The following is a 108,606-nucleotide window of genomic DNA, read 5'->3' as shown; positions in this document are numbered from 1 at the left end:
ACACTGACAAAACAGACTGTATCGTACAGATCAATAAGGAGACGAAACGCATGGTAAAAGCTTTACTTGAATTTAATTGAAATGTGCACAATAATCGTTATACACTTTCTGTGGCGTAATGTTTGATCCCCCAGTCTGATCATCTTAATGGAACATGAAAGCGTTTTATCACTTAACAACACGCATTTAAACCGGGACTTCTCCCTCATAACAATTAAGATGCCGTTTCCCGTTTCATCCCTGCCGTTTTAAAACCTTTTAATTGGCTTCATGCTCAGTTCAGTACAATTTATTTATTCTTAAAAAAAAAGTTTTACTTTAGTAAATTAAATTCGGGTCTCAGAAAAAAAATGTTCTTATTTGATATAACTCGCTATTAGGTTCTGTTTGGGACATTCGCGTTACCAGAATTTCAGGTGTGAAGAAGAAGAATCTCTAACCGAAGAGGTGTGTTTCTTCTCTCCGCTTTTCAGCGTGGAATCAGCCCGATCCTCTTCCCCTGACGCCTAGGCGCTCTGACGCAGCTCCCGGTTTACACTGCTGGGTTTTCTACCACCTGCACCAGCCGGGGTGGAGAAATGAATCACAGCAGCGGAGCTGGGCTGAGGGCATGGTGGCTCAGTGGTCAGCACAGCACAGTAACAACAACGTCCACATCTTACATGGGTATAAAAACACACTCACACCCAATTTACAATTCACACTCAATTCTTGCCCTGGTGTCAAAAACAGGGTGCTGTCTGCGTGGAGTTCGCATGTTCTCCCCTTGTTTGCCTGGGTTTCAGCCTTGCTGGTGGGTTAATTGGCTTCTGGGCAGCCAGCCCTGGGTCTGTGTGTGTCCTGTTGCTTCCCTGCGGCCCTGAGCTGGAAGAAGTGGTTAGAAAACAGATGTGGTTGGAACTTGGGCTGAACTGAACGTAGGACAGAGAAGGACAGAGTAGGACAGAGTAGGACAGAAGGACAGAGTAGGACAGAGAGAGGAAGACAGACAGAGGAAGTGTGCCTCCAGAGTACTCTGGAGATTGAGCACGTGGGTGTTAAGACCCCTGTCAGGGCTCGTCAGGGTTCCCAGGAGGTCCAGCCTGTGAAAGTAACAGGTTTGAGTGCAGCTGAACTCTTTGATCCAGATGCTGTGATCTGGGTCTTGTCCACCCCCCAGTGAATAAGATACAATTGGCACACACGCACGCACCCGCGCGCACGCACATACACGCTCACACACACAAACTCGTTGTATCAAGATAAGCCCAATGTTCTTCATCCTGAGTGTTTCCCTACATCCCTACATGTTCACTTGTGCTCTTTTGAACTTCTTTCATAGTTGAACTGCTGTAGTTCTCCTCAGTATTTTTAAATATACCAGGGAGGGTCTCCATAAGCATTTCTCTGATTGAAGTGACAGAGATTCAATTATTTGAGAAGTGCATGAGGTTATTTTAGTTTGCTTTTCTTTTGTCTTTTTTCTAAAGCACTAGTGCACTTTGTGACGGTCAAAAAGAATGGGGACACCTAATGGCATTACAGAGAGAGAGAATTATCTCTCTTGGTTTTAAATTTAATATTTCTACACTGATATGTCCATGCATTCTGTTGACATTTTTATGTAAGGCGGATGTTATCTTAGTATTTATGTAAATGCGTGTGATGTGATGCCTGGTTAAACGAAAGATTATTTGTTTACAGGTCAGGTTAATGATTCCTGTGTTTGCTGTAATTGTTCTAATGGCTCTGTTGAAGTTTCCTCAGGTCAGCATGCTGAAGTAGGCATTGCTGATGAGAATTAAAATTAATTTAAAAGTCAGAGCTTAAGACTTCAACCTACTCATTAATGTCCTTGTGTAAAATGTTTTAATAGCAGACATTAATCACCCCTAAAAGATTGTTTTCAGAAGACCTTTCTGATAAGCATTAACGTCTGGCATGGAATGGTGGACTTTAAAGTTTAATGGTTTATATTCTATCTTTAGACTTCACTTCTTATTCGTCCAGCTTCACACTCTGGCTCACTTCCAGCCAGTGTTTTCTTTTTCAATTCAAATCAAGAAACAAGTTCTGGAAATCGAAAATAATCTGTTAGTGTGTAATACAAGAGCTCTTGGACTCAGTACAATTATTACAACTTGTCTTTCTTTAATTAAATGAACAGTACTAACATTCCTCATGTAAGCACTTTTTTATTTTGCAAATATGGCCACATTTTGGTCCCACAAAGCATTTATTATATATCATGAGCATCAAATATGGGTTGTCATTGATATACTAACTTTCTGGATGCAGCAGTTAAATTCATGGATCACTTAAGGCAAAAGCTAAGCAGATATTCACTGTAGTAGTATAAATTATTGTATCTGGCCACTGTGGAAGTGGACGTTGTAGAGCTCTCCTAGTCCTCTACAATTGTTAAAGATGTGTAACAGACTTGATAAAACTTCTTTTTGATAGTTCTTTAATAGCAAATGTACTGCTTAAAAGTTAGAGGATTTCTATAGCACAGTGAAGCTCAGGTTTCAACTGTCAAGTGTAAGAACACAAGACGGTTACAATGAGAGGAGGCCATGAGGACCATCTTGCTTGCGCGGTTGCGTAAATGGCCTGAAACCTACTTTCTACGTATTAACTTGTTAGGTGTGATTTGCCAGGTGTCCCCTCAGTGTGTAATCTGTGAGTTGAGTTCGACAGGCTTCCCGGTATAATGAACTCTTTATTACATCTAGCAGGTTCTGGATTATTGTTCGCTTAGGAAGAGCAATGATACCACATAACTGCTCCCTGTCGTGTTTAGTAGTTCAGGCAGCTCATGGTGACAGACCCTGTGCTTGGACAGGGGGATCACAAGGGTTTGCGCAAGCAGAAACTCATGATGGCCTCAAAGTGAAGACCGGGAGGCTTTATTTCCCATCCTATTCAGCTTTTGCAAGAAAGAAAAACACCCCAGACTCCCAAAAGCACTATGTTTTAAATACCACACAAGGCCTAATTACACTCCTGCGAGAATGTGAACTTAGAAACGCTTCACCAAGCACCCTGCAGTTAAGCCAGGCACCCCTAGTGTGGCTATTTACAAGGGCTAAGAGTCCATATGAGGTGGAGCAGTGGTCAGCATTGTTGCCTCTCTGCCCTGGGGCCCTGGGTTCAATCCCTGACCCGCTGTCCTGTCTGTGTGGACTTTTTATGTTCTGCCTGTGCTTGTGTGGGTTTCCTCCGGGTCCTCTGGTTTCTCCCCACAGTCCAAAAACATCCCCAGCATCTCAAGAGCACACTAGATATTCACCCCGACCAGAGCCGCCCAGCCCCAGTTACTGTCTGAGATCAAGCCTGTCTTTTAAATTTCACTCTAATGGCCAGGAAGCCGGTGCTCTGGGATTATCCACATGTGATATTCCCACATCTAATAAAGAAGAAGAGCACAATTTTCAGAATTAGACTTATGGGGATTCAATGCAATATTCTGTATTGCAGATCATTTAGCGCCTCTGTTAAGGTGCAAATGTCATTTTTCATTTCTTCTCTCTCTTTTTTTTACCTCTTTTAAATCTGTTACTTCAGCCTTTTCTCAAATTTGCGAAGACGGAGATGGGCATTCAAACACGTATTCACAGTGGAGTGCCCTCAGCCTGTAATTGTGTGTGTAATTCATATTTGCTTTATCTTTACAAGATATGACATGATAATTGAAAAAGCATAACAATGGGCTGGATAAAGAATTTGTGTCATTTTTGGATTTACAGTACCTGATTAAAGCACATTTTGTCATTTAGTATGCCTTTGTCAAGCTGGATGCTTTCTAAATACAACATAAGCTGAGAGGCTAATACCGATGAAAATGACTTGCACTTGTGGTTGATATCTAAAGAGAAATCTCTTCGATGAATCAGGCCTGTGCTTTTCTTTGACTGTCACTTTAAATCAAATTATAACCAAACAGTGGAGGGCTACTGTGTTACAAAGGCGACACATACAATTATTTCCCGCTAAGGCAGGAGACCTGTTCAGAGCCTACTTCTGTTGAGTAATAATAATGAAATACTCTGACAGGTCATTCTGGTGGCAGTCTGCCAGATTAAAAACAGGAAGAACAAGTTACAAAGAATAAATGGGAATCCTGGGAGATATGTGGAAACAACTGATTATCTGAGCTGCGCGGTAACCTTCATCGACCTTTAACTTCTTACAGAGTTTAACTTTCGTTGTTGTTTTTTTTATCGGAGGGTGGACTGTTTTTAAATTCCATGGAGCTGGGGAAACAGGAGCGCTCAGCCCAGACCAACGTCACGGGATGCCCGTCAAATGGGAGAGCCGGAATTTCTAGAGCTGGGAGCGGAATTAAATTCCAAGCAAAATACTCGGAACACGTGTGTGTGTGTTTTGTCAGGTGAAGCAATAGCAGAATCACTGTGCTATCTCCCATTCGTTCTCTGTGTGAGGATACTGTCAGGAAGCGTTTTTCAGGACCCTGTGCAGACGGCAGAATCCGGAAGGGAGTGAGACAAACATGGGAAAGAAGACTGGGATCGGGGCTGGAAGAAGAACAGGGGGGCGTACCGACGCTGCGCTGGGGCTCGGGGGGGCGTGGTCTGTGCGACAGTCCTAAGGGATTCTGTAGATCCTGATGTGGGAGCAAAAGTCCGGAGCCGGGTAATCCATCCAAGACAGACGAGACAAAAGTTAAAAACCGGAGCGGGATCTGGTGAAGAGTTGGGGGAATAAAAAGGGGGAACAGGGCCAGGCGCTCCCAGCCCCGGACCCAGATGGTCAGGACGCCGCTGTGAAGCCCATGCCATCAGGCCACTACTGGACTCGCTGGTAGGCGGGCTTCCGGGTGTCCATCTTCCAGAGCTGAGCCCAGACTGGTAGGAGCTTCTGGCTTTTATAGGGAGGGGCTGGATAGGAGTCATGCGCAGGAAAATCAGGCAAAACGGGAAAGAGCCGGAGCGCCCTTAAGAGGAGGGACTTACGATCGCGGCAGATACTGATGGTGCTCCTGATGTACTCATCAGTTACTCTTAGGCAACTACTGGTGTAAAAGAGGCCTCTGAGATGTGAATTAGATGAATTGCGCGTAGTAAACAGCGTGCCTGGAGCACAACCCTGAAGGAACCAGCATCTCATTCAGAAACAGTGGTGCTCTTTTATCCCGTTTATTTAAATATCCATTACATTTTTCTTCACAGAGTGGAAGAGATTCAGACAACATACATTTGGCACAAATCAGAAGAATGTTACGGAATTCATCTCTGCCAGCAAAAAAGTGTGCCTGCCCATTTTCTTTCTCTCGTCGAACCCCTCTGGGGGAAACAGGTTTGGGTGAGTGAGTCCTGCGCGCCGGAAGATCGAAACCATTCTATTTAAACACGAATTGTCGGGCATTGTTGCCTCTGACACCAGTCCGACAGTTCAGCTGACACCATGCAAACCCCAAATCTTGAGGAACAGTGGGCTTTGTTGATTTACCCCTGTGTGCTTGCAAAACCACGAGACACCTGTATGAATCGTTATTTGTAACAGCTAAATGGTTTAATGCGCCAAGGCTTTATTGCCTAATTCCTTTGAAGTACAGGGCTTTTCTCATCAGTTAGTGATGTAGGTAGCCTTTGGCCTTAATTTACACCTGAAAGCATTTCTGTCCTCTCTCCGCAAATGTTTATCAAAGCCACATTATGCAGTGCCAGTATTGTTCCCTAAACCACACAATCCCAAGTACTGTCCCTCCAAATATCAAATACATTTGAAACAATGCACTTTGCAGTCAGAAAAGATATGTAAATTTTTCCCATTTATTTTTAATGCTATCAAAATGCAATTTGCTGAGCTCCAACAAATGCAAATGGTCAGAAGATAAAAGTCTGCTTTTTTAAGGAGGGGACTTAAAAGATTCATTTTCTGTTTTTACTAAAAAGGTTATTGAGTAGTCTGGAGTTAATTTCCTCTGACTTTCCTATAATTATATGCTCAGTCCATGAACTCTTGATAGCTTAAGTCATTTCACATTCCATGCTTTTTTTCTTATTAATCTAATGCTTTTCCTTTTTAGGGTTTCCTTCCAAGTTGGTAAGATATCAGCGTTGGAAAAAGAAGTTTAAGGATAATTCTTTGATTTTTTTTTCATAAGACTCTCTCACAAAAATCTGTAACTTCAACAAGTAGAAATAAAACAGTTGTGCTCTGGCCACCAAAAATCTAGAAAGAAAATTATTGTTGAAATGCAATTTAACACTATGGGTATTGTCATTCTTTTGCTATTTTCAATGATACTTGCAATGACAAACAGCAGAAAATATTAACTGGGGAAAAAAGTACGAAAAGATCTATAGTCCAGTCTTGTCTTCTTCAAAAGAAGAAATTCCTTGTGGTTTACAAACTGAAACAACAGCACTACTTCACAGTTTTAAGGCAAAAATCACAAGTATGATGTCTACACAATCCAAAAAAACTGTTTACAAATCGTAGTTGCAGTGGAGAAAATTAAATCAGTGTGATGAGAATGACTACTGTGATGATGATGTTGCTAAGGTACCTAACCCACACCTAGCCCATGACATCAACACCATCAACACCAATACACTACCACTGTGCTAAAACACAGTCTCGTTAACACCCTGCAGCTCACAACTGGCAGCCCACTGAAGCTCAGCAGTGTGAGTCTGGCCAGTACCTGGATGGGAGACCCCTGGGATAAAGTAAGGTTGCTGCTGGAAGAGATGTTAGAGGGACCAGTAGGGGGCATCTTGACGCTCAAGTATAGTGACAGGTACACTATACTGTAAAAAGGCGCTGCCCTTTGGATGAGATGTAGAAACTGAGGTTCTGATGCTCTGTGGTCATTAAAAATCCCAGGGCATTTCTCGAAAACAGTAGGCCAATCATGGCCTCCAAATAATCTCCATTTATGAATTGTGTTCATCACTGTTCTCCTCCCAACTGAGAGCTGATGTGTGGGGAGCGTTCTGGAGCACTATGGCTGCCGTCGCATCATCCAGGTGGGGCTGCACCCTGGTAGTGGTGGAGGGGAGTCCCCATTACCTGTAAAGCGCTTTGAGTGGAGTGTCCAGAAAAGTGCTATATAAGTGTTAGGATTTATTTATTAATCATTATTATTTACATGGTTGTGGATAGAGGTTTAGGGCAGCACACAGCATATTAAATATATCAGTCTGTCTTTTTTGTATGGAGAAAAATTGCTGTAGAATTGGTTATTCAACACTGTATCTTGTGTTGAAGCATGTCTAACACCATCTGAATATGAAATATGTTGTTTTGCAGCTATAAGATTGACAGCGGAGGCTCCCTGGTGTTTCAGCTCCTTTGGCGAAAGGATTAAAAGCTACAGTATCTCTGGTTTTGGTGATCTCACTGAAGGCAGGACGGACCTTCGCTCTTTCTCATACACAGAGAGAGGGGAGAGGTTGTTTGTTCTGTTCTAAGAAACTATCAAGAAAAAGCAAAGTGCTAATTTATAATAATAATTAACGAGGGACCCAGCCAGAGTGATCAGCAGGGAGTTGAAAACAGTATGGCAGATGTATACTGAACTGTAGGACATTTCTTACAGTACAAAAATACTCTTCCGATATCCAGCCAGGCTGCTGTTTCACCTTTTTAATAGGACAGTGCATGGAAAAGCACTCTAGCATGAATTAATCACATTAATGGTGAATGTGGATGCTGATATAAGTATTTATAGTCCATTGAAATATGCTTAAACTATGAATTTGATGAAAACAGAGATCTCATCAATTTGTACACTCTTTCCAATAAAAAGGTGAGTAAGAAGATAAAAAAGTAAAAATAATATTAACCTTATTTGTCAGTTGTAGGGATATCAGCAGGTTTTTCAGGTGAATTGAGATTCTGTGAGTACTGTAAGTCTGTCGGATTTTTATAGTGTCTAGCACCCTCCAACCAAAAAACAGTAAAATTGAATGATTTTTCTCAAGGGTACAAAAGTATTTTATATGGAATTATTGACAATTAAACATTTAATTGTCTGATCAAGAACAGCTTAACTGAGTGGGTGTTGTGCTTCAATTTTCTGGTTTTGATGCAATTTTTAAAATGCATTACACTATCACTGAAACCTCCTTTATTACCATTTTACTGTATCTAATTCAGTTTGTATTTTGTGATATCGATATCTACTGTATGTTCTTTTGCAGGAACTGGCTAAATATCCTTTAAGTTACATTTGTACAGAAATTAAGTCACAGAAAGATATTTCAACTAGAAAGCATTCACAGAGCCTTTCCCTAAACAAAGGCAATGCTTAAATGTTTTGGCATTGTACCAGAGCAGGGTTTTGCCAGATCATTCAGGGCCTTGTCGATCTGTACTGCTGCGCTCTTAAAATAAAGAAGATTATAATGAAACAAAATCATACTGCTCTCTGCAGAAAGATAATGTTCACTACAAAATATTCAACTCTGTGCTGAAATGAGGAACAGAATTTATCATATTTGTAAAATGTTAAAACCTTCTATGTCATAATCACATGCAGAGACAGTGCGACACTTGTGGTTTTCATTGTCTTTCCCTGCACTGTATGTCATGCCATGGGGTGTCTGAGGTCTTTAGGCCAGTAAATTCTGATACAGGATTTGGAACCACCACTTTTAGAGAGAATAGTTTGCTACAAAAAAGCAAATTCCTTAATGGGCTTGCATATACAGTAGTCATTTGCAACTTCACAGAAATGTTCAGGTGCCTTAATTGCTTTTATAATAATAAACGTTATTTTATATATTTAAAGGTGGTTTCTCAAAGCACTTATTTGCCTTTATAATCAAATCCAATATTGTGGTTAGCATCATAATGATTTATTCAGATTATGCAATGCACAAGTTCAGCCTCAGTTTATTCAAAGCAAATTAGAATTTGTCCATGAAAGAAATGTTTAATGTTTTTTTTAGTGGTTTTAGTAGAGGTTAGGTTGCAGTGTTATAATTTCCTGTAATAACTGTGGGATCTGTTCCATGTTAAGATGTTTAAATAATAAAAAGACTGGACAACTAGGGTTTTTTAGATCTTATTAAAATAATACGCATTACAAAGGTTTTATAACATTAATAGAGTTAAGTTTTCCTGGAGTTGTATTACAGTCTAGTTATCTAGTAATCTTAGTGATAATCAAACCTGTTTTCCAATATTCATTTTCTACATTAATTAAAGAAATCATAAGTGTGGTGTTACGAACTCCACTGACATAAAGGTTATATGTCAGAAATGTTTCATGAGCTCAGTTGTAGTGTTTCTTGTGCTTTCTGTTCCACAGAACAATTCAGCTTGGGGAGAGGAGGGGGTTGCCAAGGTAACAAGGATAAAGTGAAATGCTGAAGTAACTAGCAGCTATTGCAAAGTTAAGAGTAACGCTCGTAGAAATAAGGTTTAGATGTGATTAAAGTCACAGTGCATGAAAATAAATGCACAATGAAATGCATCTACAAAAATAATTTAACTTCTATAGATAAGGTCTAATATATGGATAGCTGTTCATATACTGTAATAACCACATCACCATCATCGGCCACATAACAATTTCTTGTATTCAGAATTTGTCTTGTCGCAGACCTCGGCTTGCTCCCCATGAGTCACACAGACAGGGAGAGAAGCTTGGGGTCAGAGCGCAGAGTCAGCCATTTATATGCTACCCCTGGAGCAGCTGGGGTTAAGGGCCTTGCTCAGGGGCCCAACAGAGTAGGATTCCTCTGCCAGCTGCAGCATTTGAACCGGCAACCTTCCAGCCACAGGCGCAGATCCTGGGCCAATAGTGCCACCGCACCTCACTTACATTTGAAATTATGAGAAGATGTTTACATAATAGGAACAACATACTGTACATCTGTCCTGGGCTACATAGTAGTACTTAGCATTGCTGCCACACAGCGCTGGGGCCCTGGGTTTGATTCCTGGGGTGCTGTCTGTGTGGAGTCTGTATGTTCTCCCTTTGTTTGCTTGGGTTTCCTCTGGGTGCTCTGGTTTCCTCCCAGAGTCCAAGGACACACTGGTGGGTTAATTGGCTTCTGAGAGAACTGACCCTGGTGTGAGTGTGTGTGTGTGTAAAGTGTCTGCCTCTGCCCTGCAGTAGACTGGCGTCCTGTCCATGGTGTGTCCTGCCTCGTGCCCCAATTGTTTGCTGGGATAGGCTGCTCCATGACCAGAATTGGAAAAAGCAGTTAGAAAATGAATGGATGTATCTATCCCAATGTTTCCCATCCCAGGGAAACCGATCGGAAACTGTTGTGAAAGTGATCTGATATTTGTATGTCCTATAATTAATTTCTTCTTCTCAGTAATTTCGAGGGATACGTATAGTGTTCACCTTTTAAAATGTATTGTTACAGCTTTGCTGACTTTGTTGTTGGTTAAAGCCTGTGCTATACTGTGTTGTGTTCATTTTTTAAAGAAATGAATAAAGTTTGATTTGAACAAGATGGCGGCCCCCATGCATTGAGAGTGTGCGTTTATTGTGGTTATTCACTTTCGGGTCATGCATCATAAATGAAGTGTCAGAAAATACCTGGTGATATTGCATTTAAGGTTTTGGCGTAGCAAAGGCTTTCCTTTATTTTTTTTAACATGGAGTACTAAATTCACAGATTCAAGCAAAGTCCGGTCTCCAAGACAAGGACCTGGCTGCTCTATTGTACAGTAAGTACTGCAAAACCATTATAGTTGTATCGAATGAAAATGCTGAGCACTTTAATTTTACTATTAAGATGTGTACATGAAAACATAAATCAAGAGAACAATTGTCTGAAATGCACATACAAATTGTATCTGAGGATGTGGTAGTGATATTTATGCTTTAAAATTCAAAATCGCCTTATGTGTACATTTGTTTTTACATTTTACCTTAAAATGAAACTTATTTTTTACAATAGCATTAGAACATGTGTGCTTTATAACAGCTGTTAACATTCGGTAATAAGATGTTTCCTTTGAGACTCAATATCAAGGTAAAAAATCTAGTGAACTGATAAGGCAGCTGGACTACATTTCACTTCCGTATTAACGCTTTCTAAAGTTAACCCTATTTCAATATTTCAACATTGTTTTTTTCATACTAATCCACTGGTAGGCTTTTCAGTGAAGTAGCCCCTGCTTATTTTTAAGTTTGTCTTGCAACCAAAGATCCTGGGCTGCTGAGCCTCAGGCATTTTTGTCCTCATTTCAGATGCATATTTATTATTATTATTTTATTATAAGTCATAACTGATGTGTGGCATAGGTTTTGGTTAGAAATACTTTATTTTGTGTGACCCAGTCCTTGTCTTATTTTGCATTTTTTGTCCTTTTCCTCCTGCATTTAAAAAAATATATTGTGCGTATTATTTTATTTTATACATCGCTGAATTTCATAGGAAACGTGTTAATGATTTTGTAATCCTCACAACAGAAAACATGGATATCTCTTGTGTCCTGGTAAATATTATCCGAGTTCTCTTTAAGGATACCATCCAGGTTGAGATTACATTTAATTCACAAATATTGTTTGCAAAGAAACAAATTGTGTTGTGAGAGTTCACTCTAGATCCGGTAATTCGTGGTTATAGAGTTAAGCCATTTCTCTGTGGAATGCATGCGGAGTGACTTCTGTGAGACAGGTGAAAATAAATACCAGAATATCCAGTGTGTTACAGTTCTGTGGTCCCCAGCAAATCTTACTGAAACACAACCTGACAATGGAGGAATGAGAGAAAATATGATAGAACATATTTTATTGTCACCTTGTTACAAATATGTTTAACCAAGATATCCTCCATGCTTTTTTTAGTAATCACAACTTTTTATGTTATAAATATTCTTTTTTATAAATATGTGTCTGTCTGCTTTGGCCCTTCCAGACCTAACCAGTTTCCAGAGTACAGTATGATTGTATTAGTTGCAGATTTCCTTTCTGCTCTCCAATCAAACTCATTTTCACCGTTTTCGGCGGAGTGGTCAGGCCGCTGCGGTAGGATCACTTGAAATGTCCAGCATACAGTCCTAAACCTTCGAACCATCAACTCGAATCAACTCTGTAGAAGCGTCTTTAGAAGTGTGGAGAGACCCAGGCGTTGCCCCCTCTGAACTCTACTCTGTAATATACATGGGAAATTAGTCATGAAAAGAAATGGCAGTTAATTATCCTCTTTCCACATAGCACAAGCTTGTTCGGGAGCCTTTGATGTCCAAAGTCTGTATTGTGTTCCAGCTGAAATGGAGTTATGCATTGTAGGGTGAACCGAGGCATTTTATAAGCACGCTGAATTATTTCCAGGACCTTTTCAGATGCGGCTAGCTAACGGGTAACACGGTATCCATAGCAACAGCCCGGCTCTTTCAGCCAGGCACAGAAGCTTGAATAGCTGTCTGCACAGTAGCTGGGGGAGTCGGAGCTGCTGCAGTGCGCAGCCCCAGCTCTCATCACAATGGGGAGGTCCCTCATGTCTGCATTTCTGTTCCTCAAAACATAAATAGGTGGGTGGGTTTGCTTATGTAAGGCAGGTCACACCTGTTGAATACAAGCGATTAGTCAGCACCTCTGCCCTGGCAGATGCATTCAATCGCTTTAATAAGAGTTTTGAGAAGGTTTTATCCAGCGGCTTTGTGGAACTGATGTAGGAAATTAGTTTTTTTTTATCCCCGTTTTCAGACAATGCAAATGAGTGCAGTGTGTGTTGAAAACCCTCTTTTTGGTGGTGGTGTGAAACGGGCAGTTCTCCTGGTCTGAATTCTCGAAAGAGCGGTTTCGCTCTCGGCTGTCTGTAGAGTTTACATCCCCCGGCCGGGAAGACTTCTGTTTAACCCTGATTGCCTGCGCATTGACTCTGTCCTCTGGGGTCTTCCAGGCAGGATAACAGAAACCCGGCTTCTGAAGCTGTACGGTGCGTGACCAAGTTTGCACGCAGTTCTGAGCTTCTTGTTTTCTTCTTTGCATGGAATAGAATGTAGGAGCTTGGCGTCCCATCCAGGGTGTGTCCTGCCCTGCGCCCTCTGTTTGTGCTCTGATGTCCTCGACCCTCGTTCCTGCACTGGGTTGTCGGGCAGGAGAGCCGCTTCCCAGGCGGTGTTTCAGCGCTGTGTGTGGATGTGTTTCCCCTGCTGCAGGTGCCTGCGAGCGGGCGATGCGAGCGGCTCTGTGCCAGGTGGGGCAGAGCTCCCTGGGCCCGGCCGGGCTGAACCGGGCCTGGGCGGCCCTCCTCGCCGCAGGGCCCAGCCCGCCTGTGAGCCGCCGGACCATCTACAGCGAGACGGGCGTGTGGGAGAGGGACTACCGGGCCGAGACGCGCCGCAGAGTGGAGCAGTGGTGGCACCCGCGCATCAAGGAGCACTGGCGCCGACGGGCACCTGAAGACGTAAGACGTTTCCACGAAATCTGGCTTCTGCTGCCCTGGCACGGGGGGGGGGGAGAGAGGGGAGACCTCATTCCCTGTATGCGCCTGTAAAAATACATGTTCACCTAGAAACCTGATGGTAATACGTCTCAGCTGCAGTTCCAGCAATCCTCCAGGGACTCTGCACAGTAAGGTCAAAGGAGAGTAGGTAAATTTCAAGACCAGCGTTAAACAATACCGACTCGGCTGTACAAAGTGTTTCACTGTTTTGCTGTGCAAATGCCATTTCGTCCGTTCCCTTCTGTGACTCGTCAATACCTGGCGACAACAGCAGAACTGAACATTCAGCCCTTGTTGCAGTGGGTTGGAATAAAATGAGTTTAAAAGTCAAAGCAGTGTTAAGCTTAAGTGTTAAGTGTTTCATTGTTTATGAATGGCCCACAGTGTTGACCAAACACAGATTCACAGAGAAGAGAGACTCTGTACAGCTTGATCAGACCACGGACTGAATCTGCCTTCGGTCACAGCAGGATGGCCACAGCTTTTTGTCAAAACAAAGGTCTTACAGGCTGTTGAATCTTTTTTTTTTTACCTTATTTCTTATCTTATCTTTCTAACTCTGTTGTGCTATACTTTATTGTATTTTTAAACAAAAAAACTAGTTTCTTCTTTCACAGGACATGTCTCTCCTTTAAAGCTCAAAATTATTTTTATTTGAAAACAAAAGCAAACTTGCCTGTGTTTCATTTTTGAAGCTGTGAGCATGGGGTGAAATTGGTAGATTGGATTTCTGTTTCAGCTGCAGCCTTCCTTCTATGCAGTGTGAAAGCAAGCAAGGTTCAAATTATATGAATTGATTTAAGTGGACAGAATCAATTTTTGGGTAATTGCTTCTTAATTACCACCACTCTGACTAATTGGTTTTATTTTTGGTTCATTTAAATTTGTTCCTTCGTGTGAGATGATTTTGTCAATCAGTTGACAATTCAGTCATTACTCTCTCTTTACATTCTGATGAAATTTTGACACTTAATTGAACTCATCTGTTGTTCAGGTCACAAAGTAGTGTTTAGACCTAGTGACTCTCCCACGTGCATAAAGAAAAGCCTAGATGACTATTGCACAGTTCACTATGGGGACTGCTTCAAGAAAACATTTTAGTGTTTGTGTTTCAAATACCAAGTTGCATCACCATTGCTTATGTAAATGAAGGCAGTAGTCAAACTGAATAATTCAAAACCATTCGACTTCTTATGATTAATGCAGTGTGTTGCAGGAATAGGTTTTTTGTCTATCACTTTCAAAGAGGTTCATGAATCACCGTGATTGTACATGCACACTGTGGGTGCTGCTCATATTAGTTCTGTTGAGGAGCTGCGCATCTGAACAGGCATCATCTCAGAAGATCAGAAGACCGAGGGATGTACTAGGACTCATAAATAAGGTTTTCATGACTCTCTTCTGGTTCTGAGTGTTTGTAAATAGGTTTGTGGGATCGTTTTAAGTATGTGGGTTTTGGTTCCCTTTTAAACACTAATGAGTGTTATGCATCTCAGTGAACATTGAAATCCCCATTAAACTGCGGTATCAACATGAACACGGCTATCAGAAGACCTGAATCCAGTATTCATAATACTCAAAAGGTTATGTCAATGGATTTCAGAATTGGCTGCAAAGCAGAAATCAGAGGACATATTTTTAACTGTCTCGGATCTAAAAGTGCCTTTTGATCTGAGACCCGGAGAGCCCCTTTTCCATGAAGAACTGTAGGAGTCTAGAACAGCTGCCCAGCTGTGGTGTTGGACTTGACACCCCAGAATCTTTCACAGAGTGACAGGCTGAGATACGTGCATAGATTAACTACTAAAAACAGGAGGAGCCAAGACGGGCCAAACTGTGCCCTTTGCATCGGTAACTTTTTTTAATGTTTGTATGCCGGAATGTGGAACAATTATGTTCCACAGCCTTGCTCACATGGTGACTTTGCTTTGTTGCCTGTTTTGGTGTGAATTCTACCTGAGATCTAAACTGATTCAACTGAAGAAATTATATACTTAATAGGTCAAAATGCTGGTTGTCTTCATGTGAAAATCTTTCAATGATCACAGCGATAAAGTCCTACAGGCCTGGTTTGGTTCTTTCTTGCCCTGGGTTCACTGTCAGGTCTGATTCCTTGTCTTTGCTCCTCAGAAATCACGCCAGAAGTTCTATGTGCTGTCCATGTTCCCCTACCCCTCTGGAAAGCTGCACATGGGGCACGTTCGAGTGTACACTATCAGCGACACCATCGGCCACTTCCAGAGGATGAGAGGAAAGCAGGTGGGTCTTCTGTCTATCATATTAATGCAACATTTCTGTTCTATTCAGGTTTGTCCCACCCTTAAAGAATCTACTGCAGTCTGTATGTTTTATAAAATAAGAACAAGTACAGTGTCCTTTTTCAAGTACAGTGAATTTTTTTAATTATTTTTTAAAACACGGCTCAATTCAATTTTTTTATATAGCGCCTTTCACAACAAGGTTGGCCCCAGGCACTTAACAAAGCTGTGTGACAGTACATGACATTACAATACAGAAAGAGGCAGAAGACAACGGAGGAGAAGAACCAAAAACTCCTCTGTAAGGAGAGAAAAAAACCCTCTAGGGGTCCAAGGTCAACTGGTTGCACAACCCCTCTGGGCATGCTGACACAACTCCATCGTTGTTTCCCCCCCCACTCATTTGTCTCCCTGTTAAGGAAGGCGGGAATACATCATTCCCCAATGCAGGCTGCCCACAAGCAGAGGGACACTGATAATCCTGCTCCTGCTTTATACTAATGAATCTAAGATGGTTGAAGGAGCACGTACTGTATGAGTGACCTGAAGTGTTTTCAGAAGCACAGAAGAAAGCAGTGGCGCGTTATATAAAAAAACGTCATTTTCTAAAGCCGTGCTTGCAGATAATCCGGTGGGGGATCCTTTATATAAGTATAATTTATTTGAATTGTAACTGTTTTGTCACCGTAAAGCCAGAAGAAGAGAAACTTCTCTCTGTGCCGTCGCAGTGTGGCATTAATTTGTTCAGAACTGCAGAGGCACGGCTAATGATGTAATTGTGTGTGTGGGTGTGCGTGCACACCTTTCCCTTCGGTTTGTTAGTGCAGAAGTGAACGCAGTAGGTGGCTGTGTGGAGTGCTCGGGTGAGGCTGGAGTAGCAGCCGTGAAGACTGCGTTTAATGAGCTCCTTTCCCCCCAGGGAGCGCGAGAGCTTTCTCAGCTATCATTGACCTGCTTTCCAGGGAGGGAGAGGATAGATAGGGGGCATCCAGGTAACCACCAGCCTCTGGCTGAGCAGGTCTGTCCTCTCTGCTGGGCTTGAAGCACTTTAACTTCCCCTCCTAATCTTTCTCTCCCTCCCTCCTTGCCCGGATTTTGCTTTGGCTTCAGCCTAATCGGTGCTCGTCTGAGGAGGATATCGCCTCTCCGACTGAACTTGTAAAATTGAGATTTTCTCTAGTTTCCGAAAGAGAGGGGGGGAGAATTTCTATTGAGGTGTAAATGACCGAATTAGAATGTTGTTTTTTCCAAGAGTCTCTCGGCCAGCTCTGCCTCCCACATGCCTCCCATCTCCAACACGGTATTCCAGGCGCCCGGTCGTGCCAGACAGATAGTGCCAGTTCACACTTGCCTCGTGTTCTGGCTCCAGGCCAAGGTAAAGCCCCCTAACTTTACACCCCGCTGCTAACCAGATGGGCCAGGCGCGGTCCACGCTGTGTGGGCACGCGGGCACAAGCACTCGCAGTGTCGGAAGTCCGAGGAAGCGTCTGGAAGCACTTTCCCCAGCTTATGCAACAATACATTTTTGGCAAGAAAAGGGGGCAAGGAGCCACGCCAGAAATCTCAGCACATTTTTTTGTTGGAAAATGAAGAAGAATCAAATGCGACTGCCGGGTTTTCGTTCCCTTTAAACATCCGTTCGGTCCCCGTCCCAGGGGCCTGTCGTGGTGGGGGATCGTGACGGGTCACTTAGCTTACAGGTGCTCCTGAGCCGAGCTGCCTCGGGGAGCCCAGGAGCGCCGATGGGGAGAAGAAAGGGGCTGTGCTCCCGCCACGTGTTCCAGCGCCGCTTTGACAGAGGAGGAGGAGGAGGAGGAGGAAGATGGTGCAGGAAGGGTAGTGCCTGAAGTTTTACTGACTCGACCAGAGGCCCCTCGATGCTGATCTCTGACTCTCAGCTTGTGCTCGTCCGGCCCCCTGGAGTTGACCCCACTGTGAGGTTGCTGACCCCACTGTGGGGTTACTGAGGCTCTGCCTGGGCAGCTGTCTTGAACGTCTCCATCCATTTATTTGACTTTGCGCCCTCGGCTGAATGGGCTGCTCTGTATGGAAGGTGGTGATTTCCCATTTGATACACTTCTCATAGAGACGGTGGGTAGCAGTACGCTGAGAAAGGTTCTGAATCACAGGATGCATAGCACACCAGTCTTTTGTAAAGGCATTCTTAGAATATTTTCAAGATAATATTATGTTCAAGTAGACTTCGGTTTTAGTATTGGAAAAAGGTCTGAAGCGGGTCTACTCAATTTTTCCCGTTACACATGACAAAAACTTGGAAAATGATTATGCTGTCAAATGCGTTTATAATCTACTGTAGGGAAGCAAGATGTTTTCTTTCAGAATTTAAAATGAACATGCTCTTCAGCAGTTCGAGAGAGGGGTAGAGTCATATATTGTGTGCTTTGATGGCAACCTTTCTCAAAACAGTGTGATGTAGAGGATGCCATTTTTAGATTGAAAGAAAAAAGGAAGCTTGAGTTTACGCGTATCTAATGGCGCTGTTGCTTATCAAAGCATGCAAATTTATCTTTTCTTATTTTTAAGCTAAGAAAAAGTTAAGAACATAGCTGTATGTCGCAGTGGGAGATCCAAGAGAGTCAAGTGTATATTTTATTTTCCCCAAAATTCTCATCCTTTGGTTGAGTCTTGTCATTTAGTTTGTTAATTTAATTTTGCTGCAGTGTGTCAGAAGGGGGGGCTTGTTGTGTGACTGTGCAGGGGTCTTCAGATAAAGTGATAGTTCTTGCTTGAAATTTAATGCGTTCATGTACAGGTGTCATCTGACACCTCATTCATGGTGAGACTGAGTATTACCCTTTGCATAACTGGCTTAAAAAAGGTTTTGTTTATTGCCTGAATGTTATCTTGTTTGTCTTATTTTATCTTACTTCTCCACTTGCCTGTTGAATTAGACTTTCCTCTATGTTTTGTGATCAATCGATGTAACCTTGTATGCAAAACGTTTTTTATTCTGAGTAGGGAAGGACAAGGAAGCAGTCCTTCAGATCAAGAATAGATCAAGCAGATCAAGAATAGTAAGGTGCCTTTAACCTTTTATGCTGCAAACTGAGCTGCTGGCTTATTTCCTCTATTTTCATGTATGACATTTGGTTTGCATATGTATATGCAGAGTGCATGAAATCACGCTCAGGTCTGAGGCAGAGAATTTGTATTTTAGTGGTAGGACGTGATGTGGAGTGGTTTGTACTGGCATTGTTGCTTTTTTACAGTATGCCCTCGTACATTTTTTATTATTGTTTTTTTATTACATTTTTGGACTAAAAAGCTTTTTATCTTAAATGAAAAATCGTGCTACATAACATATTAAAATTCAAATCAATTTTCTTCTTGCCCAGTAACTTCTATATCTTAGTTCAGTATCTTTAATCTCTATGTTCTTAATTTAAGATTCTTCAAAAATACATTTATTTTTATTGATTCATGGCTATAATGTAATCAGGTTCAGTCTTTTGAGGTAACCTTTATATCACAAACCTGAGGCTCTGTGTGTAGACCAGAGGGTGATGAACGAGATAGATCTCTATCTTTCGGACCAGAATCTAAGCCTTTGCCAACAAGCAAATCAGCAGCTGTTGTCAGTCAGGTGAGCAGAGCTACTCTAGTTCATTGTAGAGCAGAAGACATGTTTTATTCTGTGTTCTCTTTGCCTCATTTAATTTATGTGGGTGCAAGTATTTTGGCCTTATTCCCTAAACCCTATTGTTTATCGTTTAAGCAGACATGGTGATAAAGAGGAAACAAGGCCGGTTACTTTCAAAAGGCTGACATTTGTTCAGCCAAGGTAGCTGCGATTCATCACTGAAACTGTTTTTGTGTGGCCTTTAAATCATCTTGCAAACCATTTATTTTTCTGCAGTGTCTTGCTCATTATAAAGATCACCATCATCTGCCTGGCATTGTAATTACAGTACCATAGTTTAAAAATAATTGCATGTGCCCTTTAAAATACAATCATGCCAAAGCTGAAAAACAATTGATATTATTTCCTGGAATGCTGTGTCCATTTGGCAATGTATTGTGTCAACTCTGATCTGTTCTTAACATTTAAAAGGTCAAATGCCTATCCTTTGCCTAGAAGTTCAAGTATTTATGCTGATCTGGTTTTAACGTGCTTTAACTTTCTGATCTGGTTTTGCAAATAATTTTAATCCAGGTCGGAGTTTTAGGAATGTTTAGATATATAAATGAATCTGTTACAATAACTATAATGTAGAATGTTTCTTATTAGATGTGTTAGTGGACTCCGGCCTGCATTGTTAGCAATCCTCAGAATGGCACTTACTGAAATAATGTAATGAAAGCTTCTGCTGCAAGTGGTTGTTCCCGGATATATACAGAATATTCATATCTTTAAATGGTTGGACCTGAGAGGCTTGGTATTTCAGGAAATGACATTCTAAAGTAACTGCTGAACCATTTCGCCTGTTATGCAAAGAACAATTGCAGGAGGGCAAAATCAGTTTGGGATTTTTCCGACTGGGCGTGAAGAACACTTCTTTCGACAGATCGAACGCAGTTGTGAGACGCTGTCTTAAGCCGCTGCCGAGCTCTGCTCTCTGATAGGTTAATGAGACATTTCAAACTTCTTCAGCAAATTCCCCATGGCTTTGGAAACTAACAAGAAGCGGGCTGTGCTTTGAGAAGGACCGTGGGTACTGTGACAAAGTAATTGCTGGCGGAGTGTGTTTAACTTGCAAATTCCACCAGTCCAGTGAGATACACCTCATTACTGTAAAACATACACGCATATATATATACACCTTCCCTTAGAGTCAGCTATACAGTATTTAACAATCAAGGATGCCTGAATGCAGTTCAGATTCATGAACGTGGATCATTGCTGACCGGTTCATCAGACCAGTTGTGTGTTGTCATGTCCTGTCCAAAGCTTGTGTTTCTAGATGGACTTTTTAGTCCGTTTCCACACTCTTACTGAATCGTAATGTGACAGCACAGGTACCGCTCCACCTTGTCCTAGATGAAGGATTCTATTGCGTCTGAAAGTGGGCTGATTTCTGAGTTCAGCATTGAGGTATTATGGTGTTTATATACAGCTTACAGTTCTACAAGGGCAATCCATTCTGAACTGATGTTAGTGATACATTTTTTTTATTGATATAGTACAAACAAATCGGGTAACTGTAATAGTCCCATACGTTCGTATTCTTTAAGATGAGTATGACACAGTTATCTCCTTCTGTTGTCTAATTCCAAGCATTTATCTTGGAGTGGTATTTTTAATGAGATGAGATTTTGCTAGAAATGTAATGCAATGTCAACCGTTATTTAGGCTGAGACAGCAAGTATGTAAAAAGTATGATAGTTTAAAACAACATGTTCCTAGCTACTCATTTATGTTTCTGTTTTAATGTTTTTTAAGAATTAGCGATGAGAGCATTCAATTAAAAGGCTACCGTTTGTTATAGCTGTTCTGGAAATGATAGAATTTGATCTCGTCTCCTAATGTCTACAGCAGCACTGAATTATTAGATCGTTAGCTTTGCTAATACAATATTTAATGTTCTGCTTGCCGAATTAAATCCTTTACAGTTACCTAGGCTACAGATTTATTCCACATCATCAAAAGCTTTGTTTTTGTTAGAGTCATTGTGCTCAGTATACAGCACTTCCTTCTTAGTCGCTAGCTTCTTAGACTGGATATTTATAACTCAGTTAGCAGAAGAACAATATTTACTGAGATTTCTATGAAATGGCTGCCAGAAAGATAAGGGAAGGAACACAGATACTTCTGAAAAAGACACTGCTATGAACTCCTCTCTGACGTCCATCTCTTTCAAAGTGCCTTAAATTTAGTGCTTGTTAACTTGTTGCTTGTTAAATTGTCACAAAAATTTCTACCAGTTTATAACTTCAAGAAGACCTTGAAGTCGTCACGACCCAGTTGTGTCTTTTAGCTTCTATGTCTTTACTCTGAAACTGAGCTTTCAATGTATTTACTTGGGCCTGTTAACTTATGATTTCATAAGCTTTATAAAAATGTAATTAATCAGGTTTATGTTAGTTATGGCTAATGTACAACTGGGATTAAAAAAAATACTTACCATTCTATTTGAGTAAAATAGCACAATGTTTAGTAGAGTAGTATATGTAGCAGACCTCTGTAATTAGTTGACTGTGAATTTCTAAACCTTGAAGAACATTCTATGTTTGAATCCACAGAGTTTTCTGAGGAGTCAAAGCTACTGACACTAACATTTTATAAGTGTTTTGTGCAGTTCTCAGTTTCTTCCTGATTTCTCTGAATTGTTTACTTTAGAAAAACCTCTTTCGGAGACGGTCAGGGCAGTTTTAAGAAGACATATTATTTTGTATTCTTCATGTAAAATAAAACTTGAAAAGGAAAAAATAAAATGTTTAGAAGATGAGGTGAAATGCTTACAATCTTCCTGCTGCAACTAATAAAGGAAATTCATCAAGAGATATTAAAATCTAGATGTGAATGTCATAAAAATATCTTAAGAACCACAGTCTTGAAACTTACTCATGAGACAAAGCCTTTTTCCTTAAGCTTAAAAACAATGTAGAAACAATCTGCTTCTGAACCCAAAGACATCAATAAGAAATTAAACATATTGAGATCTAAACATAGGATCTCCACAACCTCCTACATTTACATTACAGGATGAATTAGTTGAACAGTATCCTGCCATCCCATTGTCCCATTGAGACGAGTCTGCTGGACGGGCGAGGGTGTGTGAGGGTGCTGTAGCTCCCACAACTTGACCAGCACAGAGCCGTGCAGTCAGGCAGCCATGGGTCACTGCGAGTGGACTGCTGTAGTGACCAGACTCCCCCACTCAGACCACCTCCCTGGACCCTTGTTATCAGCAGGAATCAGTGCATTCTTCCACATGTCCGTGCCACACAAGCTGTCTTTCATTAGCAGCGCAGAACCTTGATTCGTTGCTAAGGAAGGCTTGGCTTTAGTGCTGGTGGTTAATGAACATGAACATCGGCGATACGCGTAAACAAAACAACCTGGTTTTCAAATAGTAGAACATCAAAATATTAACAGGATTGGTTTTAAAGGAATATAACCAAAAATTAAAACATCACATGGCTCCTGCACTGAATTGGTCCAGAGGAAGAAACCTTGCTTTGATGTTCTGAGTGCGGGCTGTCTTGTTTGACAAACGTGGGGTAGTGGCGGCTTTCTGGTCTGGATCCCTCTTCTCCCTCTCTCCTGAAAGTGGAGGCTTGCCCTGTTTGCTCTGTGTGATCAGATAAACCACTCGTGCGAAAGAGCACAGCAGACTCTCAGCTCATCACTCCTGCGTCTCATCTGCGCCGTCTAGTATGTGAATTGGGCGTTTTCAAAAGAGGTTTGTGAATCCTGGGTGATTACCTTACCATAAACCTGCCCAATTCTGTCTTCCCACACCATTTTCACACAGTGCCGGGCATGCGTTGTGTTCAGTGCATGTCCTTTAAGATTTTATAGTTGTTAGCACCCCTTATTTTTTCCTAACGTGTTTTCTAATTGCACTTGAACCTTTTTTGAATGAGGACCACAGTGTTGATGTTGGGTTGGACAGAAAAATTTGATTTCTTTTTGCGAAATGTTCAGGAAATACAAATCTGAAGTGGGACGGAGCTGTGAAACCTGTTTGCTGAAGCGGAGGGGTTAATCTCTGGGTGGGAGGCGGTCCGTGTCGTTGGTAAGAGGTGTGTGGTGTGACTGCAGGTGCTGAACCCCATGGGGTGGGATGCTTTTGGACTCCCAGCCGAAAATGCGGCTATAGAACGCGGACTTGACCCGGAGGAGTGGACTAAAAGGTAATTCAGGCTTTTCCTCACATTGGAACCCAGGAGGGATTAAAAAAGACAGTACAGTGAACCCACTATTATATGATAGATAATATATATATATACTATATGAATGCTTTCTGTATCTTTTGACAAATTATTTTAACAATTGCAATCAACACGGTCAATAAAAAGTGTTCCCGTGCCTTTTTTATACAAGCTCTTTATTTCACGTTCCAGAAATATCCTGTACAAGACTTGCTGAAGCTCACAAAACACAAACGACACCCATCATAAGCAACTGACCTACCCCCTATGGGGCATCACTGATATGCCTGATAATTTTCAGCCTGTGTGGTATTTAGTTTTATTATTTGTGCATTTCCCTGTAGTTGTCGGGAAAATCCGATATTTATGATTTTACAGAGAAAATGACCCTTCAGCAGGTTTGGTCAGTGATAGTGACGTCCGTTAAGCCAAAGATTACTGTAGTTGCTAAAGTGCAAAGTTTCATTGGTATTTGAGTGAAAATGGTTCTTGAACGTCTTTTGGTGTCATTCTTGAATATCACTCTGATGCAGTTACTTATCTTTCCTTATTCGCCGGCTGCTTTGGAAACGTCCTCTTCAGATTTTAACTCGCTGAAGAAACCTGTGGATGGGTAGGTGTTCTGTGAGCGCGTGGCTCAGCCCCTTGACTCCTAATTAAGCTGGTCGGTGGAGGCTGACGCTCTGCAGGAAAAGAGCTGAGCAGACAGACCCCGGTCTCGCCTGTGCCCCCTCAGTAACGGCTGGGGAGTGAGATGATTCCTTCCTTTGCCGTCCTGCGTTAATTCAGAGGCCAACGGCAGAGGGGGCACTGCACCTTCGTCAGTGCAGCAGCGCTGGGCCTGGGGGCACTCTCAGCCTGACAGCATTTCTCTCTCCAGGCCCAGCAGACAGTGAAGAACCCCACCGCCCTGCTCTTTCTGGAACCCGGGATTTTTAAAATCTCCTAGCAGCAAGAAAAACATCTTTATTAAACCCCAAACTGTCTAGTTTACTGTATGTGCAATGTCATTAGCACCCCAGACTTTATTGAAAGATTGGGAACTGTAAAGACTGTCAAGTCAAGAACTGTAAAGGATTTATTTATCACATAAACTGTTTCAAGTGAAGTAGCAGGAGCTTGGAGGGTCAAGACAAATTGGGGAAACTGCTGTTTTCTCTTTTCCAGTAATATTGAGCACATGAGGGAGCAGCTGGACAGTCTCGGGCTCTGTTTCGACTGGGACAGGGTGAGTGGAGACACCTTTTCAATCACACCTGCAGCCCCCCTGCCCACTTCCCTTAATCACGTTTGAAAGTGAGACGGCTATGTCTGAGAGGGTAGCATTCGGTAGGCTTAAGTCCCAAGAACAGTTTTGTGTGCTTTGTTTTCTTTGAGAGCTTCGCCATTTCTTGGCAGCCGATTCACCGCCGTCTACCCCGACTTGGTTCATAAATTAGTGCCATCATGATGTTATTTTACAGCATAATTTGTTTCAAATTCTAATTTTAACACTAATTTGACCATGTGTTGCATTTCCATTCCAGAGTCCTTCATAGGAGCTTACCTTTATTACGTGTATTCTAATATCAATATAATTGTAGTTAATTACCTGTTTAATTTTAGAATAACATTTTTCCCTTTAATTAGAAATTTTCCTGTGGTTACCTTCTCTCGCAAAAGGGATGAATTGAAGCTCTTGCCTTGCTTGGCACTGTCTGCAGTCTTAGCTGTTTGTGCTGCCATGGGAAGATGAAGGCCAACTATTTCCTGGCATTCATTGTGGGGAAAACCACTAAAACCACTGTCCCAAATAGAAAACGTTCTGATAATCACGATGGTTTTAAGCGCGTGTTAATTGTTTTGATGCAAATGTTACGCATGCGTTTAAAGTGTGCTACAGGCAACTGATCCATTTTTCTGCTCTGTTTATAAATTAATAAAACGTGCGAAGTGTTCTACATGGGTGAGTCTAGTTTGGTTTGGCCAGAGAGAGAATCACTGAATTGATCTGAAATACTGTAGTTGCTGAGCAGGACTCAGGAAAGTTGATACTTTTTCCAGCTCTCCTGAGATAAGAGAGATTTTCTGAAGTAAACGTGTCTCGGTGATTATACTGAACTTATAATTTTTTCTCCCACCTGTTCTGATTTATTGGTGTGATATCTAAATCCTAAGGGAACAAAGTGAAAATGGAAGCCCTTATCCCTCCTCTTTTGTATTTTTTACTGCTCCTAAAGGAAAACGTGTTGTTTAGTTCTTAAGTGAACTTCCGTCAGCAGGTGAACTCTCGGAGATACAAACCCTCTGCTCATTCTCTGTCTGTCTTTCTCCACAGGAAGTCACGACTTGCCAGCCTGATTACTATAAGTGGACTCAGTACCTGTTTGTCAAGCTGTATGAGGCAGGGCTGGCCTACCAGAAAGAGGTGAGTGACCCTGCTGTGTTATTAGTCTGTGTCAAAGTACTTCTGTTTACTTACAGCTGCAAGGATTAATTGGCAAGTTAATTGCCTAATTTCTTGCAGAAATTGGAAATTATACAATATTGTCATTATCATCGAAACCAAATCATTTAATTTCTATGAAATTAAGCCAATTTTTTGTTTCTGCCTTGTCCAAAAAAATAAACCACTCTCAGACATAGACATTGACAGTGTAAAAGCAGTGAGCTGTAAAGGTGGTGTTGGTTGTCTGTCACATTAAAGGCCTTCTTCTGAGACGAAGTGCATGAAATACTGTTGATGGTTAATACACCTTTATGGTGTCTGCGTAATGCTCAGGAGATGTTGACGCATGTCTCTGTGTCATCTGAGAAATCTGTTACACTGGGACAACTTTAAAGGTCCTGGTTGTATGATGTTCTGCCATGATATGGCAAATTGCCTCAGTTTACTTTGTGGTAAATTGCCACTAGAGAATTTTTCTTCCTTCGGTTACGCTGACATTTTTTTTGTCAGCACCTGGATGAATATATTTAAGTCAGTTTGAACAGAAGGGCTCAGAAAGGTGTGTTTATGTGTGTTTCTGAAATAAAGCCAGTCAGATGGAAAGCTTTCTTCCGCTTGATTACTTTAATTTATCATTAAAACATCAAGCTCTGACTGTTCAGGCATTCCGCTGACTAAAGTTTTGAATAAATCAAATACTTGTAATCCACTTGATTGTTGATATTCTGTTTTCGTATGATATTTTCCCAAATCATATTCAATAAAAGCTTAGTACTGCATACTTACAGGATGGGATGTAGTGCTTACCTGTTAAAGTCAGAATTTAAAAGTGTTGGATCCTACATATTAAAAAAACTGCTGCGGTTCTTTGATTCCAGGTTCCAGAAGGCAGAGTTAAGTGTTACGTAGGCCATGTGTACGTCTTCACCAGTTAAACTTCGCAGAAAAATTCATGTGAGATGTAACATTGGGTGTATAGAGAATATCCACTGATCTCTTCTCGTCACAGTCCCCCCTTCTGAGTGCCTCCAGCTTTATTTTAAGAGTCTCTCATTTTTGTACAAACTACATAAATATTGCATGCAAATCTTGACATGAACAGGCCCCATTCATTATTGAAGATTTGAGCTGCAGTTGGCAGCAAAGAGTGCTTCCAAAGTGCACCACGAAGCCCCTGACGAGGCTAAGTTCCTAAATTCTTCTTGTAAATTTTAGTTGCATATGCATTTTTAACTGTATGGTGACCTAGTGCGAGAGGTGTCGTCTCATCACTGGTTTATTCCAAAATAACATTTATTGAAACGGGTGGGAAAAATGCTTCCAGGTTAGACACACCTCGATTTGCCGACACGAGCAGCGAGATTCATTGGAACATAACGTCGACTGGCAAGATGTTATGTCCAAAAATACTGACCACAAACCCGAACCGAATGTTGTTGAGTTTGACTGTGTGGGAAGGGTGGATGGTTACAAGCACTTGTTGCAGCACTGCTGTGTGTTGGACTGATGACATGCCCCTGCCCCCCCCCCCCCCGCCCTGTGTCTTGCACAGGCCCTAGTGAACTGGGACCCTGTGGATCAGACGGTGCTGGCGGACGAGCAGGTGGATGAACACGGCCGCTCCTGGCGCTCGGGAGCCGTGGTGGAACAGAAGCTGCTGAAGCAGTGGTTCATCAAAACCACCAGCTACGCCAAGGTGGGTCAGAGCTCTCCGCGGATCGGAGCACAGGGGGCTGGCAGAGCACAGCCTGGCAGAGCTCGAGCAAAGCGGATCGCCTTGTCAGCCGCAGTGTTCAAGCAGACGTGTCTCTAATTGTACTTCCTTTCAGTTGTTTGTAGGTGTAAACATGCACTTGGTGTGCACACATGGCTGATTGCATGACATTTCGAGGGGGGTTAAGTGCCCACTGTTTGTCTGGTGTCAGTCAGAGCTGTTAAGGAAAGCTACAGTAGTCTGGTTTGGGGAGCAGAGTGGCGGAGCACAGATTTTGACCTGTCCTTTCCAGGGACCCATTAATCCTGAGTACTTCCCATAGGAGTGAGAACTCGTGGAGGTCAAAGAATGATTATACGGATCGAGATCAACCTTCATGGAATCGATATCTCAGTGACACCCTCTCATTAGACTCCATTGGAGAAATAAGGATTTTTCTTGACAGTGTGATCAAATAACAGATCTTTAACTGTAGTCTCCTGTGCTCGCATATTGATTATCACTCAGTGTCAGTACAAATTTGTTAATTGAGCATTGAATCCAATAGCATTTATTTCTTTTTTAACGCCTTTCTGTATGTAACCTGTGATTAAATTCATCTTTGTATATACTGTATATATACATTATAGATATATGAAGGTGCTGTGACTTATATTTTTTTCGAATTCTTCATGCAGGTTAAAACATTATTTATGAGTCAAGGCCGCATGACCGGCAAGGTTAGATTGAATTTGAAGCCAATGTGATCTGAGAAATTGTTTATTTACTACTGTTACTAGTAGTCTGCTGCATGAGTTCAGCTCAAATCCAAATGAAACAAACTCAAATGCAGTCAACTGTGACAGTGTACTAATTCTTGCCAGAACATCCTCCTCCTCTTAAAGTATTAACCTGCTGGGTCACTACCAGTGTCGCGCGAGCCCTGTTCTTTGCTGAATGTTCAGACATCCACTTGTGCAGTGTGCCAGTAACCACAGTAATTCTCTCAGTTCTGTCCCTCTCTCCGATTGTAAATATGAATGACAGAAGTCTTGTCAGCTTGCATTGACCAAAGCCATGACTCAGCTATTTCAAAGATTACAGTCCCTAAGAGTGAACCCCCTCCATACATGTTAGAAAAATAGTTTACTTTATTGTATTTACTTTTTTGTAAATTTGGTATAAATTGTGTTGGAGTTCAAAAACACATTGCGAACCATTTTCACATTATTTGCCTTTCCCTTTTATTGGTGTGGTAGAGGGTGATCATTTATCATAACCCTCAAGGTTTAACAATGTACAGTGAGAAATATGGCTAAATCAAAGCCTTATTGATTTCCTGACATGTATCCGTGGCATTAGTGCTTTGAGGTTCACACAGAATATTGCAAAATTAAGTGATTCAAGCAGTAAGGGCTTGTCATGTTAGTCTCTTTTGAGAGATCACTTGTAATTACGGTACTTTGTTTTTTGCACAACACCTGTTTTGATTGAACAATGCACAAATGATGGTTGCAGTTTGTATTTTGAATTTTAAAATATGAGAATATCTCTGCGTCAGTTAAAAGATGGGGATTCTTTGAGTACGTGCTGGGAAGACATTGTATTTATGACATAATTTAGGTTTTATTTCCATATCCGAGCATGAGAATATTCATGTAATTTAGCAGAACTCTTGTGCTGGCTTAAATTAATGCATGAGGGGTTTATTTCCATTTACCCCTGTTGAAATGTTCCAGGAGTGCAGTTACTTAATTACGTTAATTAACATTGTTCTTCATTCTTATGGTGTTCAATTATATAATAGGCTTAATGATGGTGGTGGTGTTGGATATTTTTAAAAGCAAAGATGTAAAAAAAAAAACTTACATTTAACTTTAACTTTAGCTGCACTGTTAGATTATCCAAAGTTTTGAAGGCAGATTTTCCCATTTGTCTTTAGTATTGCATTAACTCAAAGAGAAGAAAGGGTTCCTTAGATTGGAACCTAATTGAGAATACAGAAAAGAGCATAATTAGTGAAAATTAGCAAGCGTGAAGGAAAAGATACAGATGGAAAGGCTGAATGTTTCGTGTCTGTATAGACACCAACATCTTTCTGTGTTTAAAAGTCTGGCTTCTAAACCTGTGTATATGTAATGCTACAGGAAGGAACCAAAATATGATGGACATCAAGGGATAAGATTTCTTAGGAATTTGGCCCACCTTGCCTGTTTGGTAGTCGGTAGCTTAGCTAAGTCAAGCCTTTTCTGGAGAGAAGCTGAGGTATCAAGCTTAAGCGATGTCTGTAGTTTCAAACTTCCACAGCCCTTTAGTGAGGAATCGTTGGAGGAACTGGGATGGCTGAGCTGGAACCGAGTTTAAAGAGTAGGCGTGGAGGAGAGCTCCACCCCTGGTGGGGTTTCCCTCCCACTTCAGTCGACAGACTTGAGCCACAATCCACATCTTTTAGTCCCAAAAACACCCACAAAGACACATCCAGCTGTGGCATTTTACTCAAGCAGTCAGAGCACAACCTGAACTGCTCTGGGAACAAACAGGAATGCATGAGTTTTCCTCAATTCTGTTTTATTCATGAGAAGGCGGGATAAATATGTGGTGAATGATAATTCCATAGAGGGAGGATGGTTTTAATTGTGATTCAAGGATCCTCTGACATCTGTGTCATTTAGTTCCGTGATAGATGTGCTTCACCCGTTCTGTCATCATTGTTCAATTTGGTGGTGGTGTTACGGTTTAGAGTATCGATATTCAAAACTCCATTTCTGAAATGCTATGTCCGTCCTCTCCCATATGATACGTACTGATAAACTATTCAGATTGTCGGGAGATGCCTCATCTAAATATTTCCATTACAGCACTTCGGGCATGTCATTTATTTATGTGAAGCAGGAAGTTTGTAATTTGGGGCTTGTAGAGCCGTCTGTGAGCAGTGACAGGGGATTGCTGTTATTACCAGTTTAATGGAGTGGATTGTTCTGCACAGAATAGGCCTAATTGGATTAGAAAATCGAATTCACTGGGCTTTGCTGCTGAAGTGTTTATACGCAGTTGTTTGCGGTGTATTTGTATACAGAAGAAGTCGTGAGGATGCAGATGCTGGTAAAATCCACCAGCCCAGAGGAGAATGGCTCGACAGTTCGAGGTGACTGTACTGGTGCTTGCGTGCAGCAAGCTCCGCTGCAGTATACCGACAACTGGCTGTTGGTGGTTATGGTCTAGGTTAAAGATTCAAGATTGGATCGTTCTCGGTTTCAGATTTTTTAAGTCCAGTTTGTGATTTAAGGGCTCGTGACAGGCAGGTTGAGGGTTCGAGTCCCTGCTGCAGGCAGTGCTGCTGTACTGCAGTGGTTCCAGTCTGCCCAGCTGTGTCCCAGGGGGAGTCACGCGCTCACTAGCTGGCCTCATGCTACAGTACGCTTTACTCTTTGTGATTTATCAGGTTAGCTCAAGTCAGAATTAAGCCTGCGGAAGTGATCAGAATAACAATTAAAGGGATTAAGAAAGTTGGCAGCATGAAAGTGTGTTGCATTTAACATCAAAAATAAGACATGAAGATGGAAACCGAAGAATGTGACCTCTGACCAGATCATATCACACACCCCCTTCCCTTTCTCCTGACCGTGTTTGAGGACTGTGGTAGCAGAAATCACAATAATAATTCATTGCGTTTATGAAGCTCTTTTCATTACGAAGAATCTCAAAACCCTCTCTGTGCAGGTAGGGACCCCCGTCACCCGGCACTGAAGAGCAGCTCCTGCTGGGGCGACGCGGGGCAGCCCCACGGCACAGCGGGCCGGGGGGAGGAGAGAGAATCTGCTTCCCTGTCTGAATTAAGTGCCAGCTTTTTTGAAGGCCACACTGTACAAGCCCATAGCGTGTTAGTAGCTGGGGACACCTGGGTCCTCACCTCTGCTTTTCCTCTCATCCGCTTCGCCTGGACCTCGGTTTCATCTCTTACCTGACGGGCAGCACCTCCTGCAGCGCAGAGCCCCTGGCCACCGCTGGCGTTTGGAAATTCAGGTCCGAGGCGAAGGGCGCCACCTGCTGGTCTACCCCCAGCATTTACAGCTTCAGCCTCAGAGGTCTCTCTTCCCAGTCCTGACCGCACCCAGCCTAGCTTGCCTTCGGATGAGATCACACCACAAGGTGGTAACAGTGCTGCTGTTCAGAACTAGTCAACCTGCTGGTTACATTCTGCGCGGACTGCACCAACAGATTTCTTTGTGTACTTATTGGAGGTCCCAGTGCTAAAGACCAGGTGATCCTTGTTTATAATCTGTAATTTGCAGAGCTGATCTACTGTGATTTTTCATATTTCTTGTCTATGGCTAAAAGAGATAAGAGACTGTTGTCACAGAAAATCTCAGGCTGTGACGTCCGCGTGTCAGGGCATCAGTGACGTTTTCTCAGCTGGGAGCATTTCTTTTTGTCTGCCCTCTGCCGCTGCTCCTATTAAACAGTGTTTTGTTAAGGGCGAATCGAGCCTTTGGATCACAGAATGTGAAAAACGCAGTTCCATTAACACCACAAGTTAGTGGGAAAAAAAGAGGAGACGTAGGTATTGCTCTGAGTCTGTAAGCACATCTGAAAGAGGCTGTCACTGATGTGTCAGAGCCCTGTGAGAGGGAGGCTGGCGTACTGCCCCCACAGACACAGAAGCTGCCCTAGGCCTCAGTCGCAGATCATTTCAGCATACTCACGGTGTAATTGGACAAATGAGTACCAACGCCAGACATACAGTAGCTGTATCTTTACTATAGATTAACCTTGCACCACCAAAAATGCCAGCTGATGCAGAAAACTTAGTCTTAGCAGCTGACGAAAGGGAAAATGATGACAGCCATTGGTACAAAAACATTTTGTTTAGGTGTTAAAATGTTTTCTTTTTTTCTCAGAGGGCTAGCTGAGAAAAAAAAAGAAAAAGTACGGTACGCCACAAAATGTGCTTTACTTTTTAACAGCTTCCTCCATGATTTAGAACTGTGAACTCATCACATCTTGAGGAAAACCAAAAAGAAGTGGTTTGAATTCCACTCTGGTGTTGTGCACATGGGCTGACCTAAAGTTTCCCCTTAACTCAGTGATGGGGGCAGTTTCTCATCTGTATAAATGTGTAGCAGGGTGCGCATTATGGTACACAGTAGTTGTCTCTCTCTGGTGGTTGTTCCTGTTCCTGAATGTGACTCCACATTGATGTGAAATTTGTTTGGGTGAGACGGGCGGTAAAGGAGAAAAGGTATTATGAAGTCAAACACTGGTGTGGTCCAAAAATTCCCCCAAAAAGTCGATTGAAAACATGAAATTCAGAAGTATGTGAAAAGAATGTGACCAAATTAAAATATAAAGTCAGGAAGCATTGCTCTCATAGAAACTGCTCTCAAAAAATGTTATGAAAAACCAGGAAACACATACAGTGACATGAGTAAACGCTGTCCTAAATGGTAACCGTCTAACTGTGCTCAGGTAGTTTTTTCAGAATTGTTCAGCATAATAAATGAACTCCAGAATGTAATTGTATAATTATAAAATAATGGAATTGAAACAATAGGACATCCAGATCAGTACAATATTTTATATAAGCTCTTTGGGTTTGTACAAGACTTTTAAGTTCTGCACAGTATGTATTGTTCATTCACATCCACACTGCCCCACACAGCTGACTCGCAGGCCTGTCTAAATGTGATCGTTTTAGGTTCGAATGGTGGCCTTTTCTTTTGGTTTACCATCTAAAGAGGTCACTTAAATGCTACATTTCCTAAGCTTCAAATGCTGAGCTGTGTCCTCGGAGCTGGTGGGAAACAGGCTAAAAAAGGAATTAGTAGAGGTTTTTCAGCAAGGAATTAACCTCTGCTTGTTTCTATACATTTCCAATCACGTGTTTGATTAGTAGTTTGATCCCTACAGGTACAAGTTTTGTTTTTATTTTCAAACTACTCCTTATTTCTATAGTAGTAAAACAGTAGATTTTTTTTTATTCTGGTTGCTGTCATTTATGTTCCCAAACAGCCACGCCTGCTGCATTTCTCCCCAAATAAACCACTTGAGTATCGCTAGAAACAAAGGACTTTGAGCAACAGAAAACAGCAGCTTGTTGAAAATGGGATTGACCGCTAAGCTTGTCTAAAGTTGTTATTAAGTATTAAACGGTGTTTAATCAGAAGAGACATCTGAGAAATTTTCAAAATTGGGCATGAAGTCGCAACACCTTCCAGGCAAGCAGCACCGTCATGCTTTCTGGTCCTTGTTAAGTTGAGCCCTCATCTGTATGCAGCCACAGCGTCAATGTTGGAGGAATTGGCTCTCCTTGTGTTGGTGCTATTGGGTTCACACACCATAAGGAGGGATCTCATGCCAGAAGGGGTAATGGAATGTGATGGAGAGAGACAGAGATATCAAATGGTGTTTTCAGCTTTTCAGAACAGCTCAATTCAGGGAGGAGATCACAGCTGCTTGCTCCCCAGGATTTCATGCTGTCGTTATTGTACACGCGCTTGTAAATGAAGTTCAGGAGTTCGTTGGATAGACTGAAACCAGGATCTGTCACGCATTTGTTATGTGTTGACAGACTTCATTTCGTTAAGCTTTTTTTGGGGGGGGGGGGGATAGATTCCAGCTGCCGGTTTCGGCTTTGCTCCCATAAAACTTTTTAACATCTTATTGCGTATCGAGATCTTACTTCTGTTGCTTCCTTAGGGTTGTGTTTTTATCCAGATCCCCCTCTGGTGTCTCCACAAGAGCCTAATGGAGGAACTGCTGGCTGCTATAATTTGTTTTCTCCAGGCAATTAGTAGATTTTGTTGTTGTGTGCTAGAAGTATGGTGTGAAAGTGATGTGTACTTTTTTCCTGTGTTTTTGTCTTATTTTGGCAGATTGCACCCACAGCAATCTGAAGGCCTGAGTGCGCTTATGCTTTAGCTTGAGACGAAGAGCCCAGTTTGTGGGAATTACACTCACTGCAGCTGAGACAATATACTATAATATCTGTGTGTGAAAGTGTGAATCAAAACCTCGTCAAAAACATTAGCCAGCCAAGCTAAACTGGCATGCCGGCTAACACAGTGACGTTACAGAGACTGAGACTTTAAAGATGCGGAGACTGTGTCGATCTGGAGCCTGACCTTTCACAGTTCGCCCTGTTTGGTTTGAATCGTTCAGACAGGTCCTTCAGATTTTTTTGTAGCTACGGTTGTGATGCACGAAGTCCAAGTGGTACGTACTGCTCACCCCAACGGAGAACGCGTTCTCTCCCTTCCGAACGTATTCTTTATCGAGTAATGTCTGACGGAGAGGAATGTGATGTCTCTCTGTTGTGTTCAACAGCCTCTTCTGGACGCGCTGGCTGAGCTTCCCGAGTGGTATGGTGTCAAAGCAATGCAAGCCAATTGGATTGGGGACTGCACAGGATGCTACTTTGATTTCCGATTAAAGGTAGGGTTTCACCATTACCTTTTAAATTCATTTTGCATTCATCTTTAGCCTTCCAAGGGGTGAAAGCCTGCAGTGGATTTTTTTTTTCTTTCTCCTTTTGAACCCTTTGCGTTTCCAGACCCTGTAGTGTTTGGCCACACACTAGAACAGGACAGATGAGCCATCACGATTGTGACATGAACTGTGCGTCCACCAAGCTGGCCCGCTGACAACCCGTGTTCAAAACCTCTGTCAGAATCATCTTAGGAATCGCGGCACTGATTGAATTGGAACTTGGCAAGTTTTGGCGGTCAGAGCCGCTTATCTTTTAGAAAAAAAATGGCACCCAAAAAATTGCACAACGGGTCATAAATTGTTATGCAGAGAAACACTGCCAGTCATGCAGACTGCTCCTACAGTACACACTTATTCCTATATGAACGATACCAACAAGCTCTGTTAAAATAGGATTCCTAAACCAAAATGGCTGCCTCATCACCATGTTGTAAGGCAGCCAAATAGATTTCATTCTGTTCCTCACATAGAGCAGGGACACCTTTATGCCCACAACGCATCAGGTAATGAACTCTGAAATGTTCCCCGTATTATTGACTGCTGTTCTTCAAAAACTACTTTAACGGTGGGCTCCAGACTTTGAGAAGTAAGAGCACCGATTTGAACAATACTCAGATTTTCCGGCTGCCATTTTGATATTAATCCCATATCTGTCCCTTCCTCTCAACTGGCCTTATGCAAAAACTGTTCGGCCTATTAGCTACAAACTTGGTAGGTGTCGTTTATGTGACAGTGCAGCTCATACAGCTTTTAGCCACGGTGCCTTCTTTTATTCGATTATTTCTCCTTTCTGGTCAATTAATTAATCGATTAAAACTGCTACCCGTTTAGAATTGAACTCTATTTGCTTCATATTTGATTTATTAAATGCTGCCCTCTAGTGCCTTCTACTTTGTGTACATTACGTTCTGTTCACATCATAAAATTATAGAAGTTTTGGCTTAGTAAATTCAAGAATCACCTGATTATGGGATTAATAATAATATACAGTAGATGATCGATTATTTAGCGACCATAAATCTGGCTTCCAACATTGTTCGATAGTCATTGGCCTGATCCAGTTAAAGTACATCACACAGTATCTAAAAACAATATATTATTTCTCATTAAACAGGTAATGCACTAATTATAACGTGATGTACTTTTTATTAAACAGGCTAAAGTAACGTGTCCACAATAGCACTGCTATTAACTGTAAATATGAGTCTGTTTGTGTTTTAAGTCCATGTTTTATAACATATATGTACAGTAAACAAATTCAAGACACTTAAACATAAACACAACTCTGTAAGCAGTCCTTAGTGACTATAAATCAGAAATAACATGATAAAAACAGCAACTTCAGGATATTTGATACTTTTTACCAAATACAGACAAAACGTCTTTTGTTTTGGATACAAATCAAGAAACAAATGTTCTATTAACTGTATAAAAATGCCTGTTTCCAGTGGTTTAAATCTGATGATACATGTGGCACCTGTTTTTCTGTGTATACCACTGACCAGCACAGGTCTTGGGGAAAATATATTGGACTTTGTTCAGAGGACTTTAGGTAGATATGAGTCCCAAGGTTGCTGTGTATAATTAATTTTTGTCTGATTCTAACAGAACAGTAAAAAAATATTTTAAATGCAAAAAACAACCGGTTTAGTCATATGTACCGCCTGCTTGCTGCAGATTCTCCAACAGGAGCTGTGCAAGTGCTCGTGGTTCCTGGTTTCCAGCTCTGTCTCATGACGCCTCATGTCTCACTGTGCCCTACTTTCTGCTCCGTCAAGATGCGAGCCAGATAAAGGTCACTGTCTAATGGAGGCACAGAGATTGTGTCCTGTTTTATTATCCTTGTAGACGCTCTTGTAGTGCTGGGGGTTGTATGATTATTGTAGTCAGGGGATTGCTGCACCAGCTGTTGGCTGTCTGACGTCTCCTGTCGCTACCAGCAAAACATTTTTCCCCCCCAGACTGAGCTGTTCGGCAAAAAAGCAAATTGCAGTGCTTGGCAAAAGGATTTTTGATTTTAGTTCTTTGATTTTTGCCTACTGTGATTCAAGTATGTCTAGGGTTATAGTAGTATGAGTAAGTAACAATGATGGGGGGCTGAATGTAGAAATTTGAAGCCCACTCCCGCAGCTTTTGTCCAGAGCTACTGTAGAAAATCCACACTCTCAGGTAGGTTCGTTTATGAGAAAGGTGCCGTGAGTTTATTGTGTTTGCATACAGGAGTTGATCAGCCACAGGTGCAACAGGCAATTAAAAAGTCCCAGCTGGAACTTTTCCCATTTATATAGACACGCAGTTACAAAAACAAGCACAAAAAGGAATAGTTAACATATTTGTGCAGTAAAGCATGAAGCAAAGATATCGCAGGACAAAGACAGCTTATTTACCGCTCCTTGAACTTTATTTTTAAGTCCAGCGCAATTTCAGTGCTGCATAACCTTATCTATTGCTCCTGTTACTTCTCAGGCAGTTTTTCTGCCCAGGAAGCTAAGAGCTACAATGTGCTCTTAACCCTTTCGTTCACTGCACAGGTTGGTGTTCAGAGGGCTGTGTGATAGCAGTCCTCTAAGAACACTGCAGGACACCTAGCAACATCAAGGAAACCCCTTCAAAGCTCAGAGTAACTACTGTAGCAGCCAGCTTTACAATTAATAAGGAAGAGCTGGCTCGTGCCATGAAAGAAAAGTAGGTTTTTCAGTTTGCAGTCTCTCTTCTTCTGAGATGACTTGCTGTTCGCTCATAATGTTAAAGGAAAAATTAACATTTACTGGTTTTACAGTTGTACCAGTTCAACTGAAGAGTGGTGGGCTGTTGTATTAAAATTAAAATTAGGTGGTGTAAGACATTTTATTTAAGTGGGTCTGTAAAAATGTCTAAGCTAATTTTATCTTATATACAATAAATAAACTCGTAGCAGAAAGAGGTGTTTTATATTTTATACATAATATGAGTTTTTAAAAAAACGATTAATAAAGTAGCATTTGGACCAGGTTAGTGTGTGCTATCCAGTGATCATGCTGAAAAATGTCTGTGCTTATATTTCAACCTGCTTTCAAGTTCTGTCTAAACCACGTCTCACTATAAGCAGTTTTAGAAAACTGATAAATTGGAAACATGAAGCGACTTGCCTATGTGGAGGAATATTAAGACTAATGAGGAACATAGTCCTCTGTTGAGCTGCTGTGAGGATTTAAATTGGCATATATGAGCATAATTAATAACTGTAGATGTACATCAGAAGATTATCTTGAGTATGTTTTTGTTGAAACCAATTTCCGTGAAAGTTACGTGGTATCATTTTTTAAAATTTTAATTGAGTGTTGACATGATTTCGGGATCATTAGCCACAGTCCTTATAATTTATTTTTGAAGACTGAAGTGTTACATTTGAGCAATTTAAAGGGCCTATTATAGGCACAGCTGTAAACAGTGATTCACGTTTATTCATTTAAAAAAAAAGACTAATCCAATTCCTTGACCTGTCACTTCATTTCACTTCCACTCATCACAGCGACACTTTATTGTCTCAAGGTTATTATATTGTTTGTGTTTATGTAAATCCAGCTATTTTTCCCAAATTAGTTAGGCATAATTGATTAGCTGACAGGGTTTCAAACTACAGTTAATCATGGATGCTAAGTGACACCTAGTAAGCACCATAGGAGGCCCTCGTTACATGTTTCCCAGCAGTATGGCTGGTGCTGTCTTGGCGTGGCTCTGTGGCTCTGAAGCTCACCCTGTTCCCAGGTGGATGGAGAGGAGACAGGCGAGAAGCTGGCCGCCTACACCTCCACACCTGAGGCCGTGTACGGAGCCGCCTTCCTCTCCATCCTGCCCTCTCACCGCCTGCTTCACGGCTCGAGCCCTGTGAGGCCTGCCCTCCAGGCGGCACACGTGCCAGGGGAAGGTGAGTGGAATGCTGATGGCGCCGCGTGCTTTTCTCTCCCACGACCGCATCTCTCTCTCAGCTCCATACACTGTAAATTCCACACAAACACGCGCATTTTAGTCAGAAAAATGAAAAGGAATCTGAGCAGTTGGGCGAGCTGATATTTACATGGTCTCTTGTCATTCACCACCGGTTACTATGGGAATGAATTGGACAGGAGTCTTGCACCACCTGGAGACGATTGTCCACCATGCCCGCCTGAGGTGGTGCGAGACTCCTGTTGATTTAATTCCCACGGTAACCGGCGCTGAACGACAGGTGGTCCTGCCTCTCATTGACAGTGACGAGCATGACAAAAACTTTCGAAAATCGACCTGCAAGTTGCTGGGTTCCTGAAAGAGAAAACAATACTCAGTTGATGGTGCTCTTGGAATAGTCAAAGGCCGTTCATAAATTGAAATGAAAACATAGTAGAAATGTATCTGTTTTGTGGTTGGAGGTCCAAAGGAAAGACCTATGTAGTTCACCATTGTTCATCATTATCACAGAAGATCTTTATGATCTCCTTTTTCTCGAGTAATCTGTGTGTATTCACCCTTCATTTCCAATATTAAAATAGCCAAAAGTTAATCCAGGAGTGAAAGTAATGTCGAATTCTGTTTTACTCTTTCAGTTTCACTGTGTAGTCAAATAATGGGCTAGATGTGATGTAATGATCCATTCCATCTCTGAGTCTAGTGACCCATTTTCCTTTATTCAGACAGCTTGCTTAATTTATTTCCCCATGGAGTAATAAGCACCTTTATGTGTTTGACATTTTGCTTATTAAAACTGCCCTTATTTACCAAAGTGGAGCACGGCTACAGGATTATTGCCGATTATATATCCACAAACCTCTTTAAACCTTTATTTATTAGCAAACTGGATAAAAAAGTATGTCCCCTCATGATCTAAAGGCGGTGAGACCCGAAGTATTAAAAAGACAAAACTACCCTGTGAATTCAGATGTTTATTTGATGCGAGTCAACGCATAATCCTTTCTGTAGAACAAGTGAAAGGGCTTGCCTGACAGACGACACTGGGGCCGGAGAAGTGAGTCCCTGCTCACTGGTTACAGAATTCTGCCTCCATTTACAGCAAAATGATTTCATTTTACCGCAGCCTTCAGACAGCTCTGTCGGCCTCAGCTGTGATTACAAAGCAGAGACTTGAGCCTAGTGAAGGACAACATCCTCTGCTGCATTTATTTTCACTTCAGCTACTTCAGCTCTCCGTTGCGTCGGTGTTTTCTTGCTGCCTTTGTGTGTTTTAATTAGGAGTCCTGTGGGGCTCTTTCAAATGTGTGATCCTTCATAATGAAGAATGGGGGATGGTTACACAAATTAATGAAAAAGGAGCCACAGACTTGCTCTGTTTTTGTGTGTGTGTGTTTTTGTCTGAGTTGTAATTCGTGATCCCTGCAGACTGCCTGACTGCAATCACTGCAGTGAATCTGTTCACTGGTCAGGAGATCCCCCTTGTTATCTCCGCTAAGCCAGAGTTCGAAGGTCACCTGGATACCATCATAGGTAAGGAGGCGATTGATCCTATTGGTTTAATGTACTTCAGGCCCAGATTCTGTACCAGACTTTTAATAAATGAAAGGCACTTCTCTTGTTTCTGGGGCTAAGAGTACACTGTGTCTTTTAGGGCTTTTCTCTCATAGTTAAATAAACTCTGCTTTAGTGTTTAAATGAGCATACAATTGTTCTCTTATGGCAATAAGGGATCTTGTATCCCTTCAAGTACTTTTACGATGTAAAGACAGAACCTGTTAATTAATAACTATTAATAACCTAATAATTAATAACTGTAGATGTACATCAGAAGATTATCTTGAGTATGTTTTTGTTGAAACCAATTTCCGTGAAAGGTACGTGGTATCATTTTAAAAAATTTTAATTGAGTGTTGACATGATTTCAGGATCATTAGCCACAGTCCTTATAATTTATTTTTGAAGACTGAAATATTAAATTTGAGCAATTTAAAGGGCCTATTATAGGCACAGCTGTAAACAGTGATTCACGTTTATTCATTTAAAAAAAAGACTAATCCAATTCCTTGACCTGTCACTTCAGTTCACTTCAACTTTTCTCTCAGTTAAAAAAAACTCTGCTTTAGTGTTTAAACTAGCACAAAATTGTTCTCTTATGGCAATAAGGGATCTTGTATCCCTTCAAGTACTTTTACGATGTAAAGACAGAACCTGTTGTCTCATTATAACCTGTTGACCCTGACAAGGTGGAATTTCATTAGCAGCTTTCTACGAAATTCCTTGAGGGGCCTGCTTTGCATTCGTGCAGTCTGTTCATTCAGATCAAGAACGAGAGAATGTAAGCAAAAAATCAGAAATTCTTTTGTATTTGACGAGGCAGGTCTGTCTGACTCGGCACATTGGTCAGACGAAAGCCCTGTAGCTGGGCTTAATGTGAAAGGTGTGGAATGTCCTTGTTGGGTTTGGTGCTGTGGTTTGTATTTTCGGTCTGGGGCACCTCATTCCACTTGAACGTGAGTCGATTGTTGGGGAGCGTTTCGTCCTGGTGGCTAAAACAGAAGAGTTCAGCTGTTGTATCGGGAGTATTCCTCAGAGATGAAGGTTGCGCAGGCTCTGTCCCTGTTCACCAGCTGCCCATCTGTTCCCTCTCTGTCCTGGCAGGCATTCCTGACACCAGTGTGGAGGACTCGGCAGTGGCCAGGGCTCTGGGACTGACCGCTGTCACTGTGCTGCAGACACGGCCGGACGGCACACAGACGCTGCTTCACTCTGGGGAGGTCCGTGTGTTTCAGAGCCCGCACCGCCTCTCTCGTTACCCCAAGTCCGCTTAACAGGGGCACGTGGGAAATCCCTGGACGTTTCGAGTAAAACTGTCCCCTTCTGCTCTTTCCCCCCAAGAAGCTGTGTTTTAGCTTAGGGGATGAATAACAAAGAAAAACATTCAACAAAGCAAACGGAACCAATTAAATCAAACCTGTAGAATCTAAAGCAAACCGTTTCAGGAAACAAAGAGGATAGATGTGGAATCGGTACCCATGGCAACAGTTTGGATATATACTTGTTGAAGCCAAGAAGAAATTAATTCCAGGAATAAGTAATTCAAAAGCTAGAGAGTAGTGGCCAAAATAGTTACGCGTAAGGTTAGAAACAAGTGGAGTCCCTTTGACCCATGTAGCCTGTTTGGTTGCAGTAGCTGATTGATCCAAGACAGATGTTTCCTGAAAGACCTTGTAACTTATGCTGTGGTTATTCTAATTACTCCGAATTTTTAAATAACATCTGACGTACAGTAAGGTGATTCATAAGATTAGCTCTCTGATCAGATCACTTCCCCCCCCCCCTCTTTTGAATCCAGCCTAATCAAATGCACAATTCAATTCATTGGTCTTCTAAAAAGCTACAAAGAAAACAGAGAAAGCATTTTTATTATAATTTATTATATACGTATTTAATGATTTCCGATCATTTAGAATTATTTTAAAGCATTAGTTGCAAAACTAGAAGATGAATTGTGTGCTCTACAGAACTGGGTGAATAAGCGAGGCAGTGTACGGAACCTTTAATCTCCTGTCGGGTTAATCTGATAATGTGTACAGAAATGATGGTTTTACGTAGCTTGACTGGGCTATCATCCCATCAGTCTGGTTCAGCATCGTGCTGCTGTTTTGATCCAGGTGAACCAGACACAGGCTCGTGAAGGTAAGTGTCAGGTCTCAGTTTGCTGTGGAATACTGTATATATATATACTAGCCATGTAGTGTATTTTCTGTAAAAGGCAATAAAACATTTCACTGAATCTGTGAAACTAGTGTCCTGCTAGTTCAAACACATTACGACACCAAATGCACCGAGTGAAGCAGGTAGTTAGAAACTCTTCATTTTGCCTTAATAAAGGCCTCTGAATTATTTAAGCTTTCCCTATGCAAAAGCATAAAACCAATCGAAGAATTAATGTGGATCAATGAAAGGTTTTATTGAAGTCATTTCTAGAAATTCATTAAGTGTTCCTGTTCCTGTTGCGGTGTGTGGTTTGTTTTACTGATTCTTTTGTGGCCCTGGGAAGAAATGAGTGCAGGGGGAAATCTCAGGCTCGTGGTTTCTAGCTGCTCTGCAGTTATGAAGGAGGGGAGAGCTTATTAATGTCTTCTCGTTTGAAACAGCAATAACGCCTGTCACAGTTACTATTACCGCTTGTCTTGGTAATGAGAGTGCAGGTTTACTCTTGGGGCAACACTTCCCTTGAGGTTTTGGAGCCAAGTGGTTTTGTACGCCGCTCACAAGGAGAGCACAGAATGCAATCACACAAAAAGCACTGTAGGTTCATGATAAATTCACCAGACAATGCTGAAGAAGTGTCGTTTTGCTTTCCCTTTCCACCAAAAACTGCTATAATCTGTGATAAACCTGTTCCCCTCTAGTTCACAGGCCTCAACACAGCTGATGCCTTCAGCGCCATTACACAGCGGGCTAGAGAGCGGTGTGTTGGCGGCCACCTCAGCAGTTCCAAGCTCAGGGATTGGCTGATCTCTCGTCAGCGGTACTGGGGCACGCCCATTCCCATCATCCACTGCCAGTCCTGCGGGCCAGTGCCTGTGCCGGCGGAGGAGCTGCCCGTCCTGCTGCCCAAGCTGAGCTCCCTCACTGGCAGGGGAGCCTCTCCTCTGGAGTCGGACTCGCAGTGGGTCCACTGCCGCTGCCCGCAGTGAGTACCTGCTCATCTCCGCTCAGCTCCCTTGAAGAACAAGCCGCGCTACGTCTCGAGCAGCTTTCCTGGGTTTGGGTTTGGGTTTCCGGACCAGTTGCACTGTGGTCCCTCGGGTGACGTCACCTCGGTAGCTATTGTTGTACTGTACCTTCACGATGAGAATCTAAAAGAACGACTTAATCTGTCGCTTGGTTTTGCAAGCAGCTGTTTTTTTGTTTCTTTGGGGCACAGGAAGGAGTTCTGAAGCATGTGTATCAGTCCTTTCGCTGTAGAAAATCCAAAGTTCGTACCGCAGGTGGAACATACTGTTTTTTTTCCTTTGGTGGTTGAGGGGAGATGTGGGTTAATGTGAAGAACATTCACTCCAGCATCTCTGGGGATGTCAGGCTCTAGAGGCAGAGTCTCCTGGGAGGCCAGGCTGGCAGCCACTCGCAGCGCACAGCACCAGGAAGTCTCTGGAGCATGATATTGAATCTGCCTGGTTTCCAGGAGCAGATAATTTGTGTAGTAATCAGTCTTTGATTTGTGATGCATCATCGGCTGTAACGATGACTACCTTTGCCCTGCAGGTCTCCTCTTACTGTTTTGGAAGACTGAAACATGGGCACATTAGGATGGTAACCAGGAGTAAGAGTTGCCACATACTAATCTTTCTTGTTTTTATAGTACCCCGCTGTAAAAGATCACTTGGTTAGTTGCTTACTGGCTCTAAAACGTACATCTCTGTCTGAGACTCTTCTCCAAAATTCACAGTTACAGTTCTGTCCATCACCCGCTTGGTCAGTCAGTTCCTTCCTTCCCTCTATAACTCTGGTTCAGTTGCAGAATACAGCATCTGCTGTCTCACTCCAGAAAGCAGATGTTGACTGACCCACTGAGCCTCTGCTTCCTAGTTTTTAAACTGTCACCTGATCAGTTGGTGAAAGACAGCATGTCATTCCCCACAGCTACTGTACCTGGGAAATGCATTTCACGGAACAGCTGTTAACTTTTTCTAACCTACCACCTTCTCACGTTTGGAGTCCATCAGAGATGGCAGGGATACAGAAAAAATAAGTCTGTTTTCCCTCTTTGTCCAAGAACTGGAAGAGTTCAGTTCTCCTGAACTGGCTGAGTTTAGCCACACTGCTTGCTACTGTAGTTTGGGACTTCAGTGTTCGGATATCGGAGTTTTAGCAATTGATCTTGAAACGGAACAAAATGACCCAGAAAGATACTGAATGCTTGCGCAGTAAAGCTGAAAAGGTGGTCCAGCTGGAAGATTTTTTCATGAGGTAATAATGTCCTTGCAGTGTTGGCCAGAGGAAACGGAGCATGTGAGACTTGCCATGCTCTTGAGAAGGGCAGGTCCTGTGTGGTTTCCAAATCTGGCCCAGCAAGACTTCAGATGAAAAGACCTTGCCAGATATATTTCACAATTGCTCTTCTGGAGTCTGTGACATGCCCTAGGTATACAGTATATTTTCAGATTTCTTTGCTACACCTGATAGACAGTTCCTTCAGCTTTCTGACATCCAGATGTATTCATTTGGCTGTGGGTTCTGTGCTGCATTTGCATTTTATATGATGCAGTCCAGTGACAGTCAAGGTAGCGACATGCCTGTACAGGAGTGAGAAGTGGGTGGTCCGTTCTGGTTTAGTCCATGTCACTTAATGTCATCTATACTGTAGGACAGCTTAAAAACAGATATATAGGAATATGTCAGTGTGGCACTCTTTTGTGTGCTGTTATTTCTCATTAGGACCTGAGACCTTTGGAATCTTGAGTTAAACAAGTAAAAATAATTTTAACTTTCCTTTCTCAATTTTCCAATGCTGCTGGTTGAATACTTTTGTCATGGTACTGAGATTTATTCCCCTATACATGCGATCAAAGCAAACAATTTTAATAATATTTTGACCGGGTACTGGGATAGATTGCATGCTGGAATTTTAAAATTCATATGCTAAGGGAATCAACTGCATATTAAAGTTTCAATTCTGCAGTATGACAAAGATCTGTGGGAGGCCTGACTGCCAAATGTCGATGCTATTTCTACTCCTTTGTTTTGCGTGCGCTTCTTGGTTAAATCCTGGAACTTCTGTATCTTGGCATCAGCTTGAAGAAACCCAATCTCTCTGTATAGACTTCAGGGTTTAATTTATATTAGTGATCCCCTTAGACACTGTAGATTGCATCTTCGTGCTATAATTACATCCTTAATTATAATTTGGCATTTAGTAGAAAGATTAATCAAAATCATGGAACACATCGCATGTCCACTCTTCTTATTTCCATAATCATGAACTCCTTACAGGTGTTTCTGCAATTTGGAGGCATAAAGAGATTCATATTCAAGCACATATTTTTTTTAATGAGATCGTCTTCGCTCTTTCCAGGACTTGAAGTGTCGGTTTTAGCTTCCTGGGTCCTGTTTCGTTGTTGCATCCCTGCGTCTCTGTTTTGCGGTGCATGCTTGTGGTGTTCCCCCCGGGGACGTGGTTGTCTACACATAACGCGTGATCTATTGCATTTCAGGGGCAAAACAACGGAATTTGCTTCTATATTTATGTGTAAATCACTTTTCTTTCCTCACAAAGTGTCCTTTTTTTAGAAGCTAATCCCTTGTGTGTACAGTATGTCTCAGAAGAAGAAGGTGCCACCAGCAGCGGGAGATGGGAATATGCTGTTATGTGTACCTGTACTGTTCTGTGCTTGTTTAAAGCTAATAGCATAACACACATGGTTCACGCACAGAAAATCAATCTTGCTCGTCTATCATTGGAAAGACAGATGTGGCATAATTTCTCCACTGAGATGCTATAAATGCTTTAAAATGTTTTTCTGATGTGAAATAAACCAGTTCCATACAGGTTAAAACGTTTAACAATTTTGTCTAGATATTTATGGATGTCTGAATAAGTGCAAAGTGTAGGATTCAACATTTGCTAGAATTGTTTTGTTGGAATAGAACATTGATAGTCATCCCTTACTTAACAAGCTATTTAAGGCTCCTACAATAGTGTCAGAGACAGACACTGCATTTAACTGCTGGTTTTTCATCAGTTAGTCCCAGTGCTGGATGTTCCTGTTTTATAGCAGCAACTGCAGTGTATTAACCTTGGGGTTATTAGAATTGTTTTTTGTATTTTATAAAATATCAGCTTTGTCGTAGTGGCAACAGCATAGTAGGTTATTCCTGCTATCTGGCGTTACTGAAAGAAATGAGTGCTGGGAGAGCAATTCACTAAAAAACAATTCAGTGCTCAGTGGCCTGTGACTGTCGATCAATGTAGAACTGCAATCACAGATTCAGACGTGCTGCGCTTGAAAGAGTGCCATTTACATATTGTGCTGGGAATCTGAACTGCTACAAGTTTCCTCTCACTTTCCAAAGTGCAGTCTGCAAGAGAGAGAGATAGAGAGAGGGGGGGGCATCCAGGCATTGGTTGAAAATATAGTCTGCTGTGAGTTACAAGTGTGATAAGCACTGTTTTTGTCAGGGTTTTTAAATGAATTGAGAGATTGCATTTTGAATTTGGACATTTCTGAGTTTGTTCAGTCCTGATGCTTGGTTATGTGCACTGCTTTCCTTTTTTCTCTAGTAGTGCAGCAACAGCAGTAGCTGATTCAAAGGCTGGATGAGAAAAACCACAAAGTCGGCACAGGGCAGAGATAGTGGTGTCCAAGACAATAGCATGAGCTTTTCCTCAAGAAATATCAACATTTCTTTTGAAAAGATGCAGATTCTTTTATCCTTTTTAGAAAACTTTGGTTTTTCACGCCTTATGAAACAAGCAAGTCCTTTCCAACAAAAAATCTCAGTTTCTCTCGCGTTCCAGCCAAGCACTGTAGTTTAAACAGCTTTAAAAAAAAAAATCTGTAAAAAAAAACATATAATCTAGTTTGCATATGGGTATGAGGTAATTAGTTTTGCTGCTTCTTTGTCTGCATCTAAAGCACTGACATTCAAGAACTTTACAGATTTTTAGATTATTTTTTGAAGGTTGATAATAAGCTACACTTAATTCTTGGAAAACTTGGAAAATGATTCCCTCTGTCAAGGGAGTGAAATGACTCTTGTTCTTTGTTCTACAAGGGCTATCAAGGCAAAAACAATCAGTTCTCTCATTTTCTTCTTGTGGCTCAATACTTTCAGGGTAACCTACCCACCCTGTCACAGCTGTTTTGTGGTTTAAGATGAGTAGTCTTCATCCTCTGTTCAGCGATTATGGCAGTGTGACAGAGATTTGCGTAGGCTGTTATGAAGAAAAAGCTCAAAAGTAAAACCTCACGCATTATTTTTTATCATGTTGTTTTTAATGAGGCACTTAAGTTTTTTCACATTAACATCTCCTTCCTCCTGTCCATAGTGATGACTCTAATCGCGGTGCTAGCATTGTAAGCCTGTCAGTCTGCTCGTATACCTAGTGTTTGGTAACTCCTACGCCATTGCCTCATACTTTAGGTTACCCGGATAGACATGTACTCAGTTTTGGTAATTATACAATAGTTATCCTGCCATGCAGTTTTGGTTCAGTATTGTGACTGGACTGCTTTTTGGAAATTCATAGTCCAGATCGTTGTAAGTTTGTGTTGTTAATAGTTACAGGTGTGAGAGATGATTTGGAGTCTGTCCGTCAATATGTTTTGAATGAAACCCTCTGCTTAAACCACTAAACGCATGCAAGGGTGGGAAGTGCAGCCGAGCATGTCAGATCCCTGCCACGGAATAACCTTGTCTCTCCGTCGTCTGTGACGGTGCCAGACCAGTGGAAGTTAAGTGAAGGTAGACCAGTTAAGGGTTACAGTTCGACCCGGGAAAAGATGAATTTTTCACTGTAGCTTTAAAGGGAGAAGCAGGTTTGCTCTCCCCTAGATTATTTATTCCTTTGCCTTAATGGTGCCAGGGTTAGGAGGGAGAAGTGCCGTGCTGCACAAAAAGGCAGGCTAACGGGGGAAGCTGTAAGGTGAGGCGAAGGTGGGTTACGTGTCCAGTCAGAGGGGGAAGGTTCTTACACAGAGTTGGTCCGGCCTCAGCCCTGCTTTCACCATTAAAGGTTAAAGGTTACAGCACCGGCAGTGCAGATACGCTGTCAGAGGGCGGTTCACGTGTGTAGGTCCTCCTTGCCACACTACCAGGACAAGGGAGGTCTGCCGCAGTCCCTAAGACACAGCGCAGGCTGTTTGTTTCAGGAAACGGACCTGAAGTTCCCGCGAGGGCAGGTGTCGAAACCCCAGATCAGGACCTTGTCTGGGTAAGCAGGTCCCTCACCTTGACCGGGCTCTGAACGCGGAGCGGCTTGGCAGGGTTTCTCGCCCATCTGCCTGCGTGGCTCAGGCCTAGCGTTCGCACTTGTCATTGCATAACTTTCCCTTTCCACTGCGTTCATAAATAAAATTATCCACTGTGAAGGTGAACATACAGTCTGTTCCTGGAACTGGTTCATATGAAAGTCCTCTGTATTTTTAGTCTGCACAACATTATAAGCATGAAATGCCTAATAAACACACACACACTAACATTTTTGTGTTTGTGGCTGGATTGTGTGTGGCTTAACCAAACGCATTAACTGTTTGCTCGGCTTTCCTCACAAGCTTCTGCTCTCTCTTTCAAAAATCATCACCGTCAGTTGAAATCAAGGGAGGTAATATTTAAACTATAGTGCTCCAGCCGTTTGATTAATGAAAACGCATCAGGTTTTTGGTAACCATGCTACAAAAAATTGGTGCTCCGGGAATGTTCCGGAACAAAACAAACAAATTAATCTGTTCAGTTTGGGACAAAGGTTGATTTCCGTGTAAGAAATGAATACCTAAAATAAAACTGAAGAAGCAGAATGTGTACTGAGAGTGCTTATCGAGGAGTCACTTTGGAGTCACTGGGAGTTTTCCACTTCTCCTGCGGTTTCTTTATCTCTTTTGACTGCTGCGCATACTGTCGCTGTTATTCCACTGGGAGCACAGCCCTGTCTGCTGGGGAGGACAGACTGCAGGCAGCTTAATCTGAATAAATGTGTCCTGTCAAAACGTGCAAAGTCTGAACTCTTCTGGCACCCATTAGCAACACATCTAGACAAGAAGAGTGGAAATCCCAAAATGCATAAAGCAACCAAAGAAAAAAGCATCAGCTTTTTAGTTTAAAGGATGTCTAACGTACAAAAGCTGTGACATGAGATGTTCCAGCACAACGGGTTTCTGTGAATAGAGGGAAGATAGCGTTTTGTTCAAATAAAGGATTTCCTTCCCTCGCCCTGACGTCTGTCTGCCTCTTTTCAGGCAGTGCACTACAGAAGAAGGTTTATGTGTCTCCAGCAAAAGTTATTTTTTTAAAGTGAATTTATTAGTCAAACTGATTCAAACCAGAGTATTTGATAGTAGCTGGCTCACTAGCTCCAAATTAATGATGATGTTGCTTTATTAGCCCTATACAATTCATCTTTTCGCAGACCCCAGCTTGCTCTCCATGAGACACAGAACACAGATGGGGAGAGAGAAGCCTGGGGTCAGAGCGCAGGGTCAGCCATTGTACAGCGCCCCTGGAGCAGCTGGGGTTAAGGGCCTTGTTCAGGGGCCCAACAGAGTAGGATTCCTCTGCCGGCCGCGGGATTTGAACCGGCAACCTTCCAGCCACAGGTGCAGATCCTTAGTCACAGAGCCACCGCCCCGCCCGTTGTCACAGCTTTAAGAAAAATACAGTTTGCCTTGTAACTTTTTTTTAACTGTCAGGGGAAGAATTTGTAGTTTCCATTTTTTTTTCCATGACTCTTCCTTCTTTTAAATTTGTCTCATTGTATAAGCAACTGTTAAGGCTTGAAAGAGTTAAACTGCTACACCTACTGGTTGCTAAGCAACCTCAAGGCCCTTTAGTTATGTAAAGGCAATGCACAGTGAATTGGATATTGCCAGTAAAGAGAATAATGTAACTGCTTTGCAGGTTAGCCGTAGAGATTATACAGGTCAAACGGGTTGTGTCATGGCCTCTCCTGTTGTATTATGAGAATGTTTTAATGGGTTCCTAATTGAATTAAAATAAAAGACAACGGAGACTGATTTTGTATGTTAATTGTTATAGGAGAAGATTCGTTCCTGAAAAGTCTGATAATTATTTGCGTTTCTTAATTGTTGCCGTTTTGTGTTCGAGTGGAGCTCTGCCCCAGTGCCTTGACACGAGCAGGGTGTTTCGCTACTGGTTAATTAAAGATTAAGGGGCCGAAAAAAGCTTCTTATGTCAGCGTAGCGATATAGCAACGACAATAACGGTTTGGCCGCCGGGAACCTTACTGAACGTCTTTCTGACGGCTGCCAGCTAGCGGCACTCTTCCCGCTGGATCAGAACCTCCAGAGCCAGAGCACCAGTGTGAAAACCAGGGGCACCACGATCTAGAGGGTCATTCAGAGGAGACGTTAAACCAGACTCCCGACTGCTTGGTGGCTGAAGATGCCACTGTTAATAAGAGTGAGAGTGGTGCCTCTGTGTCCTGGTTAAATTCTGCTGTAGGCTTGCACAGTCTGACCTCACTTAAACTCTCCCTTAATTCCGCGGGTGAGGTCGTTTCCCTGCCTGACCCGCCATACCGTGGTGCTGCTCACACTCGATGGCTGCCACTCGTCTCCCAGGTGGCGGCGGGGCCAGTCACGGATGAATTTGGTCCCCTTCTGTATACGTCATAAAACGCTGTGGGATCTCCCGGGGCGAAAAGCGCTTGATGAATGCAGTTCACTTTAGTATAATTTGTGGCGTCACATTGCAAGCCTCGTGGAGACGTGTAGAAAGCTGGTTCTGTCTCTTCCGTCTCGGGAGGAAGCAGGTCACTAGCGTCAAGGCATGCGAATCGCAAAGCAGCGTTGCCCCAGCTGCGATTCCCACACGCTTCGTCCTGAGAGGAGTTTGTGTGGAGCGCACCTCTGCCCACGCTGGTGTGGGAGCAGGCGGTTGGACGGCTGATGAGCTGGCGCTGGCGGTGATCACAGATGGGCCTCTTTCTCCAAGGTGTGCAGGCCCCGGCCGGAGAGAGACTGACACCATGGACACGTTCGTCGACTCCGCCTGGTACTATTTCAGATACGTCGACCCTCACAACGGGCAGAGGTAAGGATCAGGCCGGGCCAGGGCTCTGCTGGCGGTGCTCATAGCCTTCCTGTAGTGCTTCCTTGAAGACTTCACAACAGTCTCTCAATAATAACTGATTTGGTAACAGCAGTATAAACTGCACGTACGTGCTGCACCTTTATTTTAGGCAGCCGAGACAGGAGACGTATTTGTGGCCTGGGCATCTTTAATCCACTATGGGGAAAATCTGGCTGCAGAGATGAGGAACTCATCTTCATTATCTCTGACAGCGCAAGTCAGATGAAGAGCCTGATATGGGGGGATTAATTCATAAGCGTTCCGAGTTTTTTATGCTTTCGGTGACCTTTGTTTAAATCTGGTTTAGCTGACGGTTAAGTGAGCCTGGTTTCACCTTCACTCCCAGGGAGATTATGTAACATTAGAAAAGCTGTTACACAATTCGGGATCCAGGTTAATAAACAACAACAAAGATGGGAGAGCTGTACAGAGCCAGGGAAGTCTGTTGATTTTAGTAAGGACAGACAGTATAGTTGGCTGGACTGAGTGAGAGGTGGAAAGAGGATCTCCGGGGTCATTTAACATGCAATAGTGGCCATGTGGCTCATCTTCAGTGATCTGCCCATTTCAGTGCAGTGAGCCACAAGAGGTAAGCATTAATATCCTGCTTAAACTGCACGGCTCCATTGATAGTTCTTCATCTGTGTCTTCTGTGCAGTTTCCTTTTCCTTCCATATAGTTTTTTAATCAATTTTCGGTGTGTCTCAGTGCATTGGGTTTGATGTTGAGGGTACCGTTCCTGCAGGCTGCCTGTGCTACATTAGCATAGGATTAGAGTTCAGTCTGCTGTGGTGCCTTATTAAGCCCTTCGGGGTGGTTTTCTTGTGATTATATACCATGCCATGACTAGCTTTTTACACCTATTACTGTATGGTATGTCCTCAGGTTTTAATTGATTAATGTCAACCCTGCTACACGCTGTTGTAGTTTAGTCCTGCTCATTTTGGTGCAAGACTGCCCTCTAGTGTTTATAGTGTGTTTTGTTCACTGTGGTGGCCAAACCGTCCAGTGATCCTTATATCTGAGTTGTCCTGCCATAGAACTCCAAATAAAATCAACGTATTATACTGTACATATTATTCATAATAATCTCCTAATCACAAATGCATATGTTCGACTGTCCAGCAAAAATAAGTCTTTGCTGTAGCTGTGGGCAGTGTTTCTGCTAACATTGCAAGCGCACTCACCTGGGAATCATGCTGTAAGACTGGTTCCATAGCCTCTCTGGTGTAGAGGAATGTCATACTATACTGTAGCAAACTAATATCAACCTGACTGAGATTTTTAGAAGTTATTATCACTTTTTGTTAACGTGATGCTTTTTTGGCCTTTCCTTCCTTGCTATAGTTTACTGTTTCATGCAGAAAATGTTCCAGACTCTGAAATCCACGTCTCTCAACTCCACGTTCGCTCTTTTTGTTCTTTAGGCCCTTCGATCGGTCTCTTGCGGATTACTGGATGCCTGTGGATTTATATATTGGAGGCAAGGAGCATGCTGTCATGCACTTGTATTATGCCAGATTTTTCAGCCACTTCTGCAGAGACCAGAACTTGGTTTCACACAGGTACAGTGAAATCATTCATCGTTCTGCTCATTAATCTGACGTCGGCTTTGATGTCAAATGATAATAAAATTTTAAAAATCCCATGACAGGGTGACCGCATTGCAGAAATGGAGACGAGCTTTTAACTGCGTATAAAATGTGAAAATAATTCGCATTTTTTTACGCGAGTTATTCCTACCGATGAGAACCAAAACGGTCTGTTGGAGGACAGGAAGAGAAACGGAATCGCAGCTGATTTTATTTTGTGGTTTGGTATACACAGCAGTGATTTGCCGTGAATGTACTGTAGATGCAGAGCAGTAGTTAAAACACTAGCGCAACGTACTGCAGTTTGCCTGTCGCTTGTGGTCAGGGGATGTAGCTGTGTTCTCTGTGGTATTTGACTGGTTCCACTGTCTCTGGAAGGGAGCCTTTCCACAAGTTGCTGGTCCAGGGCCTCATCAAAGGGCAGACCTTCCGGCTGGCAGACAGCGGGCAGTACCTCAGGAGAGAGGACGTCGACTTCTCAGGTGAGCCCGGCCCGAGGTGCGGCAGTGTCTGGGGCTGGGGGTACAGAGTTACCCGTTTCTCGTGAGCATAAAACTGTGCAGTCCAGTCCTTCCCAGAAGGGGCTGCTCACATGTGAGTTCTAGCATGATTTGTAAGAAAGCAGAGCAACCTTTTTCCCCACTTGTACAGCTTCCCAAGTAAACGCATGGCAGAAATGGGACCTTTACATGTATCGGACAGTGGCCTCATCAATATCTGTGGCAAATTTTGAAAGAGACAAATATTCGAGTGTGAAAAGTAGTCAATAAACCAGTAAATAAGAGCCACCCATATTGTCTAGTACAATTTATTGGAGAAAGTAAGCATGTCTAGTGTGGTTAAACTGCTTTGATCATTGGGGAATAACGAGAGGAATCTGCCCTGAGAGTGATTTACTGTGCAACGCACTGCATTTTTCCCTGCACAGGAATGTGCTGACAGCACGTTAGTGTGTGAACCTGAAAAGAACAGGGCAGTGGTAGTCATGCTTAGATGGTGATGCCAGCATTTAAGTTCATGATCACATTGTGCAGTTATCACTGCATCGGCTTATGAGTAGCAAAATTAGCTCCTTGTATCTAAGCAGCTGCAGCAATCAGTATTGGTTCAGTATTCCTTTGTGGTTCACATGCTAAAGGGACGGCTCAAGTTATGAGAAATGTGTATGAGTTTTGCATTTACTTTTTTAATTCAGTTTAATATTATTAACAAACCTGTGACAAAAGCCCATGGCTGTATCTGCATTTGTAATATAAGCCAGATCGTAATTTTTTAAATGTTGTATAAATAGAGTTAATAAGTAATTACTGTGTTCTGTAGAGAAGGCAACCAGACAGGACATAATTACCTTTTTTCATGTTTTAATGAAGGGTATGATTCGGTTAATAGCAACACAATAAGGAACAGCAAGACTCTGATTATGGAACGGTGTTTTTTGTCATGCTTCTGAGGAGCAAAGAAAGAGCACAGCTGTACCAATAATATAATAATAGGAAAATAAAAGGGAAAAGAAGGGATTGATTTAAAATTATTGTTAAAAATTAAACAGATTTATGCCTTTAAATGTATGTGATTTACCTACTGACAAAATATCACCAGAAATTTAAGGCTAATCCGAGCATGGTGTATGAATGTCACATCTTAAAATATTCACGATTTATTGTAGTTCTAAGAATTGGAACCTTGCACTTGCACAGATCCAGTGTTTCAGATCCAGTGTTTAATTTTCTAACAGAAATAAGGAAAATCAGGTTGTGTAGACCTGGCAAAAATGTATGTAGATAATTGTTACAGTACCAACTAAATTATTTCAGTTTTCTCCTGAACAGCAACCAAAAATGCTGCTTCTTTAAGCCAAGAATTTCTTACATCTTTTATGATTTTGAATCTTACTATCACTTTATAGTGTGTGTTGATAACACATACTTTAAAGTAAATTTTCAGGTACTGTACATGCCAGATGTGTGATTCTAGTCCTTTTTTAAGGGGTGTACAGTTTGCTTTAAGATGGTCTTGTACCTACAGAGCACCTCATACCACCCTGCCAGGCAATCAACATACTCGAACAGGAGCCGTAAGCCTGCAGGCTCTCGGAGCGTCTTTACATCAGCCACTGATGAAGACTTCGGCCAGCTCCTGATTCGCCAGAGTAGTGAAGCTGAGCAGCGGCTTCAAGCCCTGAGGTCACCTGAGCCCCAGCAGGATAGGGCCCCCTGTGCTCTGTGGTGCTGTACAAGCCTGGGCAGGGCCGTGACCCCCCCTTGACCCCCCGCTGCGCTGCTCGTCTTCCAGGCCCAGAGCCGGTGCAGGCCGGCACGGGGAGGAAGCTGCAGGTCACCTGGGAGAAGATGAGCAAGTCGAAGCACAACGGCCTGGACCCGCAGGAGGTGGTGAAGCAGTACGGGATCGACACTGTGCGTCTGTACATCCTCTACGCCGGCCCGCCCGAGCAGGACATCCTCTGGGATGTCAAGAGTGAGAGCGCCTTTGCGTTTGGGGGTGTGGGGGGGGGGGGTGGGGGCAGTTTCGCTACCTGTCCGCTGGTAAGAAGCTATCCAACCTCCCGAACTGCCAGGCTCGTGGCGATCTGGTCCAGAAGCACGTTGCTCCGCCTGTGGGGGCTGAAAGACACCGTGGAGCTTGCGGGGGGGGGGGTCTAATTACTCGTTTACTCAGCTGATGCTTTTGTGCAAAACTAATTACATTTAGACGCTGTTGTACAGCTGGATGGTTCACTAGGGTGGTTTGGGCGAAGAGCCTTCCTCCAAAATGTAAAGAAAATGCAGTTCCTGTCATGTCTCACAGCAGTCCCTCTTTTCCTGGGACAGTGTTTGTTCCAGTACTATCACAGGAAATTGTTATTATTATTTAATAATAATAACAGTAAAGCCAGAGCGCCCAGTGTGTAGATTTCTGAGCTGTGACAGGACGGGACGGCGCCGCGGGCGGGGCGGGTCACACCGGGGCGGGCAGTGCCGCGACGAGAGCCCAGCCCGGGTTCTCAGCGGGAAAGGTCTGTGGCGCCTGGCACTGCGGGAACACGTCTCCTGTCTGACGGTCTTCCAGCGGACGCCATTCCCGGGGTGCTGCGCTGGCAGGCCCGCCTCTGGGCGCTGGTCACCAGGCTGGCGGACGCCCGCCGCACCGGGGGGGTCCCGGCTCCGCAGCTGCTGAGCGGCCAGGAGAAGGCGGAGGCCAGGAGGATATGGGAAAACAAGAACTACGCGGTGTCGCAGGTCAGGATCGGCAGCCGTTTCTGCCTTGTGCGCTGTGCTCGTTTGTGAATGCTTTACCCGTTTATATCTTTTTATTGCAGTTGTGCAGCATCCAGTCGTCTCGAAATCAACTGAGGGTAGTGCAGCAGCCAAAGAGGCTCACAAACTGCAGCGTTAGACAGAGTTAGATGTCACAACATTACATTCTTTCAGTCTCAGCCAGCAACCATATCACCCCGCAGCTCACAGCTGGCAGCCCACTGGAGCTCAGCAGGTGTGAGCCTGGCCAGTACCTGGATTAGATACTCCTGGGAAAAATCTGAGCTGTTAGAGGGACCAGCAGGGGGTGCTCTCACCCTGTGGTCTATGTGGGTCCTAATGCCCCAGTATAGTGATGTGGACACTATACTGTAAAAAGGTGCTGTCCTTCAGATGAGACGTAAAACGGAGGTCCTGACTCTCTGTGGTCATTAAAAATCCCTGGGTGTTCCTCGAAAAGAGTAGGGTTGTTACCCCGGTGACCTGGCCAAATTTCCCCCCTGGCCTTTACCAATCATGGCCTCCTCATAACCCCCCTCTCTGAACTGGCTTCGTCACTCTGCTCTCCTCCCCACTGAGAGCTGGTGTGTGGGGAGTGTACTGGCTCACTATGGCTGCTGTCTCATCATCCAGGTGGGGCTGCACACTGGTGGGGGGGAGGGGATCCCCATTACCTATAAAGCGCTTTGAGTGGAGTGTCCAGAAAAGCGCTGTATATGTGTAAGCAATTATTATTAATTATTATTAGTTGTAAGGGCTCATTGCTCCCATGTGCCAGTGGGCTGTGAGCAGAGTATTGTCTGAGAGGTAGCCCACTGCACTACAGCATCTCTGTCTGCACTGTCTCCTCATGCAAGCTGAGCGAGGCTGGCTGGGTCGAGCCCCCTTCTGGTTTCGGTATCTTAGCAACTGGCCAAGTTGGTGGTTGGAACAGAGGAATTGACCACAAACCAGCCACCCATTATCAGTCCCCGATAACAGAAGAAAAAAAATTGTACAGGGAGAGCCATGTCAGGTATGAAAGCATAATGAAATGTTAAATCAAAATATCATTTAATAAAAACGTGTATTCAGAATTTTATACCCAGCAACAGAAGTAATGTTGTGACATCTAATTGCACTGAGAAATCGATTAGATACAGTTACATAGAAGATATGATGGACTAAAATGCTGTTCCCCCTTTCGTTTTTTCTTTCGGTATATTCTTGTTGCAGGAAATACAGTGAAAACCGTTCATCTCTAGTAGGTTCCAGCAAGTCGTTGGACTTGTTGTGACAACTGAGATGAATAGCGTGACTGCTGGTCTGTTTCTGCAGGGGATGAAAAGAGGAGGACATTGCAATTAATCGTACACAAAAACAAGGGAAGATATGAAAATGATACCAGGGAAAAAGGGGTGAAGAAAGTGATTTTTCAACATTTCTGCTCTTTTTTCCTCAAAAGGAAAATCTAAACTAAAAGTACAGAACAAGTCAGCTTTGACTTTCGATGGGCACTGGATAAACAGCCCATTTATTTTCTGATGTGTCGCAGACACTTCTCTCATTAAATGACATCAACAGCAGTTTCACTTGAACATAAATGTGGCCTTTGTACTAGAACACAGTGACCTTTGGAGGACAAATAATATTAGAAACACAGTTGAATTCCTTGCATGCTAGACATGGATATCTTTGGTTTTAAAATAGTAACATGGGTCAGTGACCCCACTACTTAACCAGTGCTGTGCAAAGTGACATTTAGTTTGTGAGCAGCTTTTAACTTCACCAGAGGCTCATAGAGACTCTTCTTTCTACTCAAGCTGGCAAGACTGTCAGGTGATTGTAAACAGCCATTCATTTTTATATTTTTAATGCAAGAGTCATTATTTTAACATTAATGAAGACTGCAAAAGTTTTTATGCACTCTTGAATATTCACAGTATGTAATATCACCCATGTTTTTGACAATGTACATAAAATCAAGTCATATTTATTTTGGCTTAATTTAGGAATAACACTTTCTCTACATGCCTGAACATGCTCCAAATTCCTGAACAAAGGGTAGAATAGGGCTGTAAATTTGCTAATGATTTGAAACATTGTAACAGTGTTTGATTGAGGTTTGATTGAGGTAATTAGTGGTGTACCACAGGGATCTGTACTAGGACCACTGCTCTTCCTGATTTATATCAATGATCGAGATTCTGGCATAGTGAGTAAACTAATCAAGTTTGTGTATTAATTCAAATTCGGTGGATTGTGAAACACTGTAGAAGCAGCAGATGAAATAAAAAAAAAGATTTAGATCAGATTCAAGAGTTGGCTAATTTGTGACCATTCGTGTGTCATATATTCAAACATTAGAAAGTATCTGTAAAATGAATCAATAATGATATAAACTAAGAAAATTATGAATTGTTATTAAGCTAAATATTTTTCATAGAAATGCATTTAAGATATTTTGTAACCCTCTTACATCTAATTAGTTTTATTAATTTGAAGAATAATAGAGAATTTTATAGGTCTCTCTAAATTTCCACCTTATTAAGGCCAAGGAAATACTTCACTCAGTCCAACTGTAGTCCAAATAATGAGTTCATTTAGGTCCTGAATGGCTCAGGTAAAAGGAAAACCAGAAATCCTGGCTCTCGGGGCTTCAGCTTTTTGCAGTACCTACCTTTTCCAGTGGGTGTCAGTAATGGCCCAGGGATTCTATGAAAATCGCTTCTGGTGTAGTTGAAACTGAACAAATAAAGTGAATTTAGTATCACTACATTCATAGTTTTCTGCTCTCAGCATGAGCAGAACCAATTTCTTTTAACATTTCAGAATTTACTGTCCATTATCTACTTTACCTGTTTCTTACTGGTGGTAGTGATGCTTTCTAGCAGCAAAGGAAGTATTTTATAAAATTAATTTATCCCTTTTTTGTAGACTTCTTAAGCTTGATGAAAGCAAAAAACTTGAAGGTTTCTTGTTTCTTAAATCAGGGGTGTTTATGTTCTTATGTCCCCAACCTTGTTGATCATATTTGGCACCTATGTTTTATATTGCTGAAATGTAAACGTACTGGTTTAGGCTTAGGCAAAATGACCTTGTGTTAAAGGTATCGCTTACAACTTCTGATGAAAATAACATTTGAACCTGATTGTAAGTCTAGCCTTATAAGTTTAAGTGAGAAATGTCATTATTTAAAAATCTGTTAAAGGACAGCTAGTTGAATGCAAAATAAGCAATGCCAAATTTTATATTTGGTTAAATTAGAAATCTGATTCTGGTCAGAAATATTCGCCTGGATTACATTCTCAAGTTCCTCATTGGAACAGGAAAAAAAACTTAAAGGCCATAAATCAATAAGCCTGCACTCAATTTTGAGGAAGCTTGATTAGCAAATCTGCAGGCTTTTGAGAAGTGAGGTGTTACTAATTCAAGCGGCTTCCTCACAGACGCGGTACCGCACAGTTCTGTGTTCACTGTGGAGTCTGGGCTAGTAGGGATTTCCGTTGATCTTGCTGCCTGCGATGTGATGTGGAGTTGAGTGCTGGGATCCCCTGTCAGTAGCACATTTGGGCAGGAAATGGAATGCTGCTGTCTTTTGTTCAGGCTGATTTCAGGGTGTATTTGTTTTGTCAGTCAGCTTTTGTGGCATGGCAGGGAGGTTGAAAAGATAAGTCCGCTGAGAGTATCGCCTTTAAAGCACCGCTGTATTATGTTCTGATCTGTTGTTAGCGAGACAAAGAGATATAGTCTGGCCTTGAAGCCTGCCCACATCTTGCGGTTTTGAGTTAACGCTGTTGCAAGGCAGTGATACAGTTGTAGGGCTTTTGAAACCTCAATCCTCCACTTTGACACCTTAAAAATAGCCGTCGCAGTCTTTCCCGAATGTGACTCCTGCAGTGATTCATTTCACCGGAGACCACTGACATCAGCCTTTTCATGGTGAAACATGTGGAGATCCAACCTCTGATTAGGAAAAGAAGATCTAAATCTGCAACCACTTTTTTATCTGTGTTACTGCACCCTCCGTCTGTGGCTGCTGCAGTCCTGGTCATGCGTGTGTTAGCACCCCAGTACCTGAAAATTATGCCTCTGAATTTAGAATTAGGTGCTGCTGAATGTCCTTCTGCTTAGGGAGCACGACAGTGATATTCCTTCACTGTTTTTTGTTCTTCCAGGTGACACATCACTTCACAGAGGACTTCCTGCTCAATGCTGCGATCTCTCGCCTCATGGGCCTCACCAACACGCTCTCTGTGAGTGCGATGGTGCACGAGTACCTTGTTTTGTGTTGGGGTGAGCGTGTCAGTTGTAAGGCTAGGTGCATTGTGGTTCGGCTATTGTTTGGCAGGGCTCCAACGAGGAAGATGACACGTGCTGCTCATTACTGTTCACCACTCCCCTTGTTTGATTAGGACATAGATCCGGGGTGTCCAGCCCTGGTCCTGGAGAGCCCCAATCCAGTTAGTCTTAGAGCTCCCCCGTTTCCGAAGACTGGGAAGATCTGTAAATTACTGATGAGTTCAGAAAGCCGTGTGTTCAGTTAGGAGAACACTGGTCCTTACGGGCTGAGGGCCACAAAGATTTTGGTCCTAAATGATCTTTAAGTTACTGTGATGTAATAAATCACCTGCTTGACTGATTGCAATTCGTTGTTCCTCCTGTTTCGAAACTGGTGATGTAGTAGAGATCTGTAACAGCTGCTGGACGGGGGCTCTCTGGGGCCACCGTTGAACGCCCCTGCTGTAGATCAGTTCACCTCTGTCGGCTGACAAGAGTCTGGCTCGTCTAAACTCTCTCTCCCCTCCGTGATGAGGACCTCGTCACTAGGTGTACAACAGGGCTGGGTGAAAGTGAGAGACCACACAAAGCAATTCCAGTCGCCCGTTGGCGCGACTCCCTCACCGGGCTCTTGTGCCTCTCCGCAGCGCGTCTCCCAGCGTGTGGTGCTGCACAGCGTGGAGTTTGAGGAGGCTCTGGCCGCCCTGTGTGTCATGACCGCTCCCATGGCCCCCCACCTGGCCTCCGAGCTCTGGGCAGGTGAGCGAACCGTCCCCTCTCTGAGGTCTGTGCGTCGTGCCGCTCCTTGTTTTTAATGTCGTCTTTCCTGGCGCTGCCAAGCTCCCTGAGCGGGTTTCAGGAGGAAGGGCTGGGAACATGGCTTTTCTGCCAGCAGCCGTGTCACTCCCCCAAAACTCCCAGCTGGCCACCCCCCGGAGCTCAGCAGGTATGGGCCTGGCCAGTACCTGGAGGGGAGACTCCTGGGAAAGCTAAGTTTGCTGCTGGAAGAGGTGTGAGTGGGTCCAGTAGGGGGCGCTCACACTGCAGTCTGTGTGGGTCCTAATGCCCCAGTATAGCAACGGGGACACTAGACTGTAAAAAAGGTGCCGTCACTCTGTTCTCCTCCCCACTGAGAGCGGGTGTGTGGGGAGCGTACTGGAGCACTCTGGCTGCCGTCGCATCATCCATTATCCTCATAAGGCAGAAGCAGACAGCTGGTCGCCTAGGCAGTTTTTCAGCTAAATCCTTCCTCCCTCTTAAACTTGTCACAAACAGTTCAAGCAGCCCAGGACCTGGGAAATGAGACATGTTTATGTGGGACCCCAGAATGGTTGTGTTTCAGGCGTGGCGCCCCGTGTTCTGGAGTGACGGCTCGCCGACGCGCGGCCGGCGTGTGGGGCCGGTGGCGTCGCTCTCCTGTGTGACTGAGGCCGGGGGCAGGGCCGCTCAGGAAGGCTCGCAGCGTCTGACCTTGGCCTTTCCCCTGGAAATGGAAACCCCGCGCTGCGCTGAGGCATCAGCGAGGGCCCGGAGAGCTGTCACACTGCCCAGGATCACAGCACACACAGGGGGGTGGCAAAACAAGAGTGTGCATGTACATCCTGGTGTGGAAAAATTGGAAACATCTGACCAGTATAGGTGCACCCAGCATGTCCGATAACTACAAATGCACCATGATTTCGTTCGACACCTCTCCCCACGTCTGTAGTCTGTAAAAAAAAAGTAGTAAGAATAATAAAACCGAGGTGAGAAGTCGTGGGTCTCGATGGTGAGCCGGCGATGAGAAGGATGTGGCATTGTTCATTCACTCTTCACTCATTGCAAGTCACAACAACAACAACCCCTGGTCAGCTCACCGCCCAGGGCAGCGCACAGCTGCGAGCGCTGTGCTGTTTTCCACTCGGGGCACCCACAATTCTCCACACACTCCACAGGATGGGGAAACGCAGATCCTTCCTGAAAGCCTCGCATCTCCGGAGTACAGCGACCCTGCTGTGAATTTTACAAAGGGGCGTGTGGAGTGACCAGGGGTCCCACGTCCAGCCCTCACACTAGTCCCATTACCGAACAGAAACAAAGTTACATTCACATGGCGAGAGTGAAGCTGCTGCTGCTTGGAGCCCACTGGGATCTGGCATTCGGACACTAGCCCTTTCCTTAACAGGCTGATCCACCACGGATACTGCTCCCTTGGCCCATGTTTTGTCATTTCTGTGCTTTGTTTACAGCCAGGCAAATGCAAAAAAAAAAAGACTTGTGCACCGAACCCTGCAGAGAGATATGTGGGGTTTTTTACTTTATTGTAGCTGTGACAGCTCTGATCCTAGCCCTAAAATCCATAAAACAGATAAGGAATGCCATTTAAGTCAACTGGTATGTTATTAAGGGATATGGGACCACATTTACTCTGGGCGTTTTCCCCTCTGGATATACTGCAGATCGTGGAGGTATTGTCAGGTTAGGTCCAGTGCAAAAAATCCAGTAGCAATGCAGATTATTCAGAATGCACAGTTTCTTATCGAGATCACCGGGAGCTCTGGGCTGCTTTGAGGGGCACTTCGTGGGTGTTGCATATTTGGAGTGATTGCAGCTAATTGGGAGTCGAGCAAAATCCTAACATCCCATTTTTAATATGTGCATTTCGGTTTTCTTCCCGGATGCAGGCTCATTTGTGCCATTTCTTATTCATTCCCATGTTCAGTGTGATTTGCATAGTTTAACAGTGATAGAGCGCTGTTTTCATATTGGGGGCCAAGTTAACGGTACAGTGGGCTAATGCTGCATGTTGTGGAGCTGCTAACATTCACAGTTTGGGGAATGTGTTATTTTGACGGCAATGCGCAGCCGCTATCCTGGCAACACCTCCTTTATCTTTTACCTCTTTTTGTGAATATGACATGTTGTGTGAAAATGTTTAATAAATGGGCAGCTTATTAAGTACCATTGCATAGGATAATATATCAGAGCCCTGAGCTTTTGCGTTCACAAAGGTAACTGGTTACACATACAGACTGGCGTTAACGTGAAAGGACAGTCTCAGGCATTGGGATTTTGTTGGCATTTATATGCTGTGCAGTGTTCTGAATTCAGAGCTTGTTAAATTCCTGCATGGAATTTCCCAGACACTGGAGTCTTATGTTCATCTTGAATGCTGGGAGACAGGATCCAGAGCTCCCAAGAGAAATTCCCTTCTCTTAACCTCCTGCTACAAGAAACTCCCTGTGTTTCTGTTTCGGCTTCAAGAGGATATGGGATTTTAAACAGCTCTGTTTTTGTTAACTCCTGAGAAGCGTGTAGAAGCCTGATCTGAAATTAGAAACTGTGGTGTTTGTGTATATATATTTGACTCTCAAACACAACCCCAGCTCTGCTAAACCTCTAAAATAGTGGAACTGTTTCTCTTAGAATACGCTGAATGGGCCACAGACTGGATTAGACATGTTCTCAACGTAAACTCTTTAATATAGTGAAGCCCTTATGTTTGCACAGCGAACTCACGTTAGATGAATCATAATAATAATAATTGCTTGCGCTTATATAGCGCTTTTCTGGACACTCCACTCAAAGCGCTTTACAGGTAATGGGGATCCCCTCCAGCACCACCAGTGTGTAGCCCCACCTGGAGCCAAGTTGGTAATGTTACTTTTAGGGCTGTGAGCACAACACAACTAAGGAGCTGGGAGAAATGTTAACTTTTACACTTCTAGTCATATTAGTTGTATTTTATCGGTCCTGCTTCGGATTGTCTTGCTGTCCTGGATTCTGCCACAGCACCCCAGCAGTCCTCTCCTCTGCCTGTGTCCTGTCCTGGTCCTTCTGGGCTGGGCCAGGGCAGTGGTACTGGACTGGTGCTCTCTTCCTCCCGGCTGTTCTCTGTCCCCTCCTTTGTGTTTCCTGCTGTCAAGGTGAATTCCCTTCCCTCGCCACCCCCTGCTCCTCTTGCTCATTTTCTTTCAGTATTTCACTATATTTCACGTGGATTACTTCCCTTTCCCTGTCTCCCTTTTCTGCTCACAAAGCAGGCTGTCAGGTGAAGGTCATCGTCTCCAGGGCCTGCTCCCCCTGTAGTCTCTGCAGTCCCTGTCTCAGTCACCTCTGTCTTGACTGGTTCATCCCCTTTGCTGTCTTACTCCTGTATCTTAACCCTCCTCTGGCTGCGTGAGTCGGTTTCCTCCTCGAACTCTGCTCTCTTTCTGCCTTTTCTTTGACTCCCTCGCAGCTCTCGACTGACAAATAAGTTCTGGCTCATTTGCTCTGCGTGGTGTCTGTGTTGCACGTCCAGCTTTGTTTCCATTTAATTCATTTGATGTTATTTCATGTAAACTTCATGCAGATTGCAAATCACCCTGAGTATGGCAGTCTACAACACAGATGACTAACGGTGTGTGTGAACTCTGGTAAACAGGGTTCTTATGTCTTACCTTGAAGAATCACGTGGAATTACACCTCAGAGGTCTGTTTGCTTGATATCCCCAGCTCAGAATCATGTCCTACTGGTTAGACATGGGAGATGATCGTAAAATACTTGTTTTTCTAGACAATCTGACATTTCACTCTAGCCACTGTGCAAATCAGAGCTTCTAGGCCCTATGTAGGAAAGGATCCATCTAACTGAAAGCCTTTCATGTTACTCTTCACTTGGGTTCAGCGCTAAATATTTTTCCATTCAGATCATATGTTGTGGAGTGATGACTGTCCTTCTTATACAGTAGGTCCGATGCTAGTTAACTACTCGTGTGTGAAAACGACCGTTTCCAGTCAAAGTAATGTGACCCATTCTGGGATTGAATGAAAACTGATTTTAGGCCATAGTTTCATAGTGTGTTGATTTACCTACATTGAACAATCAACTCTAAAATTCGTTCTTCCTCTGTTCTTCTAGGTATTCCGTACTGTTTTACAACATGTCTTCAGTGGGCTGTTTCTGTGACACCGGATTGATTGCCTGGGGCTCAGTGTGAATGCGATGCCTTATTGACTGTGTTCCACAGGTTTGTCGCAGGTGAAGAACAGACTGTCCTGTGGCCTGCAGTGGGACTCTCATGTGTTGCAGCAGGACTGGCCCAGTGTGGACCCAGAATACCTCCAAACTCCCGACACGGTGGAAATCTCTGTCAGGGTGAGTTCAAACAAGCATGTCCACGCAGAGCTGGCTGTAGAGTGGCCCTCCTCCTTCTCCTTGCGCGATTGCACAGTCTGTCACTGACCAGGTCATGTCTGATTTTCAGATTTCTGTAGAGATAGGCTTGGTTTGTTTTTCAATATACTCCCTGTATATTTATATATATATAAATGGCTTTCTGGCGTAGTGTTGAGGCAGATCCAGAATGAGCTTCTTTTGAATACAGAGCATGAAATAATGTTCATCTCATTATCGAACAAATCCATATTCAAGTGATGCTTTAAAGTGACACTATTGCAAATTTTCTTGTCCTATATATATATTTGGTGATTGGATCAGATCTTATTGGTGTCTGATTGAAAGAGGGCATTTCAAAGATTAGATTTCTTGTTACAGTATCACGATAGAAGTCAAGCTTCCTAAGCCTTTCTTCTTAGCATTAATAAACAGCGGAGTTACTTTGGAGCAGTAACCAGGATGATTTAACACTGGACATCTGCCTTCTAGAGTGTAAAGTTGTGGTGAGAGAAGAGGGCCCATTAAGGTTTGCTTTTTACGGAGGGAAGCATTGTTTGATACGGTTCAGCACAAGTTTGGTTTATTGCTTCCCTTGTAATTGTTTCTGATTAACATGACTTTCCTGGTGTCCTAAGATGGTGACGACATTGGCTTTCCTCAGTCCCACTTCCTGAGCCTTTTTCCCATGGGGAATTCTTCCACTGGCCTGGAAATCGTGTCCATCCTGTTCGCTGCTTGTTTGTAAACTGCAGATGAGGGTCTTCAGTGTTTAAACGGATTGCGCAGCACGTTTAACAGGAGGTTAGACTGGAACCTTTACAATGTCCCTTAACAGCCTGGGTAGTGGGTAGAGGAGTGAATTATCAAACAGCAAATCATTTTTTCCTTTAGAGAAGTCGAGCCATGCCGCAGTCTAAAATGCAGGTCTTGCTTCTGTAGTTCATTCATTTCTGGATTAAAAATAAAGTAACGTTTCACAGCTCTGTAGACATGGAAGGACTGGGAGCGTTTCTGATGATGCGGTACAGATCTTTAGTTTTTTTTACCTGTTTGGCTGATCAGTCCGATGATCCCATTGTGAGGCTGAGGGAGGGGTTTTAATCAGTGAAATCCTAATCAAAGCCATAGGAGTATCAGAGAGGACAGAGTGTGTTAATGAATGGCTTCATCCCCTGCCTGTCCTCAGATACTCATAGTGCATGTGCACACTCGCACTGGCACACAGACACACACCAGCTCACACATTCGCACTGGCACACAGACACATGCCAGCTCACACACTCACACAGACACATGCCAGCTCACACACTCACACTCACACAGACACACGCCAGCTCACACATTCGCACTGGCACACAGACGCACACCAGCTCACACACTCACACACATGCAGGCACATGCCAGCTCACACAAACTCACACACACAGAAAGACACACAGCAGGAGTGCTGAATCCATATTTGTCTCCTTTCAGTTTCTGCGTATTCAATACAATCGAGTTGTCTGTGGGTTCCATAGTGATTTATTAAACGGGACTATGTGATTTACAGAGTTCAGGGACTTGTTGTTCTGCCCTCGGTTTAGTTCTAGTACTATGTATTTAACTCTACATACAGCACCATCAACGTCCTTCTGACGTTTTTTCACTCAGTTAATTTACCTCAGATGAATAACCCTTGAGCTGTTCAGTTCCTGGATCGGTAAATCATTCTCTTCAGCTCTTGATCTTTAATGTGTTATGTTCATATGAGAAACCTTGAAGAGATTTTTAAATTCCCCTGTGAAACGTGTCATTTTAATTTCAAGAGACACCAGTCGGACAATCTCTTTCACATTCTAGCTCCATGAGGTGATGCTTGCAGTTTTATTTCATTTATGGACTGCCAGCGTTCTTGGAGAGGCTTATTCAAAGAATGTGGCCGGTGATCGCATATCAAAGCTTTTGGGTTTTAATCAGATTCTACACAGTTAATCTCTTCCAAGATCGCAGGCCTCACAGACACCTGTTCTGTAATGTAGAGCCGAAGATGAAACGGTCTGAAACACTGTTCTAGTGAAAGGGCTTCTAGTGGGATGAAATTTGCACTGTAGTGGGACAGTGGAAGTGGTTTAGTTCCAGAGGCCCTTTAATTAGGCTTTCAGATTGTACCACAGGCCCTCCAGATAGCCAGTGTGGCCGAGCTTCTCCTTCTACATCTGGTAACCGATTATGTGCAGTAAGTGGCCGAGGGGCTTGTTTAAACCACAGCGGCTTTTCAGGGAATTCTGTGTTCTTAAATAGAATAAAGGCGGGATACCTTTTAAATTAAAAAGAAAATCTCCTACATCGACTCTGACCGAGTTTGATTATGATTTAACTTGTCTTGAGAAAAAAGCTAATTTTGATATTTTTAGCAGCAGAAACATTTCCACAAATAACTTGTGGAATAAAGTACTGTACAGCCAGTCAAGTATGGGTAAGTAAGAACATGTTTTTCATTTTGTTTTTCAGTTGACTTTCATGTGTTCACTGACACGCAGGCCTGACAAGTGGATTGTTTTACCCTTTCGTACCGTTCACCAAACTGTCAAGAGCTGTTAGTTCTCCAACTTAGCGTAGCCCAAGTTTCAGAATTTATAGAAGTCTCAATGCTTTTCAGCGCCAGCTGGAGGGTTTTAAAAAAATCCTGGCTTTGTTTGGGTATTATCCCCAGGCGCACAGCGTGTCCATGGAGACCCGCAGGAAGCTCAGAGAGGCTGGGACTCTGACATCAGTTTTTTTCCAGTCGGTTAGATGTCCCTGCCTGGACGGTTGCAGAGTTTTCAGGGCAGGGAAATGTGAATGTCTCGGTGACGGCAGCTGCCCTGTCGCTCACGCCGCGGTTTCCCCTTCTGCCCCCAGATTAACAACAAAGCCTGTGGCTCGGTGAGCGTGCCCCTGGAGGTGTCCAGGAATCAGGACGAAGTGCGCGAGCTGGTCCTCAGGAGCCAGGTGGGCGTCCAGCATCTGAAGGAGAGGACCATCAGGAAGGCCATCCTGTCACCCCGGGCTGCTCTCATCAATTTCCTGGTGGAGGACTGAGACAAGCCAATCCCTTCCGAAAGGCCAGGCCGCCGTTTGGTCAAGACGGGTCTTTGTGGTTCGGTTTTTTTGTTTTCTGCAGAAAATTGAGCTTTCTTTTAAAAAACAAAGAAACACTGAGCTAATCCCCCCCCCACCCCCACCCCAACAATTTTTTTTTTCTTGTTAGCATGTCAGAACGCTTTTGTATTCTGTTCTGCGTGAGCCCCAAGTCAGGCTTACTGACTCCCACACATCGACGTACCGGTTAAATGTTCCTGTTTTTCTGGAGTCTGGCGTGATGTTGCTTTGCTTAACGTGTGAGCTTCATCCACATATTGTGTGGACAAGGAGAGTCATCCAGGAGACCCGTCAACTATAGGGACAAGGAATGTACACTTCTTTTTTTAAATATATTTATGATGTCATGTGATGATGCAGAGTAGTGTAAAAACCTGTAATTTTTTAAACAAAATACATCTGCTAACTTACTCTTTAATTCTTTTCCTTAAAATGAAAAATCCCCTGAAACCTGTGCTACCTCACGCTCTGTATCGGATCACGTCACAACCTTCATCTTTGGGACCACGCTGAGTTGTTCCCTGAGCCTGCCTGGGTGCTGGAATTGGGATTGTGGGATTGGTCCGCCCCTCTGTCCGATGAGAAGGGACTAATACCTGCTTTCAGCTCCTGCCTCCTGGGATTGCAGTCCACTTTGTGACAGTGACAAATGGGGAGTAAAAAAATGGCCAAGAAGAAAAAATAAACAGCTTTTTTTTTGCTCACAGTTGTTGAAGTTCATTTTCTATTAACAAATGACAGCAAAAAAAACGCTTCGTTTAGGAACGTTTTAGAAATATTTCACAGATTTCAAGGAGAAATTTAAAGAGATTTTAGGTTCTGCTTTTTCAGTTGAAGCAAACCCACTAAATGAAAAAACCTTCAAAACTTTCCTTCTCTTCCAGTCTTGATCCAAGTTTGCCGAAAAAGCAATTTCGCACTTGGGGAAGTTTTTGGCTCCTGGCTGCTTTTAAGAACTGAGTCATTCTACCACAGCTGTGTACTCTACTTGTGTGACTTTATGGAACCGACAGTCAAATGAAAGCAGATCTGGGAACATTTTAAATCTAAGCAATGCCGATGAGTCATTGAATTTGGAGGTTTTTCTACCTTGTACTCCCATCAGATTTCAGAATTTTAAGTTACTAAAACATTAAAGTTAACTTTCCTTAGTGCATGAACCTTCTGTGTCCTCATCCTCTGCTTTTTTTATACCGCACGTGAAATAGAGATTTTTGTAAAAAGGTACACTGAAGACTGAAAGCAACCTCAATAGCACATGCAGTGGTTCCTGCCAGGTTTTTATAGAGGCAATTCTAAATGAAGGATTCAGCAGTGACTTAACTGGTTGTCTGCTTCCGTTCTGCCCATTTCTGTATTTTGGTCATCACTCGATTTATAACAAGATCAAGCCAGCGATTGTTGTGTGAATCTCGGGACCTTATCCAGTAGGTAGGTTGCGGAGAATTGGAAGAACTCTGACACATTCCTTTTCTTTAACTTACTATTCTTCATTTAAAAGCCAGGGCATATGTGAGCTCTCTTTAACCTGCACTCTGTATTAAAATGTGCTTTCTCATTTTGGTTTTCATGCAGTTTAAAATGGCCTACTTTTCTGAGAACTTTTGACTGTATAGCTTCCCTTTTTTTTCCTGTATTTCAATTGCCGTGAGCATAATACTGAAATGTGGGCAGATTGCAATTATAATGCAAGGATATAAACAGCAGAGTGCATTTCAGAAAGTGCATGCATGCCATTCTATATTGCTTTAAACCTAACTCCATGGCTTGCTGTAAATAATCATCTGATTACACCTATTAAGGCTGGAGCAGAATGCACCTCCAGGGCACGTCTGATTCATATAGAGACTGAAGAATGTCAATAACAAGGTACAGGGCATCATATTTGCAATGAGGCATCCCTAAGCTGGGTAGAATAATCTGTCCTCGCTGTTAAAATTACTAATTGTATTTTGTGTTTATTTAGAGTCAGCTGACTGTTCAGCCTTGAAATTCTGTCATTACTTCAGCGTGCTATTGATTTGCAACAGCTTGCCTGAAACGCCTTGGGTGTGTGTTCTTTTTAATCAGAACCACTCAGCTTACAGTCGTCGACTCCAGGCTTTCTAAGCAGTGTGTAATAATTTGGTTGATGCTTAGTTATGGGGTTTCTTTGATAAACAGTAATTTAGATTTTTACTGTGTGCTGCGGGTGTTTCGTGCACAGTTATGCAAAATAAAGGAAAACTTAATAATTAGCACAAATCCCCCTCAAATACAGTGTTTAGCTTTATTTCTCAACAGAACCTGCCCTTCTTCCTTCTCCCAGCTCATTGTGTGCAGGAGATGCATAGTGCACCAGAGCTCTTCATCAGAAAACTCAGCCCAGGCAAGGAATCCAGTTCACTTGTGCTGAAATATTTATTTTTTAAAATTACCACCTACCGGTCCACCACTACTGGTGGTCCAAGAGACCTACTGGTCTCTTGAAACAGTAACAGGGTGGTCTCCCATCCCAGTACTGACCAGGACCAGCTCTGTGAAGGTTCTGAGATCTGACCAGATCAGGCCCCAGGTACAGCAAATGCCAGTGATATGCATTTGCTTAAGAATGTGCATGAGAAAAGGAAGGGTAGACAAGACTGAAAAAGGTGGGCACGATATCACGATGGTTTGCTCTGTCATATGTTTTGCCTGTGCTACACACCCATCCTTATTTTTGAAAAGAAACGTCCAAAACGCATGACTTTCAGAAATACAAACTTAAGCAGCTTTAGCCAACTTCTGAGTATGTGACTGTTGCCCTCTGCCAGAATATACTGCCACTTTGAGTCAAATTGGATTTGACACTGGGGCTTCACACTGAAGGTTTAATTATCACTTTAAGAGCTATCTCCAAGACAACAAGAACAACGATCGTTTTCCACGTTTACGTTTTGTGATGCACTGGGTCTGATGAAAATTGCTGCGTTCAAGTTGTAATTTGGTGGAAAAGCAAAGCAATTTTAACAGAGAGAAGTCTTTCATGAGCTGGGTGGGGTACTCTAGTTAGAAGATTTTGGTATATTGCCCCCATTTCACAATTTGACTATTATATAGCAGAGACTGGATATTAAGTAACTTGTCATCCCTGGCTATTTGTGATGGTAAGATTGCACAATAAAGCTTCATTGTTTTACAATCAGCATTCTGGGGAAACTGTTACACACATGCAGTGTTTATTATTAGACACTGCAGCCACTCATTCTTTCCTGTTATGCTTTCTCACTCAGAAACACTGCCTCTGTTGCTTGCTCTCTGCTCTGCATCGCACTCGTGTTTATACTACACGTAGGCAGTGTAAATACATGATTTTAAAAAACACTGGTACCCTTATTCTTCCATTTCCTAGTGATCATGTGGAAAGAAACAGATGAGTGAGCTTTTTTCGGTTTTCTCCAGCAACAGGTTCAGTCAAAGAATGATCAATACAAGATCTCTAGAAAGTATTAGGATGAGACCAGTTCTTCCAATAGGGAGTGTTCTCAAATCACCCTAAATAAGTACTGCGCCCTACAGTGAAGCACCAGCTACATGAGGTATGTGGCAGATAGACGTCAACGTGCAAGAATAATTTCGAAGCTACAGTATTTTACCTGAACGAGCTGTGTGTGAAGTGAAAAGTCTCGTCGTTCCTCCATCTCTTGATTTTACTCTGCCTCTCTTACGCTTTACGTTTCTGTTCATTTCGTGTTCAAACAGCGGAAATAAAAGAAACGCTACTGCAAAGCGTCCAGACACATTTAAACCACGTTGTTGACGTACCGTTGTTTGACTTAGGTTTTCACGTTCTAGTGAGAAGAAGAGGCAGTGATACCTGTTCAGGTACTCAAGTCCTTGACAAAAACACATTGCATGGAGTCACGAGGGACTGCCCTTTTGTCTGGAGTAAGAGGGGGCCACATGTCTGCATGGAAACAGCAGTGATATTTATTTTACCAGTGGGCGTATCAAAGCATATTTATGTTCCACAGAAGTTAGGAAAGCGTGACATCATGTTAGCGCAGTAGCACAGGCGTCCTGTTGTAGTCAGAACGTGGTGTTTTTATTGCAATCAAGGTGTGAAAGGTTTAGGGAATTGCTTCAGTTTCGGTGCAATGTTTCTGAAACAGGTGCTAATACACCCAAACTCTAATACTCCTGCAAAATTAGTCTCAAACCACTGTAGTGGATGTGAAGTCTGTGTTTTTGTGGGTATGGTTTTGATTAACTATTAGAAGAACGATTCAATTTACCGCTATGAAACATTTCCCTCAGTCCTACAATGAAGCTAGTTTTCCTATGCTTTTTTTCCCTGCCACTTAACTTCCTGCTCCTATAAATGTTTTCTGTTTTTAGCATTCATGTTTTAATCACAATAATTCACTTTAAAAATTTTGATACATTTGTACTTCAGCCAAATGGGACATGATCAGAAGGGGAGCATTCTCTCGACAGGCACTGGAGGTTAAATCGGCGAATAAGGGTGTGTGCTAAGTAAATGGTGTTTTATATTTTTTTGTACAAATAAGTAAGAGTTTGAATCAGCAAAAGAGCGTAAGGGTGTCGGCAACTTTACTTGCATCAAGAGGATGCATCTTAGATCTGCTTAAAAGATGTCAGATTTCCCGGAACAGGAATGTGAATCTCATAAGCAATATGACCAAATCCGTTTTCAAAATCATTTTTCCATAACAGAAAGCAACAAAGGCGTGCACAAATTAAACCGGTACTAAATGTATCAGTGCCTCTCAATAAACCATCATTTTCTATAAACATGCTGTAACCTTCCCTGAGTATTTTGAACTATATTCCGTACAGTGTGATTCGGTGTTCTGGAAAGGCAAGGCTTTTGTAAGACATTTACCCGAGAGACAATGTTTTATAGCTAAGAATTCAGTGATGACATTTTTTTGTACTTTACACTAAAAAGAGTTTAGTTTCTGCTCAACATTAATAGTAGAATAAAAAAATAAAGGGGACTCCCTTAGTAGATCTTCAAGATAAGTCATGTGACTGAATTAAATTATACTATATTCAAGGTACAGTTGGATTATATAGTAGAGTCACCATAAATAAAGCCGTTAATGAGTTTGACTTTGCTGGACTTTTTACATTTTGCACATAATGTCGAGCTATGAGGAACGGCAAACACTACAAAAGCCAAGGTTACGGGAACGTTTATAATTCCTGTTCATTACAATCCGAGTCCGATGGAGCAGAATAAAGCAAACACAGGCACAGGATATGGTGACTGATAAGAGGCAGCGCTTGGTGTCAATATTTGAAGTGATATCCTGAAGTATTGTGGAGCCCTTAAAGCAATATCCCGCACAGTCAGAGTAATGGAATTAAATTAGATTTGCCTTAAGCAGGGCATATTATCAGAGGAGGAAAGGGGCAAAAGTCTAAGAGTTTAGTCTAGTAAACCCAATAATCTTCAGGGAGTGTTTTTAATGGAATCCCTCAGGATGAAATTCACTCTATAGATTAATTGTATTATTTTAGCAATAAAGGTTGAGAACACAAGGTTATTTTTTTTGTAGGAGCTTGGTACAAGTTTACCCTGGCGCCGATATTTAAGCACTTCAAGTCCCCAGAAGCTTACACGCCGAACAATAATATCGATTGCCATTATGTTGTAATTATCCATGATGTTACTTGTTGGACACAGCTTTGTGAGCCCGAGCTGACTGCACACCGCGCAACACGAGTTTCATTCAGGACTGGTCTCGCACGCTGCAGTTCTCCGGCTCCCCAGCCAAGTCAAATGCCGCCTGTACCTTTAAATGCTACCTCAGAGCCTGCAGTGTGTGTGCTCGCCGTCCAATGGTCTACATTCTCCTTTTCGTCCCTCCTGTGTCTGCCCGAAATATTTTCCGCTAGCGCGTCTCGCAGCCGCTTGGCTGGAGTTCACTGTGCGCCGGAGCTGCGCCGCAGAAGGGGACTCCTTCACCGCCTGCAAACTTCGGAGAAACTTCTCGGAGGCTGCGGCTTCCGCGTTGAGCGCCATAGCGGGAGGTTTGGTGAACTGGGGGAACAGGATCCAGCCTAGATCACCAGCCCTCTGGAGTCCGACAGCATCCTGCCGAGAGCGGAGCTGGCCGGGCAAGGCGAGCGGAATAGCGCACCACCTCCAGCACTTGAGTTGTGCGGTGCTGTGAATCACAGGAGACGTTTGTGTAAAGCGTTGCATGAGTCCAAGTCCACGTCTGTGTCTTTTGTTTCTGCACTTTCCCCCCCCAACTACCACGCGGATAATGTGGAAGTTTGAAGTTTTACCGACTCCTTGACATATGTGGAGGATTTGAGAACACGCCGGGACAGGATCAAGGTGGCGCAAGAAAAGGTATCGGGCATTTCTGAATTCTTCTCTTTCACCGGGTTCACTCTGAATCTCTGATGTCGCGTTTCTGATACAGCGATTAACTGCGCTATGAAGTGGCGAGCTCAGTCATGAGCCAAGTTAGCTGCGCTTGGAGACGGCTTTTGTGCACCCTCGCCTTTTAACAGCCGATTAATACAACCTGACGTTTGATTACGAGATAGCCGCGTCTATTCCAAAAATGGATAAATACGATGATCTGGGACTGGAGGCGAGTAAATTTATCGAGGACCTTAACATGTACGAAGCGTCGAAAGACGGGCTGTTCAGGACGAAAAGGGACTCGGGCAACAACCCGGACTTCGAAGAGACGAGGAAAGTTTTCGCCTCCAAAATGACCAAAATCCACATGCAGAAACGGCAAGAGGAGATGGCGAGCAAGCTAGCCGGGGCCAACGGGGGCGCCCGCGATGTGCCGAGCAGGGCTCCCGACAACGCGTTTCACACCCGGGACAGGCCGCCCATCAGTAACTTCAGGCAGACCGGAGAAGCGGCCGGCAAACCCCCTATATTATCGGGGCCCATGCTGGGCTCTGGTCTGTCTCCCGAGGGGCAGAAGCAGCCGCGAAGCCCCCACCAGGACGCCCCCGAAGGCAGGACACCGGGCTACAGCACTTGCTACAGAGAGAGCCTGGGGCAGCCCCCTCACCACGCGTTCTGCCCAGTGAGCCCCGGCGCCTCCTTCAGCCCAGTTCCTCAGCCTGCCCAGGGCGGTCACCCTCCCAGCCCCCCGGCGGCTTGGGGGACCCCTCAGGATACGCCCCAGGGAGCCCTTCGTGGTCCCGGGGCAGGCTGTGTTCCTGGCAGCCAGCAGCAGCAGCCCCAGCGGCCGGCTCTCCCCTGCGACCCGAGGCCCGCTGGGCAGAGGTCGGGCTCGTTCTCCAGCGCCCTGTCGCCCACGCTGCCGTCTCCGGGGTCGGCCTTCAGCCGGGCCCGGGCGGGGCCGCCCCCCCAGAGGTCGTCGTCCTTCTCCTCCCCGTCGTCCCCTTCCCCAGAGCCGGGCCCCCCGGCCCGGCCCTCATCCCCGGAGTGGGCGAGGCCCCTTGTGGGGCCCCCGGCCTCCACCCCGCCAGGCCCCTTCCGAGCCCACGCCGACCCCGGCCCGTTCCCCTGGCCCCCCGGCGCCCCGGCCCCTGCCTCCGGGCCCTGTCCCGGGGACCTGCAGCAGAACGGGCTTCACCAGAACCCCGCCGCTCCCTGCCAGGCGGGCCCCGCGGGCCAGGCCTGCCCGCCGCCCCCCCGCCAGGCCTCCGTGCCTCCCGAAGAGCCCCCCCCTCAGGCGCCGGCCGCCGCCGGGGCCCCCGGCTCGGGCTCGGCCCTGGAGCCGGCCCCCACCCGCCGGCTGGCCACCGCTGTGCCCGTCCCGCCGGCCCCCGATGGACGGCTGGCCTCCCCCCAGCACAACCCGGGCCCCTCCAGGGCGGTCCGGCTGCCCTGCCAGACCCTCCACGTGCAGCCGGAGCAGGGCCCCTCGACGGCCGAGATCAAACTGGAAGCCCTGGCGACGCGTCTGGAGGAGGAGATGGAGGCCCAGCCGAAGGCTGATTATTTTGGTAAGAAGATCTCGGCTTCGCTCTGCTTTCGTGCATAAACAGTGATGATTTTTTTCCCCTCCTTTTGGATTGACCTCGAGTGTTTGCAGTGTTTTCCTCGGGCCAAGTGACTTGCCTGCTGCCTGGGAGTCTGTACTGCTGTGCTGCTTGTGAGACGAGCACAAGCCTGGCCTAGGAATGGCTGTATTTCTCTCAGACTCGTACATTTTAATTGCTACCTGGCACACGCTTTCTAATAGTAGAACTTAAAGTTATTTTGGAGATAAAGACCACTTGAAATGGCTTGCTGTGAGTTTATAAACCTCAGTACTACAGGTGCAATGTCAGAGAAAAGCTGTGATGCACTAAGGTCCAGTGTGTTGTCCAGACGCTGGGCCCTGTCTAATGTGATGCTTTTCTAATTATCCTGAAAATAACTAGTTGCTTTACAGCACAAATTAACCATTTACCTCACTTGGCAACATTTATTCGCCTTCTTTTGTGTGATACCTATTCAAAATGGAAACTTTGAACATTTGTCAGGATTAGCTAAATGTTTAAAAATATAGGCTGTGTATTGTGTTTGTGTAACTGTTAGTTGCCCTGTGGGTTTGTTCCCATAGAGTTTTCAATTTGCACTTTTAAGTTTGCCATTGTGAGTGCTACCGTTAGTTCACTGGCACAGTCCTCTTTAAACTGTTGAGCACCCATGCTGCCAGATAGTCTGTCAGTAATGTCTTTGTTACTTAAAAGTAACACAAACTGGACTTTTATGTTCCATGAAGACAACATTGTTGCACATAGGCTGGGACTTTGTATCCTTCTGTCAACGTATACTTTGTGTGAGAGAATTTCCTTGCATTGTGAATGAATTGGTATGGGTGACATTATTGTGATTCTAGTATTTAGATCATCTTAGGACAAATTGTGATAGCATACAAGGGACTGAACCGTTCAATACCCCTTTGGTAAACTCACAAGGAGTCTTTGCGGTTTGTCTGTTAAAAACTGTCAGGCATATCTGAGGGATCTTTTCAGAAAATATCGAGTTCCTGAGTGTGATCCTGAGTCATGTCACCAAGCGACTCCCACTGATCAGTCAGCTAGGAGTTTCTCTGTGCTCCTGATGGCATCCTGAGCCCTAGGGCTTCACGGGCTCTTACAACAGGTGTGTCCGTGTCAGTGGTGAAGGACACACCTCTCCTTGACTCGCTGCAATGCGCTGCAGAGATTGTACCACATCAAGAACATGAAGGGGTCAGGAGTCCCTGTCGAGAGGAATCTGTCAGCACTTCCTCTGCATTCTCTAGTTGTGCCTACAGGACTTGTTGTGAACCGGGGCACAAAGACGCAGTTGTGATCAATGCATACAACTACACAAAATACAGCAACAGGAAAACTGGTACAGCGCAGGGCTGTAGTTTGTTTCTAGTTCTCTGAAAGCAGTCATTTGTCTGGTTCACTGGAGAAGACCATCTCGTAGCCTCTCCTCTGATTTGGAGTCAGGTGTGGTGCAGTCATCCGAAAAACAGGCTTTGTGATCGGGGTCAGGTCCCTAGTCCCGTCAGAAAGATGCCTGCTCTTTCTCGGCAGACGCGCTGTGAAGAGCTTCCTGGTGAAATTGAATCAGGGTAATTGTGACCTGTAACATTAGACTGTTCGTATTTTACCGTAACTGTGAAGTACTGACATTTGAGAAAAATCTGCTGCAAGTGAGTAGCGAAATATTTTTGCTGACTCTGACATCTTTAATTGTACATCTTTGAGTGTAGATCATTTTGGATTTTTTCATGCTTTTAACAAAATTTTGGGAACCTGAGTTTTACTAGTTTTGTGCTCCGATCTTGCTGTTCTTCAGCAGCTCAGATCTATTCCCCCAAGACTTCAACCTTGTGGCCTAATAAGTATTTTGATACCTGGTAGACCCAAAGCTTTGGCTGTGACAATGAAGAGCAGCTGAAATACTAATTAGCTGAAAAATTATATACTAGCTCTCTGCTGCTTTCATGTTTGAAATTGTGGTACTGTAGTTAAAATAAGTGCCACAGAGAAAACGCAAAAACAGTTAAGTTGAGGAGGAAATATTGTTACTTTTGTCACAATACAAATGTTAAGAATGAGAAATAGCATCTGTACTTTTGAGCGTGAGCTGTTTTCCATTTTGTTTTAAAGAGAACTGTGATTGTCCAAAGCTGTGTAGAAACCTAAATAATAGCTTGCCACACCCTTGGACTGAAAGCTGTCAAGACAGAAAGCCAGGATGCTATTCTGTATAGAAGATTGCACTTGTCCAAAAGAAAATCTGGTACCTCGAAAGGGTTTATTAACACTGAATTATAATCTGATATCAAACATTCTACATGCTTTTGCATTTTTTTTATTTAGAGAAATAGTCTAAAAGCTCCTCTTGTAGCATTGAACTGTAATACGGTTCTAAAAATGTGCGTCTGGATGCCGTCTCATTGCAAGTCCGCTCTGGGTTCGGCAAGCAGGAACAGCCTGTGCTCTACAGAAACATGGCCAGCCTCCCCTGGACAGACCGCAAAACTCCTGCAACGTTCTGGGAAAATGGGATAGAGCGCAGCAAGGGCTCCACTGGGACACGGAGGAATGTGTGAAAAATGAATCCACGGAGACCAGGCAGAGCCTGGGATTGAGATGTGGGAGGGCTGGCCTGGGCTGTGAAGGCTGGGCACTAAACCAGGCCAGCGGCTAGACACAAGAAGACATCACCTTTCACTAGAGATCCACTCCGGTTTAGAGTGATTGAGGGGGAGGAGGGTGGCGTTCATTCTTATTACCGCTCAGCACAAACGGAGTAGCTGTAGAAATGACCTGAGGGATCTGTGTCCTTCATTTGAGCTCAAGCCTACACGTGGGTCCGGTTGTTTTTGCTTTTGCTTGCCCCAGTGGTGAGATTCATCTCCCCTGACAGCAGAGCATTTGAACTGTATGTCTTCCAGATCTGACTCAATGGAAATCAAAGCTGTTAATAAGAAGATAAGAGGTTAGCCCATCAAGCCCTTTGGGTAGCTGGAAGTTATTAGTCGAAGGAACTCCTGCGGCCGTTTCTTGAAAAAAGACAAGACAGGCCAGGAATATTGTTCAATACTCCCACAATCACATAACGCTGGTGCCCATTGGTATAAAACATCACAGGACTGTTTCATTTAGTAAGTCTGATTTAGCGATCAAGGCTAATTACCAAAAGGTTTCATCTGGGTTTCAATAGGTTGACCTCTTGGCATCAGAAATATTGTAGGGAAATGTAATGAAACATTTCTTTTAATTTAGATGACTGTTGCTGATTAAGAAGGATAAGGCACCCTACATTCTCACGTTAACACTTTCATGTGTGACGTTTTTGTCTGTTGGAGACTGAAATGCGATGTCTTGCGTGCTTTTTAGAGCTGTGATAGGGACCACTAGAGTGGGTGATCTGTACATTGTGTTTTCAACCTTTTTTTGCACATTACGGAAATGTCTTTAGAACTCTAATAAAACAAACAGAAACAGAAGAGGAAACCTAATGGTAGTTGTCAGTTTCATGTTTTTAAATTTGATTTTAGAAAAAGACCTAGGCTATCTTTTTACTAGGACTTTTAATGTGCAGTTGAGCCTTACTCAATTTATTGTTTACTTCTTCTGCTTATGTTGTGCATTGTGAGCTGTTGTACATAGTTGTATTACTGTTAATAATAGTGTCGCAGTGTCTCAAATGAGTCTCATTTGATGGAGGTTCCAGATGTTCCATTGAATGCCAGAGCTATAAATGATAACTTCGTGCTGCTTGTGTAGCTGTGTACACGGTTCGTGTTGTGGTTTCGTGTTGGAAACTGAACAGAAATAAGATGTGTGAAAGTAGGATGATAAATGGCATCTATAGCTGCTGACTTCATATAGAACTTGTGACTGGTCCAATTTTTTTATGACAACTGCCTCTGAGTTATTATTAGAGGGAAAAAGTCTAAAGGCAGCTGCTGTCTGAGACCTGTTATTTACGGCGCATTGCTCAGAATATCCTGAGCTTCATGTCCAAAGGCAGTTTGGCAATGATCACTTCCTGTTCCTCGTTGTTATCTCCAAAATCCACTTGACAGGAAGTTCAGCACTAATCCTGGCTTGTTGCTGACGGTCATTAATTTGGTTTTACTTGTTGGGGCAAGAAATGGTGCCTTTGATGGATAAATATCAAGTGTTTTCAATGTGCAACACTTTGTCCCTTTTGACAGACTGGCACGAGTCACACCTTCACTTTGATTTATGTGAAGAGAAGTACTAACACACACTTCGTAGGGACAATGCAGGAGGCTTCACTCTAGTGCTTCTTAAGACCCCTTTCACACACTTGCAGTTAAGGTCCACCCCTTTCTCAAGTGTGAACAAGGGAGTCCCTGAGCTGAACTAAACTTCAGCCACGTTTGTGATGTGGGTCACGACTGCCAGGTGTGGTACCAGGGCTGGCCTACTCTGTGTGAAGCAGCCTTGTGCTGCCTCTTCATATCATAGTAACCGTATAAATATGAGACCCTGGCTTTTTAAGAAGCATCAAGACAAGATCCACCATTCAGTGAACTCTTCTTATCAGCGTATTTGTTAGGTACTAGTAACCAGGTAAATTAGATGGGCTCTGTGGCCTCTTCTCCTTTGTAAAAATGTTAATAGGTTTGTGCCCGTTAGGAGAGATGTGCCTGCATCGGACACTTTGAAGGAGAAGTTGGAAAATCCCGAGGAACGGTTTTGAAGGGAAACTGGAAAGGAATCCGCATTAGGTTTGAGCCCAATCAAAGCTCACAAATGGAAACTTTTGTCTGAATTTTCAGCAGTATACTGCTAGCTGTATTCCTATGTGAAGTATAGTCCCAGAAACCTCTTCCTATTAGGTCATTTAGTATTCGCACGTCGAAGCCAAAATTTAAGCTGGCTTTTCAATCGCAAGTATGAGCATTCTAGGTCACCTTAAATCACAAGTGCGAATGGGAGTCAACTAAGTCTGAGAGGGCTGCAGACCGGTCTAGTAAGTGTTCTTGAGGTTTTGATCTAGAATTGTATTAGAATTGTTGTAATGCCAAATGTGCCTTAACGATACCTGTGAAGATCTTGGGTCATTAGAAGATATCGTTAGGGCGTCTTGCACATTTTATGGAAGATTTACAACTTCTGTTGTAATACACTTGAATTGTTGTCCATTTAATTGCTTTTCTCCTGCTGCGTCACCTGTTGTCGCAGCTTTCATGCCGCATGGATGTGCTGGATGGCTGCGCAGATAACCAAAACGTTCACATTCATTTGCTTTCTTAAACCTTGTACAGTACGTGATACATTCACATTTAGAATTTAAAACCGTTTCCTCTGCGTGAAGGCTTTGTGAATGGTTATAATACTACTTAGTCCAGACTTCAGAACTGTAACCAGAACAGTACTCCTGTGCACTAAATATTGTATATAGGGTAGGCTATTTTAGGAGTTGCGTGCTCATTGCACTTCCAAACTGTAAACATGGATTACATACCAACAAGGAGTTTGCATGACTGCTCTGTATCCACACTGTAAGTAGACTGGTTTAGTTTTTACCATTTTCATACTGCTTGTGTGGCACTTGCATTGCTCATTTTGTTTGTCCATCTTACTCTGATAGCCTGGCCATATAAAAGCATAAACGTGACATCTCCTTTCTGCCCATTCCCAATGGGAGACTTCACAGACCTTTCATGACATGGTCGTCGCATGCCAGTGGATATATAGAGCTGAATATTAACCTAAGCAATATAATGATTTCACTTTTATTGGTGCTCCCTGTAAGTTAATCTTTCTTTCTCTGCTGTAGGATATGAGTAAAGTGATGAGGGTGTAGGCAGGGGTTGTGCACATGATGTTTGTTGAATTCCAAGGCAACAGAAGACCTTTTGTGTTTACGGTTAGAATTCTCCAGGCACAAACTTTCTAGTGAGAGCATGCAGTGCAGAACTGCAGATCTGTTCTGTACGAAAGTTGGTCTTTTATTTTCAAGTGTATTCATCTTTATCAAATGCATCGACATTGAACTTCAACAATTTGTTTCTCATTTTTGCTTTAATACAAGTCTGAGAATGGTTTAAAATGGGAAGGAGCTATTTTGTAACTAGTTGTTAACACCCTTTCATTTTGTTCATCTTGAGCGCTTCCAATGTCTATAATTCTTCTGCCTCTTCTATACAAATAGTGTTTAACGCTGAACTTTGGGGTCTTTTTTCGGTTTCTTCCTTGGTAAACACCCGAATGAAATAGGCTATTCATTTGATACATCAGCCATTTCCCTTTTGTCATCTCGGAGTTTCCTCTCATCTCTGAAATGCTTGATTTTTCATCATGAAGCACACCATTTCAATTGGGCATACAAACGCCAACCCGCATATACAAGTTAACAGCCGCTCCCAGGGACTACTAGTGCTGGAGCAGCACAAGTACACACATGTTGCCTTCTGAGTGAAAGCAGCGTGTTGCTTCCATTTGAGATCTGAAAACGTCCCTAATCATGGATAAATGTAAGAGCAGAGCTCGTGATACATGTGTACTGAGAAAAAGGAAAGCCTTCGTGTGAAATGGTTTGACAGGGGAGAAACGCATTCGCAGGTCAGTGATGTGCTTTGTCATCAAAGACGAAGCAGCAGGTTTTAGAACATGGCAGCCTTTAGTAAGGGGAGGAATCTGTTCTATGCCTCAAGCACAAAATCGGTCAACGTTCCTGTCCATTCCCAGTTGGCTCCATTATCTATCCTGTTCCGTTCTGCTGCTCTTCAACTGTTTTATTCCCTTATGACCTGCTTTCTTGAAGTTGGAAACTTTTGTTTTGCACTCTACCTGCTCATCTCGTGCTGTGATCCTGTTTCTCTCACACCCGTGTTCCTTGGTTTTAGGACTCGGCAGGACTAGACCAGTGCAGACAGTCCCCCTTGCACTGTAAGAGGTCTGACAAGCTGAGTAAGAAAGCAGTTCATGGTCGCTGCCATTTCGATTTCAGCTTCCTTATGCCCCTGTTGGTTTTTTGGAGGAAAATTGGTCTGCCATGATAACTGCTTCATCTTTTACACATACATTTCTGATTGTGTTATGTATAAAAGACTTTATTAGCCTGCAAAAAGAAAATATGTATTCTCACATGATTTCATTGTTGACCTTTTTTTTTTAGTTCAGTTGATTATTTTTGCAGAACTGCTTGATTAAAATTCAGTTGACGCCAAGATGATATTTTTAATTTTAGTATTTTATTGGTAAATTAGTAATGTTTAAGCATAACAAAGTCTGAAATGGTTTGTTCCTGCTCCAGGTGTTTGTGGCCCTCTCTGGAGATTTTTAAAGCTTAATGTTAAAGCTCAAGTTGTTGTCCATCTCAGAATAAACCGCTTGTAAAAAAAAAACCAGAAATCCGTAGATCTACCTTTTTATTTAGTTTTGTTTTGCTCTGTACTTGTTCTAAATCTGTAAGCAGTCAGCACTAAACTTTTGTTAGAGGTTATAATTTTAATGATTTACTTGCTCACTACTGTAGTTTAGTTAATTATGTACTGAGATAAACCAGCATCTTCCATTCCGAAAAGGAAATTCTTAAGATTCTGAAATCTTGTTAGCGATCAAATGCAATTTTCCTGCTCGAAAGGAAGTACTCATTTTCCCTCAGGCCAGTTGTTTCTGTCTTGTCGTAAGGAATGCTGGTAACCTTCATGCTGAACAGTAACGTGTTTGGGGATTTGTGTTCCAGTGACTCTGTAACAGCTTTGCCGGAGTTCTGGCAGCAGCTCGGGGCCTTTGGCAGAGCTGCCTTTGATGAAAGTGCCATTGTGAAATTGGCATCATGTTTTACATCTTGATTAACAAACGACGGTACGAACAAAACAAGTGGCACAGTTCCAGAGGGTGCAAGTTCCAGAGTGCACAGTTCCAGAGACACTGAAGTCCACTCCATATCCTGATTTTGTATTCAGAGTTGAAATGTGCATCATAGATCCTGGGGTTAACTGGGAGCTTGCACAGAATAAAGAAGGAGCATCTCAGAACAAACAAAGTTCACAGTGTAATAATGAGGTATGATAACGTCCTTGAAAAAGCCCTGCATTATTGGCACAGCTGCTGAAGAAAGTGCAGAGAGATGGCAGGGAATCTGACAAAATGACCCTTCCATTTGCAAACAACTGTCAAATGTCTTGGTTCCAGGTTGGCACCTCGCCAGGAAAAGTGGCTGTGTGATTCTGGCTGTAAAGTGTGTTAATTTGTCTTAACAGAATGCCTTGCTGTAATATTCTCAGGTGTCGGGTCTTGGCGGGAGTCTGACAGTAGGCTGGCGAGCTGCTCTTGGGCTCCCCAGACTGAGCCACTTTGCACTGCTGCCTGAGCTTGTGAACTCCCTGTGCGTTCTGCTTTTCACAGAAAGCACCCTGGCTTCAGAGCATACAGCTCCATTCGGTGGGAACGCAGCGCAGTTTATAATACAGAAGTCTTGGGATGGAGTTCTCAGTGCCGTTGCCAAGCCAAACAAACAAATTGGATTATATTTCCCCTGTAATAATAAGCCGTGGTAGCAGCCTACTCATTTTTGGAAAAAAAAAAAATCTGAAAGTTGTAGGCCCTTGTGATTTGTTATCATCTTTTCCTTGCACTGCGCTGTGCCTGCTTATTCGTGTTAATTAAGAGTCGAATCGGAACACGCAGAGTGTGCCAGGATGCGAGAGCTTGCTGACCTGGAAAGCTCTCGCTTGGATTCGAAATTCCTAAGAAAATGTGGCTGGCAGCACTGCAGTTAAGTTGGATCCTCCACATTATTCAGGATTTACCTTTTTAAAAAATTGTAAACCTCTTTGTACGGTTTCCTGCAGTAGCCTAAAGAGGTTTTTTTTTTTGGTTGTGGGTGCCTTAAGCAATTGGCTTCTTTTCTGACACTAACGTTTCCGGGATTTTAATTGTTAGGGATCTGACACATCAGAAAGAATATCACAGATTTTTTAAGACATGAGGGTAAGGCCTTATTTTGGAGGTTCGTCCCCGGAGGAAAAACATCAAGCTGTTCATTTAAGAGAGCGTTTATGGCTTCTCTGAAGACACCCAGGGTCCTGAAGGCAAGAGGAATACAGAGATGTGTCAGTTAGACGGTGAATGTCGGGTAGGAAGTGAATTTTGTGAATTTTGTCACAGAAACAAATCGCCTACTCATACATCTCTTTTGAATATGTTCACTCCTGAGAGGATAAGACCTGTTATTAAAATACATGTCTTGAAGCGTTGCTGGTGAGAGCTGGTGTGACCGGTGTGGTTTAATCCTTTGCAGGCAGCTGTGTGAAGTGCAACGAGGGGGTGTATGGAGCCAGTCGGGCCTGCCAAGCCATGGGCAACCTGTATCACGACGGCTGCTTCACCTGCAGCGCCTGCAGTGAGTATCGCCCGCATGAGCCCGCCAGCTTCGTGCAGAGACACACACGCGCGCACACACCTCTGGAAGGGAGGTGCAGTTACAGAGCACGCTTGCCAGTCTTTTCTTCCGCAGCTGGACCTCCTCGTTCACGAGGGAGATAAACACTGGGGGGGAAAAGCTCTCCCATGCCACATACGGGACCTGTAGAAAGTCGACTCACCCTTTCTGAAGGAGCGCATTTTGTGGCGTTCACACTCGAACATTCTGAACAGTATATCTTGTACTCCATGGATATCAACCTAAATATGCCATGTAACATAAAACGCCACGGAAAACAAACGCAGTACAGCACAGTTTTCTATGGCAAGGACAGCTGCAAAAAATGGCCATACCTTCACAGTTACTGAGCGCAGTATTCTGTAGTTCAGTTCAGTTTATTGGCATATGCCCAAGTGCAATGAAATGCTTATGTGCATGTTTGCTCCAATACAAAGACATTTAGGAAACACCCCCAAAAAACATAAACGCAGAACAGCAGCAGCAGCAGCAGCAGCAGCAGCAACAAGTTAAATAACATGCAACTTAAATGACTTCAGTGTGAGCTGGTGGTGGGGGTAGAGTGGAAGGAGTGATGGAGCAGGAGAGGGAAACTATGGGAAAAGAAGGAGGGAAACGCACATGTGAGATCCGAGAAGCTCTGGGCTCTAAGACTGTTCTAGAAGCTTCCAGAATGCCCATCAGGCCACACTGTTCCCAAATGCTGACGGTGTGTTTTTACACACACGGACCGGCCCACATTGAAAGGTTCCGGCAGTAATGTCTGATGTCACGACAAGCTACTTCATGATCAGTTTTCTCCTCTGCGTTTGGCGCTTGAATCCGTAAAACGGGAGAGTAAAATGGATGTTAGGTTTCCAGCAACGGGAAAGCTGAGGTTGTTTTTGGTTTGTCTAGCAACTGGTCACAGAAGTAGGGCTAGTTTTCTCAATTCGCATAGCTTTCGAAGCTCTTTTCTGCAAACAGTGTGCAAAGTCCTGTGAAAGACTTGTTCTATAGGTGTGGCGATATCGTGCCAGTGGAGAAGAGTGTGTGCAATTTTTCATTTTTAGGTGTTCTGTAGATCCGTGATTACAGTCTGCTGTATTTGTTGATCAGTCTAACAAGAATAATAGCCTTATGGAAGTAAAATCCTGAATTTGGGTTTAGAATATATCACAATTTACAGCACTTCATCTATTAGCATATTTATACCGGCTTTGTTTTGTGGAGAAGATGAAGACAGTACTAAGTAACGCGCCAAGTCTCGAGGAAAGCAGGGCAGGTTTGAGAAATTCCCATCTGAATCCAGCTGAAGCCAGCATCTGCATCCTGATTTCCAGAGAGCCAGCCAGGAGGGAGTTTGTTTACTTGATAAGGGGAGGGGGGCTTCTGCTAAAGGAGAGGCCCGGGGGCTCTGCAGGAATCCCACCAGGCTGGCTGGGAAGCGAGAGCCTGATGCCGTGGCATGTGGTATTGGTCACATGGCTGTCAGCTGTGGGGATCTGCTATCTTATTTAGAGCCGTTTGATCTGTCTTTAGAAGGCAGTGGTTTGAAGGGTGGAGTGCAGTTTCCTGTTCTGAGATGAAAAGCAGGTGCGAGTATTTTAGAGGAGACTATAGACTGTTCCTCTTGCTGTTTTAGGGGAAGTGCACATTTGCATACCATTAAGATCTTTGTGTTTTTATTTTATGTCAGAGACTGGAGAAGAATTATTCTTTTTTTTACGGAATGCATCTATTAGAGTGACCCAATTCCCCTTCCCTCGCATAGTGACCTTCATCACACTGGAAAGCCAGAAATCAAACAGTAAATCCTGAACAAAGTGTCTTTTGGAAGATGTTAAATGAGAAAATCTTCACAACACGTTAGTGAATATTTTCTGCAGCTGTCCAATGCTTTCTTACAGTAACAGTGAAAAATGTCGCAGCACAACCGTTCTTGGTATTGTTTACAGTTTATTTAGAAAGTCGCCAATTAGTCTTTCTGCCAATAATCTCTGAAAGCCCCGTTCTACGGACTCCTGTCTTTCTCTAGCTCATACTGCACAGTGTGGCCTTGCTGCCTCCCTTGTCAGCAAACTGGAAAGACTTTTGATGCAGCTGTTCCAAATTCAACTCCACACATCGCAAATACTGATCTAAATTTTAACAACTGGCTTGGGTGATTAGTGATAGGTTAAACATATCACGCTTGCCAGAAGTCTGCATGCTTCCTTCAGCCCAGCGCCAAACAGAGAGCAGGAACAGGTGACCGAGGCTGCTGCTAAAGCAAGTCCGCAGCTTGGGAACATCTGTAATGCCAAGGCAGTTTACGACAGTACATGCCCTCTGCGTGTTCCCAGCCTGTCACTATGTTTTTTACAACTTCGTCTTCACTGTCCCTCATAACAAAGCCATGCCCTTATAATGAAAATGTGTCATTAGGACTATCTGTTCATTTCTGCTTCATTCTATGTACCATGTGACAAATGATCACTTGTATTAATAATGAAAGTATTTGGTGTTTGACGACAGACATTTCCTTTCATGTTTTTGTTGCTCAGTATAAGCTGTGTCGGATAAGGAAAAGGTTTACCCTCACCTATTGGGAATGCAGTCCCCAATTTCTGGCAACTGTCTGACATCAGACAGTACTGTACAGTGTGTCTTTTTCACCGGGATTCGGACGTGTCAAAGATAGGTGCTGGACAAACGCGGTAAGAACAAAAGCATTCAGAAATGTCCAAAAATCTGTTGTGAGTAAAATAGAGCATATCATATATATGCATTCTGCTTCAGTTTGCCGTTTTATAAAAAATACATATCACTTAAAATTGAGTCACATTAGAAAACAAACATTGGAAAACATCAGTATGTTTTCAATGCAGCAGCAGCCCCCATTTATGATTAAATCTGAGCAGATTTTCACACCGGTATTGTCACACATACGGAACGGGCACCAGAGTGTAGCTCGTTAGTCAGATTTGCCCTTTGACCAGTGACGTGTCCGGGAGTGGAGCTGCCAGGTGGCCGTTCCTGCAGGGGTTCGTCGTGTCTCAGTCTCACGCGGGAGTCTGGTTCTCCAGGCGCCGGCGGATTCGAGACTTCTTCGGATAGGGGTTTATGTTGATTGCGAGTTTTAGTTCTGTCGCGCTCCTCTCATTGTGGCCAAGTCGTTTTCCCCGGGAGTCGTCATGCTGCGGGGTTCGTGAACTCCGAGGAGCACAGTGCCCAGAGCTGGGTTGCTCAGGCCTGTGAGCCGGTTCGGAGGGGTGCCGCTGAGCGAGTTGGAAGGAGTGAGCGTAGTGAGAGACCACACATCTGTGAAAAGCAGAAATAACATTATCTGGGGGAGCTAAGGATCGGAATCTAGAAAGCCTGGAGCAAGTCTTTCAGCATTGTGGAGCAGGAAAGCAGTAACTGGGGTTAAAGGTTTTGGTTTTCTAAAAAAATAAGGGTTTTGTTATGCCGGGGTTTTTTTCTCAGTGTTTTATATCGTTGACGAACGTGTGTGTGTGCGTGCCGTTCGTTGTTTAGCTGAAGGCTCCCATGTTCAGGTCTGCGCTCGGAGGTTATGGGAAAGGACAAGCACACAGGGAATCTCCAGGCCCCGGCTGGCCGTGTGCGTGCGGCCGGTTTCCTGGGAGGGACTCTGCTGGAAAGGAATTTTTGAGTGGGGGGCGTGCAGGCTCTGCGGCCAGGGGTTTGTTATCTCAGCTGGAGGGGCTGGGCTGTGTGGAGGACGGGGGGGGGGGAATACAGAGGTGCTGGAGGGGTGGTGTTGGTGTACCGGGGGGCCTGGTCCTCTTTTTCTCGGTATCGAAGCAGAGTGGAAGAAACAAAAACTTGAGAAGGTGGAGCACAGTCCTGTCGGAGCATCTAAAATAGCCCATCACAAGCTGGGGGCTTACTGGAGACAAAATGGGCTTACGCTTTAGAACGCAGCATGCATTGTTCTCAGATGGAGAGTAGACTCCCCCCCCAGACCAACTTCACTACTTCACAGAAGAGTGTTGGAATTTCATTGCAGTATAATATTATTTCTGCTGGTCTGTCATTAGTACAGTACTGTTTTCATGCTTGGCTTTGTCAACAGTGACTGTCTGTGTTGTGAGCAGGGAGACCCCAAGTTATCTTTTAATTAACTGGGTGCAGGTTTGAAATGAATTAACTTTTAATTCATCATGAATTTTGTATTACTCACTTTACAGGCTATGGGAATTTGTCTTTTGACAGTCATGTGCTTTTGAAAATTAAATATTCTTCATTGCCTTTCCTATTAAAATGTTATCCAGAGTTCCACCAAAGCTGATTGAAGGTAATCTCTTCTGCAGCTGTGGGCCAGAATGCTGAGCAAGCCTTGCCTGTATTGCTTCACACAGGCGTTAGTAGTTAATCCAGGGAACAAGTTTGCATTTAAAACAAATGCATGCTTTCATAAACTAGGAGGGCTTTCGAGACTTAGGTGATCAAATAAGCAAAATCCTCTGCACACGTGTGCTTTCTGTAACGGCCATGACAGAATTTAGAACCTGCTCTTTTTAATAATTGTTGGTTTGTGTGACCGGACCTTTCCAAAAATAAGTCAAATCACCCTTTCTCTACACCAGAGAATTCAGGTTAAAGTCCGCTTCCATAAGCAGAAAGGCTGAATAATACTGTATATTTATCAGCTTCTGTGTTTATTATTGCAGGAAAATACAATAAAAATTTGCCTGGCTTTTATGTCATCCGAAAAGTCAGTAAGTGGACGGATATTTTGTGTACAACAAAAGGCCCATTTATACAAAGAATGCAATGTGACATGTGTTCACTCTGACTAACTGATTCTGGAAAAGACCTGTGGCATGTGTCAAGAGATGAAAGTGTTGGTTGGTTGAACATTGTTTTCAATACTAAATCGATACCACATTGCAGGATTAATATCTATGGAAAGGACTGACCAGCGGAATGATGCATGAATGACCAAACCCAGCTTCGCCCTTATTTCCACACTTACATCTTTGCTCTGCTCCAGTATGGAATTGTACTGCTGTCATTTCATGTGACAGACTGAGTTAAAATCCAGACTGTTTCTTGCACTTATGCACATGTGCTACAACAAAGGGAATGAGAAGTGAGCTTTCTAAACGTATTGAAAAAAATCTTAATGTTTATGTCTCCCTCACTTTTATAGGCAGCACGTGGTGGATATTCTGATTTCAGTCCATTTTAATTTTGCAGTATTTGTTTGGTTTTGGGTGGCACAGTGGTCAGCATTGCTACCTTGCAGTGCTGGGGCCCTGGACTCAATTACTGGGGCGCTGTCTGCATGTTGTTTGTGTGGGGTTTTCCTCTGGGTGCTCTGGTTTCCTCCCACAGTCCAAAGACAGGCTGGTGGGTTAATTGGCTTCTGGGAAAGCTGGCCCTGGTGTGGGTGTGTGTGCCCTGTGATGGACTGGTGTCCCGTCCAGGGTGTGTGTGTCTGTTTCTGTGTGTGCCCTGTGATGGACTGGTGTCCCGTCCAGGGTGTGTGTGTCTGTTTCTGTGTGTGCCCTGTGATGGACTGCTGTCCCGTCCAGGGTGTGTGTGTCTGTTTCTGTGTGTGCCCTGTGATGGACTGCTGTCCCGTCCAGGGTGTGTGGGCCCTGTCATGGACTGGTATCCCGTCCAGGGTGTTTGTGTCTGTGTGTGTGCCCTGTGATGGACTGGTGTCCTGTCCAGGGTGTGTCCTGCCTTGTGCCTGTTGCTTTGCCGGGATAGGCTCCGGCTTCCCCCCGATCCCATGTTGGATAAAGTGGTTAGGAAATTGAAGGATTTATTTCTGAGAAGGGGAAGATGCCAAAAAACATAAAAGTCCAGGTGTTTTTTCCCCTCTGTTTTGTAGAAACAATGGCTTGTTTGAACTAAATGTTATCTATAAAGTGAGGTTGCAACACAGTGAATGCACAGTGCGTTAAACCTGCCCTGGGGGGCACCTGGCTCTGTGTAGGAGGGCAAACGTCTGAATAGCCCTGTTGTCAGACATTGCCCTTCAAGAGCTGAGTAGTGCGGATGATCTGCTCTAGCGCAAGTGGCTTAGAAAAACACTGAGGTGTTATGAGTTTACAGCGTCAGAGAAAAGAAACGTTCGATAAAAGCTGTGCACACAACCGTGTTTTCTGATACAATGCGAGAGTCTTGGATAATCCCCCTGCTAAGACAAAGAGCTGTTACTATATTTTAAATGTCTGTACGTCTTATGTTAATTGTATATGCTTTGACTGATTTATTCATGGTCATGCCTATAAAGCTCCTTGAATTGAATTGTAACACCTGCGTAGGCTGAGATGTGTTTTAAAATTCCTCCCTAAATGCCTATCTGTTAACTCAACCTGGACAGCCACCAATAACAGGGGATAAAGAATTAGAAGTTTGTTGTAGTTCGTTAAAAAATTAAAAAATGAGGACGATCATTTTTGTCCTGAAGATCTCACAGAGATCTGTACTCAGACCTCTTTTATACTGCAAGTGGTGTGTTTGAGGGCTCGGGGTTGACTGGCACCTTTATTTAGCTGAATGAAGTCCTCGTAGCAATTAAGAAAACCATGGAGACCCCTGACACAGGGCTATAAACACTTCAATGTCTCAGCTACAGGCAGTGAGTGCTCCATTTCACTGTTTCCCAAGGAACTCAAGATCTTTAACCCTGTCACTTGTAGTAACATCTTGCACTAGCAAGGACTTGTTTAAAATCTTGTGAAGTTTCCTGCTAGGAAAATCTTAACATAACTTGAACAGATGTATTTATAATGACAATACATCTAATTTTTTTATGCCTGGTGAATCTGAACCACATTTAATGAGGGATCTTAAAGTTTACATCACTGAGATAACCTTGTCATATATTTGAGCAAAAGACGTTTTTACAGGGAGGAGAGTTCATGGAAGGACTGTAAGGCTAAGCGAAGTGCCCCCAGAACTCCCTTCAAATTAAAAAAGTACATTTAAACAAGATATTTAATATTTTATTATGTGGACAATGTTAAAATCCTTCTATCACTACTACTGAGTATCAGTGAAATGTGAGCTCTGGACATTAAGAGGATGTTTTTGATATGCAGTATAAGCTTCGTGTCGGTAGAGAAGAGCTCGGATTCCATCAGATGCGGATTTAGTAGGATTTCGTCCATGGCATCATGTGTGCCAGATTCAGTCCCTGGCTGGTTTTATTTATGGGTCACCAAAGATTTTTAAACTACTTACTATTCTTTGCATTTTAAAAGTTGTACCACTTCTATTTTTTTTACGTTTTACGGAATAGCTTTTTTTAGACTTGTAACTGTTTCTTGCTGGTTTATGGCTTGCGGGATGTCTGTCTGCTAAGTGCTGCAGACGTGAGTGGAGCAGGCCATCGAGCGGGGATCATCCTCCCCCTTTGCGTTAATCTTTTCCTTATGTTCCTGCTACTGCCCTGAATTCCGAACATCGCTCTGAGGTTTATCCTCTGGGTCGCAGTCCGATCCGAAGGCGTTCCGGACTCAGGTGTCCGGGGCAGCCCCTCGAGGTGCCGTTTCCATCACAGTATAACGCACATAGCTGGTGTTCACCGAGAGCAGCCTTCCCAAAGGCGAGCTCAGCTGGGAGTCTCCCGGGTGTCGCTGCGCCGAGACCGCGCAGTCAGCGGGGGAAGAAATGTGTCGGCCTCCCGCCTGGCATACGTCTCGTGTGAGACACGACATCGAGCATGCATGTACCGTGACAGCCCCACACTTCACAGGATTCCCTTCCACACTCTCCAGTTCTTGTCCTTGAACCCAACACGTCTCCCATGAAAGACGTCCCCCTGATAAAGCCGCTCAGTTTGGTTGTGATATAAGATCATTATATCTTGCTTCAGCGGCACACAGACCGATTCAGTGTAAAGATACAGTACTGTTCTTAACTATTGTCTTTTGTCTTGATAATCCTCTTTGGTTTTGTTTTTCTCCTGGATGACAATTCCTCTCCAATTCATGGCCTCAGAGCAAGGTAAACCTCACCATTGGTAGTCTAGATCTTCCTTCATTCCCATTGTAGTGTGCTAGACCCTCACTGCCATGGTCTTTGTCCCCCTGAAGATGCAATACAGTCAGACTAAACTGGAGACTAAGACAAACATCAACACGTCTCCCATGAAAGACGCCGCTCAGTTTGGTTGTGAGTGAGTAACGGGGGGGTTTCAGGGCTTCACTGATCCACCTGCTGTGGTGACGTCCTCAGGGGCAGAAGAGGAGCCCGTGCTGTGGAGTTCCCCGAGTCTGAGCAGTTCATGATGCTGCCCGGCTGGGTTTTTTTTTGGCACATGCTGAGTTTTTGTCTGCAGCTCAGATTTGTGAGCAGCGCTTTGTTGGGCAGTTTCTGTAATAACAGAGCAGCAGTGTAGCACCGCTCAAATAATAGCTTAGGTTGGTTGTATTCCCCTTGATTTCCTGTGAGAATATTATTTTTGCCAGCAAGTTATTTTTTCATCTTTCAGTGGTTTTAAAGTCTTTGGGTATAAAGGAAATGGGTCACGCAGTGTTCTAATTTTAGAGGTTCCTTAATTATTTGACTTGTTCCTTATTTAAAGCTGTTTTTTACGTAGGGAAGGAAAGATTTCTGGCAGTTATCAGACAGGTTTTTTTTGTTTTTTTTTTATTTGGGGAATAAATAAATGTTTGAAAGCCCATCTCGCGTTATATTTTTATATTTGGTGGCAAGAAAAAATGCCTATCTTCTTTGACTTCTTTGTACTGCCACATCAAGTTCTGTATCCTGTGTGATTAATCCTTAGGTTTCTTTTGTGGATTGAACATGTTTCTCATTCCTGCCTCTTATTTTGTAGCCTGAGAGCTCTCTCTGTATAAGAATGCCTCTTTATTGTGTGGGCTTCACAGCTGATAAGCTGCAAACTGGAAGATAATTCTCAACTAACTGCAGTCATAAACCTGTGCAGTAGTGGAGACAGGAGCGGTCTTTAGGGATTCCTGTGAAACATTTATAGTGGGTGACCTGTTACTCTCAGATAGCTTTATATCTATTTTTGGTAACATTTGAGTTGGGAGAACACATTTTCATCATTTATGTTTTGGCTGTTCATGAGGTATTGTTTGTAACTGTTAACACTTCCTCTCTCTTCTTCTTTAAATCAATTTTTCCTTTTCCTTTTGGGAAGTGGGGGTCTGAAGAAAAGTGAAATTTCACCTTGGCTGCGTGAAGACTCGTGTTCTTTTTTTTCCTGGCGAAGAACCAGCAGATCTGAAATGCCCATTCTTGTAGGAAGTCCTGTTGCCTTCAAATCCCAGAATGAAGGAGAAAAACAAGGTTTCACCTGCATACTGGGCAATGTTTTTATTACTGCAAAGAATTCTTTTTTTTTCCCCAAATATCTGAAATCCCACTACAATAAACCCGGCTGGGTTTTGCCAGGAATGTCTGCTTGTTTAGTTCATGAACACGGTACTAATGGAGCTTAACCTTTGAGAGTGTGGGATGGTGGAGCTTTCGAAATTTGCTCCTAGTGAAGTTCGTCTCTTTGTGTTATGTACCCTTTTGTGACAGTCGGTCATAAAACCCGCTCAAAACTTTGAAGAACCACTTAGTTATTAGGGTTGTCTAAGGTGACTGACCAGTGTTTCTCTCCCCAGGTAGAAGACTCAGAGGCAAAGCTTTTTACTACGTGTGTGGGAAGGTGTTCTGTGAGGAGGACTTCTTGGTGAGGGGCTTTGTTTTCAACCTCTGCTTTAGAGGATTGTGGGTCAAGCTGTATTTGGAGCTGGCGCATGCCTGCTCATCAGTCTGCTTCCGCCACAGTGAAAGGATACACCCTCTGCGCTTTTTTCAGCCTGTCTAAGCTTGTACATTTAAGACTGCTGTTTTATTTTAAGATTGCAGTTGTATGCAACATCCGCTGACTAATTCAATTCTACGTGCGTGTAGGTAGGCATGAGCTGGATATCTTCTAATATTTATATGTTACCATAAAAAACAATTTAGGTCTGTTTTTGGTTAAGTGAACAGGTTGTGTTTGACTTCCCAGTTTTTGTGAATAGAAGTGTTATTCTCTTTTTGAGAAAAGAAGAAAGGGTAGACTAAGGAAGTTCAGACAAATATCTGTTATACAGTACCTACGTGGCTCAGTCTGGTATGTTTTTGTGAGTGAGAATTAAGAAAATTTCAAGCTATTTTTCAGTGATTTATTTCAGATGCAAAAGTCCCTGAAATATTGTGAATTCTTCATGGGTTGTGTGTTGTGTGTGTGTGTGCATAGGGACATTTTTCTGTGTTAGATGTAGAATGCAGTTCTAAAGGTCTTCCATCTTTGTTTGCAGTACTCGGGTTTCCAGCAGTCAGCAGACAAATGCAACGTCTGTGGACACCTGATCATGGACATGGTGAGTTCTAATTGTAGGCATTACGTTCTCAAGTCCAGAACTTCTTGCCTAGTTTTTGCTTTTCAGTTTTCTGGTTTCCTGTCGGTTTCTCGTCTCCTTCAAACCTGGGTCTGTGCACTGCTAAGCAGCCTTTCTGGTTGTTTTTGTAGGATAGCTGTTGCATCCCTATTTTGTTTCCATCACAGCTGACAATGTGAGCTTGTGAGTGCTGCTAAAATCTGAATTAATTGCATTTCGGAGCAATGTGGAATTATTTACAAGAATTGCTTCCGAGTACATCATTGCCAGGAAAATTGTTCTCATATGAGTGTGGGTTCTGTTCTTCCATATTAAGAGATTCCACTTTTTCTGTGGCTCTCCAGCCACAGCCTCTTTGATGCAGGCAGATTCGCCCCAGAATGAGCTGGCCGAGTCAGTTCTCTTTTCTCAGAACTCAGCTCTGTTGGGTTAATATGAGCTCTGATGCTCAAAAGATGTCCTACACCAGTACTGGCACCGGTGCCCGTTGCCCCTTGGGTTGTGTCTGGTTTTTAACCGAGCCTTGTTATGAAGAGATGCTCTGATTACTGTATGCTTAGAATGTCCCATTTATTCCTGTTCTAAACCTTTTCAACTGAACTCACACATACTATTGCTTCATATCATTTGTGTTGACTTCATCGTGCGACTACATTATTTATCCACCTCTAAATCAAAGCACTGCTGGTTTAACAGGTAATAATAATAATTCCTTACACATATATTGTGCCTTTCTGGTCACTCCATTCAAAGCACTTTACAGGTAATGGGGATCCCCTCCACCACCACCAGTGTGCAGCCCCACCTGGATGATGTGACGGCAACCATAGTGCGCCAGTACACTCCCCACACACCAGCTCTCAGTGGGGAGGAGAGCAGAGTGATGAAGCCAGTTCAGAGATGGGGGTTATTAGGAGACCATGATTGGTAAAAACCAGGGGGAAAATTTGGCCAGGACGCCGGTGTTACACCCCTACTCTTTTCAAGGAACTCCCTGGGATTTTTAATGACCACAGAGAGTCAGGACCTTGGTTTTACGTCTCATCTGAAGAACGGCACCTTTTGTACAGTATAGTGTCCCCGTCACTGTACTGGGGCATTAGGACCCACACAGACCCCAGGGTGAGCGCCCCCTGCTGGCCCCACTAACACCTCTTCCAGCAGCAACCTGAGCTTCTCCCAGGAGTCTCCCCTCCAGGTACTGGCTAGGCTCCCCCTGCTGGGCTCCAGTGGGCTGCCAGCGGTGAGCTGCAGGGCGAGATAGCGGCTGGTATGGACAATGCATTTCAGAGGGTGCGATTTTTACTGCCCCATTGTCACCATATCTGTACTTGAAACCTTAAGTATTGCCTGACTGTGGTGTCTAAAGTGGGAGGGGAAAAAAAGGTTCTTAATCCATTTTTGCTTTTTGAAACATCTGGATTGAAGTTGGGGAATCTCCTCTGTGCTTCCTTATCGTGAAGTCTGGCGAGAGACCAGGAAAGATCTGGGAATAACCTGAAAGAAATCAAACAAAACAAGCAAACGGCGATCCCATAAGTCAGAGCCTTGGCTGTCTGATGTTAATTCCTTAGCAGACAAAAGATTTTGCCGCTGAAAGGCACTGGTCTGACAGTCTACTCTGTCAGCCCGCCACACACCGTCTACCGCACGTCCATCCTCTTCCCTCGATCACAGGTGCTCCTCCTTCTGGGTTTCCTTCCAGATCCTGCAGGCTTTGGGAAAATCCTATCACCCCGGCTGCTTCCGCTGCGTCGTCTGTAACGAGTGCTTGGACGGTGTGCCTTTCACTGTCGACACCGAGAACAAGATCTACTGCGTCAGGGATTATCACAAGTGAGTGCGCGCTCGGCAAGTCCCTCGGGCGCTCCGGAACGCTCTCCCACCGCCCCTCGGGCGCTCCGGAACGCTCTCCCACCGCCCCTCGGGCGCTCCGGAACGCTCGAAAGGAGTATTTCTTGGCGCTGTGGTGGGTTGTTTGTAGTCATTGTAGTCATGTAGACATGGAAAACCATATTAAATAATGGAGATAATTAAATACAAACTTGTTTGGAGAAAATATCTTGTTGCTACTGCCTTCTCAAACTGAAGACAAAATGAGTGTAGTTATATCTAACAGATTTCTTAATACCCAGCTAATTAGCTTTAACTCCTAAATCTGACACCTGACATTAGAGACCGTCATGACATTGGTAGTAAAATCTAAGCACCATACAGTATATAAAACAGCAGTGAGAAACAGCAAAGTTTCTTACATACTAATTGAAGATATTGTCCAAAATTGCCAAAATAGCATTATTCAGTCATCATTATATCTTGCTTCAGCGGCACACAGACCGATTCAGTGTAAAGATACTGTTCTTAACTATTGTCTTTTGTCTTGATAATCCTCTTTGGTTTTGTTTTTCTCCTGGATGACAATTCCTCTCCAATTCATGGCCTCAGAGCAAGGTAAACCTCACCATTGGTAGTCTAGATCTTCCTTCATTCCCATTGTAGTGTGCTAGACCCTCACTGCCATGGTCTTTGTCCCCCTGAAGATGCAATACAGTCAGACGAAACTGGAGACTAAGACAAACATCACCCTGATAAATTTATGGACCAAAATCAAAATGATGATGAAACCAAACTTGTGATGGTTGCTTATCTTCTCACGAGTCCACATGGAATGGTAATTTCTCGGCTTGTTGGGATAACACAAAATCTGCCCCAACCAAAGCTATTGCTCTGGATGTCCTAAAGATCCTGAAACTAGAGGCAGTTTTGGGGATTTTTTTATCTTTGTATTGGTCTTCTGTGAAGTCTGAAATAGAACCGCTCACCTCTACAGATACGGATTAATAAGCTTCATTGAGAACTCTGGGAGAAGGTGTTTAAAAGAAACGGAACCCTCCTTCTTTTGTAATTTTGTTTAAAAAACCGCTTGTATCAATGAGTGAAATTCCAGCATTTAATCTCTAAAACCAGCAAGTGAAGGACTAACCAATTAAGTATAGTAATAGCAATATTTTTTTTCTTTGTGCAATTCATATTCCCCGCAACTAAAACAACTAGGACAGGCACCACACTTTATAGCTGGGAGGTGTTTTTGGAATCATTGTTTTGAAATTTTCATGATGCAGTCATGAAGACCATGAATGATTGCATCTCAAAGTTTTAGGGGATGTAAACACTATTAATATTCAGCGAAGGTGTCCTCTACTATATTCCTTCATTGCTTAGAAAGCAGGAGGTTAAATTTGGTTTCCAAATAAGGAATTGCAATCAACGTCAAACAGCAGCAAGCCTGTGTTATGATCCCTCACCGTTAGTCATCGGGTCAGGAATGTGAATAAATGGCTGTATTGTGTTTTTATGGGCATCACTGTAACCTGTGATAAATGATGAGTCTGTGGCTTTTGCTTTGATGTTCCTGAAGTTTGACTGACAGTAAAGATCAGTCAAAAAGTCTTAAAAGTTTCATTTTACTGGCTGTAATTAAGCTCTTCTTAAAGTGGCATATTATCTAGCTGAACACAATACGAGATCATCTTGCAATAAAGAGACCTTGGCTTAAATTTTATTTCCTAGCTTTTCCGAATAGCGGTGGATGTAATGAGCAATGCAGAACGCCACCCCACATGGCACACTCAGGGGACGGGCGGATTATTTCTGCGAATTTTCTGTCACGCTTTTCATACAAGAAGACAAGTAACAGGGTACAATATAATGCATCAGTCTGAACAGTGTGTGAAAGTTTTACTTGTTTTTTCTAAAAATGAACATGCAGCTCTTTTTCAAAATTTGCAATATACTTTTATCAGCTGATCGTCTGACTGGGGTCAAAGCATTTTACAATTTATGGATGGAGCATGTTTTTTTTTTGCAAACAAAGAAAGATATTTGATCAGCACAACCATTTTGTATGGACGGTATTATTGAAGATTTTTTTTTAATCAATAGCCTTCAATTAAGCTATAGACAAAAGACAGATTTAAAATAGAATTCTTTATGTAAGGAAAGCCTCTATTTTTTAGTAGAATTCTCAGAATTGGGATGCTTAGAAAAGGCCTTAAAGTGTTAAAGGGTCCACAGGTGTAAATGTCAGACATACCTCTTGATTAAATCAGAGACTGTCTTGGCCCACATACAAGGCATGTTTCCCTGAGCCGAAGGTAAGTTCTCTGTGACGTAGCTGAAGTTAGAGCCGTCTCCCCTCACACAGTGTACCAAGTGTTACTATTGAAGATCCACAGCTCGTTTAACACAAAAGCGGAAATGCTGATGTGACAATGTTTGCCACTTAGGACCCACAGGAATTGTGTCTTGGATGCAAAAAAAAACCATGCCTTTTTGTTTTGTTTTTTTTCTTTCCTTGAAGAGTTCTGGCTCCTAAATGTGCGGCCTGTGCCCAACCCATCCTGCCCTCTGAGGTGAGCCCCCAGAATGCACGGCTGTTTTCTGATGTTTTTGCTATCGCCTTCTGAAGTGTTGTCATGGCAACAGGTTTTATGGCACCCATCTTTCCTCGCTTGTCTCCCTTTCATCTCCACCACAACCCAGATCACCGGATAATTAATCTTTATTCCTTGTCTGATGAACCACTAATTAGAAGTTATTGGGAAGCAGTACCTTGGGAAGGGCTGACATTCCTGTGTAAGACCTCTGTTGTAAAACATCAGATGCTAACACAGATTCCTGTTTAATATTAGTTTATTGCTCTAGCTATTATCCTTTTTTGACCTGGCTAGGGTGTGTCCGTACAGGAGTGAAGAAATTGCGGTCGCGTCTTTTCTGTGCGCGCCCGGCCTTTGTCACCAATCGTGTCCGAACGCGAGTGTTGACGGAGGGCCGGCACCAGGCTGGCTCGATCCGCCCTCCCTGTGTGGGGCAGGCGGACAGGGGGCCCGGCAGCCCCCCCGCGACCACGCCAGCGCCCGACCTCGCCGTGCAGGAGGGGTTCTCGGCGAGGCGGCTGTCCGTCAGGAGGACAGGGCCTTTCCCGAAAAGGCTCGAGAGCCGCTGCCGAGAGGAGCGCCCGGCCCCCCTTCCGCACGGCTGCTCCTGTGCTGCGGCCTCCCTCCGAGAGGTGCAGCCTGGTTGCCCGGGAGAGGAGGAATCGACGAGCCGGGTCGTGGTGTGGTTTTCCCGCCTCAGGGTGTCTGACCTGGTGAGCCGCCGGCAAGACCCTAACGTCCTGCCCGTCTCCCCAGGGCTCCGATGAGACGATCCGGGTGGTGTCCATGGACAAAGACTATCACGTGGAGTGCTACCACTGTGAGGTCAGTGACGCCCCTCCTCCTGGCTGGTGTGGTGCAGCCGCAGTCCCGCGTTCGCAGGACTGCCTGAGCACACAGTCGGGTTCACACCCTCCCACTTCTCTCCAGAGCGTGTGAGCGCTCCTGCGGAGATGGCCGCTGACAGTCCCGGCTGCTGCAGTCATATTAATATCTTACTGTAAAGACTGATCGAAGGCCGGGTAGATTTATCAGTCTCGGCGTCTTAATTGGATTTCCTGTAGTCCGTTTTTGCAGCCTCTCAAAGTGACCTTCAGAAAAAAAGGCTTTTACGCTGCACAGCAGCAAGACCATGAGCTATCCTGGTACAATTGATTTATTGATCCTAGTGTGTGCTTCCCAGTGTCTCGTTACCGCTCTCAGGGGCTGATTGCACCGAGAGCTTTAGTTACAGATTCACTGTCGATTTCGATGCGCAAGACATGAAGATGAATATTGGGAATCGCTTTTGAGAGAGTGAAGAGGCATGAAATAGTACACATTTATTTTCAAAGGCTGGCTGGTTTTTTGGTCTTATCATCGATGCCCACTTTCATTTTAAAGGATCGGGATCAATGTAGCCAAGTCATTAACTCTGTGGTAGAATAGACTTGGGCAGATAATTTCTCTGTTAATACAATACAGTATTTTGCATGGGATTTTATTTATTGTCGCCCCCCTGGTAGTAGTTTGGAATTATTCTTTAAAAGGCAAAATTCAGACTAGTTAAAAAGTACCATAGGTTAACGTGGGAGACCTGCCGGCCGCTCCTGGCCCCGGGCCCCCAGCTCACTCGCCCTGTCCCACCCCGCACAGGACTGCCGGATGGAGCTGAACGACGAGGAGGGCCACCGCTGCTACCCCCTGCAGGGGCACCTGCTGTGCCACTCCTGCCACCTCCAGCACCTGGAGGCTGGCGCCGAGCCCCCGTCTCCCTACCCGCACCGTTTCTGAGCGGCCCGGCGCCTCTTCCCCGGGACGCAGGACTGGAAACCTCCAGGGAGCCGTGGATAAACTTACAAACGCAGAAATGGAGCCGGCCGTCAGACTTCGTTTTTTTTTCCCAGTCGAGGAGAAAGCCTAGTTATTTGAAGGATCTCGCAAGATGCGCCTGCTCTGAAGTGGCAGGCCTCGTTTGCAAAAGCAAAAAGGAGAGAAACAGTCACAAAAAAAACAAACAATCCCGGTCAGATCGCTCAGATTGGGCGCCACCTGCCCGTGAAAATAGTCTGCAGGCGGAGACGAGGGTCGCTTGTCAGGGGGGGACTCGGGTGTCCCCCGACCTGAGAAATGTGAAACCTGGCTTTTGCCGTCTGGTACTGTTAACTCCACTTGTGTTTTCATGGGGGGGAAGAGCACGTTTCCCTTCACACATCCGGAGAAGGACATCTTGGGAGTTTATTCTCACTGGCATACGATTAACTTAGAGGCCTTATGAGTGTTTGAAAATATTTTTTTTTCTTTTTTTTTTGTGTATCTTGTTCTCTGTGTAACCTTTTATGTGTTTTAAAGGGGTGTCCGGCGTATCAGTTAAAATAAATGTCCGGATGGCTTGTCAGAAGACCTGCAGTACTGTGCTTGAGGACTGATGAGTCTCATTTCAGTCCTGCAGGGCACCAGCACTCAGGTTTTATAAATCTTTTTATCCACTTCAGAGCTGCGAAAATGCATAAATTTGGTCAATGAACCATGATAAGACATACTGTACATGGTTCTACACACATAGCCCTTGAGCTCTGGAGTTAAGGATCTCTGCTGCTCGTTGTGATGTATTAAACCGAATCTGCGCTGTGGATCATCAAACAAAAACCCCAGTGCCCAAGGATTTCTTTTATCTCAGTTTGACTCCTTTGTTTCTGTAAATCCAGTGAAAGCTTGTGAAAAGCTTTGTGATGAATATTAAAAAATACTGGTTTCAACTCGTCTACCCCTACCTTGCAATAAAATGTCCCAACATCTCGCATTCTGAGTGAAGAATTAATTGCATTTGCTTAATACCAAAATTGTAAAACGTTAAACAAGTTTTTTATGTCCTTCAACCTGCTGGGGTCAATTTGGGTTGATAGTAAAGTGATGAATATGAAGATTTAAAAACAATTATGAATATGGCATTTCTGTAAGTGGCATCTCTTCCATCTAATTTTGTCTTCTGTATTGTTGTATTTTGTTATCTTTAAACAGTATTTACATTATGCAAAATACGATCAATACATGCATTTGTAAAATTACTGTTTATTTACCATACGGGGGATCTGTGTGGAATATAATATCTACATGTGAAACTGCAGTGCCTTGAAAATAAAGATCATGTGCTGTGTGCCTTTGGGAAATGAACTTTAACGATGAGTGCAATGATTCACATTAAACACGCATTTCTGAAGGATGATTCTAAGCAGCTGGGTAATGTGCATGAAAGAGATCAGCGTGTTAAATCTACATCTTGTGTGTCTTTATTGAGGTAATGTGGCATAACGATAAAAAAGCAGATCGAAACTTTGGTTCTTCAGCAAAAAATATGGACTTGAAATCCAGAGATGTTATGCCCAAGCTTTGCAATGCATGTAAATGCAAGACCTGATCTGAGAATAATGTGTTCAGTTTTGGTCACTATTCCACACATTATGTTACAGTTCAGAATGGAGCTACAGAATTAATCCTGGTCTCAGGGTAGTATTATATAAAGTGATTCAAGTAGCTTAATATATTCTGTCTAGAATAAAGGAGATTGAGAGCTGTAGATTGAAAACTAAAAGGGAATACATTTAAGATAAATAGGAAACACTTATACAAAGAGTTGTAGGTGCTGGGAGCAGGCTTTCCACATACTGTACTGTAGGTGGTTGGAGTTCAGAGGCGAGACTCCTTCAGGAAACAGTTGGATGTAAGTTTATATTCACTTAGCAAATAAACAAGCAGCCAAGATGGGACAAATGGATTTTTTTTTCATTTGCATCCTCTGTGTTCTTGTTCAGACCCTTTTCCAGTAAAGTTTTTAACTGGGGGAAAAAAAAAGTACAGCAAAAAAAAAAGTTCACCATCTGCTGCATGTTCTAGCCATCAGCTTTCTCCATCAGTTCCCTCCAGCTGTACAGCTGGTTACCAGCAAGTCAAGTCACACACTCCTAGTTACCCAGTGCTTCGGAAACCAGGGTGACCTCCAGTCTGATGAAGCTTAAGACCTTTATTTCCAGTTTTGTCCTTTCGGTTTGGGATGAGCTGTATATGAAAGAGACGAACACTGCCCTCTGCCGTTTCTCCAGATGAGGACATGTGTCCGCTTACACGGAAACAATGGGATTTGAAAAGGTTAATTATCTGGGAACTTTGAAACACATTTAATACCCAGAGGATTCTCTGCGCTACCATAGTGAGTACAAGTTTGTGTGTGGGCACAGAATTTAATGGAACAAAACCAACTGAAAAATAATAATACTTCGGTTAAACAGGGGAATAGTCTTGTAAGGTAAGGAGGCAATTTGTGCAACTTTTTAAAAGCGCAGTAATGGAATTAAGTGCACAACTAGAGGTTGGCAAGTGCTTTAACACTTAAAACAGTCAAAAGGGATTCAACGTCACGAAAACGTTGTGTAACGTAAGACGTCTAGACGTCTAGAAGAGATCTTTTCGTAGAGATCGGTCGAGACCGGACTGAAGAGATCCACACCACTGCCCTATTTACACATGCGTAGAATTGGCCAGCTTAAACTGAGTACACCCGGGAAAGACAAGGAGGTCTTTGTGTTTGACGTTACAACAGACTGACTCATAACTCATGAAAAACTCAAGTAAAATCACGTCAACGCGGGGAAAATGTGCCCAGTTGTAAACTGGGATAAAAGCTGAAGTGAAAGCTGGATCACTCGGACAAAAAAAGAAAAGGCAGGAGCGAAGGGCATGTTTTTAGCTCTTATTTGCTCAGCTGCTCTCAAACATCTTAAATAGCCTCCTCACCTGCGTCCAGCCATGTTTCAGACTAATGAGGTAATTTAGGGGTTACGCAACAGCTAATAATGACTTTAGTGTATCGCGGTCAGTCATGAATGATCTGTTAGTCGAAATGATACCAAAAGCGTTTATTCAATATCTAAAATCTGTGTACTTCGCAGAAATAGAATAGTGCCCATGATAAAAAATCAAACGTGTCCGAAATTCAGTCTGCGAAAAATCACATCTTCACGCCCTTGATGTGTAAGAGTATGAGACGGCAAAGAATAAAAACAACAGTGAAAAATAACATGCGTGTATTTTTTATTCACGGCACAAAAACTAGGAGGACAGATTTTCTGTGCTCCGCTAGTTGCACTCAACCGCAGCAAAAAAAAAAACCTTGTGAATAACAGTTACGCGTGGGTATACCGCAGGTAAAACAGTTTATATTAAATATCTCCTACGAAGGCAATGCACACGTTCGTTTTAAAGCACCAGTGTAGTAATAATGCACTGCATTGCAAACAACGCTTCAAGACAATTTTGTGCTGGCGGAAAAAAAAAAAAAGGAGTCGAGCCAGCCAGGAGTCGAACCTAGAATCTTCTGATCCGTAGTCAGACGCGTTATCCATTGCGCCACTGGCCCGCTGCTGCATGTGGGACAACTTCCCTATTCATCGTCAAGCTGGTGCGCCCCGCCCCCGTCTCTGTTCATTGCTGGCGGCACGATCCAATCACAGCCCGCATCGCTACCAGAAATGAACCAATCGGAACGTCGATCCTCCACCCCTGGTGAAGTGTCGCCCAATCGTAGCTCGTCTTTCTACCAGGAATGAGCCAATCGCGTGTCGGAGAGCGGCTCCCTTGCTCCGCCAGTCACGTGTCATTTCCGCTGTTCAAACTCACGGCGCCAGGGGGACGTGAGCTCGTTTCTCTCTCTCTTTATGTATATTGTACCTGCAAACCTACTTTTCTTGTGTGCACAACACAGGACACGTCTCCCGTGTGACACAGTTGTATGCGTGGGTCACGGTTAAGCGTGCGCTCTTATTAAATGGTTCATTTTACCTTCACTGCTGTCACTGGCAAAGACGTCAGCCACTCGAGTGTAAAAAAAAAAACTGGTTTGAAATGCAAAATGTCTTGAATGCGTCTGAGCAACAGTGTCCTTCTAAAGTAACCAGAACCTTGGACAGCCTTCATGATGTGTTGCTCTTAGCCAGGTCACTTTGAAGTAGCAACATTTATTACACAGACACATGCAGAAGGCTTCGCAGCCGAAAGAGATGTGCCCCTGGTCTTTCTCGGCGTGGAATAAACCTTTACTTGTCCCTTTGCAGATGCCTGTATTTGTTAATCGGCAGTGTCTACTCCACACATTAAAAAAAGAATAGGTAATGGGAAAGAATAATAAAAAAAGTCATGATTACATAAATATTCAAACCCTTTCTTGGGGCAGACCTATATTTAGTTAGTACAATTTTACCTTAACGAGCCACACAATTAGTCGGGTGACCTCTCTGTGTGTGCAGTGATAATGGTTCACAGAGGTGCACTTTGTGTTAGTATTGTATAAAGCCGTAGCAAGACCTCATTTAGAATATTGTGAGCAGTTTTGGTCACCACGTTACTGAAAACGTTGCTGCTCTGGGCTCATTCCAGAGAAGAGTAACCAGATATATGCTGGGGCTGAAGGAAGCAAACATTTCTAATCTTTTTTAATCCACACCTGAAGAAGGCTTCACGGCCGAAACGTTGTGTTTTCTTTCTCCCTTTTTTTCAGTATGGAATAAACCTATTGTTCCTTTGCAGCCTACGCATGCTGACGCAGTTACCCACCTGAATTTTTCATCTTAAACAGAGAAGACTACAAAGGAACCCGGGTCAAGTGTTCAAAAACACTGACAAAGTCAGCCTAGTGTATTTCTTCAGACTGAAGAGTGAAACACGAAGCAGAAGACACAAGTGGAAAGTAAATGAAAGTACTGTTAAACCAGAGAACAGGAGGTACTTTTTTTACTCAAAGGGTTGTGGGGTGTGGAAGAAGCTGTCCGGCTACATTATTGACATTGTCGCTCTTCTTTAAAGAACCAGTTGGATGAGATCCTGGGACCAGTTAACTACGAAATACCGACCAGGACAGATGGCCCAGTGACTGCCAGTCCTGTCACCTTTCACGTGTTCTCATGTTGTAAAGAAAAACAACTGGGATTGCTCTTGCTCTTTACGCATTAAGGATTGTTTTTAAAGTTTGTTTTTAGTTTTGTGTTGCAATTCACATGAAAACCTGTTCTGGTAAATCTGGCTACATAAGGTGTATACTGTGGTTGACCTTGAACAGCCCGTTAAAGACAAGCATGAGGTTTAACATCAAATAGTTGGGATGCAGATGCTTTATGCGTTAATTAATATGAATAATTAATCGATTCATGAAATGTTATTTTTAAGTGTCCCGTGAATTAAGTGACTACATTAGTGTCGGTTATAATACTGTTTCGTGAAAGTTGGAATGACAAGTTCTTTTAAGAGTCCACTGAAATTGG

The 108,606-nt window shown here is 43.5% G+C and overlaps 2 protein-coding genes and 1 non-coding gene across 4 annotated transcripts; 2 read left to right on the top strand and 1 right to left on the bottom strand.

Moving 5' to 3' along the window:
* Positions 1-10,415: 10,415 nt before the first annotated feature.
* lars2 (leucyl-tRNA synthetase 2, mitochondrial) lies at positions 10,416-71,431 on the top strand. Of its 2 annotated transcripts, XM_088929272.1 has the most exons (21): positions 10,416-10,641; positions 13,084-13,331; positions 15,501-15,629; positions 23,355-23,446; positions 24,632-24,692; positions 25,782-25,871; positions 27,445-27,588; positions 34,909-35,016; positions 38,818-38,977; positions 40,423-40,527; positions 41,656-41,771; positions 43,413-43,696; positions 51,673-51,771; positions 53,238-53,375; positions 53,781-53,884; positions 55,695-55,877; positions 56,469-56,638; positions 60,814-60,891; positions 61,564-61,675; positions 65,908-66,035; positions 68,937-71,431. In XM_088929272.1, exons 2-21 carry the CDS (start codon positions 13,101-13,103, stop codon positions 69,114-69,116), a joined length of 2,712 nt encoding a protein of 903 aa, XP_088785398.1. In that variant the 5' UTR covers positions 10,416-10,641; positions 13,084-13,100; the 3' UTR covers positions 69,117-71,431. The 2 variants fall into 2 exon arrangements, with proteins under 2 accessions (XP_088785398.1, XP_088785399.1); XM_088929273.1 differs by lacking the exons at positions 10,416-10,641; positions 13,084-13,331; positions 23,355-23,446 and having other exon boundaries at positions 15,597-15,629.
* Positions 71,432-74,985: 3,554 nt separating this feature from the next.
* Positions 74,986-104,466, top strand: LOC148822535 (LIM domain-containing protein 1-like). Its single transcript, XM_088928642.1, has 8 exons — positions 74,986-77,111; positions 86,389-86,490; positions 96,117-96,184; positions 96,801-96,863; positions 98,587-98,717; positions 101,242-101,293; positions 102,074-102,142; positions 102,953-104,466. The coding sequence occupies exons 1-8, from the start codon at positions 75,740-75,742 to the stop codon at positions 103,088-103,090; spliced, it is 1,995 nt and encodes a 664-aa protein (XP_088784768.1). The 5' UTR covers positions 74,986-75,739; the 3' UTR covers positions 103,091-104,466.
* A 2,170-nt stretch (positions 104,467-106,636) lies between these two features.
* On the bottom strand, positions 106,637-106,709 carry trnar-acg (transfer RNA arginine (anticodon ACG)). Its single transcript has one exon. It is a non-coding gene; the product is annotated as a tRNA-Arg (tRNA).
* Positions 106,710-108,606: the final 1,897 nt, after the last annotated feature.

This window comes from Atractosteus spatula, chromosome 12 (assembly GCF_055471065.1).
Source record: "Atractosteus spatula isolate fAtrSpa1 chromosome 12, fAtrSpa1.hap1, whole genome shotgun sequence".
NCBI classification, from domain to species: Eukaryota; Metazoa; Chordata; class Actinopteri; order Semionotiformes; family Lepisosteidae; genus Atractosteus; species Atractosteus spatula.
This window is presented reverse-complemented; position numbering and strand designations above follow the sequence as displayed.

Bases quoted from the DNA above. Each gene is read 5' to 3' on its own strand.
- lars2 (XM_088929272.1), top strand. From the start codon at position 13,101: ATGCGAGCGGCTCTGTGCCAGGTGGGGCAGAGCTCCCTGGGCCCGGCC. The intron at 27,589-34,908 runs GTGGGTCAGAGC...TGTGTTCAACAG, and splicing joins AAACCACCAGCTACGCCAAG to CCTCTTCTGGACGCGCTGGC. The intron at 60,892-61,563 runs GTGAGTGCGATG...GCCTCTCCGCAG, and splicing joins GCCTCACCAACACGCTCTCT to CGCGTCTCCCAGCGTGTGGT.
- LOC148822535 (XM_088928642.1), top strand. From the start codon at position 75,740: ATGGATAAATACGATGATCTGGGACTGGAGGCGAGTAAATTTATCGAG. The intron at 77,112-86,388 runs GTAAGAAGATCT...AATCCTTTGCAG, and splicing joins GCCGAAGGCTGATTATTTTG to GCAGCTGTGTGAAGTGCAAC. The intron at 96,185-96,800 runs GTGAGGGGCTTT...CTTTGTTTGCAG, and splicing joins TCTGTGAGGAGGACTTCTTG to TACTCGGGTTTCCAGCAGTC.